Source organism: Lygodium microphyllum, chromosome 13, assembly GCF_053477565.2.
Source record: "Lygodium microphyllum isolate KBCC chromosome 13, Lygodium_microphyllum_v1.1.10, whole genome shotgun sequence".
Classification (NCBI taxonomy): domain Eukaryota; kingdom Viridiplantae; phylum Streptophyta; class Polypodiopsida; order Schizaeales; family Lygodiaceae; genus Lygodium; species Lygodium microphyllum.
In genome coordinates, this window is record NC_141147.1 from 129,346,196 (window position 1) to 129,490,374 (window position 144,179).

The 144,179-nt window shown below is 42.0% G+C and overlaps 1 protein-coding gene across 4 annotated transcripts; it reads right to left on the reverse strand.

The window, feature by feature from the left end:
• Positions 1-22,623: 22,623 nt before the first annotated feature.
• Positions 22,624-116,701, reverse strand: LOC148027201 (Plastid-lipid associated protein PAP / fibrillin family protein). 4 transcript variants are annotated; one of them, XM_087690591.1, is made up of 8 exons: positions 116,388-116,699; positions 116,201-116,299; positions 115,887-116,018; positions 23,625-23,720; positions 23,459-23,539; positions 23,260-23,346; positions 23,023-23,096; positions 22,624-22,943 (listed from the first exon to the last, which is right to left on the reverse strand). In XM_087690591.1, exons 1-8 carry the CDS (start codon positions 116,583-116,585, stop codon positions 22,823-22,825), a joined length of 888 nt encoding a protein of 295 aa, XP_087546717.1. In that variant the 5' UTR covers positions 116,586-116,699; the 3' UTR covers positions 22,624-22,822. The 4 variants fall into 4 exon arrangements, 2 of the variants coding, with proteins under 2 accessions (XP_087546717.1, XP_087546718.1); XM_087690592.1 differs by lacking the exon at positions 23,023-23,096 and having other exon boundaries at positions 116,388-116,701; XR_015692795.1 differs by lacking the exon at positions 23,023-23,096 and having other exon boundaries at positions 22,806-22,943; positions 23,433-23,539; positions 116,388-116,700.
• Positions 116,702-144,179: the final 27,478 nt, after the last annotated feature.

Consider the following 144,179-nt stretch of genomic DNA (forward strand, 5'->3'; position numbering starts at 1 on the left):
TAGATCCAGCACTTCCTAGTCCGCCACCCCTCGAACCATTACTGTCTAGCTCAATTCCACCCCAACCAACAATAGGTCTTAGGCCTTCTTACGAACGACATTCTTTTCTATCGATCGCCACGGACCTTGCTAAGGATACAGGAGATGACGATGACTTGCATCAAGCTCTTGGATAACACCTTTACCACGTTCGCTAGGAGCTATGAAAGACTTGACCTTGGCTTGCTTGATGAACCCCTTGCCTCTAATGTTCGTTCCTTATCTTGCACTTGGGAAGAATACGAGTTTATAACCGTAATATCCCCAAAAGTTTCAAAGGAATTGATTGATAATGGTAAAATCTCAAAAGAGCACACATTCATCAAACGATTAATAACATCCCACCGCAGGCCCCAAAGGCCTTCATCAACTGTTGAGATTGAGGAACTCACTCGCCTCAGTGACTCTAACCCCTCATTCCTACAAAAATGGGGTAACCTACATATCCAATGGGAGAAACATGGTTGCCAAATAATGACTAATGCTGAGCAGCAATGCGCCATCAAGACAATTGAGTATGACCCGACTTACGTAGCACCAACCTCATTTAGGGTATTGGCCACCACTCGCTCCAAGCACCTAAACGACCATGTCTTGGCCCATCCTTACATTGATTGTATCCTTATGAAAGAAGAGCTACATGTGGCTAGCTACATCAACTCAAGTGACTTTCTAACCGATGTCCTGACTTACATTACCCAAGTATGCATTAGCCCTCGTAATCTCGATCGTCATGCCCAATTGGAGTATAACCCTGATTTCTATAATTGGTTGATGCCCAAGTAAATAGCACCCTACGGTGCTCAAATGTCTTGCCTCTCCCATGTCCAATCCTAGGAGGATTCTTCTCATTCCCAAGGGGGAAGGGGATAAAACACGAAGAAAGGTGAAATCAAGGAAAAGTGTCATAAGATCTTGGAAATGAATAGAACTGCTCAAGGGAAATTTCTTTTTGTTGCTTAAAGTATGCTCTTCTTGCCATAAAAGCATGATCAAGTCTTGTTTATTTTTCAACAAGAAAATGTCTTAGGAATACTAATGGTGAACCATGATATATGATAGGAACTTGAAATGGCAAGGCAAGATAAAGGCAGCAAGCTTCCATTCATGGAGGAAGAGCAAGCTAAGTATGGCTTGATGGTAGAAACAAGGAGCTACAGCCAGCAGTTCACATTCAAGCATGATGTGAACCTAGAGGACGTCATCATGGAAGAGCCACCCATAAAATGACTCATGGACCAGTGCAACATGCAGAAGTACGTAGAAAAGGTAAGGCATGCGGTCAACTATGAAAAATGCGTAGAGTTTCTGAGGAGCTTCAATGCTGAAAAGAAAATGTGGCATGGTGACAATTAGGAAAGGGGAATAAGCCCACCAAGTAGAGGTGGAATTGAGACCTGAGGTGGTGGAGAAAGCCCTAGGCTTAGCTAGCAGGACCGAGCGATGCCCAAAAAGGGACGTGTACAGCATGCTACGGATGAACAAGGCTGCCGTATGCACAGTGGATGGGGTAAGTTTAGCAGATATTCCAAATCCTGAGATCAAGCTGCAGGTAAAGATGGTCCATACTCTCTTCTCCAGTCAAAGGTACAATGCCCTTACGAACAGAATCGGGGTGCTGTTGTTGGAGAGTATCGCAACAGGATCCCCAGACGAAATAGACTAGAATGCCTTCGTGCACAAAAGTATTGAAAGCTCAGCAAAAGCTTTAACCACTGTTAGAACGGTAGCAGGAGGAGAATCCCCGACCTCCATAGCAAGATCAATTCAAAAGAAGTCCTCCTCCAAAGCATCCACCATCAGGTTTGGTGGGATCCTAACGGCCGTCATCTAGGAGACCTTGAAGGACATAGAGGAAGGTGGAGAGGGAGTAGGGGAAACCCTTGACCGACTGCCTCACCATGAACAAGTGCAGTTAAGCGAAAGGACTATAAGTGATAAGGAAGAGCAGGAGACACAGTTGGGCCAAGGAGAGTCAAAAGCACAGACAAAGGGAACCCCATCAAAGCTGAAGAAGGAGACAAAAGAAACAATGACAAGGGAGGAATGGGCTGAGTTGAGGAAGGTCAAAAAAGAGTCCAAAAGGGCCGAAGATGAGAGAAAGAGAAGAGCCGAGAGAGAGGCAGAAGAGCTAAAAAGAAAGGAAGATGAAGACATGGCCGAGGCCATGCATAGGTCTGTAGAGGAGGCCTACAGTTCCAGAGGAATGGCCACCTTGAGCCCACGGCACGAAGGCAAACCAAGCAACAGCTCTAAAGTAGCCCTAGTCGTCACAGGAAAGGCAAGGCTATGTTGCACCCCCTTCCTTTGATTCTCATGCCTCAAACCACCACCACCACCTCCATCACACATGAGTCAGTGTTTGTCATGGACATCACTCAGCTCATGTCCATGATGCAATTCCTGGTCACAAAAGTACGAGAGATGGTGCCAGGGACAGGAGCCAAAAGGTTGTCTGCGGCGGCGGACGTCGAGTCCATGCAAGACCCAAAGCGGTAAAAGCTAGAAGCATCTACCACAGCACTGATAACGATGCCCCCGGCCGCGAACTATGATGCCTATGTGGCTGAACTCCTAGCCCAACTAGAGAGGTCCAAGGAAGAGAATAAGGCAGCTGTTGTGGAGCTGGAGGCCGCAAGAGAACTTGCGGAAACCCTATGACTAGAGATGACATGGCAAGCCTCTAAGCATCGGAAAGAAATTCGGAGCTTGAAAGAGCAACTCAGTGCCCAAGAAAAGAAGGCTAAAGAAAGTGAAGATCGCCTAAGGCAAAAACTAGAGGATGAAGCCCAATACTTGGTGGAGGAGCAACGGGGCCACAAATGGCTCATCCAACAATATGCTGAGCTCCAGCCAGCGAATGGCATGGGTGGAAGCTATGCATGTTGAACTACAGGAAAGCCCGCAAGAAGGAGACCAAGCACCAAAAGAACAATGCCAAGAGCAGGAGGACGCCCTGGTATTCCAGCTATGGACGATAAGGGAAAAACAAGGCAGGTTGGAGAGAGAAATAGAAGTTGTGTCAGAAATGAGGGACAAGGCCATCGACAAAGCCACATGAAGCCTACAAGACGACCTGAAGAACGTCCGAGAGGAGGTGGAGGCACTAATGGCTATGGCCATGACCGAAAGGAAGCTGCATCGGACAGAGTTGGAGAGAGAAATAGAAGCCGTGTCAGAAATGAGGGACCAGACCATCAACAAAAGCCACAAGAAGCCTGCAAGACGACCTGAAGAACGCCTGAGAGGAAGTGGAGGCACTAATGGCCATGGCCATTGACAAACAATGATTGGGTCCTAACTTGTATGTCAGATGATGTCTATGTGATGAGATGGCAAAGAGGTGACCTTTGTGGGTATAATCTTTGGGTTAGATAGAGAGTAGTTAAGTTAGTAGCAACTAGAGGTGCACTGCATCAACTTGTAGGTGTGGGACTTATTAGGAACCCCTATTTTGGGGTCTAGGGATCACAAAAGCAACCCTTGGTTTTGGGGGTCTTGGGAATATCTAGTAGATTGGATAGGCCAACCTGACTATATTCTCAAGCTATAAAAGGGAGACCCCTCCAAAACCATCATCCACTTTTCTTACACCCAATCAAACTTCTTCTAGCTAGCCTTAAGCTATTCACTTATCATCTATCTAGAATGTCATCTAGGCTTCACAATGGAATCATATAAGTGGACAAATCCATCTTTATATCAACTTATTTGGAATTAAAGAAGCTTCTATTCTTCTCTTATTTGTTGTATACTCTGCTCAAATTTTCTACACTGCGTAATGTAAAAATTACAAGAATATTCCTTGGATCCCAAAGTAGGGGCCCTTGATAACTCCCACATCCCACAACTCAATGCAATTGCCTCAAGATCCTACCAACTTAGCTACTTTATCTATCCCAAAGGCTAGACCTACTCAGATCACCTTTTTGTCATCCGATCACATAGACCTCATTTGACATACAAGCCAAGTCCCATTGAATGTTTGGGCACACATGGCTTCTTCTCATAATGGGGACCTTACAACTCTGGGCACCATGAATCATTGGTAGTACCCTACAAGGGTAGCGTAGTGAGCATACTAACACCCCCCTCCCCCCCCCCCCAAGTGTCCACTCACATGTGAACTACTTTTTGGCACTCCTGTGAACTCTTTAAAAATATTAGAGAATATACTAGACACATTCTATAGATTTATATTCATATAACATATTGCATCAACACTGTGCTATGCGACCTCTTGTATCAACTTGATAGAATGCATTTATCCTTTTAGTCAACTACCTCAAGTTCTAGTTCAATTATCTCAAGCATTACCTTTACATCAATAAGTATACTAATTGGAATGGCATTTATTAAACTTGATGTCCCTTCATCCATTTTACTTGCAATGTTGCATGAACACTTCAAGTTGTTTCTATGAATCCCAAGTCCACTTTCATAGTGCTTTGCTCTCTTTCTAACTTTCTATTTGGTTGGATTTGTCCTTTCATATGACTTCACTCCCCCCACCAACATGAATTACTTGAGTAGCCTTTGGAATCTCCTTGATGCTGCATGAAGCATGAGTTCACTTCATGCTAATATGAATTGCATGTGCCTTACATAGAGGATTGTAGCTATGATCACATATCAACATATATATGCCAACCATGTCAAGACCTACAAGAACATCTCCACATGTAGTGCAAGTCCCTAGGATATTCATCATGCGCTCTGTGTGAGCTATATTAGCTTAAAGATGGATCCTTATTCAAGCCTCTCCATCAAGTCATCACAAAAGTTAGCTTGTTATGCATAGTATGAAAAATATACCTCCAAGGACTCCACCTCTTTCTATAAATCAAATAAGAAAAATATTTAAAGCAACCCATAAAAGAATATCCAAACCATCAACACACCTAGACCAACTCTACATCAATGTAAATATTCACCCAAAGAAGGAAAATCAGATTTTGATCCTTGATAACATGTTAGATCCAAGTGTAAAATTTGATATATTGTTGAAGTATATAAAAAGGGTTCCCAACATAATAGAAAAAGAAGATGTGGAAATTATTTATAGTAAGAACTTTAATATCTACAATGAAAAGGCGTGACAATAAGAAAAAGCTTGATGATAAAGTAGTTAAGGAAACCTATTCACATGCTATTCTACTTTGACTATTTGTCATTGTAGTTTGTTATTTCCTAGGTTAACTAAATTCAGCCTTCTTGTTGTAGCATTTTCTTATCTCAATAGTCTAATTTTGACCTTGAACGAACCTTAAACTACTTACATTGTAGCCTATGATTACTAGGTAGTGTAGATTCTACCTTAACAATATTTCATTGTAGTATGTGATTATCTAGGAAGTCTATATTGTATCTCAAACTACTTATCATTATTTTCTATGAAAATCTATAGATTCTAAATTTTCCTTTTCCTCAAACAATGTGCATCGTCCTTATCTTCTTAATTTATCATACAAATTTCCATCTCAAGCTACCCATCAAGGAAAAAGGCAGATGCCAGACAAGGTACCAAGACAAAATAGAGGTGACTGTCCCTTTTAATACTAACTCCAAAGGGGTGCATAACTCAACTTGAGGTGGAACTTTGCACACCCCTTAGTGATTTGGACCTTGTCTAAAGAGCCCTATTTGCCATTTCATCCCTCACACAAGTACTCGCATGTGGAAGATTGAAAACAAAAACATTGCATAAGAATTAGGGATAATTTCATGCTCCTATAGTGATTCATAGTCTATTATAGGTTTAGACAATGAATTCACAAGGATTGCATGGTATTATAGGGCCTTTATAGGTTATACACAAGTACCACATGGTATTTGTAGGTTTCCACAAGCAGTATTCAACTCCCACATTCTATCTACAAGTCTCATACGTATCGTACGAGACTCTACAAGGTCAAAACTGGATAATACAAACCATTTACATGTTAATACAAGGAGTGATTGGTTCTTATCAGTTTCTATCAATCAACTTTTAGTTGTTGCAATAGCTTTTTTTATATTGGATTAGTTACTAGGATAAGTTCTCTTTTCATAGAGGGTATAGTTGTCTTCAATTTGAATCAAAAGTTTGGGTAATGGGAGTTCTATTGCAAAAGTTATCTTGATTTTAGTAATAGGAGCTACTGCAGGATTGCATAATAATGACACGGCATTAAAAAATTCTCGAGATGATTTAACTAAACAAATAAGGCATTCTATCATGGATAACAACAACCAATGACCCCTTGAAGATACTCGAGTGCATGGAGAGCTTAGACAATTAAATAGTACATTGTGTAAACATGAGACATGTATCATGCTACAAGGCACAATGAATTGGTTGCAACTCTTGATCAAAATGAGTCAATCATTGAAAGGCTTAAAATTTGTAAGCCAATGTCAAAAAAGTACCATTTCAATCACTCAATTCAAATTCATAAGGTATCATGGGTAAAAGAGGAGTTCCTAAGAGTCAGTACTAAGTGGGAGAGCCATTAGGAATCAATATCATTTTGGCAATGCAAATGGATAAATTTTTCAAAGGAAAATCAATTCCTATAGGAAGATTTCAGCAATTATTTAAAAGAAATTTTGCAAGCAATAGTGGAAAAATGGACAATCAATATGATCAACCATATGGTGGACAACTAGGCTACAAGGATGGTGAGCTAAGGGATAATACAATCTTATCCAAATACAATGGCTAATCATCATCTCCTTTCAAAGAAGGTGACATGGTTTTCCTACAAGTTCCTCCAAAGAAAAGTTCCTTATCTTTGGGGGAATTCAAGAAGCTAAGTCCCGGGTATTGTGGGCCATATAAGGTGCTATAATGTCTAGGACCAAATGCCTACAAGCTGCAACTCCCTAATAACTTGAAAGTATATAATGTATTTCATGTCAGTCTATTAAAAGCATATGTTCCTAAGCCAAATCATGTACTTAACAACCAACAAATTGTAATGCCCACTCAAGGAGTCCTCAAACTTCAACCAGAAAAGATACTTTACATGCGGGAGAAGACTCTAAGAAGCAAAACCCTTAGAGAGTATCTCGTCGAGTGGAAAGACTACCTTGAAGAGGATGCCACTTAGGTTGACCAGAAATCACTATGTAACCAATATCCAGAGTTTCATTTGAGATGAGGACATCTCGATTCCTCTAAGGGGGAGAGGATGTGATATCCCAACTTTAATTTCAAATCTACCCGGCTTCTCGCAAAATAGACTTAATAATCTAAATCATTAAATAAAGAAGATCTCGAGCAAAATGGACCAAGGTTTGTAACCCGACATTTCCCACATTGATAAGGATTGTAGCCATCCGTCACGGAAGTTACCGTATGAACAAGAGTCATGGACCATAAGTCAAATCTGACCAAGCCCATTTAAACATGGAAAGTAAGATAAATCACAAAGCTTTAAGCTTTAAAAGCTTTAAAATCTTATGAAATAAAGGACGATAAGACGTTGCGAACAGGCCGCCGTCCCCCCTTTTTTTATTGAAAAAAATGGTGCCATGAACCCTCCCAAGTTTGGCATTTTTGATTCTAGATCAAAAAGCGTAAATTTCCCTTCAATAATTCAACAAGTTAACTCCAGCAATCTCCCCCTCTTCTCAGTTCGAGGAGAGGCTTGGATTGAAGCAAGATCATTCGAGAGCCAGGCGAATTAGTCATGGCATCTCTGGCAACCTCTCTAGGCCTCAAAGATCAAATCGCCAGCATCAAATTGCATATTGAAAGCTTCTAGATTACTAATTTGCTAAGATACCCTCCATAAAGAGCTATTCTTCTTGGCCACAACCCTTCTTCTTCAATTTAGCTATAAATACGAGGCATGGGGAGTCGTTGAGAGCAATCTAAGCAAGAGGGGAGAGACCCTTCTCAGGAGTTTAGAGCGAGAGGAAGTGAAGCAAGAGAAGCGCAAGGACAAGAACCCTCATCACAAAGATAAGAAGGATATTCTACGAACGCTTAGAATCAAATTCTCCATCCCTTCTATCCTATTTCTCTGTGGAATCAAGACTCTTCTTGATTTTTCTAAATTCTTGGTGATTGCCTTTCCCCATTAATCAAAATTTTGTCAATCTAATTACCCCCAAGCTCCTTCACCAAAGGTTCCCTTTTCAATCTTGTGATTAAAGACCATGGCCCCGAACAAGAAAGTTACGAAGGTCGCAGAGGCAAGAGCTGCCAATAACGTTGCAGACACAATCACTACGAACAAAATGATGAGTACTAGGGTTACAAACGAAGCTCCAAATACCATCAACCAAGCACCCGTCATGGATCCCTATGTACTATATTTTATAATTAAGGCAGCTAGCAGGCTACCATCCCATGAACGGGCAACAAAAGCTGCATTCATAAAATAAGATTTTATTCAATTCCTACATATAATCTTTTTACAATAATTCTTAACTACAAATTCCAAGGGGTAACTTGCGTTTGTACAATATGAACCTAAGCAAGTACAAGAAGGTACTGTGTCCCCTAAAATATTTTATATTTTTTATTTGTGTTGATCGAACGAAACCTCTGATGGGTAATCATGGATACTCGATATATAAGAGACCTTGAGATGAAATTGCCAAAGAATACTATTCGTAATTAAACTAACCAAGATTTTCTTTTATTGCAGACAAGGACCCATGAAACTCCAAAGGGGTTATTCTCAAGAATAAAATTCTTGTTTAGATTCAGCCCAACTAGATCTCGAGGAAGGGAAAATCTGGGAAGACTATTGGAAGGTATTGCCACTTATGCTAATTTTGCCACTTATGCTAAGTTTTGCCTTGATATTATTATTTTTTTGAAGGAAAAGATTTATCTTGGAAATAAATTTGTTAAAAGTAATGCATTCAAAATAAGATGTTTGTGATTATAATTTAGGTACTGATCTTCCTAAAATCATGAGGCTAACTGGTGAGCACAGAACGTCGCGACTGAGGCAGTGTTCTTAATGGCGCTAGACCTCCCCAAGGCGAGCATGAATAAAACCTACTCCAAGTGATTTTTCTTTTGTTTCGCGTTATTGATTATAGACCGATCATGACATAAAAGATCTTGTTATAGGGAACTCTAGTCGGCCGCAAGAGGAGGTGAGGATACAAGGGGGCTTTGGTCATAAACTCCTTAGGCTCTTACGAACTGCCAACTACCCTTCAATTTCTAGACTGTGTCCTGAAAGTTCTAATACTAGTTGGGGAACGGAACTTGGAGAGAATAATACCTCTGAATAGAAAACATTGTAACAAGTCATTTTTCTAAAATTAACTATTAAGAAGGAATTGCTTTACTCTGTTTTTGTGTCGTGAATTAAAGGCATGTAACGAATTTGTATCAGGAGATAATTCAAAGAAGCTGTTTTTATATATTGAACCTAAAGTGGTAGGTAATTAAGAAATTAAAAACACTCTCTCGAGGGAAGCGGGAGGATGCACCCCGTCGGATCTAGACCTATGGTTTGATGCTCTTGGTAAGCTGAGAGCTTTCCTAAGAAGGAATAAGAATTGCATTTTTTAATGGACCATTAGAGATCAAAGATCTTGACTCTCATCACATTAAAACCCTGGGCAAAAGAAATTAAAGTGTCATAATTCTCCCATTTTCTTTGAACCCAGCACAATGTAAGTCCATTTTAGCCAGCAATTCCTATAAGGGATGGAATCTTGAACCCCTAATACTAATCAACCGTTAGTAATAGATTTGACGAGAAAAACTCAGGTCGATCCTCATGAAAACTACTGGAACTTCCACTGCGGGGTAGACTCAAGCAAGGCTAGTTAGCAAACTCCGAGGGTTTTCATAAAAATCTTAGACGGCGCTTCTTTGGACATCTCTTAATGGTATACTAAGAACGTACCACCAAGGAAAGCTCGGACAGGCACATTACACATGAGTATACTCACCTTTCTTCTCTTCTTCATATATTTCTCTCTCTTCTTTTACCTTTCTCTCTCCTATTTCTCTCTTTTTTATAATATTATCTCTCCTATCTTTCTCTGCTAGTTTCCTTCTTGTCATAAGTACCAACATATGTCAGCATATGTACACATCTACCCTGGTAATTTCCCAATAACCTATACATAGTTTAGGTCCTCAAGTGTGTGACAACACTCCATGCTTGCTTGTAGTTTAACCCATCTCCCAGGACCCAAACCAACAACACATATTATACACATCAAAATCAAAGACTAGCACTTACTCTTAGGAAGCAAATACATATGAGATTTTCATTGCAATTATAGAAGTTGCAAAGATTCCTAAACCAATACCTATTCATTAACAGTAACTTTTCTATCTTCTACAACCTACAACTGAACTCTAGTGTCCATTCAAACTTATCCAACAATAGAACCATCAGTTAATTGTACCAACATCAACAACAGCACCCTCTGCAACATTCACCAATAACAACTTCAACTACCAACTATCAAGACCTAAAATGCATCCTCCAATCTCTTTATCAATCGACTACCATCACTCCTCCAAGGACAATGTCATGAGAATCCCAAGTATTCCATGTCTATCGGGCAAGCTAAAGTATACTACCTAGGAAGGTGAGTTCCAAGAAGGAATTGATACTCATTAGGAGGGGAGTAATGTAAACCTTTAGGAACGAGCAAAGGATGCAAACATCAATTAAGTCAAAGTGGAAGTATATACATCAAAGTGCCAAAATTATTTTGGATTTCATCATATCTAGGTGTTGTCATCCACAATGTTTCATTTTTCATTGTTTCTTATGGATGCATTATTATTGTGTAAAACATTATTTGAGAGCTAGGCTTCCTCATGTGCAAATTGTAACATCTCCTTGAATTAGATAAGAATATCCACAAGGATCTAATGTTGTGAGCGTAAAACTTTTACCCACTTTGGTTGGAATAGGTCCAACTAACTTAAGTTGTATGCACAAATTAAAAAGAACCAGTCAAAAGCTTGAAAAGTGGGTAGGATGTCTAACTTATTAGAGGTAATCCTAACCCTATTCCTAATGTATAAAAATCAAACAATGAATAGAAGAGCTCATTCTTGTGTGTGAAACTTTGAGAGTAACCCCTCTCCTTGCTTCCATCTCATCTTCTTATGTATCTTGTTGACATTGAAGGAAACTAAGAGAGTGAGAATGTGAGTCTAAGTGTGAGTGTGAATGAGCATTTGTGGTAACAATATATAAGCATACACACAATGCAGATGTAATGTCTCCATTACTTAGTTTATTTTAATAAAAAATGTGTGTATACATTCCAAAAGTTAATTTATGTTGAAAACAAAATTGCATATTTGTAAAACTAGCTCTAACTATGAAGATAATTATTATTATTAATGAGGTATTATATGCTAGTTCATGGAAGGAAGGCTTGGGAAACCCTCCCAAGACAAGCTTATTAAAACTATGTTTGTAGTATAGAACAACAAAAAGAACTAGCCTAGTGGATAATCACTTGACATTTAAGTGCACTTGGGTGAGGACACTGCTAGGATGGGTGACGGAGTCCCCCTCTCTCACGTCATCAATGATGTCATCGAAGACGCTAAAAGAAAGCATTCTCTCTTTATTATCGATGATGTCATCAAAAATGCTAAAAAGCAAGTGTCCTCTCTTTATCCTCCCCCATTACTATATAAATAGGGTAGGGAGTCACGTCAGAGACAACAACGACCCCTACAGAAGTATCTCTGTTGTTGATGTGACGAAGCTCTGTTGCAATCAACCGAGCCTCTCTCTCTCTCTCTCTCTCTCTCTCTCTCTCTCTCTCTCTCTCTCTCTCTCTCTCTCTCTCTCTCTCTCTCTCTCTCTCTTTATCTACGCGAAAGCGCTGCTCAAATCCATCAACCTTCTTCCATGGCTCCCAAGAGACATCAAGACACCGAGCAAGATCATGCTCGGAGAGCTCCCCAACACGAGGAAGTGACCGCTGCTGAGGGAACTCAACACAAAGCCGAAGCGCAAGTAGAAGTTACCCCCGAATCCATTCAACCCGAAGGACCAGTTATTCCACAACAAACCGAGGTTGCGGTCATACCCCGCAATCACGATGGATGGCCGAACGGAGATAATTAAGTTAGTATATAGGAAAAGGATTACGATTATTTAGAACTTGCTTATACTTACAAAAACGTATTAGTTTTATCAATTTCTTTTTAGAAAGGAACACCGGAATTGATGAGGGGGATAGATTCTATGCATCGCATACATTGACAAGTGTGTTGTTAAGAATGTTTTATGATTATGACTACTTTTGGATTTGTGAATGATGAATTATGGCTCTAATGATTCTGGGCTTACACAGTCGAATTAGTTGTGGATTTTGGTGGTTCAAGACGTTGGGATCCCCAACCTAATGCTCCCTAACACTCTACGAAGTGTGGAAGAACTCACATGCAAGTGGGGGTCCTATGCTCGCGAGGGAGGTAGGTGTTTTTGGCTTTTGATCACTCAAGCACTTGAGAGGGCAAAGGGCCAAGTGATAAGTGCCCCTATTATGTAGGACAGCTCTTGAGGCTCAGGGAAGCTTAGAGGGGCTCTGAGCCAATAAATTCATGTTAACCGCGACGGAGTGTGATCACATACAAGCCAATCCCAAGGGATTGGAAGGTCCTATCCTAGGCTGGACAGTGTCTTTCTGCAAAAAGACGGTTTTGTACCACTCTATAGAGTGATGGTTCTACTTGTTATTATGAAATGAAGTATCTAATTTTCAAATTATTTGTTATGTGCTAAAGATTGAGTTTAACAAACCCAGTTTAACGGAGTAATAAAAGAAAGTTATTTTTATATATCCAAACAGTGTGGTAGTATGCTTTGCTAATTAGAAAACTAAAACAAACCCAATCAAGAAAAGTGGGAGGCTTCCATCCTGACGATCGAACACCTATGGCTGGGTGGACTCGATAAGTCAGATAATTTTCCAACACTAGATAGAGCTGATTAAATAGTGACCCTCCCAATATTGGCAGGATTAGTTACCAAGTTTAAACACCATTTTAGGAGGCCAGAGCTAAGATTTTACATTATGGGTAGGGGGATCGAGTTACACTCTCCCCCGTCTCTCACTCTCTTTGAACCAAATGTGGTATTAACCTCACTCTTGCCTTTGATTAGTTACAAAGTGGTCTTTCTTAAGTGGGCATTAGATTACTGTTAGGAGTGACTTGTCCACGCTTCCCCTGTGAAGTAGCACTAAGATTTCCATGTTCAACTGAGTCCTAGGTTTCCCATGGGGAGACTGAATGGTGATGTGCATGGATATGAATTTCGGTTGACTAGTCTGTTGGAGGAGGCACCTCACAGAGCAAAACAACCAATATATCCTACCTACAAACCATGGGAGCATTGATGGAATAATGGAGCATAATTTCTATTAAATGAGATAGCAAATTCCATTTGATTATTAGAAAGAATAGTGCACGCTTACTTTGGGTGTCTACACCTAGTTTGCTAACAATTCCTTCTCAGTTCATAGCTTGATAGCACTCACTAAAATTAACCTAGGCACATTTCTACTCACATGTCCTAGCTTATGGACATTCTTGCAATCTACAAATGTACAATCACTTCTTTCATCCCTACCTATTACAACTATTGATTAATCTTCATATATTTCCATAAGAGTAGGGTCTACCATCAATATATAATTTATTGGCCCAATTATGGATAATGGATCTTGCAACCAAGAAGTTAGCAGGATAGTATAGCCATGCTCCTAATGTAATGGCATAGTTGATGCCATGAACCCCAATTGCAAATAAGTCCAGAAAAATGTGTTAGAGTAATCTTTGAGTGAGTTGGTATATGTAGGTATTGTGCAATGAAGAGGCTTTTCTCTCCATCCACAATTATCAAGGAAGCAATCAAGTAGCAAGCACTTCAAGAGCTAAACACCTCTCCATCTCTCATAATTGGTGAGATACCATGCTTTGCAACATCTAGGGTAGTGTGTTGTACAAGAGACCATATGTAGTGTTGTAAGACATGATCAACAACTATATCACTTTGTAGGAGGGGAAAAGTGACATCTAGGTATGTCTAGTTGTAATTAGTACGTGAATTGACCAGCTCAAGTATGAGACACATGCATAGATAGCAAGAGAATTCTCCTTGCCACCATCGACGAGGGATTGCAATGGCATAGGTGAGGTAGAGTGTAGGTATATACACATTTTTTGTTGTATATGGACATGATCAAATTGCCATAAATGAAGAGAACAATAAAACATCACCAAAGAGACTAATGCATTGGTGATGGCACATGAGTATAGAAATTGAATGAGATCTCATGGCTGTGACAATGTCGTCGTCCCCCTCAATGTGCAATTTGACATTTATCTCACCTATATGGGAGCTTTTTTTCAAAAATAGGTCTCAATCTCATGTTGCACCTAGAGTGCTTGAGAATAGAAGATAAATGTCCTCCATATCTAGCCAAGGGAGCAAACTTTACATAGACCTTGTCCTCGATAGGAAAGAGAAAAATGCATCAGCAACTAAACCTCCACCAAGTATACTAATCAAAAATCAAGAAAAGGAAAAGAGAGATGCTCTTGACAAGATTATTGCATTTATACGAAGGGGGAGGATTTTAGAGACTTCCTACTTTACTACATGTAAACAATTTTGTTCATGTACTAAGTGTCATCCTCATTACAAAATAGTGTGTGCAATACTGCTTCCTTGGTGAAAAGACCAAGCTTTTAAGGAGGTAACATGTATCCAACAAGCATAGCCACATTCTTAAGGTTTCCTTATTTTGGTTTAGAAACTGTATTTTAGATTCGTCCCCCAATCTTCAAGCCCAAAACATCAAATCTTAGTGATAAATTGGACCAATGTGAGATCATGTCTTCAAAGCAAGAAGCTGAAACCACAAGATATGTCAAGTTTCCAATAACTTAACCTGAGTGAGCATACATCCTAGATAACCAATGGGACTCGTAGATAACCCAAAAGAAGTCTCAAGGCAAGAGATAATAAGGGATTTTTTCAAACTTAAAGTATGTTTGAAAAATAAATAATACTTTTAAGGTTATAAGAAAAATTTCCAAGTTTAAATTATTATTTGGGGATGTCTATTTGAGAGCCATTTGAGACTATTCAAATGCACCATAATTGATGTCATTGAGTTGTGTATTTTGATCAAAATCTATCTCATTTTGTCTTATGGTTCTCATCCATAATAATCTTAATGAAGCTTTAACCTACTATCATATCCTTGTTCTTACTATTGTCTCCTCTAACATCACAAGCACTCTCAATTATGTGTAATGTTCAAAGTTAGCAAGTTTGATATTGTTCTTACTATTGTCTCCTCTAACATCACAAGCACTCTCAATTATATGTGTTATGTTCAAAGTTAGAAAGTTTGATATTGAGAGTTAGACAAGGCTATGTTTGATATCAATGTGTAAGAGAGACATGGAGGAAGGAGATGGACAAGATCATGGGGACCACTATGATACATAGTGCATGTATATCTAGCTACAAAGAGTCCTATAGTTTTTAGTACGATTATAGCTAGTATGAGAGGGGTTCTATCATTTGACTTTTACAGATCGCCCCCCCCCCCAAAAAAAAAGCAATGCCCATGCACTCCCACAGCTTAAAAGTTGGGCTAATCATGCATTGGATCATGCCTTTTGGAGGCATCCATGACTAGCTTTATCATTGTCATTCCACAAATGTCAAAGCTCATGGATCAAATATTCAAATCACTTGCAACAATCGTTGATAATGACATTTGGATAAGTATTTGATAAATGTGAGGAAGCCACTAGCTTTCTTTCCAAGCGCAAATGAACATCTACATTTGATTTAACAAACTAATGATTATGCCATGAAGAGGCCATCTCCTTGCTCTTCACAAGTCATCATGAGCTTTTCACTTGGATAGTCTGTTAAGCTTTCGAAGTGCCATGGGCTTTTATTGCCCAACTATGTTAAGATCTAGAGCATGTTACTCATTGACATAAGCCTTTGTGAGTCTCTATGGTTGCCATGACATTTTGGCTTGCATGCCATGTGGATATGTCAAAGTAGCAAGCTTATGTGTTGCAATTGCCTTTCTATTAAAAGCAAAGGTTATGTGGCACATATTTCTTATATTTTTCAAGGACTAGGTAAAAATAGAGTTGGATATTTATCACCTTAAATGAGTTGTGCTCTTTTTTTTGTCCCCCTTCACAAAGCAAGCACAAAATCCTTATGAGGCAATTCATAATTAAGGTTCTTGATTGTCATACTCTACATTCATGCGCTAGTGAACAAATGTGTCTAGTGATAGCCTAGCCAGGATCAAGACTGAGTGCTATGTAGACTGAGTGTAGAAAGAAGAGTAGAAAGAAGAGTAGAAAGAGTGAGCAGCAGGAGTGAGAGCATAACACAATCAGTATTTTGTACAATGACAAGCTGTAACACTTTAGGTTTACATACTATATAAAGTAAAAGAGTGTAAGGGTGCATTTACACCCAAACATCATAAAAGGCACAATGAGCCTTTATTCCCAACAACCTCCCACTTAAAGGCAATGTGCCAGAAGGTAGAGAAAAGAATCAGCTATGCCTATGTATGTACAAAGCTGAAATACACATATACTATCCAACCCCCCATCATCTGGTGGCAATAAGCAAACCGCTCTGCTAGAAGACCCTTCGTGAGAAGGTCTATAGGGTTATCATCTATATGTACCTTGACAAGCTCAATGCTCTTGTTTTCAAGTACATCCCTAATAAAATGATACTTCACATGTATGTGCTTTGTCTTTGCGTGAAAGACAAGATTCTATGCTAGCATGATAGCACTCTGACTATCACAATGGAGGATAGGAACCTCTGTAATATCAATCTCTCTCACCAAACATGAAAGCCATAAAACTTCTTTATATGCCTCAGTGGTAGCCACATACTCTGCCTCTGTAGTAGACAATGCAATACACTTTTGCAGCCTAGATATCCAAGAGACTGCTCCACCTATGAACGTGAACACATATTCTAAAATAGCCTTCTTGCAGTCAAGATGACCAGCATAGTTCGTATCCGTGAATCCAACAACAGATGACTTCTACTTACCAAAGCAGATACACAAATCCTTTGTTCCCTAAAGGTATCTCATGATACCCTTCACTGCTTCCCACCCCAAATGCAATGTCAAGACATGTAGCAACCATAGCATACATCAAGCTACCACCAATTGAAGCATAAGGTATCTTGCTCATTTTAGCCTTTCCATCATCAGATGTAAGGCTGTCATATGCACTAAGTCTCACATATGGAGGCAATGGTACACCAATGGCTTTTCCCCCCTCCATATTGAAATGTTGCAAAATCTTAGTGACATACTCCTAATATGACAAAAAAAGAAGACCCTTCGATCTATCTCTGAGTATACGCATGCCAAGAATGTGATTGGCCTCACCAAGATCCTTCATATCAAAGCTATTTTGTAAACTCTACTTCAAGAGTCCATGACATGAACATCCTTGCATGTAATCAGCATGTCCTCCACATACAAAACCAAGAGAATGAAGCTATCAATTTACTACCTTCTTGGCATATAAGCAATGGTCAACTTGAGAGCGATGAAATCCTTAAGATTGCATAAATGTATCAAATTTATAATGCCATTCTCGTGGTGCCTGCTTCAACCCATACAAACTCTTGTTGAGCTTACAGACCATGTGTTCTTTCCCCTATGTAGTAAAACCCTCAGGTTGATGCATATAGATCTCCTCGTGCAAATCACCATGTAAAAAAGCAGTTTTCACATCCATCTATATGAGCTCCATATTTTGATGAGAGATTCCATCTCTAACAGCATTGCCTTATGCCATTTCTTGCCGTCTTTTCTATGCATTGCTTCCTAGAAGCATGACAGCTCACCACAATTTGTCAACATGGCATAATCAGCAACATAATTGATACCAAAAACAAACCTATTTGGCTATCTTTACACTCTATTCGACCTATGGACCCAATGGTCAAGATTTGTTGGCTGTTCAACCTACAAATCTCCATTAACAGCTTGTTGTTCTACAGGTTCAGCATATTGTACAGCTGGTTCTTCATGTTCCAAAGACATCTATTCTTGCTGAATTTGTGGTACATTATGGGCAAGATCTTGCTAATCATTTTCAGTATTATTCCCTGCATTTTCAGTATTATTCCCAGAATATAACTCTTCTAACCTCCTCTATCTTTTCGGGCTATTTATGCATGCGATCTTCTCGAAAGATAACATCATTGTTATGTACTACTATTCTTTTCTCGGGATTCCATAATCGATACCCCATTTCACCTTCATCGCCATATTCTAGAAACATACATTTACAAGACTTTGGCTCAATTTTGATGTGTTCTTTCTTGTGAATGTGCGCAAATGCTTCCCAGCCAAATACTCTCAAGTGAGCATACGAAGGTGGCTTGCTCGACCATACTTCTTGAGGAACTATCCCCCCCAAAGGCGTGTTTCATGATCGATTAATCAAGTATATGGCTATCATAACAACCTCTACCCAAAATCCATGAGGTATGTGACAGCATTGCATGGACCTTGTCTTGAATGGTTATGTTTATACACTCTGCAATACCATTTTTGGGGTGGATTACAAGGGGCAATGAGCTCCCTTTAATCCCTTTGCTATCACAAAAGTCCTAGAAGACTTTGGACACATGTTCCCCACCATTGTCAGAGCAAATACACTTTAATGTCTTGTTGATCTAATTTTCAGTAAGTGCCAAGAATTTTTTAAATGTATCCAAGGCCTCGTCTTTGCAACAGATTGGAGAAACCCATGATTTATATGTGGCATCATTAACAAAGATAATGAAATATTTCTTCTCCCCTAGAGAATCCTAGCATTTAATATACATCTAAATGTACCAACTCCAAGGGTAAAAACTTTAGAGAAAAATATTACTTATGTGACGTTTAAGCACGTTTACCATAAATACAATGATCACACTGTTCAAAAGCAGCATACCTCAAAGATGAAAAATAACCCAAGCGAGAAAGCACTTTCATTCCAATTTGACTCATATGACCCAACTGGCTATGCCACAAAGAAACACTTGGCTGCTCAGTTATGGCGAGCGACTACATGGTCACACACACTAGATACATACAAAGAATACAAAGTATCACTTTTCGAGCCCTTGGCAACAATGCAAGAGCCCTTACAAATTTTCTATTTGCTATCCCCAAAGGTGGTATGATAGCCTTCATCATCTAGCTGCCCTATGCTTTTCAGGCTCTTCTTAAGCTGAACTACATGTCTCATATTATGCAAAGCAAACACGGAGCGATGCTGAAATTCCAATTTCACACTACCAATGCCTACAATTTAATATGCATAGTTATCCCCCAAATGGACAATACCACATGCACCACCATTTCAATCGAAAAACCACTCATGATGTGGTGTGATATGAAAGGATACACCTGAATCAATTATCCAAGTATGCATGTCATCCTCAAAATCTGCAATCAATGCATGTGCACTCAAAGAAGAAGCAAGAAGTACATCACCGTCATTGTCATTCTCACAAGTGACTATATTGACCTCTTTTATTTTTGCATTGCTCTTCTTTGCAAGCTGATTGTCCTTTTTCTCAACCTTATTGTCTTTAGTGTTTTTGTTTTTGTCTCTCTTTCTTCAATTAAAAACAGTCCCGTTTGTAGTGCCCTTTTTACCACAATAATGGCACTACACATTTTTACCACGAGACTTGCTACATGCTCCATTTTCAAAACTGCCCTTATGTTAAAATATGCCTCTAGTGTGCAATGCATTAGAAGACTTGTTTGCTGAATTGTTTTGCCTATTTAGTTCTTCCATTAACAAAGAACTCTCCATATCAAATATATAACAATTGAGCATTCAAGTTCCTCAAAGTCGTCCTGAAAGTATCCCAACTTTCAAAAAGTGCATAGCAAGCAAGTAGCCTTGAATTCATCGTCAATATGAAAGTCCAAAGCAATCAACTGACTAAAAATTGAGTTGAACTCGTTCAAGTGTACAGACATGGCTATACCTTCTTTCATGGGAAAGTCCATTAATTTTTTCAACCAATAAACCTTGCTGGTTGCACTTTTCTGAGCATACAATTCTTCAAGCCTTTGCCACATTACATATGTTAAATTCAACTTCTCAATGTTAAAAAGCAAGTTGTCTAACATTGAGAGCTCAATGGTAGAGCGAACAAGCTCATCCAAGTCATCCCACTTGTCTTATTCCATGTTTGCCGGTTTCTTTTCCTTTGTTTTGATGGGCTTCACATGTTTCTTTTACATGAAGATATTGTAGCATTGTTTTTGCCATATTGCAAAATTATGTGCACCCTCAAGCTTCTTCATATGCAAAAGATTGTTGTTGTCACTGATTTCAGTCATAATTTGCATTACTAAATTAACTAAAAAAGTCACCAAAGGCAAGCCCAAATTTCACACAAGTAACCACGGTACACTGCAAATACCAACCAACAATGAAAATCTCGAGGTTGCAAAAATTTCAAATCTACGAATAGATTTTTAGAATTAGTGTCTTATTGCAGTCCTCAAGCAATTATTGATACATTTAGAGACCAAGACACCAATTACATGTGAAATCCCCAAAATTTCATTGAAATTTTTACTCTAAAATCATTCTCGAGCATAAATTTGACCATTTTGATCAAAAACCTCAAATTTTCAAAAGAAAATGCATCAATACATGTATCCAAGTGCATATACCAAACATTTGTCGCACAAATTGAAAAGATTTTGCAAAAGCCTCGATTTTCTTGGGTCCGAAGTACACAAACTTCGATGAAATTGAGAAAAATCCACCAAAATGTGAAAAGCCCCAAAATCTCTGAAGTAAATGTGCACCAAATGTACAATTTCTGAGTCAATTTGTATTGTCCTAAGTTGAAGTCCCCAAATCTGGAAAAAGCCCCGATTTTCTTGGTCAAAAACGCACAATGTGCTTATGCCCGCTAAAGGGGAGAGAAAAAATGGCAAAAATTAAAGAAAATTGAGGGAAAAGAAAACTGGTCCGTCCTAGCATTGACCAAAATCCAAGATCCATCTCCCGCCTGTCAAGCCTGCTTTCGTGTCGCCCGCCTGGATAACCGACCAAGCCTGTTTGACCTGTGTCAAATTTGCAACCTGACGAACCTACGCTGCGTATCGCTCATGACATATCGCCTGTGCCCGAAGAGCCTGCGCTACGTGTCGGCCTGCAACCTGTGTCACATGTGGCGCCGACCAGTGACCTCTTGCCTGTGCCCAACCAGGTTTGTCTCCTGCCGGTCTTGCACGCCACGTGTCAACCTGTCAACGCTCGCCTATCTGCTTGCCCAACCTGTCACCTACTCACCTGCACCCGACTCTGATACCAGTTTGATAGCCTAGCTAGGATTGAGACTGAGTGCAAAAAGATGAGTAGATAGAGTGAGCAACAAGAAGGAGAGCACGACTCAATCAATATTTGGTACAATGACAAGCTCTACCACTTTAGGCTTAGATAATATATAAAGTACAAGAGTGTTAAGGGTGCATTCACACCTGAACACCGTAAAAGGCACGATGAGCCTTTATTCCCAACATGTAGAGTTAACGTTCTGCACACACTACTACCATTCTTCAAGCTTTGTTATCATTGATCATATAATAAGTAGACCATTGTCTACCCACGTCAAAATTGCCTCCCACATGCACCTCCAATTTGAGCACTTCACATATTGAATCTACCATAAATTTACAAATCTATGGAAGCAAGGGAAAATCAAGCTATGAAGCTACGTATACCCTGAGGGCTATTTACATTCTTAAAAGCATGCCTACTAATGGAGACCATGGCTTCAGCACAAGCTCTTTTGAGAGATAAAAGACATCTATGCAAGGGTCAAATTCGTCTTTACATAAGTTCAAATTTGGGATGTCTCACTTAAGCTCAGATTTGGGAGGTTAACTTTTCAAGACAAGGAATTAAAAGCCAAAAGAAGAATAAATTTCTAGTGTAAGCCAAAGGAACAACAAATTTTGAACATGATGCTTAGTAGCATGCATCATCCAGAAAGTGGAAGGATTCTCAAAGCAGTGGTGAAAAGCTCTGCACATGTTTTCCCTTTCTTATTGTCCACTCCAGCATCCTAACGGCAACACACACAAATGAAATGTGGAAACGAATGGCAAAGAGTTCCAAGTGCCAACATGTCAAATATCACTCTTTCAAGGAAGAGAGCTGGCTGAAAACACGTAAATGTGCATGCACTTCCTCTTCTTTACTAGTATTCAGCAAAATTTACAAAGTAATCTTTTCAAGTGTGCAAGCATTCTTGCTTACATGGTTTTGGTTTTTTCTTTGTTTATGAGTACTTCCCTATGCTTGAGTGAGAGGTTGGAACTGACGGACATAAAACAAGTAACATATACTGGAAGATTGAATCACAGCCTATGGAGCATTCACTCTTCCCCTAGTCTGGCCTGATTATTTGGGGTTATAACATTATTACTTTGGCATATTAGCATATATGCATATTAATCTTGGCATATAAACTATTCTAGAAATATTTCTTCAATTTCTTTTCAGTGACTCCAGCCTGTAATTGAACAGGAACCTTTCCTGAGGTGATGATAAGCTGGTACACATAAAGAACTCAAGGCTCCAGATGTTATTCAAAAGGTTGGTAATGTTTGATGCTCTTTATTGCACAAATGACAATGATATGCATCTACAGATGCCTAGCTAGAAAGAGGAGTTCTGGCCTTGAAATTTGAGTGTCCAGACATAGCAGGACTCATCTTAGAGTGTCTGCAAGGGCTGCGTCTTCGTAAAAATAAAGGCTCCTCCACTTCCTAGCGCTCTCCCTAGAAACATTTCATTGTCCAGAAACGAAATGTAGTACATGAGTCCAAGGGGAGTCCTGCAGAAGGAACATGGTCCTGTTAGCTCCACCAGACGTGTAAACAACTAGCAAGTATTATCAATGTAACAGTGACAACCTCCGAATATTATTTGATGAATCCCCAGATTGTAGAGGCACACGCGCAGAGAAGCTGCGGATGAATTGCAAAATCTGGTACACAAATGCAGTTGTCCAAAATACCTTTACCTTAGTTGTTTAATGCGACTTCAAATGTCACAATGAATCACCCTTTGTGCGTGTGCGTGCGCGCGCGCGCGCGCGTGTGTGTGTGTGTGTGTGTGTGTGTGTGTGAGAGAGAGAGAGAGGTCCACACCTCTAAGCTAATGAATGTACGAGGAAAGAATGCCGGAGCTATTAAAGCTTGCAATTCCTCACTCACCATCAGACTACCAACTTCTGCCTACACACCGAGCTAAGGAAAATAAGTGAAAGTTAAGAATCTACCAACTTTGAGGGGATTACGCTGCATAAATTCCAACCAAAAACCTTTTGCAAAGGAACAGATAACCAACATCTTCAAACTGCAGGGCAATGTTCCTGGCACTTGCCACTTGAAACTTTGCAGTGACTGTCAGGGTTGCTCCATCAACATCCTAATACAGGGAGAACAATGTATGAGTTTACAAAGCTTCACTTAAGCAACATTAGCAATAGCAGCTATCCATACACAAGTCTTACTTGGAAAACACCAGGGATGCTCCATCGAACAACATTCTTTACAATCCCACCATCTGGCGAATCAAGACATTCAAACTTCTGAAATATCTGTCCAACCTGTTCAAAAGTAGTTCACACGAGACCAAAGTTACCAACGGGATACCTGACTAGAGTTCTCACAAAATCAGAGCCTCCAAAAACACCTAATGACTGATATTTGACCTCTTCAAATTTAGGACTTTCCAAACTTTCATACAGTAGCTAATAAAAGTTTACTACTAAGAGCAGGCAAGGTGCAGATCTTTCTTACAGTTGGGTATCCCCTAATGACAAAACTGCACATTTAAGAACATCACAAATTGAAAACCTTATTAGGATGAAGTACCTTTTGGCATACAGAATGGGAGTGCCTTCTCAAAGGCTTCCAGGTTAGGTTATTCACATGGAATTCTCCATACAAGGGAAAATAAGGCAACTTGCCATACTCTTTCCGTTTTACAGCAAATACAAGGACTCATTGGCATGTGGAATCCTTTTCTCACGTGCTTGAACTTTTGACCTAGTCTATTGGTACTTTTTGGGAGTAAAAGCACTCAACAGATCCCAAACCATCAGACACAAAAAAGGACCTTGTCCACCACAGTGAATCAATCGAGGACAACCTTACCATTTTTTAATATATAGTGTCATTAACTTTAACAAGATGGGTTTCACTTTGAGCTATCACTCCTATGCCTTTTGATCTAGTATAAACATTTGAGACATACTTTTTGAGCTGTAGATTTTGAAGAGGGCTTCCTAATGAAAATCTTAGTAGATGTGTGCCATGTACAGTCATCTCCTACCTAAGAGCCTCAATTTGAGTTAGACAAGGACATTAGGACCTCTAATATTGTGTGTCTACCATTTTTTCAAACACTTAAGATGAAGGCTACATAAGCGCATTTTGTTTTGGGCATTGTGACCATTTTGGTTCCTTTCTTTGGTGCCCATAATGTGGGCTTGGTCATTTGTGTACCAATTGTGGCCTCATTTTGCGTATTTATAGGCAGCCTGCCCCCCTCATTCATTGATCCATCATTCAGCCAGCCCTCATTCTTCTTTCATCCCCATGCTACCGTCTGGCAGCCATGCTAACGCTTAGTGTTGCATGTTGGGGTTGGCCATCCCAGCCTTGTATCTTTCAATTGTCAATCAATTTGTTCCTTCTCTCTTCTACATTTCATTCAATCTCCTCTATTTTCATGGCATTCACTTTCCTTTCCTCTGTGCACTCTCACATGGTATCATTTGCCTTGGTGGGAACCAGAGACAACCAAGTATCATCTACATGTGCTGCAGCCCTTCCATTTTCCTTCCAGCTTGAGCATCACAAGCTGTTCCTGCATTTGGAGCAAGATGGTCATCTACCAGCTGTGTTTTGTGCAGCCCACCCCTCCCATGCCTCGTTTCAGATCTGCTGGCTGCTGTTGCAGCCAGGCAGCAACCAAATCCAACTAGACGACAAGTGTTAATCTAGTCACATCCTGAGCTGGCAGCTGCGTTTTTGCAAGGCAGACTTTTTCCAAGCAACCTCCTATAGGCTGTGTTTTTTGCAGGCAGTTTTTGAGATAAAATATGCATTACATGCTGAATTAGCCTCTTGAACAACCCCAAAAATGCTTAATTATGTAAAAAGCCTAAAATGGGAAGTGCTTTGAAAGAGCTTACAATGGGGAGCAGTTCAAGGTCCAAAGCTATCTATAAATAGGTCCATTCAGCCCTAATCTCATTCTTGCAGGTTTCAGGCCCTCTAGCTTCACAAAGGACATCTCAATCGAGGCTGCCTGACATTGCCTACATCCATCCAGAACTGCGCAGTTCACACCTCCTATAGCTGCAGTCCAGCCCCAACTGCAGCTGCTGATCACGCACCTGCTACAGCCAGCTACCACGTGGCATCTACAGCTGCACTTACACCTGATGGCTGCCACACTGCCCCAATCGGCCTGCGTTTACTTCTGCTGGCTGCCGTACAGGCTGCCACATCATCACCTACAGCTGCGTTTTCACTACAGGCTGTTGCACAAGCTGCCATGTCATCTGTTGTCCAACATCTTGGAGACTACCTTGCTGCATTTCGGGATTCATCAGGAGTATGACACACTCTCCAACTCATTCCCTCTGCCTTGGTCCTCCAGACATGAGAACTCGGGGTACATTTCATTCCCTGCACAATTTGTTTGCTGCAGGAGCATTGTATATTCAATATTCATTCATTCATTCAAATCTTCACTATGTTCGTTGTCTCTATGAGTACCCTAACCCTAACTGTGTTATGTTGAGTTTATGCTTTGTCGTAGGCTTTCATTTATGTTTTTGTGTTAGGGTATTTCTTCACATGGTATCAGAGCAAGGTTCTCTTTGACAAAACCTCAACCTTTGATCTGAAAGCCCTTCGCAAGAAACAAGAACAACAGGAAGGCAAGATAACTTTGAACACATCTTCACCACCTCATCATGATGCTCCCGAGCCTAGCACATCGAGAAATGAGACAGAGTGAGCCTCAGAGCTTGCTCCTCCAACTTCCAACATGGCCGAAAAGTCTTCAAACTACCATGGAGTCCACAAACCATATGAGTTCTCACAAGCCGAATACAATCTTATCCTCATGTATAGAGCTCAACAATAGATTAAAGGTAAATTTGAGTTTTCACTTTTAGATTCAGTGCATCAGTCTGATGATTTTGCAAGAAGGACAAAAACTCCATAGAGGACAGGTCATCCTGACATGAAAAGTGGAATGGAGTACAAACCATTTTCTTCTCTAACACCATCAATTCTTCATACCAAGTATTGATTCATAAGCCCTAAAGAGGATAGATTTTTCCATTTGAGCTCAAGAAAAGGTAAGCAAAAGTTCCAAGATTCATTGGTGAGTGCTCTATCTTTTCCTTTAGCTTTTGCATCTCATGGTTAATTTGATTTTGGTGAATCATCTTTTTCATCATTTGCATTTAACGAACAAAAGGAACCTAACACATTTCGCACTACTGCATAAATTTTAAATCCATTTAATCTCCCACCCATCCCACCCAAAAGTTCTGTTGCACCTTTCTTTTAGTCTCCATTAACTATACCTTTCATGTCTCCACACATCACACCAGTGGGTCCTTCACCCTTGGGCACAACCTTAAGGATCTCGTCTTTTTCTTAGCCGAGTGATGTCTCCATGATGGAGGTCCATCCTTCTATAAACACACTTTCGGGATTTTCACGGCTTGGAAATGCCACCCAAACATCATGGATTATGGATCAGTTGGTACCATTGTTTGCTTCCATGGCATTACCTAGTGGGCCTTTTGGTTATTTTTCTTGTGCCCCAACCAACCGTTGGACAAGGCTTACATGTCCCGATGTCTCCACCTCCACCGGCACTGTATGGAAACATTCATGTTCCAGTACCTCCGTATCAATCGACACCCATTTGACATTTTCAACCTATTTCTATCTACCCACCTCCTCCACTTTCTACTTATCCCCCTCCACCACCTCCTTATCCATCTTATTCTCCTTATCTCACCTCATTATTATTCCTATCAAAAGATGACATACCAGTGAGACAGTAGGGTTTGCGGGGAGGAACACAAAGTGAACTTAGCAAACATGGAGAAGAGAAGAGAGGAGACAAGAAAATTTGATGAATGGAATGATAAAGTTCTGAATCATGGAGTGAATGTGATACAAGGGAACAAGGGTGCCGTAGCACAAGGAAGATGATGAAGATAACCATGAACCACGAACTGCAATGTCCTCCTTAAGGGATGTGAGAGTAGTGGAGAGGCTGGAGAGAACAGGTGACGGACTGAATGAATCAGCCATAAGAAATGAATGAGAGAGTGTCCTATAAATAGGCAAGAGACTGTCTAGGGTGGCGCCCGAAGGGAGGGCGTCAGCTGTCTAGGGTGGCACCCCACTGTGGACACCCATCCCCTTTTTGGGGTTGTCCATTGTAAAACCCTAAACGCAAAACGCGAAACTCAAAAACGCAAACTGCGGGTAAAGGGTAAAGGGTTTCTCAACACCCCCTTTCAAGCCCAAAAAGGGGAACAAGAGAAGAGTGAGATGGAGATGCCATGCTACTCTGTCTACTGTTCTTTACTGCAAGTTATCTTTTAGGTGGAAATCTTGGATCTTAGGGATCCTCTACATCTTCTTTCTCCTCTTCTTCTTGCCTTAGTCACTTGGTCAACATAGAGCCAACTCCGAAGATAAATCCTTGTGGTTCTCGGCACCACACAAAGTCCAACATTCCTCCTATGCATTGTATGTTTTCATCATCTTTCTACTAGGGCTCTTGGGCAAGTGAACAATTTTCCCATGAGTGGAGAACCCGAAACTCAACCTTGGGAGAGAAACCACTAGCTCCGTGCATCCATGCAAGAAGAAATACGAAGGCCTCGTCACCAAGTCGCAGTTGAACCTCCAAGGCCCCGATCTAGGTAGATCCTTGAGATCCTGGGTATCAATAGGTGAGATGACCGCTGGAAAGAAGACACCCTATCCAAGGGTAAAAGAAGAAGGTAAAAGACCTCCGCCAAGGTGTGCGAAGGATTGAGTGGTGGATGGGGACCCCCTTTGAAACTGAAGGAATAGAAGTCCCCCTTTGAAGTCGCAATAGATGTAGATGCCCCCTCGAAGGGCAAAAAAAGATCATCCCCCTTTGAATCCCCCCCCCCCCCCAAGGTAGATAGGGAATCCAAAAACTCATGGATCAAGAACTCCGAAATGTCTGAGGATAAAGGAAGTGCCGCTGGTCATGCCGAAGAAGGTGTCTGGGGTGGTGAAGAACTCTCAAAGGTGACCTCTCGAACTTGAGTAGGCACGGGTGAACAGTAGAGCTCAAACTGAGCAATGAGTAGATAACAGTCGCTGCTTCTCAATGGAGCAGACCGGGAAGCCGAAGAAGAGAAAGGAGTCGAGCAACCACTGTCTCTTGACGGAGCCGGCTAATGAGGAGACGGTATCAAACAATCATTGTCTCTCGATGGAGCAGAATGCAAAACCGCGGGCCATGGTAGCCATTGTACCCGAAAATAGGTGGGAGAAGACTGTCATTGGCATTGCAACGCATTGCGACGATCTCCAAGAGGTCGTAGTGCCAATCGATCCTCCATGTGCTTGAAATGACTTAGTGCACATCAGATGCGTCTTATTGCCTTGGGCATAGAACTCTAATAGCCGATGCAGTGTTGAGAATAAAGGGTCATCGTGTCTTTTTTATGTGCACGGGTGTGAACACACCCTTGGCATGAAGATTGTGATATTCATCTTCTAGATCACTAGCTTTTTTCAAGAGATCACTGCTTATGATCTAAATATTTTTCACAACAGTTAAAAATATGTTCTCATTGGCTCAAATCATGAGTCATTTCACATGCCTTGCAAGTGCAACAATGTAGCTCGAGGCACAAGATTTGCATGAAGTACAAGTACACTCCAATGTAAGCGTTGGAAAACTCAAGTGTTAAAACGTTAGATGTAATCAATCTTTTTCAATTGTTCAACTTTATCAAGTATGATATATTATTTTTTAATCAAACTTTATATCATTTACTACATTTTGTCCTTGTTTGTACTTTCATATATATCTATCTAAAACCTAAAGAGCTACACTAGTCATTGTACTGAATATCGAGTGTCGTGCTCACTCTCCTTTCTACTTCTCTCTACTCTCTGTGTGTGTTATCCGTCACGTTCACTCTCAGCTCAGTTTGGCTCCATCAAACTAGTATCATAGCACGAGTGCATACTCCTCAAAGCTGGACAGGCACAGGCTAGTCAGGCGACCTCAAGTGAGAGGTATCGGCATCAATATAGTTAGTAGGTGCAAGTCAGCGCAAGGTCAGCAAGGTCAACGGGAGGCTAGGCGAAGATTGCACGACAGTTCAAGAGACAGTTGCTGTTGGAGAGTAGGCGACAGGTGACAGGTCAACAGGGGATCACATGGGAACTGCACACGACCAAGACTAGGCTGCAAACAGGACAGGCTGCGACGGGCAATCCGACAGGACAGGTTGCGACGTGCTCAACAGGTCATCCATGACTAAACGGGCCATAGGTCATGAACCGGTCGTCAAATCTCTGTCATTTTTTCTATATTTCAAATTTGTTCCCCCTCCACAACTAGGTTTTCGTGCCCACATGCACAATGTGCAAGCTTGACCTGAAAATTTGAGGCTTTTCCCGGATTTGGAGACAATCTGACTCAGAAATTGCAAAATCGGTGCACATTTGCCTGGGAATTTCAAGGCTTTTCACATTTTAGTGAAATTTTTTCAATTTCATTGGAATTTGTGCACACCAAACCCGAGAAATTTGGGAATTTGTCCAAATTTGATGTGAGCAAGACACAACAGTGATATTTGTCTCAGAAATTGCAATAATTTGTGACATTTTGCCTCCGACATTTGGGGCTTTTCATGTATATGCAAGAATTGGGCTGAAATTTACCCAAATTCTCGACATTGATGCACATTGGACCCCGTGCAATTTGGGGCTTTTGCTGTTTGGGCGAAATTTGTGCACCATTTGGTCATTTTATCTACATGCGGGTTTAATTCCATGCAATTTGGACATCTAGCACTTGGAAAAATTGGAGGTTTTGCTGAAATTACTCTATTTTGGTGAAATTGGGCTATTCTATGCATGTCAAAGATAGTGTAGATGTATGGTTGATGCTTTGAGCACAAAAATTTTGGGGCTTTTGACCGTGTGTGTCAAATTTTGTGCCCGTGGGTGCATGTACAACAAAAATTGCAGCTAAAATTTGGGACTTCTCATGTAATGTGATGTATTTGTCCTTGGAACAGCTGTAATCAGTTGTGGAGTGCTGTAGCACAAGGTTTAGTGCTTCTGAAAATTTATTTGCAGATCTGAAATTTCTGCATTGTGGTTATTTATTGCTGGTTGGTACTTGTTTATACCTCGATCACTTGTGTGACAGTTTGGGTCTACATTTGCTGATTTCTTTTGTCACATTTGGGCTGAAAATCATGGCTGGCAGCAGTGACAGCAATCACCTCATGCACATTAAGAAGCTTGAAGGAGCACATAACTTTAAACAGTGTTATAATATCCTGTTGCAGAAGAAGCAAGCAATGCCGATTAAGACCAAAGGGGCAAAGCCCACAGATATGGAACAGGAAGGCTGGGATGAGTTAAATGAGCTTGCACACTCCCATTGAGCTATCGATTTCTGATGCCTTGTTGTTTGACATTGAAAGTTTGGATTCTGCCTATCCTATTTGTACTCCAGTAGAAGAATTGTATGCCCAGAAGAGTGCCACAAGTAAAGTTTACTAGCTAAAAAAGCTTACGGATTTGCGTATGAAATAGGGTACAGCAATGTCTACTCACTTGACTAAGTTTAACTCCATTTTCAGCCAGCTGGTTGCCTTGAAGTTCATGATTGATGAAGAATTTAAGGCTACGTTCTTACTTTGCACTCTACCAAAGAGTTGGGATACATTTAGGACTGCTATGAGCAATTCTAATGCAATCCTTTTGTATACTGATGTAGAGAGTGCTCTACTCATAGAAGAAATGAATCGATACAACAATGCATCTAGTAAGTCTTCCAATGCTTTGCATACTAGAGGCAGATCACAGCAGAAAGGTAAATCTGATAGCAAGGGACGCAGTAAATTGCCTGGTAAGGATGTTGAATGCCATCATTGTGGCAAGAAGAGTCACTTTAAATGGGACTGCTACAAATGGAAGAAAGAGAAAGGAAAGGGCAAGAAGATAGATGATAGTAAGGAAGAGAAGAAAGAGAGTCAGCCTAAGAAGAGCAGTGTTAAAATTGAAGAGGTGAATGTAGTCACTCATGACAGTGACAGTGGGAATGACGTACTCTGTCTCTTCACACTTTGGTACACATGCTTTACTTGCAGATACAGATGATGACATGTATACTTGGATTGTAGATTCAGGTGCTTCCTTTCATGTCACCCGTCATCGTGAGTGGTTTTCTAACTATACAAGGGGTCGACATGGTGTTGTCCATCTTGGGGACAACTACGCATGTGACATTGCAGGTATTGGCAGTGTGCAGTTGCAGTTTCAGCATGGTTCTGTCTTCACACTTCAGCATGTACTGCATGTACCTCAGCTCAAAAAGAGTTTGATTAGCACAGGGCAGCTAGATAACGATGGATTTCATACCACCTTTGGTAATGGGAAATGGAAGATCTGTAAGGGATCTAGGGTTATTGCCAGAGGTTGTAAAAGTGATACCTTGTATCCTCTCCATGTATCTAGTGTGCGTGACCATGTTGTTGCAGTGACCGAGCAGCCAAGTGTTTCTTTGTGGCATGGCCGGTTGGGACACATGAGTCAAACTGGAATGAAAGTGCTTTCTCGTCTGGGTTACTTGCCTTATCTTCGTTATGTTGATTTTGAGCATTGCGATCATTGTGTTTATGGTAAACATGCACAGACATCTCATAATAAGTCTCTTTCGCTGAAATCTTCTCCTCTAGAGTTAGTACATTCCGATCTATATTAAATGCCAGGGTTATCTTTAGGGGAAAAGAAATACTTTGTCACCTTTGTCGATGATGCTACATGGAAGGTATGGGTTTACCCTATTCGTAGCAAGGATGAAGTGCTTGACCAGTTTCAAAAATTCTTGGCATTGGTTGAGAATCCGACTGATAAGACACTTAAATGTATTCGCTCTGTCAATGGTGGGGAATATGCATCCAAGGCCTTTCAGGCATTTTGTGATAGCAAAGGAATAAAGAGGGAGCTCACTGCCCCTCATAATCCACCCCAAAATGGTGTTGCAGAGCGTATGAATCAGACCATTCAAGACAAGGTTCGGACAATGTTGTCACATGTTGCTTTACCTCATGGTTTTTGGGCAGAGGCTGTTATGACAGCCGTACACTTGATTAATCGGTCATCAAACAAGTCTTTTGGGGGGAGGGGAGTTCCCCAAGAAGGGTGGTCGGGCAAGCCACCTTCGTATGCACACTTGAAAGTGTTTGGCTACGAAGCATTTGTGCACATACATAAGAAAGAATACAGCAAACTTGAGCCAAAGTCCTGTAAATGTATTTTCCTAGGATATGGTAATGAAGGTGAAATGGGATATAGATTATGGGATCCCGAGAAAAGAAAAGTAGTATGCAACAATGATGTTATCTTCTAGAAAGATCGCATGCACAAACAGCCCGAAAGAACAGAGGAAGTCCATAGGGTTGTATTCCAAGAAGAAATACCTTTTGGACAGCAAAATGTATCCGCTATACAATAGCAAATACCTACTGTAAATGAACCTGCAAATGCAGAAAATAATATTGGAAATAATCAGCCAGCCATTGCCCATAATGATGAGCCACTGGATGCATAGGAACAGCCAGGACAGCAAGCTGTTAATGCTGATTTGCAAGCTGAAATGCCAGGACAGCAAGCTGAAAATGAAAATTTGCAAGCTCAAAAGCCAGCAAACAATGATCATTGGGTTAGGAGATCATGTTGACAAATTATGGTGAAACGTCTTGCTTCCAGGAAGCAATGGACAGACAGGACAGCAAGAAATGGTATAAAGCCATGTTGTCAAAGATGGACTCTCTTGAGAAAAATGACACTTGGGACTTCGTGCAGTTGCCTAAAGGACAGAAAACCCTTCCATGCAAATGGGTTTACAAGATGAAGGTCACTTCTGGTTCCTCGCCAAAGTAGAAAGCACAATTGGTTATGAAGGAATACAAGCAGAAACATGGAGTTGACTTTGATGAGATCTTCTCTCCTGTAGTCAAGATGACTACATTGAGAACCATTTTGGGCTTGGTTGCAGCTGAAGATATGGAGCTCATACAGATGGATGTAAAGACCGCATTCTTACATGGTGATCTGTACAAAGGCATGTATATGCAGCAGCCTGAAGGGTTTGTGGCAAAAGGGAAAGAGAAGATGGTATGTAAACTCAAAAGGAGTTTGTATGGGCTGAAACAAGCACCAAGAAAATGGTATCATAAATTTGATACATTTATGCAGTCTCAAGGTTTTCATAGAAGTCAAGTGGATCACTGCTTGTACACCAAGAAGGCAGTAGATGGCAGCCTGATTATCTTGGTTCTGTATGTTGATGACATGCTGATTGCTGATAGGGATACTCATACCTTGGACTCACTGAAGCAAAGTCTTTATAGCAACTTTGACATGAAGGATCTTGGTGATGCAAATCACATTCTTGGCATGCCAATAGTCAAAGATAGGTCAAAAGAATTACTCTATCTATCTCAACAGGAGTATATCTCCAAGGTTTTGTAGCGTTTCAATATGGAGGGGGGGAAAAACAATTGGGGTCCATTGCCTCCACATGTGAAACTTAATGCAACAGACAGCCCTACATCTCATGATGAGAAGACTAAAATGGCCAAGATACCATAGCTTCAGCTGTTGGCAATTTGATGTATGCTATGATTGCTACACATCCTGACATTGCCTTTACAGTGGGAGTGGTTACTAGATACATGGCATACCCTGGCAAAAAGCATTGGGAAGCAGTGAAAGGTACACAAAGGATTTGTGCATCTGCTTTGGAAAGCAGAAGCCATCTGTTGTCGGCTTTACGGATGCAAACTATGCTGGTCGTGCAAACTGCACAAAGTCGATTTCTGGGTATGTGTTTATCTTCACAGGAAGAGCAATCTCTCGAATCTCTAGGCTACAAAAGTGTGTTGCATTGTCTACTGGAGAGGCAAAGTATGTGGCTGCCACTAAGGCATGCAAGGAGGCTTTATGGCTTTCACGTCAGGTGGGAGAGCTTGGCATTACAGAGTTACATGTTCTCCATTGTGATAGTCAGACTGCTATTATGCTAGCACGGAATCCCGTCTTTCATGCAAAGACGAGGCACGTACATGTGAAGTATCACTTCATTAGAGATGTACTTGATAGCAAGAGTATTGAGCTTGTCAAAGTACATACAGATGATAATCCTGCAGATCTTCTCACAAAGGGTCTTCCAACAGAGCGGTTTGCTCATTGCCGACAGATGATGGGAGTTGGATAGGTATATGTATTTCAGCTTTGTACATAACTAGACTTAGTTGATTCTTTTCTCCTCTTAAGGCACATTGCCTTTAGGCGGAAGATTGTTGGGAATAAAGGGCCATCGTGCCTTTTATATGTGCACAAGTGTGAACACGCCCTTAGCACATTTGTACTTTCATATATATCTATCTAAAACCTAAAGAGGTACACTAGTCATTGTACCAAACATCAAGTGTCGTGCTCACTCTCCTTTCTACTGCTCTCTACTCTTTGTATGTGTTATCCGTCACGTTCACTCTCAGCTCAGTCTGGCTCCATCATGCAGAGCCATCTTTGTGTCCCTGAAAGAAGAGGTGGCACAAGGAGTGCCTAGTGGAAGACGCATATACTTCCGGGGGGGGGATTGGGAGCAAAGGTCGAAGTCGGCAATCTTTGGTGAGATGACCGTTCGAGCCGCAGTAGGAGCACCCAGTAGTCTCGTCATCTGTTGGTAAAGAAGCCATGGATACCATTGTGTCTTGCTGAAGAAGGAAGAGGTCAGCCATAAACCGTGAGCTACAATGTCCGCCTTGAGGGTTGGGAGGGCAATGGAAGGGCTAGAAGTGAGTTGCCGGTGGGAGGAGGATACGACCAAGAGTAAGAGGTTGCAACCAGTAGAAAAAACGCAAGTAAGAAGAGAGAAAAACTAAAAACGCAAGCTGCAGGAGAGAAAACAGCAAACGCAGTTGAGGACCGAGAAATACTAAAAACGCAGGAAAAACTAGCAGTAGCAGTCAGCATGCTAAAATCAACTCCAAACAGTGTGTGATAGTCTGGAAACAAGGGCCAGATTGTTGTAGACAGCAATGGCCAGCTTGGACCGCAATGTCCTCCGCGTCCGAGGTATGGGCAGCAAGCTGAAATACCTAAAATCTACAAAAACGAGATTGTTTTCTGAATGGAGAGTGATCAGCAACAGTCGCTCTGTTGTAAACAGCTGAAAACTGTGGATGGAAGGTTGGAAACAGGCACCAGACTGTAGATGATAGCAAGGGACAGCTGAGACTACGATGTCCTCCGCGAAAGGGGTGTGGGCAGAAGGCTGAAAACACATGAAACCTGTAAAAAATAGATTTTGATGCAGCGAAAGAAGAAGAAAAGTGGATGCCAAACCCGCCATCGGTCTTTGCCTTCACTGGAGTGGAGGATCTTTGCCATTGTTTGAGCAAATCCAGCTCTGATACCATGTCAAAAGATGACGTACCAGTGAGACAGTAGGGTTTGCGAGGAGGAACACGGAGTGAACTCAACAAACATGGAGAAGAGAAGAGAGGAGAGAAGAAATTTTGATGAATGGAACGATGTAAGTTTTGAATCATGGAGTGAATGTGATACAAGGAAACAAGGGTGCCATAGCACAAGGAAGATGATGAAGACAGCCACGAACCATGAACCGCAATGTCCTCCTATAGGAGTGAGGGTAGTGGAGAGGCTAGAGAGAAGAGGTGACGGACTGAATGAATCAGCTGTAAGAAATGAATGAGAGAGTGGCCTATAAATAGGCAAGAGACTATCTAGGGTGGCACCCGGAGGGAGAGCGTCAGCTGTCTAGGGTGGCGCCCCACTGTGAGCGCCCAACCCTTTTTTGAGACTGTCCATTGTGAAACCCTAAACGCAAAACGCGAAACCCTAAACACAAAATGCGAAACACAAAAACGCAAACTGCAGGTGGAGGGTGAAGGGTTTCTCAACACTTCCTCCTCATCAACCAAACATGCCTTTAATGACAAGACTCGTTTTAACGTGTCAAACTTCACTACTTGGTCAAACCTAGTGAGACATGTCCTTGACTCACAGAACCTATAGGATCTTGTGCAAGGCTTGGAATCCCAACCTAATCCCATACTTCTTCCATATGAGGTTGTTTGCTCATGGAAGGTTAGGAATGCCTCCACTACTGTCAAGTTGATGCAAGGTCTATTACCTACATTTCATTTACAGCTTCAACATTTTGACTTAGCATTTGAGTGTTAGGCACACTTGATTGACCATTATGGAGCTTGGAATAGGACCCATCACATCAATTTAGATCATAAGCTCCAAAACTTTAAAATCACTAATCAGGATGACTTGAAAGTCAAGTTGGTTGAGTATTGATGCCTTCTTGCTGAGTTCTCTACCATAGGGGCTCCTAAGTCCTCGAACGATCAGGTCACATTATTTCTTAGCAAGCTATCGAGAAAATACTTTCATTTTATGCAGCAAGTGATCTCACAGCCCACTATATCCACCTTCTATGTATTTGAGTGTCAACTATTGTGTTGCACTCCATTGTTTGATCAATTTCATAGTTTGATCCCTACAAGGGAACTCTTGTTGTTGCTTCTCAAAAGGGGCAACAAGGGAAGGCTAAATAAATAAAATCAAAACTCCAATCAAAACCAAAAACAAAATCAAATTTAAGTTAGTGAGACCCGAGGAAACTCCTAATCATCTCTAAAACCTAAGCGGCAAAATGTATCAAAGAAAAATCAATATTGTCAACATTGTCCAAAAACTAGCCACTTTAACGACGAGTGTCGATTAAAGGTAAGAGGCACAACACCAAAAGCTAAGACTCACACCCCCCCACCCCTCAATCAAGCAACCACCCTTGCAGGGGAGGTAGGGTAGCCGCAACCGTCAACAGGGGCAATGGCAAGGCCAGACCCACATTGCCACCAGTCAACCATCACAATCGACAATATTCTCAACACCAAAGGACTTCTCTAACTGGTCTTCAAAGGCTCATATCGTCTCCAAGAAGACATTTGAGGATACGAGTCTCCTCCATATTTGCGAGTTGACTCCTAACAAAGTGACTGCAAAGGCCCAATCGTCACAATCAAATACTTCAACTACTCCTTGGATTGTGGATTATCGAACTACTCATCATATGACCCCCATCAATGACATTTTCATTTCCCAAGCCCTTGCAACCGAGCTCATGGTCACGTCAATTTTGCCACTGACCAAGGCCCAAATCACACTATGCTAGATAATCCATATATCCCCTACCTTGGGGTGAGGGTGAAGTTATTATCCATTCAATAGCTTTACCAATTGAATGAGTAGTATTCTTCACAGCAACCATAGTCGAGGTCCTTGACTCTCACACTAGTTTAGAGATTGCTCGCAGTGAGGCACAGCCTAGTGGCTTCTACCACATGACACAATTTCTTTCCAAGCTGACAGCCAAGGGCTCTGAGTTCCACCCTTCCAGCCTTAAGCCACTATATGTGAGTCTACGAACACTAAGCATCTTTGGCATTTTTGCTTAGGACATCTCGGATATGACTCTCTTTATTAGCTATCGCGGCAACAGATGGTTGATGGCCTTCCACACCTAAAACTATTGTGGGATATGTATAAAGCTTATCAGCTTGAGATGCAGCATCATATGCCCATTCCCTCAACAGTCTCCACATAGAGCTAAGGCACCTCTAAGATTGATTCATGTTGGATCTTTGCGGGCCAACATCCACAGTACCGCCTTGAACAACACATTGTACCTAGTTTTTATTGTGGATGATCATTCTAGATACGTATAGGTGCACTTTCTCAAGCATAAGTCCAATGCCTTCACATGTTTTTCTGCTTGGGTGTGCTACCGATGCATAACCAAACTAGTCTTCGTATAGGATGCACGAGTGATAGAGGAGCAAGTTCATCACCCACAAGTTTTCCAAGTTTCTATAGGAGCATGGCATTTTTACGCTAACTTACCTCTACCAATCTCCTTCACAGAATGGAGTCATAGAACATAGAAACCGAACTATCATGAACATGGCACACTCTATGTTGTTCATAGCAGAGCTCCCTGAGCGCCTTTGGGTTGAGGTTGTTAACACTTTAGTGCACATCCTCAACCACTGTCGAGATCCTCAAAGAACTTTGTACGATGCAGTTTTTTGGCTCTCCGTCTATATTTTCTAACTTTAGTCTTTAGAAGTTGTGCATACATGCACACCCCTAATGATGAGATACACAAGCTTACTTCCCAAGCTGGTATTCTAAATTTTGTAGCATACTCCTCCAAAGCAAAAGCCTATCTTCTGTTCGATCCTCGAACAAACAAGGTGATTATTGGGAGAGATGTAGTGTTTGATAAGAGAGACATTATAAACTTTCTAGACTAGATTCTGAGCCCTTTCCTTACATTATTCCTTCAAAGATAGTGCCTTCTAAGCTGAGTCTACAGCCCGCTCCTAACCCACCCGCAAATTCGTCAACTCTCAAGCCCCCTTTGCAAGACCCGTCACATTGTTGGTATCAGTAGACCATGTGGGATTTGAAGATCCTTCCACCTGATTCCACTTCAAAGGGCCCTAGAAGATCTACCAAGCTTGCATCTCAAGCATCATTTGCATCACTTTAACAGTTGATTGCATAGCACATTCTAAGCCGGATAGTTGGCAGGAGGCGCTTTAGCACCCAAGGGTAAGAGGCCATGGAAAAGGAGCTAGAGAGTATTGACCAAAATGAGACTTAGAACTTGGTGAATTGTCCGAGCCACAAGAAAGTCATCCGAACGAAGTGGATTTTTAGGACTAAGCAAAAGGCTGATTGGACTTTAAACAAGTGCAAGGCTTGCCTTGTGGTGCAAGGGTTCCGATAGAAGCAAGGCATTACTATGAAGAGACCTTTCCTCCTATTGTGCGCTTGACATCATTTTGTCTGTTGGTTGTGCTTGCTGCTCACTATTGTTGGCCGATCTATCAGATAGACATCAAGAGTGCCTTTCTAAATGATTATCTAGAGAAGGAAGCATAGAGATAGGAAACGCCCATTCCGGCACCTAGGAACAAATTAACACGTTCCACGAGGTCTAAGCCCAAGAAACGCTGGTAGAATGTTCCAACTCGTTCCCTGTTTGGAACAGCCATTCCAGCAAAAGGGCTTTTCTTTTCTAATGTCATTCTTGTCCGTCTCAACTCCCACCGCGACTGCCTATCCTGACTCATCTCGACTGTCGCCTCACAGGTCACTCCCCAACCGCCGCTTGTCTCCCGCCTGCCCGACTCCCACCTACCTAGCCCGACTCCCACTTGTAGTCCACGGTTGCACCTGTAGTCCATGCCGCACGGTCCGCCCCCGATCAGATGAGGATCACAACTCTCTCTCTCTCTCTCTCTCTCTCTCTCTCTCTCTCTCTCTCTCTCTCTCTCTCTCTCTCTCTCTCTCTCTCTCTCTCTCTCTCTCTCTCTCTCTCTCTCCGTAAAAGGTAATTGTATTAATTCCGAAAAAAAGGTACATGATTACAAGAGACACGAGGGCCCTAGGCCAACGTGTGGGAAATCCCCGTACTAATGCACGAAAAAGGTTACACCAATCATGGCAACGACCCAGAGGCAATTGCCATATGCCAGGGAAGCAAATCCTCCCGAGGGAGCAAGTCGGAGTGCCGGATGAGATCTAGTTGCCAATGCAAGAGCCCTTTAAGCCTAGCAATATGTCTCGGTACATTAGAGGCCGAATCAAAGAGAAAAGCATTGCACGTGGTCCAAATGTGCCAGCATCCCCAGTATCTGAAAAAGTGAAATAAGATCTTCATATGTAACTGTGGCGGTGTGGGGTACTTTGGGCGCACAAAAACCCAATCGAAAGGAGTTAGTGAGGAACCCACCACTGCGCGCCAGATTTGCGACAAGAGTGACCAGATATTCTTGGCGAGCGGGCAAGAAAGAAAACGATGTCGGGCCGATTCCACAGTAGTGGTACAGAAGAAACAATTGCCATTCGAGATTCTACACTTGGAAAGGGCCGAGGCAAGAGGAAGACCACCAATCATTACCCGCCAAAGAAAGACCTTGCATTTGAAAGGTGCCTTATTCAGCCAGCCCTCCATCACCGTTGCCTGCCACCATGACTGCAATTTCCGCAGTCCCCAAACAGTATTAGCTTTCACACCCAGCGTCCTGCCAAGGACGATCCACAGCCAGGGCAAGAAAGGGTTGCCTACCTTGAAGCTCCGACAAAAGCTGTTCCCATAAACCACGGTATCCGCGCGTGATCCTGAAAAGTCTCCTAGCAGTCCGAAACGATGCGAGGACATTGCGAGTGGCAAGGGTAGCATCCGCAATCGAAGTCACACCTAAATGGGCCATGCGATTAAATCTCGGTCTGAGCTAATGTTTGTCTTCCCATGAAAGTAATCTCGATACTGCCAACAATTCCAGCTGAAAGGAGTTAGTCTGCAAGCGGTCCCCCACTGGATGCCAACGGGCCTTTTGGAGCACCACTTTCCAAGAGCCGACCAAGTGCAGTAACAGAGAGGAAGAGGGACTGGAAAATCAAGAGTCAGCATTAAGGACATGCCACCAGGAGGCCCGAAGTCGTGTATTACCATGGCGTAGCCCGCTGTCCTCAAGAAAATAACGGGCTATAATGGTCCACGGGTGATGATCCACACACATGGCACAAAAAAGAGACCAACGAAGAGCCAGCATATGAGTTTCTGCATCCAAAATAGCTCCACCACCCATGCGTTTAGGGGTACATGTATGTGACCATGAAATCCACGAAATACCTGCCTGCAATGAATCCTTCTTCCATAGCATGAAACGAATGGGATGAGTGAGAGCCTTCAAAGTAGTAGGCATCCACGGCAACAATGGTAGGAAATACGTTAGCATTGGTAGCATAATTGTCTGAGCCACTTTGAGGCAGACATGGAATGGCCACGCTTGTGACTTCCAATACATAAACTTCGCCGCCAGTTTTTGTGAAATCCACTCCAGTAGGTCCTTTGGCCGTACATCCACCCCCAATGGGTATCCAAGATGCCTGACAATGGAGCCACGGGAAACCACCTGGCCCTGCTAGCCTACTGACTGTAAATCAGGCTCCGTGCAACTGAGTATGGCTGATTTAAAGGCATTGATGCGAAGACCAGAGGCCTGACCAAAGAGCATCCAAACATCTAATGCCTTTCGAATGTTGTCCCTGTCCGCCCGCAAAATCATAAAGGTGTCATCAGCCAAAGATTGGCTAATGAAGTGCTGCCCCAAAGGAAGAGACAATCCTGCCAGCTGAGCAGAAGCCGCCATTAAGGATAACATTGAAAGGACCGGGTGAGTCGCCAGGGCAAAGAAGAGAGGGCTCAAAGGGCAACCCTGTCTGACCGAGCGTGCAAGGACAAATGGCTCTGTAACCCCACCATTGAGCATAACTCTTGAAGAAGCCGCAACACTAATGGTGTAGATCAATCGGGACATCCGAGTACCAAAACCCATAGCAGACATAAGATCTGCAATGAAAGACCAGTCCACATAGTCAAAAGCCTTTTCAAAGTCCAATTGAATCAATACCACTTCCTGACTGGAGTGCCGCGCATAGTCAATAGCCATTTGCACATTTAAGATATTATGCAGAATGTTGCGGCCCTTAATGAAACCATATTGGAGAGGATGCACAATAGCTGGAAGGTGCTTGTGAAGCCGATTCACCAGCACTTTGGAGAAGATTTTATACATCAAGCCCATCAAAGAAATTGGTCTCCAGTGTTGCAGCATTGATGGCGAAGGGACCTTTGGAATCAGTTTGATAAGGCCTTCTTTCCATGAGGAAGGCATGACCCCTGTTTCCCAAACCTGCTGAAACATAACCGCCAATGGCTTCACCAGCTGCGTGGCCGAGTTCTCAAAGAATTCATTAGTGAGACCATCCCAACCAGGACTTTTATCCTTAGGCAGGTGTAACAAAACATCCATAATCTCCTCCTCGCAAATATCCGCCTCCAAAGTGGCTTGCATATCAAGTGGAACCTGCTGGCAGAGCAGATGATAGAAGACCGAGCGGGCATGCGTAACCTGACTAGAAGGCGAGGGAGAAGAACCAAGAAGTTCCATAAAATAATTTCTGTACATGTTGACAATGGTCTGCGGATCAGTGACCATGCGACCTTCCGAATCCTGGAGTCTAGTCATATTTTCGCGAGCAAGAGAAGCATGCAAGGCGCGAAAGAACTTATGAGACTGGCAGGCACTATCTTGCAATGTGTCAGTCAAGTTATGCAGCTTGGCCTGCTGATAAGATTTCAACTGAAACACTTGAATAAGATGGGCCAAACGCATCTCCAGTGACAGCAGCAAATCATCATCTAGGATATCCACGAGCAACGAACGGACCAAAGCCAGTAAGTCCTCTGCTACATGTTGACGTCGCCGACAAAGAGAGGCATGATGGATCCCATCTTGCCGAGCAACCCGCTGCACATTAGAGAGCAGCCGTGCAAATGAAGCCAAGCCCTCAGAGGCAAAGTCCAATAAGAACCTCTCAATCAATTGCTGCATATAGCCCTGAAAAATTGGATGCTTCAAATAAGAGGAGTTGAAACGTAAAGGGAGCCTATCCAGCAACTGCATAAAAGGTGCAATAGGTTGTACCCGCATCTCAAGCTGGAGGGGAAAATGGTCCGACAATGCATATTGCTACAAGACCTTCATTTCCAGCATCTCGGGAAGAAAATCATCCCCCTGCATGATATACATTCGGTCCAACCGCGACCAAGTAGTTGCATATTGTGCGGAATGAAAAGTAAACCCTGAAAAAGAAGGGCGAAGCCATCACCAAAGATCTTGCTTAAGTACGCGCAAAGCAAAGGAATTCCACACCCAGCTTTCCGGCGCATCCATTACCGAATGCCCTGAAGTGGACTGAGAAGAGTCAACACACATATTGAAATCTCCCATCAAAAACCCCCTTTGGCCAAGTGACATCGAGCCCTGCAAAGTCGACCAAAGATCCCGTCGGGATATGGGATCATTCGGAGCATAGAGGCCCAGCAACCATAAAATCTCTCCTTCAAATAAGACTTCGATTACCAGAAAGCCGCCCTGCACATCATTTTTAACAAGAACAGGCTGGTATTTCTCATGGACAATCATCAGCACGCCCGAATAGTGCGTAGCATGTGTCCCTGCATAAAACAGACGGAATCCATGACGATCCACAACTTTTCCTACTTCACCGTGACTTTTGTGCTCAACTGCACACAATACATCCCACTGGTTCTCATGCACGACAGTCCACATGGCATGTTGCTTATGGCGAGAGCAAATGCCTCGCACATTCCACGTGGCTATCTTCATATATCTTCAAAAAAAGGAAGTCCGGAACGAGGCGCATGTTGCCTCAATTTCACCTTTTCCGCAAGAGCATCCAAGACACCCTCATCCAAAAAATCAGCCAATACTGCAAACGAATTCTGGCGACCTGCTTTAGAGGTAGAAGGAAAATCCACTGCCTTGGGAGTGGGGCGGGGATAACGCCGATCCCAGGGTGTAATCACATTACCTTTTGTATCAAACGCCAGCTTAGCAGGTGGGCCCTTGGGACCGTCTGTATAGACTTTCCTTGTAGACTGATTACGGGGGGCAGACGGGGCCATAGTACGCGCAGCATGTGGTGAAGTGAACATTTCTTTCCTACGCATATACGTGCGCACGGAATCCTGTGAAGCATTAGGCCCAGGATTTGCCAGGCCTGCATCCAACTTTTTACCTTTTTTTTTACGTGCCTCAATCCAATCAGTGCTACGGGAATCCAAACCCAGGACCTGTTGTTTGCCTTTATGCACGACATTAGGTGGCTGAAGTGTCTCTTGTGCCGGGGCATCAAGCACCATGTCATCCTTAGGCAGCACAACATGTGCATCCTCGGAAGACGGTTGCCTTTCGGGGCATTCGGCCATAAAATGCCCCAATTTACCACATGAAAAGTAGTGTCCTGCAAAGTTGCCCCATTTCAAGCGAAAATGCAAAGGATGCATGCCAGAACAATTGAGGCGAAGCCACGCAGGCCTTTTCCTGGCCGTGTACCATAACATGCATAAATGGTTTCGATTCATAGCCCTGAGGCTTGGGGGAACCAGCACTGTTCCCACAACTGCCATCGCATCCTTCAACAATGGCCAATAGACCGCCGGACAATTTTCCACTTCCACCCACACCGGGCATTCTCGTTGAAGCAGACGCTGGAAGTCTCCCATAGGGCACCATGGTACAACATGGACCAAGTGGCGATCAAAGAATAATGGCAACTTGGACAGGAGCTCAGCTCGATGTGTTTCCGATTTCAACAGCATCTCATAAAAGCCGCGAGGTCCAAGGAAGATCTCCTCAACACACTCCCCTTGCAATAAATGGTGCATCCACTGGCAAATATGTGAAAGCACTGGGATCCTGCCAATGAAGAAAAGTATAACGGCACGGTCATAAAACACCGAAAAAGACCACAAGACTGATTTCGGGTCCACCGTGGCTTCCAGCACGTCATCAATTCCCGCGTCAGAAAAAGTTTCATTATTATGCTGGACATAATCGCCAAGCAGAGTATTGGCAAAGTCCAACAAATGCTCCCAGTCAATTCTCCTGCGAATCCACAGGATCAGAGGCAACCTGCACATAGGAACGTTCCTGAGGACTCATTGGCTCGTCAGAAGTATGCTTGGAGCGTTGAATCAGGGCCAAGGGCTGCCACCGTCCAGTCTAGAAAATCCATATCCAGGACAGCCATACTGCTGTCTTCTCTCTCTGTATTATGCTTACGGGAGTTTGGTGCGGGTCGCGTCTCTCTCTCTCTCTCTCTCTCTCTCTCTCTCTCTCTCTCTCTCTCTCTCTCTCACACACACACACACTCAGCCGAGCCCCACAGGAGGAAGGAGGAGCACACGACATATCAATCTGTGTGTGCAACATGGCCAAACGTTCTGGGGCAGGGGATCAACATTGGAAGTTCCAACTCAATCCAATGGCATGTGTAGGTCCATCCAACGGTAGGGAAGACAAGACACAAGCCAAACAGTGCCAAGGCCCTGATACACAAGTGATGAGGGGCAGAAGGTTGGCGCTGCTAGTCCCCGCTCGATCTGACAATCAACGCAGGTCCTCTTACTTGGACGTAGAGCAGGGCACCACAGGAACGTCAAGTCACAGGACTGTTTGTAGTGCGAGTTGACGACTGATTGTAGATGTGCTGAGCCAGGGCTCGAACAGTGCAGAAACGGACCCTACGCAAGATACACGGGGGAGCTCAGGCAATGTGCGAAGCAAATTCGCATGCCTGCTGGTCAAGGAAAGCACAAGCGCCGACAAGGGATCGCGTCCACAGTTCCGCCATCCTCTCTCCTCTCTCTCTCTTACACACACACACATCTCTCTCTCTCTCTCTCTCTCTCTCTCTCTCTCTCTCTCTCTCTCTCTCTCTCTCTCTCTCTCTCTCTCTCTCTTCCCCCTGAGGCTTGCCCCAAATTTAGGGGTGATTCAAGATTTTGCAAGGATTTGCAATTATGCCCCAATTTAAAGTATCTATGATTCAGGCTGCAATCTCCCCCAAATTTGGGGCATTTTGGATTAGTTGTTGGCAATTGCCCCAACATTTGGGTCTTTCTCAACAAGGATTGGGGCCCAAATTCGACCGCAATGTCCCCAAATTTGAGGCATTGGGATCCCGAGATCTGAAAAAGCCCCCAAATTTGGGGCATTTTGAATCAATCACTGTCCCAAATTTGGGAGCTGAAAATGCGCTAAATTTTGGGGCATTTTCAGCGAGGAAATTTAAGCTGAAGTAGCACCAAAGTTCAAGCACTTTTAGCAAACATTTAACACATGAATGTTGAAATTTTGGCTGCGAATTTCTGCAATTTCATTGAACTTCATTGATTATTTGTCACTTTTATATAGATGGCAGCATTGACATCTATGGGATCTTCATCATCCTCAGCAGGTACTTCATCAACAATTGGACAAAGTCGAAGCACTACTTGGTCATGGTGGGATGAGGTAGATGCAGGGGTGCCATTTTGAGGTGGAGGGGCTCACCCTTGGAAATGCAAACTTTGCTCTTATGCTCGCACTAGTGGGTCTGATAAAGTGAGAGCCCATCTTACATGAGGAGGGGAAAGAGGTGTGTTTTTGCACCAATGTATCAGTTGAGAAAAGGCAAGAGTTACTTGACCGCATAGCCACTTCTATGGGGAATTCACATGCCAGGAGGACGCCAAATATAGCAATGGATCCAACAACATGGACTCCAAGCCAGTAGGGCACAGTGCTTCATGTAGAAGACCACCAGGATTAGTGGCTACGCAGCCTTCTTGTGGGCCATCAATGGCAGCAGGTGGTGGTGTTAGACAGAGTTCATTGCATACTTCATGGGAACCAAAGAAAAAAGAGGAAACAGATGCATTAGTGGCACACTTTTTTTACCATGACCGTATTGCATTCAAATCAGCCAAGTCACCGTATTTTTTAAATATGGTGACAAAGATTGCAGAGTATGGATCCACATATAAGCCCCCTTCATCAAAAACTATCACGACTACATTGCTTCAAAAGGAGAAAGCAGCCATAGAGATTGAAACAGCAAATATTCGTAATCAATGGGCAAGAAATGGAGTGACATTGATAGCAGTTGGATGGAGTGACACACGCCATAAGTCAATACATGGTGTTGTCGCATATTCTCATGGGGATGTATACTTCATTGGTAGTCATGATGCGTCAAAGACTGGAAAGAGTGCAGATGTATTAGCATCTCAGTGGTGCGGGGCGGTGCAGGCTGTTGGGGCAGAAAATGTAGTGCAGTTTGTGGTAGATGGTGAACCTACAAATAGGGGAGCAAGAAACATTTTAATGGCAATGTATCCACATATCACCTTTAGTCCATGCATGGCGCATTGCTTGAATAACTTGTTGAAGGATATTGGGAACTTGCCATGGATTGCATCTCTTGTTACGAAAGGCAACAAGACTCACATTTATATGTAATCATCAATATTTGCATGCTGAGTTTCGCAAGAGAAGTGACAAAAAACTTCTCAAATACTCGAATACACGATTTGCATAAAACTTTCTTATGCTTGGTCGATTGCACTATTGCAAAGGGAGCTATTTGCTAGTGATTAGTATGAAAATTGGACTGGGGCTGCCACTGCTACTGCTGTGTTATGTAATGCACATGTCTCTAATAGAGATTTTTGGGATGAGGTGAACCGCACCAACCAAATGGTTGATCCCATCATGCACATGTTGAGACTTACAGATGGCATGGATACATGCATTGGGAAGATCTGTGAAGATATGGATCATATGATTGAGAAGTTGGAGAGTTTGGAACCAAATGCAGACAAGTATGAGCACATCAAGGAGTTATGCATTAGCATATGGAATGAGTATGACTCTCCTATGCATGCTGCAGCATATGTGCTTGATCCTAAGTTTCAAGGAAAGATGCAAGAAAGAGACCTTAAGGTGTCCAAGGCTTGGAACATATTGCTTGCAAGGCTTTATCCTAGCTGTGAAATGCAACGCAAAATTAAAAATCAACTCTCTGTGTATCGGCAAACATTAGGGATGTCTAGCACAAAGGATACACTAAGACAGGACAAATATTGGGGCTGCTTTATAGTGCGAGGACTATGGGGCAAAAGCTCTAGAGTTGTAGAGTTTGGCTATTCATATTCTTAGCCAAACAATTAGCTCTTCTTGTTTAGAGTAACTATGGAGCTCATTCAATCATATTCACTCAAAGAAGAGAAATCGTCTTGGTACAATGAAGACGAATGACCTAGTTTATGTAAGCTCCAATCTTCGCTTGCTAGCTTGTACATCAGTTGCAAAGGTTGATTCTTTTATACATTGGGAAAAAGATGACGATGATGATGGTGATGGTGATGGTGACGATGATGGCCAAGATGCTATTCAGCAGGATGAGCATTCAAACACAGTGGAGCCATCTTCCATGAATGAGAGCACTTAGCGGCTAGCCTCTTGAAACTTTAGAGTATTAACTTGGAAATTGAAGCTCTTGTAACTTGGATCTTTAGACTTTAAAGTTTAGTGCATATTTTATGTCTTTGCAATGCACACTTGTTGGACTTATGCAACATTGTTGATTACAATGTTGAATGCGACAATCCATTGCTGATTACAATGTTTTGAATCTTTATTATTGTTGAAACTTGATTGTTATGTCTCTAATTTCACGAATTATGGTTGATATCTCTAGATTCTAAGACTTAAAAGTGTTCTCTCTCTCTCTCTCTCTCTCTCTCTCTCTCTCTCTCTCTCTCTCTCTCTCTCTCTCTCTCTCTATATATATATATATATATATATATGTGTGTGTGTGTGTGTGTGTGTGTGTGTGTGTGTGTGTGTGTGTGTGTGTGTGTGTCGCTCCCGTTCCCTAACTTTGGGTGTTTCCCCCATTCCAAGGGGTCTCGTTCCCCGTTCTTGGTAACTATGGAAGGAAGTCTATGTCAAGCAACTATTAGGATTTTCTTCTACTAACCGGAAAGATAAGGTTTTTCACTTACGGAAAGCTCTTTACATGCTGAAGGAAGCACCACGTTCCAGAGGAGGATGGATGAGTTCCTTAGAACTCACAGATACCATTCTACCCCTTATGACCTGAACTTATATATACATATCACTTCAAAGAGGGTTAGCTTGTTAGAGATCAGCATTCTCTAGACAGGCAATTCTGAGCAGCTCTCTGTAGTCATACCAAGCACGCCACGTGGCAAACAATCCGTACAATAGGCAGCAGTAGGTGCCATGTGGTAGGTCGGACAGCTTTCAGCAGGTCGAGCAGCAGCTGTATAGTCAAATGCAGCCGACCTACATTATTTCTTGGGTTTTTTGCTGTCTATTTATTGGCCTCAGTCTCCACACACACTTTCTTAGTTTTAATCTCAAGTTTTCAAGTTGCTAATCATGGAGATTACCCTCAAGGTTCACGGAATATGAGATCTTTGAGGTGGAGACATACGCAGACATACTCTCTGCACCCATGTACATATCTGCACCCTTATTGTAATGAATGAAACTGAGAGGAGAGAGGAGAATGAGTTGAAGAGAGAGAAAGCAAGGAGAGAAAGGAAGACTAGAAGAGGAGAGAGAAAGAGAGAAAAAAGGGGAGAAAGAAGAAGGAAGCCATGGAAGCTGAAGATGAAAGTGAAGAGTAAGTTCTTGATAATCACCGGTTGCCCTAAACTAGGACTCTTACACCTTATATACCCTGGTCAATGTGACTGGATGTCTAACCCCCAGTTCCTATATATCCCGCTCATTACAATTTATCCCCACCCTAAAGGTTTTTGCCCTCAAAAACGAAGACAACCAGAGGGAAGTGATAGGTGGGCTTAGGGAGTGGGGTGCACAGTACTACTCTGAGCCACATTACAATGAAAATAGATGGGAGAAGACTAGGGACGGCATGCTGTCCATGACAGGCCTACTAAGGTAAAATTGTCATAACTTTTGATAGGCTGCTCCAAACGGGGCGTGCCACATGTCGAAACGGAGCGTATGACGAGTACTTTTAGCCCATGTAGAAGGCACATTCCTGAGATTTGGGCGAGTACAAAACTGTTCTAAAACAATGTGTAGTCTGCAGGCAGGGGGTGGTTAAATGGGGGCATAACTGGCTAGTCTTCAACCCGTTGGGCATCTTGGAGATGCAGAAAGTCATTGACAATAGTGGCTGGGTGCCAGGAGGCTTCTTCCAAGGGTAGGCCTTGCCATTTGATGAGGTACTCCTTGATGGATCGAGATCTTAAGTGCTTATCTCATTGCCCAATGATTGCCTCAGGGATATACTGAATGATACCTTCTTCATCTATGGGGGGAAGTTCTTCCACATAGTCCACTAAGGTGCCAATGAAGGGTTTCAGCTGACTGATATGAAACACATTGTGGATCTTGGTGGTAGGGGAAAGCTCTGATTGGTAGGTCAAGTCACCAAGTCTCTTCAGTATCTGGTAGGGGCCATAGAAACGGTGGGCCAAGTTGTTAGTGCTGCCCTCTTTGAGAGTGAAGTAATGGGACTTACGCACTTTCAAGAGGACCAGTTCCCTTTCTGGAATTCCAAATGCCTTCTTTTCTTATCAGCATAGAGTTTCATGTGAGTTTGTGCCTTTTCAAGATTCATACTACATTGCTGAAGTAGGGCCTACATGCAACCCAACTCGGCTTGACTTTGAGGGTTGATCTTATCATTGAATGAGACTGTAGGGAAGGGGATCTTATACCTGTTTAATACCTCAAAAGGGGATACCCCAATGCTAGAGTGGATGGAGCTATTATAGGTAAACTCAATCACTCTTTCCGTCTCGCCATTTGTATGGGGGTGGTATGCAGTGGATGGAGTAAGCTTGGTACCCATAAATGTGAAAATTGTCTGGCAAAAGTTGCTTATAAACTTAGCATCCCGATCATGTACTATGACTAGTGGTAAGCCATGCAACTTGAAGAAGTATTCCATAAACTGAGTAGCCACCTAAGAGGCAGTGTATTGTGTCATAGTGGGGATAAAGTGGGCAGCTTTGGTGAGGCAATCAACTACCACATATATACTATTCCAATCTTTCTTGGTCGCAAGGAAGCCTATGATAAAGTCCATTGTGATATGAGCCCATTTCCCTTCAGGAATAGGAAGGGGCTGCAAGAGGCCAGCGAGCTTGAGTGTATTGTCCTTGTTCTGTTGGCATGGGACACATTTGGTCACAAAATCCTTGACATCCCTCCATAAGCCTTTCCAATGAAAGTTCTTGGCAATCCTCTCATATGTTTTGAAAACACCCAAGTGACCAACAGTGGGACAAGAATGCATCTCTTCCATGATCTTCTGTATGAAGGGAAAGGTGTCTGGGATGACGATCTTGCCATGGGACCAAATAAGGCTATGCTTGAGCTGATATTGGGAGTTTTCAGCCATGACCCCATGCTGTAATTTCTGGAAGATGTAACTGAAGTTATCATTAAATAAATAAGCTTCTTAAAGATCTTCAATCCAATCACTATGCATCTCTAAAATAGAGAATACTCTACATACCCACATCCAAGAGAGTGAATCAGCCACTATATTATATTTTCCCCATGTGTGAGAAATGTCAAAGTCATAGTTTTGCAATGTTGCCACCACCTCCTTTGTTTAGGGGTCAAGATAGACTGAGTCAGGAAGTATCTGAGGACTCGATGGTCACTTTTTACTTGAAAGCAGCTGCCATACCAATAGTGGTGCCATTTCTTGATACCATGAAGGATGGCCAACATCTCCTAGTCAAACACATTCATTTGCATCTCCTTATCATCAACCTTACGGCTCTCAATTGCAATCACACCATGCTCTTGCAGCAATACTGTACCAATACCCCTGCCACTGGCATTACAGTGAATTGTAAACATCTTGGAGAAATCCGGGCAGACGAGGATGGGGACGGAAGTAAGCCCTTTTAATTGTTTGAAGCTATGATCAGTAGAGCAGCATCCCAAAAAGTTTAATTCCTTTTTTAATCAATCACTCAAAGGTGCTGCAAAGGTGGCATAGTGCTTAATGAAGCATCTATAAAATGAAGAGAGACCAAGGAAACCACGTAATGAAGTGGTGGTGGACGGGGTGGGCAGACGGAGTGGGCAAGTCCTTAACATTGCACCTTCTTAGGGTCAACCTGTATGCCATTTTGGCTCACAATGTGTCCCAAGTACTCTTGAACAAGATGGGTTAAAGAATTTTATTCATGAGGCTCTGAAATGTGACGGGGACATTACTCAACCCAAAAGGCATCACTAGAAAATGATAAAGCCCACGATCAGTCCTGAAGGCCGTTTTGATCTCATCTCCCTCCCTCATACGGATCTAATGGTAGCTGGAGCCCAAATCAATCTTAGTGAAAAACACGCCTCTTTCAACTCATCCAGCAAGTCATCAATCCGTGGGATGGGGTAGTAGTTCTTCACTATGATTTTGTTCAAGTCTCTGTAGTCGCTACACATACGGAAAGAGCCATCTTTCTTTTTGACTAACAGAACAAGGGATGCATAAGGAGAATAACTCGGTTCAATGAAACCCATCTCCAGCAACTCCTTGACTGGCTTTGCAACCTCTTTCACACTTGGAGAGTCTATAAGGTAACTTGTTTACTGGCTTGGAACGAGGCTCTAAATCAAATGGGTGGTCAAGTTGCCTCTTAGGGGGAGGGGTCATAGGCATCTAAAATAAATCATTGTACTCCTCAAGTAGGGCTTGCAAGGCTGAATCCTTAGATACGCCAAAGGGCTAACCTGGATCTCCCTTATTTAATTGCAAGACAAAGTTCTGTGAGCATTTCTTAAACGCCCGTTTGAGTTGCTCTGCTATAATTAGCTGAAAATCAGCATTATCTTGATATCTCTCTAAGCGGATGAGCTATCCATGCATCATAAACTCCATGTAGAGCTGAGAGAAGTCCATAGCCATTTTCCCCAATTATTTCAGCCAATCACATCCCAAGACAACATCAATGGGGCCCATATCTAAGGCAATTAAGTCAACCAATGCCACATAACTTTCAGCCAAGCATAGGGGAACTGCAGGACATACATGTGTGCTAATTTCTTCCTCTCCATTTGCCACTTGGACTTGCAGGGGCTGTTGTAATTCCATAGGGGTGCATTTCAACCGGTCAATGGCTAATTTATTGACAAAACTCTAAGTGCTACCACTGTCCACAAGGATGAAGACATGGTTCCCATGAATACTGCCTTGAATGCGAAGGGTGTTGGGGCTCCGAGAACCCATCCAAGCATCCAAGGAGATGGAGCAAAGGGAGGTGGTAGTCAGGCGGGATGTCAGATCAAGTATCTGGGATGGACAACTGCTCGTCGAGTCAAAAGGGAACCCATCCTTCAAGTCATAGAACTACTCGTGATCCACATCCTCCACATGCTTAACATGGTCAATAGGTAAGTCATCCTCATCATTGTGCCAATCTTCCATGACATACATGCTATGAACCTTGATCTTGGCTATCTTGTAAGGGCACTTGGAGGCATGGTCGGCAATGTACTTATCCCCACATTTAAAACATAGGCCTTTTTTCTTCCATTCCTTCACAACATTCGGTGAAATGAACCGTTGGCCACTAGAGCCATGGGAAGGTGATGCTGTGGATTGTTTATTTTCAATATACTTACTCTCAGTATTAGAGCCAAATGCTGTCCCAAAAGTGCCATGTTTTCTTTCAGCATGGAAGGTGGGGTAAGTGGGTATTTTGGCCCTTGGGGCTATTATTAGGCTTAGAATTGCCTCGAAAACCACCTCCAAATGCGGCTAATCTTGAAAGGGTACGGGGCTATCCATAACCTTGCTAAAAACTTTCATTCTTATGGTACTTCCTTGCATATCTTTCAACCAATTCAATTTCTTCAAATAGTATGGTAGGCTTTTTGGCCATGACATCTGCCTATAGGCTCCATTCCAACCCATAGATATACTTATGCAATTTGGCATCATCGCTAATGCTCTCCACATACATGGTCAAGTTCATTAACTAATTTGTGTACTCACGCACAGTGAGATTACGTTGGTCAAGAGTGTACCATCGTCCTGCCAACCGCTCTTTTTCCACGAGGGATACAAATACTTGAACCATATGCATTTTAAAGTTTTCCCAATCAATGAATTGATGATTCTCTTGAACCATATACATTTTAAAGTCTTCCCAATCAATGAATTGATGATTCTCTCGATTGATATAGCACCACCACGTATGGGCGAATCCTTCCAAGTGGAGAGAGGCAAATATAATTTTCCAATCATCAGTGCAGGCGTAGATATTGAAGTAGGACTTTAACTTGGTCATCCATTCCTCCAAGTTTGATGGTGAGGGAGATCGCCCATTGTACTTAGTAAGGAGAATCTTGTCACGTAGATCATGAGGGCCTTGCTGCCCATGAAACCCTCACTGTCCATACATCCCATGATGTCCATGCATACCTTTTTTCCCATACATACCATGTGGTGCATTTATCCCATGCTACCCATTATAACCATGCTGGTCATTAATACCATACTGTCCATGATGGGGCTGATTCATATAAGTTCCATTGGGGCTCCAAGAGAGAGCCTCGGTGGGGGGTTGGCTACATAGTTGATGGAGGAGCTCAACAGGGGCTCGTCATGAACATCAGAGGGTTCACCAACCTCATAGGTAGAAGGGGGAATACCTTTAGATCCAAGGATGCCACGTGGGCCATGCAGTGGCTCCAGTGGTGGCAGGCATCTAGATTTGCACTTAGATTCATTTGCCTTCTCTTGGGATGAAGTTATAGCTAGCTTAACAACAAGAGTGGTGAGCTACTCCAAGGTTTGTTGAGTCTTAGAGTTTGAGAGGGCCATTTGATCAATTGCTTTATCAAACTTGGACATCATTTGGAGGTGGTTGGTGACCATGTCATTATGCCTTTCCATGTGACAAAGCTCATGCTGAGATAAGGTCCGGTTGACCAAGCTACATGGATTTGTATCGGGCATTTCTTCATGCATATCACCATGGTAATCTTGTGCCGAGCTAGGTTCATCATTCAAGGAGGTCCTGGAGTCTCTACTCTCCCTCTAGAGTTTTTCATGGTTTCAAAAGATGATGTACCAATGAGACAGTAGGGTTTGCGGGAAGAAACACGGACTGAACTCGGCAAACATGGAGAAGAGAAGAGAAGAGAACAAACTCTGATGAATGAAATGATAAAGGTCTAAATCATGAAGTGAATGTGATACAAGGGAACAAGAATGCCATAGCACAAGGAAAATGATGAAGACAGCCATGAACCACGAACAGCAATGTCCTCCTGAAGGGGTCTGAGGGCAATGGAGAGGCTAGAGAGAAGAGATGACGGACTGAATGAATCAACTGTAAGGAATGAATGAGAGAGTGGCCTATAAATACGCACAGTCAGTCTAGGATAGTGCCCCTTTTTAGGGCTGCAAACCCTAAACACAAAATGCAAAAACGCAAAAACGCAAAAACGCAAACTGCGGGTGAAGGATGAAGGGTTTCTCAACACCCCCTCTCACGCACAGAAAGGGGAACAAGAGAAGAGTGAGGTGGAGATACAATGCTACATGCTAAAAAATGCTCATGCAGCATGTGCCACTTGGACAGTGTCCCTTCTAGGGAAATTGTTCACTTGCCCAAGCGTCGTAGTACAATGATGATGAAAACATGCAATGAATAGAAGGAATGTCGGACTTTGTGTGGTGCTGAGAACCATAAGGATATGCCCATACTCGATCTTGGGAGGTGGCTTCATGCTGACCAAGGGACAAAGAAGATCCAACCTGTAATCTAAGAATACCACCTGAAAGGAAACCTTTGAAGATAATCAAGAGATGGGATGAGCTGTAGAACCCGAAACTCAACCTCAGAAGAGAAGCCACTAGCTCCCTAACTCCATGTTGAAAGACATACGAAGGCCTAGCCACCAAGTCGCTGCTAAAGAGCCAAGGGCCTCAATCTAGGTAGATCCTCTAGATCCTGGGTATGAGTAGAGGAAATGATTGCTCAAAGGAGAGCCACTCCTCGAAAGTGAAAGGTGGTGGTGTGTGAAGAACTTCATGGCACATAGGGTCCCTCTCTGAATCGGAAGGAGTAGAAGTAGGAGCCCCCTTTGAAGCCGAAGAAAAACTAGAAGCCCCCTCTGAGGGCGAAGTAAGAAAATCCCCCTTTGAATCCCAGTCTGAGAGATAAAGGGAATCTAACCACTCATGGCTCACGAACTGCAAAGCATCTGATGACAAAGGAAGCGCCGCCAGTTGTGCCGAAGAAGGTATTTGGGGCTCAAAAGAAGAAGCCGGAAAGCATCCAGAAGTGGCCTCTTAAACCTAAGTAGAAGAGGGTGGGGAAAGGAGGCTCGTGATGAGCCAAGGGTGGGGAACAATTGCAGGCTCTCAAGAGAGTGGACTATGAAGAAGATGTGGGCCGTGGAAGCCACTATATCCGGAAGTGGGTGGGGAAAACCTCCACGCAGTGGGGTGGTCTCCAGGAGGGCTTATCACCTTGGAAGGTCTTAGAGCCTCCATGTGCTCAAAAGAACTTAGTGCGCGTCAGATGCGTCTTATTGCCTTGAGCATAATACTCTGATAGCCGATGCAGAACAATCTCTGTGGCCTAGAAAGAAGAGGTGGCACAAGGAGTGCCACGTGGCAAATGCATATACTCCGGGGGGTGGGGAGCAAAGGTCAAAGTCGGCAAGCATCGGTGGTATGTCTGGTGATACCACAGTAGAAGTACCCAGTAGTCCGGTCATCTGTTGGTAAAGAAGCCATGGGTACCAATGTGCCTTGTTGAAGAAGGAAGAGGTGAAAGAGGTCAGCCACAAACCACAAGCCTCAGTGTTTGCCTCTCAAGGGGTGGGAGGGCTTGGAAAGGGCTAGAAGTGGTATGAACCACTAGTGGTCAGGAAGAACCACCAACAGTTAAGGTGCAACCGTCAGTTGTGGGAAAAGCTACCAGCTGAGAAAAAAAACAGTGTTGGTTGTGCCGCCAGGTGACTAGTTGGATTCAAACCAGAGGGGACAAAGCCCTCTTTGAGATGAGCTATCGGGTTTACTCCCAGATGTAATACAAAGTTTTTCTATAATTGAATCTTTATGACTGTCTTGGTTGACTGTGACTAAAAACACTATCTGTTCCTTAATGCAAAAGCATTATATGAATGGCTCATATACTGAGGGGCCTAAGTAACATCATAAATAACATCTTGAGCATATTGATCACCATCCTAAGCACATTTGCATGTCCATCTGCTCTATCATCACTGCATAAGTGAAGCTTACTACCATATATCTCTTCTAACTACATACACTTCAAGGTCATACATAGATACCATCAGCACTGAAAGGTTGTCCAAGGGGGATCATTTCATCGGGAGACGTCGTGATCACAAGAGAGTACCTGCACCTGCATACAAGTGTCGAGCTCCGGATCACCACGAGGTGGGTAAAGTTCCCCCCCGGGCTGGATTGTGCATCCCTTCAGGGTCTTAAGTGGCAAGGGAGGGTCATCTCTCTTTTGTCTTACCACCTCACCTAGGATCGGCCTTTTTCCTCAACTGGAGTATACATAAGACATATTTATTAAGCAATCAGCATGAGATGCATTGGAAAGGAAACATTGGGTCATTTCATGACCTGCAAGGATCAACAAGAGCTTGGATAGAGATTACCTTGGCAATCCAATGACTCACTGGTTGCTACTTACCCGCTTACAAAGGTCTATTACTCACTCGAGATTAATCCAAGGCACACAAGATAAAGAGGGGGGTTAATGTCAGCAATTACAATTGATTTAGGATTAGTTATGATGCATTAGGAGGCAAACGGGATATTGATTTTCAGTGGGCACATGCATACAATGAGGGACTGAACTAGTAAAGCCTATGCAACCTTTAATCTCTCCAACAAAAGGATTAAGCTTAGGAAATGGAAAAAAGATGAGAGATTAAGATCAGATTGGCATACCCCTTCACTATTTGGGAAAGATAGTTGAAGCATAACCCATCATGATGCCAATTGCTCCTTCAAGCAAGCCCGGTTGGTTGGAGCACTCCAATGGATTAAGATTTCAAGCATTCGAATGCTTCCACTTCTCGTGTTTGTTCCCGAGCTCGAACTTCAAGGATAAAAAGCTTCAAATGAAGCTTTCATGGCTGCCCACAAGAATCCCATGCATGTTGAGCTACATGTCTTCAATCTGGGTAAGAGGAAGTAAAAGGGGGTGAAGGATCTCCTGAGGGCTGGGCTTCCAAAGGTTGTGCGCTGAATTAAGAGCTTAGGCAAAGCTTCAATGGCTATTCAAGGCAGGGTACAACTGGTAAATTGACCTCTGCTGGAGGTGGGAACTCAAATGTTGAAGCATGAAAGCCCAGATCTAATCAAGGAGGTGCAGGAGGGCTGCCAATGCAAAGGGGGAGCATAGGAGGACTAGGTAGAGCTGGGGGAAGGAGCAAACAGAGAAAGGAACAACAGCGCAAAAATGCGCTGCAAATTGCAGGTTGTTCCCTAGGTGAGCTCTCTAGCAATAACCCTTCACAAGGGTATTGCTCTTAGTCCAAGGAGGGTGGAGAAAACTCCTAAGGTCTCAACTAGGCACATTCATGGCTGCTTTGGGGGAAAAGAGGAGTTTTCTCTACTAGGTGGCTATGGTAGTTTGCTTGGGAGGAGAGAGAAAGGGCTGAAGCAAAAAGAAGTTGAGTTTTTTTGCCCTCTTCTAACTCCTGAGGCTCTAAACTTGGCCCGGAACCCCTAAAATTTGCATGAAAAGGAGTAACAACTTGCTAAGTTAGCCATTTTACCTCTAGATATGTTTGAGTCTCCAACCATAACTCTTACTTACTCCAAAAAGCTGAGACTAACTGTGGTCCTTCCTACTGTACCTATATCTATAACTTGAGTAACTAGGGTTTTTGGATTTGAAAAGGGAGAAAGAGAAAAGAAGAAAAGGACCAAAGCCTAATGCTCTGATACCACTTGTAATGAATGAAACTAGGAGAGAGGAGAATGAAACAAAGAGAGAGAGAGAGAGAGAGAGAGCAAGGAGAGAAAGAAATACTAGAAGAGGAGAGAGAAAGACAGAAAAGAGGAGAAAAAGGAGGAAGCCATAGAAGCTGAAGATGAAGGTGAAGAGTAAGTTCTTGATAATCACTGATTGCCCTGACTCTTACACCTTATATACCCCGATTAGTGTGACTAGATGTCTAACCCCTAGTTCCTATATATCCCACTCGTTACACTTATATAGCATTCTTCACTGCAGATTTTCTATGTTTCACACACACTCTCTCTCTCTCTTTGTCTTGGTCATACACTTCCACACTGCTTCACTCTGATATGATATTAGAGCATTGAAGGACTGAAGAGGAGATTTCAGCACGACCCAAGGCTGTGTTTTCACCGTTCAAGGGTGAGCAAGAAGGTTGCGCATCAGAATAAGATTGAGGCGAGCATGGGCATGTGAGAAAGAAGTAAATTTGTTGAAGTCTGCTGCTCATTTTTGTTGTTAGAGAAGGAAGAAGGCTGCATTTTGGGTCTTCAAGTGCAGATTTAATCTTTTCATCGCTCCGGTAGGTGAAGGAGCGGGACGAGAGGCAAAGAGCCCTAGCAAGCTGCTTTCAAACAATCAGAGGGGACTGCTTTTTGTGTTTTGTGCAAGCATTGTAGGTGAAGATATCTCCTGGGGCCGAGACAGAGTTTCAAGCAATCATGGACCAGAAGATGCCTATGTTACTAGCTCTTCCATCAAATCAAAAGCTCAATGGTAAGAACTACCGCATCTGGTGGGTTATGATGCTTGCCATTTTGCATTCCTATGATTTGGCGAAGCTTGTTACGGAGGCTATTCATCATCATTCTTCATGAGATGAGTCCAGACTCTCTTCAAGTGATAAGTTGGAGTTGACAAAGACTCAAGCACATTGGGACAAACTCAATGCTCGCATCCGCTCGTTTTTATTTCTCATGCACTACAGCTATTATCTCTCATATCGAGCATTTAACAGTGGCCCGAGAGATATGGTTGGAGCTAATCGTATGACCATCAGGAAGCGAGCTTCTTTGGAAGTGCAGATAAGGACCATGAGTGTCAACAAGTCACCTTCTATACAAGACCATATTAACAAGATGAGGCAGCTTCAGATGTAGGTACAAAACGCAAGAAAGGTAATCACTTTTGAAGACATGGTGATAACTCTTTTTTCACAGTTACCGCCCCGTTTCAATGGTTTTTATTCCGCCTTGGTTACTTCATGGCGGTCTGAGACTCTTCGGTGGGAGGAGTAGGTTTCTATGGTCTTGAACCAAGAGAAGCATTTGAAAGGGACCAATGCTTCTAAATCTGAGGGCTTGGTAAGTCAATCCTCTCAGAAGAAGGGAAAGGACCAAAAGAAGGAGGAGGAGAACAAATCAAAGAAGGACAAGGAAAAGGAGTCTCTACTTGTCACCTCTGTGGCAAGACAAGTCACTAGAAGAAGGATTGCCCCAATAAGGAGAAGAAGGAAAAGAAGGAGGAGGAGGAGAAATCTTCAAAGGATTCCAAAGCGGTGGCTACTCCCTCATCAATTGCTTTCTTCCACTTAGAGATGGTCGCACTATCAACCCTAAAGGCCTTTAATGTTGCGTTGACGGCCCCATACACTCAAGAGTGGATTATTGACATTGGTGTCTCATGGCATATGGCTTCTTCTTCAGCAAGAGGTGTTGATCATTTGCGGCCTTCGCACGGCCAAATTCTCATTGATGATAGTTATTCTATCTCTATTAAGGGATAGGGTCACATGCATCTTATTCCAAATGGGCAAGGTGGTGCCCATACATCTAAGGTGCTTTATGTGCTAGCCTTAGGATACCATCTACTTTCGGTGCAGAATATTTGTGCCCTCGGCCTCTTGATCGAGTTTGATGCAGATTCTTTTCAGATTCTTGATCATGGATCAAGACAGACTCTTGCTTCAGTTTATGAGGAGAATGAAGTCTATAAGTTGCAGTCTTCTTCTGCCTTGACTTCCTTTCTTCTTACCTCTCAAACTCAATCTCAGCTTTAGCATGCTCAATTTGGTCACCTCAACTATAATTACCTACGAAAGGCATCTAAGGAACAACTTGTTTCAGGTTTCTCGGATATTGTCATGAGTCAACAGCCTTGTGTATCCTACATCCATGGAAAGCAAACTCATGATGCTATTCCCAACAAGGCTTCGAGGTGGTCTTCAGCACCCTTGAAGCTTGTTTCCACCGATCTTTGTGGACCGATGTAAACGGAGTCTCTTCAAATGTTGAGGAGAGAGAAATTTCAAAATTTCTTCGAAAGAACTTAAGAAAATCTGTCATTTATTGTTGCTACCATGTCTCAACAGTTTGTAGATGCAAAGAACTGAAGAAAATCGGTCATTTACTATTGTTGCTCTATCTCAACAACCTGTAGATGCTATCACCTGCTATTGATTGGTTCAAAAGGTCCTCCAATGGCTACAAATGAGGCTAGTAGCATCTCCTCCCTCTTCTTGTAAACTGAATATACTAAAAATATCTCTCCAGCCTCTAAAGACGTTTTTCAGTCTTGCATGGCCATTTTTGACAAGTGACAACTTTCCCAAATGGTTTTTCCAGCATTCTCCATAATTAAATATTAATTTTCAATCTTTAAATACTAACAATTAATCTAATAATTATTTCAGTGCCTTGAAAAATAATCTGATTTGCCAATAATTAAATTGGCTACGCAACTTCCATTTTCGAGTATCTCTACGCCATCTTTGACCATAAAATTGGCGTTAGGTACCATTAAGCGCCGCTTCTCTAATATCACCAAACTTATGGCCAAATGAAGGGCCTAGGCCAACGACTGGTATCAGATACCACCAAGTACTTGTACGGCATAACTTATAGCAACTTTTGTCTTTGGCATCTCGTGATTTTCTGGAGTCCTATGCTCGTAAATTTACTCTAACCCCAGTTTCACCTCACATGCGCAACATTTACTTAACCATGTGGTTAAAAATTAATACACAAGTTAAGTGAGGTTTCAAAAATACATGTCCTCATAACAGCCCTCTCCCTTAAAGTCCTTGCAATCGTCCTCGATTACACTGCCAAATGCATCAAAAGCAAAATAGTGAATTGAAATTTCCACAAGGTATCATACTTAATACAGCATTGCACATTATTGCTCAACCATTCTATATGCCCAACACATGCTGAAAATTACCAGCCAATCATACCATAACATAAGACTCACAAAGTGAAACCGGTCTATGACTCACATAAAGTGGTAATCCCTTCAATTAATACCTAGTTTTTTCACATACACAAACAAATAGAGACCTCACTCCCTCGCTCAAAACCAGATTGGCTCCGAAGTTCAGCGCCCCTTTCGGTATTTCTTTATCAATTAAAAGATGAAAAGTTACAAAAAAATGAAATATTCCAAAGTACAAAACCTATGAACGACTCTGCTTTCATCTTTTCTAAGTAAATTTCAGCTGCATATAAGGACAGCACAACATATCCAAAACAACATCTCTTTCTGAGTAAATTTCAGCTGCATAAGGACAATACAACATATCCAGAACAACATCCCAAGTAGGAAAACACTTTCTGTGACCATGACTCAATAATTCAAGTGTAGAATTGCAATCTGCAAAACTCTATATTTATTGTTTTTCACCTATTTCTTAATTTGTTCTCGGCCTTATTCCATTCTAGGTCTATTCCATACCAGTTGGACTACAAACCCTTTGACCCTAGCATCATTCCAACAGTAAAACAATCCCACAAGCAACACTAAATTAGAGCTAAAACCTTGTTTCCGTGTGACATGGTCATCACTTTCTTTAGTTTTTGCATTGAAGAAGCAATCAGCTACTCCTAAACTTAGACAGTGAGGCTTTTGCCTCAGCAAAAGTGCAAAGAAAACACAGAGCTGTATATTCAATCGAATCAGCCCATCATGCAGAGCATTTCCTTTGAGAATAGAGAGAGAGTTAACCAAAGGGAGCTAGCTCTACCTCCGTACACGAGTCAGAGACGAAGAAGTACTCTCCATAGCTGATGTACTTGCAGCAATCTGCTCTCAGCCCCTGACAACTCTACTCTCAGATCTGCCCCTCTTGCCTATTACATTTTTTTTTAATGCTCTCTCTCTCTTTTGGGAATTTGTGTCCAAATTGTGACACATGGCATACATGTAACAATTTTTCCGTTTAAACTTTCCGGTCTAAAATTCTCCATGATCGATACAAAATTTGACCTCGCCACAAATCAGAGGATTAATCCCCGTGCAAAAATGAAGATAATGACGCGAACAGATTCTGGGATCCAAAAATAGTAACTCTCTAAATTTTAGGGATGGTGACCTCTGCATTCCTCAAGTTGTTCTGCGAAACTTTTATCATTGCAACCACATCAAAAAGTGTAATGTGGCTCAATTACGGTGACTTTTATTCCGTGAGCATTTTTACATGTACATCTTCTGTCTTAGCTAGGCTCATTGTCCTACACTATCTCCAGTGGCTAAGCATACAGTCCCAAACCACTGGCATTCTATTCTTCAGTGTCCATTCAATATGGAACCGGTCCCAAGGCTCAGACAAACAATTAGTCCAATTTGCCCCAATAGTTGTCTCTTCTGGCTATGCAAAGATCTCAGCTTAATCCGAGGAACTCTGGGGGTAAAGAGCAACAACTAAAGAAAAGAAAAATAAAATATTTATATAAGTAAGTTAGGAAAGCAACTGCAAAAAGTATCACCACCTAGTGACAGAAAGAATCTTAAAAACATTGCTAGATTATCATGTGACATGTCTATTTCTCATGAGCTCAACTCATCTAGAAAAACCAAACCATAGCATAGCATAACCAAGCATAAACCATTGACAACTGAGCATAATCCGATCATAAACTGATCACTTACTAATATGAGCACTGATCACAAACTGCTGCAAATGTGACCCCAACCTGATCACAAACTCATTGCAAAAACTAACCATCACTCAATGCAAAAACTGATGCAAAACTGATACTAAAAGTGACCATAAACAGTTCTCAAGCTAATCAAAAATTGAGCTGAAATTGATCAAAATTTTTAGCTCGAAATTGAGGCAAATTTCATGCCAAATCGATCATAACCTGATGCAAAAGTATAGTTCCAATGCCCAGGTAAAACTCATACTCATCTGCATACATCTCATACTGACTAATACACCAAGTAGTGACCTCATGGCAAACATATTGTCAACGCAGTACCTTGGATGCATGATGAATACATCCGAGATCCACTACATACGAGAGTTGTCTATAACTGGAGGAGACGAAGTGCTACCTCCCCCTTGAGCATCAAGCAATACTCCGAACCCCGGACCCTTACTCTACTAAACCTAACGGAGCCCGAACTAAAGTCGGCTCTAACTGAAAGGCATCTAGGTAAAGCTGCAACAACTGAGGATGGTCTATCAAGTCATCCTCTTCCATCCATTTGGCATCCATTGATGAATAATTCTAAAATTTACCCCAGTATCTCCTGGAAACTTTACCTTTGACCTTCTTTCCTTATGTACCAAAATCTGCTCACGTACCAAAGTCTCATCTAGCTCCTCATGCTCAAACTAAATTTCAGCAGACATATCCTCTAGCACATCACCATGAAAAGGCCTCAACAAATTAACATGAAAGGCATTGTGTATCCGCCAATATGGAGATAATTTCAGCCGATATGCCACATCGCTGATCTTCTCCAACACCTCGAAGAGCCCATAGTATCTCACACTCAACTTCAGATACAATCTTTCTCTTCCTTTCATCTTTTTTAGCCTTGCCTTTTCAAAACATAGCAATACATAATGACCCTCTGCAAACTGCAAAGCACGTCTATGGCGATCAGTTGTCCTCTTTTGCTTTTCTTGCGATCTCTAAAGTGCATATTTTATCTTTGCATAAGCTACATCAAAGTTTTCCACATAATGATCAACCTCAAAGATCTTATCCTTAGTTTGCAGAATAGATGGTATCTTCTTGCCACCCTCAACCACCTCACATGGAGCTTTGCCCGTAGAACTATACACTATGTTGTTGTAAGCAAACTCAACCAAGGGCAAATACTGTTCCCACTGTATCTTGTGGTGAAACCAGCCTTCCTTCTCGGATAGGGTGGTTTAACCTGATTAAGCACTTAATTACAGCAATTAGCAAATGAACATAAACTAAAATGCTCACTTTACCTTCATAAACTTAGACAGTGGATACCTTGTTGGCCCCAAAACTGGCACCCCTTTCGGTATTTCTTTAATTTCAATTGTTGATGGATAAATTACAAGCCGAGATTTCACGATCTCCTTGGCTGATTCAAAAGCCCCTTGCTGTTCCAATAATCACCAAAGCATTCGGGTAAATTGCCCCTTGATTTTCACCTAGGACTTGCTCTAATGGAGCCCCAACTGGTCAAATGCTGCCCCAAATTCACAATAGATGGGCTGGCATCTGAAATCCTCACAATTCCGTGAATTTCCGGTGCTAATTTCAGTGTACAATGCCTTTGACTGATGGCACGGGTCCCAAGGTGACTGCTAAACCCTAATTACTGCTGTAATTTAGGGTTTACAGCAGTAAACTCTCTATTGTCCACCAAATTTGGCTGTACTCTGCTACCAATGGCTGAGAATTACTGAGAATGCTTGAGCATAGACTAGAGGAGATGAGAGAATGCTGTAGAGAGAGAAAAAATCAGCTGAAATGTATCTTTTGATTTGTAGCTCTGATGACAAATCTAATGGCACCAACAGCTTCAAAAGGGGGGTAAAACACCAGCTTCCATTGGCGAGCCCTCCTCTCCTACCGCCGCCTCTCTTGAGGCAGAAGAGAAAACCTGTTGTTCCCTATCCTGTCACGGCACGCGATCAATCGTCGTCGCCTCTCAAAGCCAAATCTGATCACCTCCTCTCCCTCCACCAAGCTCAAAATTGCTGCAATTCAACTTCCACCACCCTCCAACAGCCTTCTCCCTAGTTGCATGGAAAAGTTTTGCCAAGTGGCAGCCTTCCTAATACATTTTCAGCCATTAAATTAAATTTTTAGAATTAATTAATTCTAAAAATTAATTTCAGCCCTTTTGACCCTGCTCAAAATTAAACATGCCCATCTGTAATGAAATTGGCTAGGCCATTTGCAACTTGGAGTGGTTCCCAACCTCTATTAACCCTTAGCATTAATTAATTAATTAATTAATGCTAGTCCCTAGTGTCACCACTAACACTTAATGGCCAAACAATTGTCCTAGGGTCCAACTTGGCACCAACTGACCACCAAAACCCAGTTGGCATAACTTAACACAACTTTTGCCTTTAACACCCACTGCATCCTCGGGGTCCTTGGCCCGTTCCTATGAAATAACTGCCATGTGCATCACATGTGCTAAACAACCTTGCACATTTGATTAATAACTTAATCAAATGTTACTAGCAAGATTAAAGCATCTCAAAATTTCACGTCCCCATGACAGACCTCCCCCTTGAAAACCTTGCAATCGTCCTCGATTGCACTGCATTGGGCAAAAGCAAAAGTATATTGCACTGGAATTTCAATTTGGCATGATAGTCACCACAACATTGACCATTGTTGTCGAACTGTTGCATATGCGCAAAACTTATTGAAAATTTCCAATCAGCAAAACATAATAGAAAACTGGAAAACAATCCAAAACTCTTGCTAGAAACCATTGGATACATCCATAACTCATGTTTCTCAACCGTTCTGACTTCAAAACCACAGTAAAGCATATTCTCAGCATAAACCATGGCTGAAACTGTCAATGACATTCGCTTACATGCGGCTGTCCATGAAATCAGCTGTAAACCATTAAAAACTGAGCATGACCTGATCATAAACTGATCATGGACTGATATGAGAACTGATCACAAATGGCTGCAAATGTGACTCCAAACTGATCACAAGCTGATGGTAAAAAAACTGATCAGAAACTGAAGCAAAAGCTGATGCAAAACTGATCCCAAAGTGATCATAAACGGTTCTCAAACTGATTAAAAACTAAGCTGAAATTAATCAAAAATTAATCTCAAAACTGAGACAAAAACTCATGCCAAACTGGTCCAAAAACTCATGCATAAGTATAGTCTCAAAGCCCCGGTGACAACCATACTCATATACATGTATCTCACAATGACTAGTACACTAAGTAGTGACCTCATGGCAGACATACTGTCAGCACAGTACCTTGGATGCATGTTGAATACATCCGAGATCCACTACATACGAGAGCTGTCCAAAACCGGTGGAGTGGAAGTGCTACCTCCCCCTTGAGCATCAAGCAACGCTCCAGACCCCCACTTTGCCGAACCTAAGTAAGCCCGATCCAAAGTCGGCTCTAACTGAAAGACATCGAGATAAAGTTGCAACAACTGAGGATGGTCTGCCAAGTCATCCTCTTCCGTCCATTTTGCATCCATTGGTGAATAGTTTTGAAACTTCACCAAATATCTTCTGGAAACTTTACCTCTGACTTTCCTTTCCTTATGTGCCAAAATCTGCTCGGGTACCAAGATCTCATCTAGTTCCTCAACCTCTGGCTGAATTTCAGCAGATACATCTTCTGGCATATCACCACGAAAAGGTCTCAACAAACTGACATGAAAGACATTGTGTATCCGCCAATGTGGAGGTAATTTCAGCCGATATGCAACATCATTGATCTTTTCCAACACTTGAAAGGGCCCATAGTATCTCATACTTAACTTCAGATACAACCTCTCTCTTCCCTTCATCTTTTTCAGCCTTGCCTTTTCGAAACGCAGCAATACATAATCGCCCTCTGCAAACTACAAAGCAACTCTATGGCGATCAATTGCCCTCTTTTGCTTGTCCTGTGATCTCTAAAGTGCATACTTTATCTTTGCATAGGTTGCATCCAAGCTTTCCACAAAGCCATCAACCTCAAAGATCTTATCCTTAGTGTGCAAAATATGTGGAACCTTCTTGCCACCCTCAACCACCTCAAATGGAGCCTTGCCAGTGGAACTATGCACCGTATTATTGTATGCAAACTCAACTAATGGCAAATATTGCTCCCACTGTGTCTTGTGGTCTGAAACATAGCACCTCAAAAGATCCAACACTGTGGAATTTGCTTCCTCAGACTGACCGTCTGTCTACAAATGGAAGGATTATGAGAATTTCAGCGTGGTACCCATATTCTCAAACAACCCCTTCCAGAATAGACTGGTCATCCGAAGGTCTCGACCACTGTTGATCGACTTAGGCATACCATGATACTTGAAAATGTGTTGCATAAATAATCGTACCATATGATCAGCCTTTATCTTCTTTCTCACCAGAATGAAATGGGCTTGTTTGCTAAACCTGCAAATAATAGTCCATATCCCATCATTCCCTGTAGGTGTCCTAGGAAGCTCAAATATAAAGTCTATAGCAATGCTTTGCCAAGGCCTATCTGAAATAGGCAAGGGCTGCAACAAGCCCGGCATCTTTTGCCTATCATGCTTTACCTTCTGACATATGATACATGCCCTAACATACCGCTCTACATCATGCCTCAAAGCTGGCCAATAAAAGAAATGCTCCACTGCCTTGACTTTGGCATCAATACCTTTGTGTCTTGCGTACGGAGGAGCATGACTTTCAATGATCACTCTAGGCCTCAACTGCTTTGTGACACACAGTCGTCCATGTATCAACAGAAATCCATCTCTTAGCATAAAATGCTCATGCCCTTGGCCATTGCAAAGCTGATCATAAACATTAGCAAAGTCTGAATCAACAGCATATTGCTCTTTCATGGCATCCAACTCAGTGTGATAAACCATAGTGATGGCTGAAATTTGTGGCTTACATAACACTGCATTAGTCACAACATTCTTTTTACCATCAATGTGTACAATCTGAAAATGAAACATAGAGAGAAAATTTGACCATCTCATATGCTTCTCTGACAACTTTGTTTGCCTCAGAAAGTACCTGAAAGTCTGATAGTCTGTCTGCTCTGTAAAATCAGCTCCCAACAAATAATGTTTCCACGTAGACAATGCATGAATTACAGCCAAGAGCTCTTTCTCATAAACCTGTAAATTCCTCTCTGCACCGTGGAGAATTCGGCTCTCATAAGCCACAACTCAGCCATCTTGCATAAGGACAGCCCCAATGCTGCTACCACATGCATCACACTAAACCACAAATGACTTTCTTAGATCAGGCAGCACAAGCACAAGATCTAAAAAGTCATCTTTTCCTTAAACTTTTCAAATGCTGAAATTTCCACTGTTGTCCATCTAAATGGCACATTTTTCTTTTGCAAAGCATACAATGGAGATGCAATTTCAGCAAACCCGCGTACATACTTCCTATAGTAAGAACATAAACCCAAGAAGCTACGGATCTCATAAACATTCTTCAAAGCTGGCCATGAACATATTGCTTCAACCTTAGCAGGGTCCATACGAATACCATCAGCCGATACAATATGTCCCAAGAAGTGGATTTCATGCAAAAAGAATTTACTCTTCTTGTCATTGATAACCAGCCTATGCTTATGTAGCTCATTGAAAACAATGTCCAAGTGCTTTCTATACTCCGTCTCATTCTTTGAATAGACAATCATGTCATCAAAGAAAGTACCCACAAATGCTCTATGTGGCCGAAAGATGCGATTCATCATCCGATTAAAAGTGGCCGGAGCATTCGTAAGTCCAAAAGGCATGACAAGAAATTCATATAACCCAAAAGATGTCCTGAAAGTTGTCTTAGGCACATCCCCCGGTCTAATGCGTATCTGATAATACCCACTTTTCAAATCTATACGGCTGAATATTGCTGCCCCGTGCAATCTATCCATAACATCATTGATCCGAGGGATTGAAAAGCGATTCTTTATCGTGATCTTGTTCAGAGTACGATAGTCAATGCACATACGCCATGAACCATCCTTTTTCTGCACCAAAAGCACTGGAGAACAGAAAGGAGATGAGCTAGGCTGAATCAGCCCTTTTTCTAACAGCTCATTTACCTGACTCATAATCTCCTCCTGTTGGACTGCATTGACTCTATAGGGTGGTTTATTAGGAGGGCTACTTCCAAGGATAAGGTCTATGCCATGATCTTCGAGTCTTTCAGGTGGTAGCTGCCCTGGAAGTGACTGAGACAAGCAATCAGCATACATTTTTAGAAATGACATGCGATCCTTCTCTAATTTAGACATATTCCCAACATTCTCACTACCATCCTTATCCTTAGCAAAGACTAAATACGCTGAAAGATGATTTTTCATTACTTTAGAAATAGCAGTTGTAAATACAACAGGGACAGATTCCCCTTTCAACTTTACATCAAGTGTGAGTGTCTTTCCCTTATGTTGAATAGTGATCTCTTTTGCATATGAATCAATCACTACATGCATACGGTGGCACCATAGCATACCAAGCAACACATCACAACACTCAAGTGGAGCAATGTAAAACCCTTCGCTGTCCACATATCCCTGTATGTGCAACCGAAGCTTTGCAATGAGTGGTGTGACAGGTTCTGCATGACCCTTACATGCCATTCCAACTTCCCCCATGGCTCCCATCTCATCCTCTTTGATGCCTAGACGGGCTGCCATGTCAGTAGAGATGAAGTTGGCTCATGCACCATTATCAAAGAAGATCAATGCATGCTGATCCCTAATTTTGCCCCATGTTCTGCACAACTCAGTAGCATCATCAGTGGGCTGATCACTAACAACATCGGGCACCAATCCCATTGATGTTTTGGGTCTTTTACCCTTACGATCTCCCTAATTTTCTGATTTTGCAGCTTGCTGCCTATTGGAACAGTTCTTTGCAATATGACCCTCCTATTCACAAATAAAGCATTTATTTATAGCCATCAATTCCAAACTTCACTGCTTTTTCACCCTCATCATAGTCTTTTGCTTTCCCTTTGGGAGTCAAGTTGTCATACACTGGCTGCTGCAAAAAGGGTGCATTTGCTGTATTTACATCATGACCAAGCCCAAATGAAGCATTTGGATGACCAGTAGTCATTCCTTGAGCCCCATAAGCATTCGGGGGTGCAGATGCATTGCCAAACATTCCACTTTGTGCCCCAGGCATCAAACCAATGCTACCATACATAGGGTTTTGCACATTTCCAGCCATACCCGAAAACAATGGGCCTTGCACACCATGCATTAGCTGCTGCATATCATAGGGATTTGTGCCATGCATTCCCGTATGCGACCCTTGGCCAACCATTGCATGAAAAATCCGGCTACCACCAAAGTATCCTGGCTGCCCCATCATAGCATGCATTCCCCACTGTCTAAAATCCATTGGATTGGCACTTCCATAATGGCCTTGCATTTGCATTCCTTGCCCCATAGGTAACCAACTGTTTAGCTTCATTGGCCTCTTTAGGAGCTTCAAGTGAAGTATTTGGCACTACCTTCCGTGCATCTTGCTGTCCCGAAGGTGTAGAAGCTGACTTCTTCTTCTTACCCTTGCTGTCCTTCTTCGGAGCATTCAAAAATCAGGTGAACTGAGGATCCTTTGCCAATTCAGCAAAGAGATTTGCTGTTGTCCTCATCCGATTCTTGAACTAGTCATCAAATTCCTCTTCACTTTGCTGGTCATCTACCTCATGACGGCTCGAAGGCCCTACATCTTGCCCAATAGCAACATTTTCAGCTTGTTGTCCATCATGAGAGCCTTGTCCAAGATTAGGCATTGCATTTCCTTCATTCCCATGAGAATGTCCATACTAAGAGGCATCATCACTGCTTGATTCCATCTCACTGTATGAAGATATGTTGCTGTAATTTCTCAGTTGGGCACAAAAATCAACATTGGCACAAAGCTTTGGCTTGCAATCAAGTGCCTTGGGCTCACCAAATCAAGAGATTGAGTGATTATCCCGGAAATGGAACCATGAAACCAGCCTTCCTTCTCAGATAGGGTGGTTTAATCTGACTAAGCACTTAATTACAGCAATTAGCAAATGAACGTAAACTGAAATGCTCACTTTACCTTCTTAAACTTGGACAGTGGACACCTGTTAGCCCCAAAACTGGCGCCCCTTTCGGTATTTATTTACTTTCAATTGCTGATGGATAAATTACAAGCTGAGATTTCACAATCTCCTTGGTTGATTCAAAAGCCCCTTGCTGTTCCAATAATCAGCAAAGCATTCGGGCGAATTGCCCCTTGATTTTCACCCAGGACTTGCTCTAATGGAACCCCAACTAGTCAAATGCTGCCCCAAATTCACAATAGATGGGCTGGCATCTGAAATCCTCACAATTCCATGAATTTCCGGTGCTGATTTCAGTGTACAACGCCTTTGACTGATGGCACGGGTCCCAAGGTGGCTGCTAAACCCTAATTACTGCTGTAATTTAGGGTTTACAGCAGTAAACTCTCTATTGTACACCAAATTTGGCTTGTACTCTGCTACCAATGGCTGAGAATTACTGAAAATGCTTGAGCATAGACTGAAAGAGATGAGAGAATGCTGTAGAGAGAGAGAAAATCAGTTGAAATGTATCTTTTGATTCGTAGCTCTGATGACACCAACAGCTTCAAAAGGGGGGTAAAATACCAACTTTGCTGGCGAGCCCTCCTCTCCTACCGCAGCCTCTCTTGAGGCGGAAGAGAAAACCTGCTGCCCCCTGTCCTGTTGCGGCGCGCGATCAGTCATCGTCGCCTCTCAAAGCCAAATCTAATCACCTCCTCTACCTCCACCAAGCTCAGAATGGCTGCAATTCAACTTCCACCACCCTCCAACAGCCTTCTCCCTAGTTGCATGGGAAAGTTTTGCCAAGCAAAAGCCTTCCTAATACATTTTCAGCCATTAAATTAATTTTTCAGAATTAATTAATTCTAAAAATTAATTTCAGCCCTTTTGACCCTGCCCAAAATTAAACATGCCCATCTGTAATGAAATTGGCTAGGCCATTTGCAACTTGGAGTGGTTCCCAACCTCTGTTGACCCTTAGACTAGCATTAATTAAGTAATTAATGCTAGTCCCTAATGTCACCACTGACACTTAATGGCCAAACAATTGTCCTGGGGTCCAACTTGGCACCAACTGACCACCGAAACCCAGTTGGCATAACTTAACACAACTTTTGCCTTTAACACCCATTGCATCCTCGGGGTCCTTGGCCCGTTCCCATGAAATAACTGCCACGTGCATCACATGTGCTAAACAACCTTACGCATTTGATTAATAACTTAATCAAATGTTACTAGCAAGATTAAAGCATCTCAAAATTTCACGTCCCCGTGACATGTGGTCTGAAACATAGCACCTCAAAAGATCTAACACTATGAAATTTGCTTTCTCAGACTGACTATCTATCTACCAATGGAAGGATTATGAGAATTTCAGCATGGTACCCATATTCTCAAACAATCCCTTCAAAAATAAACTGGTCATCCGAGAGTCTCGATCACTAATGATCGAATCTGGCCTACCATGATACTTAAAGATATGCTGCAAAAACAATCATGCCATATGATCAGCCTTTATTTTCTTCCTCACCGAAATGAAATGGGCTTGTTTGCTAAACCTTCAAATGATAGTCAATATCCCATCATTCCCTGTAGGTGTCTTAGGAAGCTCAAAAATAAAGTCCATTGCAATACTCTGCCAAGGCCTATCTGGAATGGACAAGCGCTACAACAAACCCAGCATCTTTTGCCTACCATGCTTTACCTTTTGGCATATGATGCATGTTTTAACAAACTATTCTACGTCATGCCTCAAAGCTGGCCAATAAAAGAAATGCTCCACTGCCTTGACCATGGCATCAATACCTCTGTGTCCTACATACGGAGGAGCATGACTTTCAATAATAACTCTAGGCCTTAATTGCTTTGTGACACACAGTCGTCCATGCATCATCAGAAATCCATCTCTTAGCACAAAGTGTTCATGCCTTTGGCCATTGCAAAGCTTATCATAAACATTAGCAAAGTCCAAATCAGCAACATATTGCTCTCTTCTTTCATGGCATCCAACTTAGTGTGATATGTTGGGAATAAAGGGCCATCGTGCCTTTTATATGTGCACGGGTGTAAACACACCCTTAGCACATTGTACTTTCATATATATATCTATCTAAAACCTAAAGTGGTACACTCGTCATTGTACCAAAAAACGTGCTCACACTCTACACTGCTTGCTCTCGCTCTCTCTGTCTCTCACAACACGTACGATAATCTGCCTCGATCTCCGTGCCTAATCGATCCCTACAAACTAGTATCAGAGCTTCGGCTAAGGTATTCGCGCTCCTCAGAGTCCGTGCTGGACATCTCTAGTGTTTCACTTGCGCGAAATCTTCGAGTCGCCACTAATTTCAGGCACGTGTGTGTGCTGCACTATCAATCGACCGTCTGGAAATCCAAAGTCTGCACAGGCGATTAGGTCTGAGACCACGCTGCAGACCAGCGTCAACAAGGCAACTAGGCGGTAGTTGTTCGTGACCGGCCTACTGCAGGTCGACGTTTTCATCAGATGACGGACGCGACAGCTGTGTGACTGGTGATGGGCGACAGTTGCGTGACAAGTGACGGGCACAACAACTGCATGACTGGTGACGAGCGACAAGTGCATGACAGGCGAACAGGCGGCGTCAGCATCACGGACGCACGACTGACAGGTCAACGGACCCGTCATCGAATTTATTTTTTTCTTCAAAATCCTTTGAAATTTTTCCCTCTAACCAAGGTATTCGCACGTCCATGCACAGTGTGCAAATCTGTGTAGATTTAGGCCAAGAAATTTGGGCCTTTTCCTAGATTTGAAAATTTTGATGTAGAACAAGCAAATCTGTTTCGGAAATTGCAGGAATTTGTGACATTCTGTCCCTGAGATTTGGGGCTTTTCATGTACATGCACAAATTGGGCTGAAATTAACCCAATTTCTTGACATTGAGGCACATTGGACCCTGTGCAATTTGGGGCTTTTGCAATTTGGGCAAAATTTGTGCAGCATTTAGTCATTTTATGTACATGCAGGTTGAATTCTGCGCAATTTGGACATCAAAACTTGGTAAAATTTGGGGGTTTTGCTGAAATTGCTTTATTTTGGCAAAATTGGACAGTCCTATGCATGATAGAGGAAATGCAAATGTGTGTTTGACGCTTTGAGCACAAAAGTTTGGGCCTTTTTTGACCGTTTGTATCAAATTTTATGCCCGTGGGTACATGTACAACAGAAATTGCAGCTGAAATTTTGTGATTTCTCATGTAATGTGATGCACATGCTCTTGGAACAGCTATAATCAGTCGGATAATGCTGTAGCACATGGTTTGGTGCTTCTGAAAATTTAATTACAGATCTGAAATCTGTACTTCTGCGTGGTCATTTATTGCTGATTGATACTTGTTTGTACCTTGGTCACATGGGTGACAGTTTGGGCCTGCATTTGCTGGTTTTTTTGTCACATTTGGGCTGAAAATCATGGCTGGCAGCAATGACAACAGTAATTTGACGCACATACAGAAGTTTGAAGGCGCACATAATTTTGCAATGTGGCAAAAACAGTGCTACAATATCATGTTACAAAAAAGAGCAGGCAAAGCCGATCAAAACCAAAGGGGCAAAGCCTGCGGACATGGATCAAGACGATTGGGATGAGTTGAATGAGCTTGCAAACTCAACCATAGAACTATCGATTTCTGATGCCTTGTTCTTCAACATTGAAGGTTTGGATTCTGCATCTGCTATATGGACTAGACTGGAAGAACTGTATGCACAGCAGAGTGCTGCAAGTAAAGTGTGCTGGCTGAAAAAGCTAATGGATTTGCATATGGAAGAGAGTACAGAAATGTCTACTCACTTGAGTGAGTTTAACTCCATTTTCAACCAGCTAGTTGCCTTAAAGTTCATGATTGATGAGGACTTTAAGGCTACTTTCTTGCTTTGCACTCTACCAAAGAGTTGGGATACATTCAAGACTACTATGAGCAATTCTAATGTAATCCTTTTGTATGCTGATGTAGAGAGTGCTCTACTTATGGAAGAGATGAATCGGCAGAACAATGCATCCAGTAAGTATTCCAGTGCTTTGCATACTAGGGGCAAATCACAACAAAAGGGTAAATATGACGGCAAGGGATGCAGTAAATCACCTGGCAAAGATGTTGAATGCCATCATTGTGGCAAGAAGAGTCACTTTAAACGTGACTGCTACAAATGGAAGAAAGAGAAAGGAAAAGGCAAGAAGATAGATGATATCAAGGAAGAGAAGAAAGAGAGTCAGCCTAAGAAGAGCAGTGTAAAAATTGAAGAGGTGAATGTAGTCACTCATGACAGTGACAGTAGAAGTGACGTACTCTTTGTCCTTCACACTTTGGTGCACGTGCTTTACTTGCAGATACAGATAATGGCATGCATACATGGATTCTCGATTCAGGTGCTTCCTTTTATGTCGCCCCTCATCGTGAGTGATTCTCCACCTATACAGGGGGTCGACATGGTGTTGTCCATCTTGGGGACAACTATGCATGTAAGATTGCAGGTATTGGTAGTGTACAGTTACAGTTTCAGCATGGCTCTGTCTTTACACTTCAGCATGTACGGCATGTACCTCAGCTCAAGAAGAGCTTGATTAGCACAGGGCAGCTAGATGATAATGGTTTTCATACCACCTTTGGTGATGGAAAATGGAAGATCTGTAAGGGATCTAGGGTTATTGCCAGAGGTTGCAAGAGTGATACCTTGTATCCACTTCATGTATCTCGTGTGCGTGACCATGTTGTTGCCGTGACCGAGCAGCCAAGCGATTCTTTGTAGCATGGCCGGTTGGACACATGAGTCAAACAGGAATGAAAGTGCTTTCTCGTTTGGGTTACTTGCCTTGTCTTCGTTATGCTGATTTTGAGCATTGTGATCATTGCATTTATAGCAAACATACACAGACGTCACATAAAAAGTCTCTTTCTTTGAAATCTTCTCCTCTAGAGTTAGTACATTCGGATGTATGTCAAATGCCAGGATTATCTTTAGGGGAAAATAAATATTTTGTCACCTTTGTCGATGATGCTACAAGGAAAGTATGGGTTTACCCTATTCGTAGCAAGGATAAAATGCTTGATAAGTTTAAAAATTTCTTGGCATTGGCTGAAAATCAGTCAAATAAGACACTCAAGTGTCTTCGCTCTGGCAATGATGGAGAATATGTGTCCAAGGCCTTTCAAGCATTTTGTGACACCAAAGTGATAAAGAGGGAGCTCACTGCCCCTCATAATCCGCCTCAAAATGGAATTGCAAAGCGTATGAATCGGACCATACAGGATAAGGTCCGTACAATGCTGTCTCATGCTGCATTACCCCATGGTTTTTGGGCAGAGGCTGTTATGACGGCCGTTCACTTAATTAATCGGTCACCAAACAGGTCTTTTGGGGGGGAGTTCCCTAAGAAGCGTGGTTGGGCAAGCCACCTTCATATGCTCATCTGAAAGTGTTTGGCTGCGAGGCTTTTGTGCACATTCGTAAAGAAAAATGCGGCAAACTTGAGCCAAAGTCCTGTAAATGCATTTTCCTAGGATATGGTGACGAGGGTGAAATGGGGTATAAATTGTGGGATCCCGAGAAAAGAAAAGTAGTACGCAGCAATGACATTATCTTCCGAGAAGATCGCAAGCACAAACAGCCTGAAAAGACTGAGGAGGTTCGTGAGTTGTATTCCGGGAAGAAATACCTTTTGGATAGCAAAATGTGCCCGATGTACAGCAGCAAAATACCTACTGTAAATGAACCTGTAATTGCAAGAAATGATGCTGGAAATGATCAGCCAGATATTGCCCATGAAAATGCGCCATTACATGTGCAAGAACAGCCAGGACAGCAAGCTGTTAATGCTGACTTGCAGGCCGAAATGCCAGGACAGCATGCTGAAAATGGAAATTTGCAAGAACAACCAGCAAACAATGACCATTGGGTTAGGAGATCATCGTCTAGGGCTACTAGACAACCTGACAGGTTTGTTCCTGGTGCAATTAATGTGGTTGATTATGTCATGTTGACAGACTATGGTGAACCGTCTTGCTTCACGAAAGCAATGGACAGACAGGACAGCAAGAAATGGTATAAAGCCATGCTGTCAGAGATGGAATCTCTTAAAAAAAATGGCACTTGGGACTTGGTGCAGTTGCCTAAAGGGTAGAAAACCCTTCCATGCAAATGGGTTTACAAGATGAAGGTCACTTCTGGTTCCTCACCAAAGTACAAAGCAAGATTGGTTGCAAAAGGGTATAAGCAGGAGCATGGAATTGACTTTCATGAGATTTTCTCTCCTATAGTCAAGATGACTACATTGAGAACCATTTTGGGCCTGGTTGCAGTTGAGGATATGGAGCTCATATAAATGGATTTAAAGACTGCGTTTTTACATGGTGATCTGCATGAAGACATATATATGCAGCAGCCTGAAGGGTTTGTTAAACAAGGGAAGGAAAAAATGGTATGTAAACTCAAAAGGAGTTTGTATGGGCTAAAACAAGCACCAAGAGAATGGTATCATAAGTTTGATACATTCATGCAGTCCCAAGGCTTTCATAGAAGTCAAGTGGATCACTGCTTGTACACCAAGAAGGCAGCAGATGGCAGCCTGATTATCTTGGTTTTGTATGTTGATGGCATGCTGATTGATGGCAGGGATACTCATGCCTTGGACTCACTAAAGCAAAGTCTTCATGGCAGCTTTGACATGAAGGATCTTGGTGATGGAAATCACATTCTTGTTATGCGAATACTCAGAGAAAGATCGAAAGGCTTACTCTATCTATCTCAGCAGGAGTATATCTCCAAAGTTTTGCAGGGTTTCAATATGGAGGGGGGAAAAAATTTTGGGTTCCATTGCCTCCATATGTGAAACTTAGTGCAGAGGACAACCCTACATCTGATGATGAGAAGGCTGAAATGGCCAAGATACCATATGCTTCCAGTTTGATGTATGCTATGGTTGCTACACGTCCTGACATTGCCTTTGCAGTGGGAGTGGTTAGCAGATACATAGCAACCCCTGGTAAGAAGCATTGGGATGCAGTGAAAGGTATTATGAGATACCTCAAAGGCACAAAGGAGTTGTGCATCTGCTTTGGAAAGCAGAAGGCATCTGTTGTTGGCTTTACGGATACAGACTATGCTAACATGCGGACTGTAAGAAGTCCACTTCTGGATATGTGTTTACTTTCACAGGAGAAGCAATCTCTTGGATCTCCAGGCTACAAAAGTGTGTTGCATTGTCTACTGCAAAGGCAGAGTATGTGGCTGCCACTAAGGCATGCAAGGAGGCTTTATGGCTTTCACGTCTGGTGGGAGAGCTTGGCATCACAGAGTTACATGTTCTTCATTGTGATAGTCAGAGTGCTATCATGCTAGCACAGAATCCTGTCTTTCATGCAAAGACAAAGCACATACAAGTGAAATACCACTTCATTAGAGATGTACTTGACAGCAAGAGCATTGAGCTTGTCAAAGTGCATACAGATGATAATCCTGCAGACCTTCTCACGAAGGGTCTTCCAGCAGAGCGGTTTGCTCATTGCCGACAGATAATGGGAGTTGGATAGATATATTTGTTTCAGCTTTGTACATACCTAGACTTAGTTGATTCTTTTCTCCTCTTAAGGCACATTTCCTTTAGGTGGGAGGTTGTTGGGAATAAAAGGCCATCGTGCCTTTTATATGTGCACGGGTGTGAACACACCCTTAGCACATTGTACTTTCATATATATATCTATCTAAAACCTAAAGTGGTACACTCCTCATTGTACCAAAAAACGTGCTCACACTATACATTGTTTGCTCTCGCTCTCTCTCTCTCTGTCTCTCACTGCACGTACGACAGTTTGCCTCAATCTCCGTGCCTAATCGATCCCTACATGATAAACCATTCTAACGGCTGAAATTTGTGGCTTACGTAACAATGCATCAACCACAACATTCTTTTTACCATCAATATATATAATCTGAAAATGAAACATAGAGAGAAAATTTGCCCATCTCATATGCTTCTCTAATAACTTTTTCTGCATTAGAAAGTACCTCAAAGTTTAATGATTTGTCTGCACTATAAAATCAGCCCCAAACAAATAATGTTTCCACGAAGACAGTGCATAAATTACAGCCAAGAGCTCTTTCTTATAGACCTGCAAATTCTTTTTTACACTGTGGAAAATTCGGCTCTCCTAAGCCACAACTCGGTCGTCATGCATAAGAACAGCCCCAATGTTGTTACCACGTGCATCACATTGAACTATGAATGACTTCTTTAGATCAAGCAAGCAACACAAGCACAAGAGCTAAATTCATCTTTTCCTTCAACTTTTCAAATGCTGAAATTTCCATTGTCGTCCATCTAAACGGCACATCCTTCTTCTGCAAGGCATGCAATGGAGATACAATTTCAGCAAACCCATGTATGGGCACCCTCTTTGATGACATGATTGTCTATTCAAAGAATGAGGCAGAGCTCTCCCTAAGGGGTAGTGCTAGTCTTCTTATCGTGCACAAGACATATTTTGATTAGTTTGGAAGACAGGGTGGCCTGGAGTATTGTCCTGCACTTGAGGACCCAATCCGTGTACATACTTTGGTGCATATATTATGTGAGTGCTCGTGCATATTTAGGTATTACTTAGTTAGAAGACTGTCGGCCTGTCATATCAACACAGATGAAGTTGACTCATGCACCATTATCAAAGAAAATCAATGCATGTTGATCCCTAATTTTGCCCCATGCTCTGCACAACTCAGTAGCATCATCATTGGGCTGATCACTAACAACATCGGCACCAATTCCACTAATGCTTTGGACTTCTTTCTTTTAGAATCTCCCTAATTTTCTGATTTTCCAACTTGCTGCCTATTGGGACAGTCCCTTGCAATGTGACCCTCCTGTTCACAAGTAAAATATTTATTTGCAGCCATCAATTCCCTATGTTGTGTCAAATTTTTTTAGCCCTTTCTTTGCTATTTTGGCCACTTTTTAGGCTGTTTTTCAAATCTTCCCCTTTTCTCAACCTTAAACTTTTTATTCGGCTTCTCCCCACTCTCTAGGAAGCCCGAATCCTCCCCACGCAGCAAGGCATCGGCTATAGCAACAATCTCTATGAGCTTAGGCATGCTAGACACGATGGATTTATCGCCAAAATCCCTAATTCCTTTGGGCAGCCCACAAACATATTTTTTCACTTACTCATGAAGGGGTATAGGGCGATAAGAAGTAATAGGCAGCAATGCATCCCAAGACTTCTTATTATATTGCTCCAAATTCTTACATTCCTTAAGCATCCAGCTTATTCCAAGCTATCATGATGTCCACCTCAAAGGTACTTGTCAACCAATTCGATGCAAACATTTGCTTGAATTGTACCCACGTTGACGATGCTCAACCTTGCATCAAAAGAGTGGACCACCACTATAATGCATTCCCTTTTAAGAAAGTGGTTGTCTTTCGAATCTTTGAGGACTCCGTGAAATCCCCCCCTAAATAGGCTGCATCAAACTACTGAATGAAAGTCAAAGCTTTCAGCCTATCTTGTACATCACTGAAGGACTCAAACTTCACTGCTTTTCTACCCTCATCATAGTCTTTTGCTACCCCTTTGGGTGTCAAGTTGGCATACACTAGCTACTGCAAAAAGGGTGCATTTGCTGAATTTACATCAAAACCAATGCCAAACAGAGCATTTGCATGACCAGCATTCATTCCCTGAGCACCATAAGCAGTCGAGGGTGCAAATGCAGTACCAAATATACTACTTTGTGCCCCAAGCATGAAGCCAATGCTGCCATACATAGGGTTTTGTATATTTTCAGCCATACTCGAATACATTGGGCCTTGCACACCACGCACTAGTTGTTGCATACCATAGGGATTTGCACCATATATTCCCGTATGCGGTCCTTGTCCAACCATAGAATGAAAAATCGTGCTTCCACCAAAATATCCTAGCTGCCCCATCACAACCACCTATTGGTAGTGGACATGGTATGCGTGGTAGAGGAGAAAGAGACCGATGAAGTTTTTGGCCTTTCTCTAAATATCGTTTTTTCTGCATGTAAGAACATTGGATATCAGAGTGTCCGGAGGCTCAAGTATATGATACTCAGAAAAGACAAGGAGGACAAGGCCTGTCAACTCACATGCTTGGAGCTAACACGATGCCTAGCCTTAAAGGCTGCTAACTGCCACTGCCTTTAAAAGACAGTAGGCATAGCCCCATACCTAATCTCAATTTTATTTTTCCTTCTTAACAATCATATTCACATACAAAATTTCAAAAACAATTCAATTTTTTGACCCTCTAAATCTTGCTGCTCAACAATATTCAATATGTATACCAGTTTTCAAAGTCTCACAGTAAAGCAGTAACTACAAGACCTTTGTTGGGTCTTTCAACCTAATCCATAAATGTTCTACATGTGACCTATGCAATGTCTTCAAGAAAAAACTCTTCTCTCATAGCTCTTATAAATTCAATCCAATCTAAATCTTTCTTATACAAACCTACAAGTCAATCTTTTAGCACTTGTGTAGCAAGATCAGCAAATTACCAGCTCCATGCATTCTATAAAATCCCAAAAAAATCCATTTTTGCTACATATACCTACAAATAGCATGCATGCCCGGCTGTCCAAAAACCATTGGATTGGCACTTCTGTGATGGCCTTGCGTTTGCATTCCTTGCCATGTAGGTACCAACTTTAGCGTCTTTAGGAGTTGCAAATGAAGGGTTTGGCATTACCTTCGGTGCATCTTGCTGTCTCGAAGGTATAGAAGATATCTTCTTCTTGCCTTTGTTGTCCTTCTTCGGAGCATTCAAAAATCGGGTAAATCGAGGATCCTTTGCCAATTCAGCAAAGCAATTTGCTGCTATCCTCATCTAATTCTCAAACTAGTCATCAAATTCCTCTTCACTTTGCTGGTCATCAGCCTCCTTATGCCCTGAAGGCCGTGCATCTTGCCCAGTAGCAACATTTTCAGCCTATTGTCCATAGTCTGAGCCTTATCCAAAGTCAAGCATCGCATTTCCTTCACTCCCATGTGAATGTTCATACTAAGAGGCATCATCACTGCTTGAGTCTATCTCATTGTATGAAGACATATTGCTGTAATTTCTCAGCTGAGAGTATAAATCGGCACTAGCACAAAGCTTTGGCTTGCAATTAGGTTTCTCGATCCCACCAAATAAAGGGATTGAGTGGTAATCCCAACGATGGAACCATGTAACCAGCCTTCCTCCTCAGATAGGGTGGTAAATAACCTGATTAAGCACTATTTACAATAATTAACAAATTCACAAAACCGAAATGCACACTTTACCATATAATCTTGGACATTGGACACCCTGTTGACCCAAGACTGGTGTAATATTACCGTTTGAAAAAAATATTACTAAACCGACCTCCTGCTCTCACCGTAAACTTGTGCAAAGATTATCACCAGTGTTGGCAGTTAATCTATAACCGTACATGAGAAATGGAGTACTTCGCATTGGTAAACCAGGACTGGGGTTCAAAACCGCACAGGAACTCCCTCTTGGGAGGAGGTTAAGAGGATAATGTTGAAATAAATTTCAAATATCTTTTTTTACTATTCCTTCTCCCCCAGCCGATGCACGGCTGTGGGGGGGATGGGCTAGTAGGGCTGCATGAGGAAGGGGGGAAAGAGAGCCATGCAAGGGGGCCACGTGGGGGAGGTCCCCTCTAGGAGGTGTTGAAGAAGGGAGAGGCTGCGACAGGCTGCATAAGGTTGTGAGCTAAGGACAGTCGTGAGAATAGGGGAAGGGAGGCTGCCCCAAACTTGATGTCGTCGCCATAGAAGAGGGAAGGAGGCTGCGTAAGGGGTGGAGGGAGCCGCCTGAGGCTTGATACGCCGCAACCTGTGGCTCGTTAGCCGCCACCAGCTTCGCCATAGGCTACCACACCGCCACCATCCCAAGTCAAAATCCGCCCTTTTCCCGTCCGGCCGATCGTCGTCATTTCACACCACGTGGTATCGGGCTGCTATCTGTGATCAGAAGCTCCTAGAAGCTTCTTATTTGGAAGCTTCTAAGGGGCTTCCATAACACCCCTTCCTACCAATCACTCAATAGGCCCATCCCGGGCTTTGAAGAAAAGGAAGCTACATAGGCCCTTCCCACTAGATTTGCCACCAATCATCTTTTCCCCCCCGGGCTTCGAAGAGGAAGCATATAAGGCCTTCCTACCAAATCTCCCACAAGCCCTCTAGGCCCCGGGTCTTGTAGAGAAGAAGAGGGTTTCCTTAAACCCCCTTTCCACAAGATCTTTACCCCCTGAATTTTTATGAGAGGAAGGAGAAGTTCATAAGTCCCCTTTCCCACAAGGCCCCCATAAAACCATTCCTAGCCCGGAATTTCAAGGAGAAGAATAACTCTCAAGCCTCCGTTTCCGCAAGGCTTTCACAAGAACCCCCTCTTTTCCCGAAAGAAAGAAGGCCCAAGCTCGGAACCCTAAGGCCTTACAAAGCCAAATTCCGCAAGTCGGTACTTCTGTCAAGGAGCCGTAATTCAAAGGGAATCTCCGCGTACAAGGGAGACGGCCAAAGATCATAAGGCTGCGAACCAAGGCAAGTAATTTGAATCTGCGAAGGCAAACCAGAGGTCGAAATCACAATGGCCCCTAAAAAGCCACAAGGCACACCTGCAGGAGGATCATCTCCTAATATTCATGTGGATATTTCACCGAGCCCACAAGTCCAGGTTTTCTTACTATTTTTGATTTACGTAGAAGTAATGCAGTTATGCATGGTTATTTCATGGAATTAGAATATACTTATGCTTGCCAAATCCACCTAGCTAAATGCGATTGAAATAAATTGACTAGTTGAAATTTACTTAAAGTAATTCACGATACGAAGTTGGTCGTTTGTATTTTCAATGGAATGAACGAAAAAGAACATAAGGTGTCGATGCATTTAGTACCTTATTAGCAAGTTGCCTTTTGTGCATTGCAAAGTGACGAATCTAGAATAACTAATGACTAGCATTACTAAGTCGAAATTATTATAGTACACCTTCGATTATGCATGGAAAGATCAAATTGCATGTCGCATTTTTAGATAAATCTTCTTCGTAGTCATTCATTAAGGAAGTCGTTATCAACCGTAGGAAATTGCAAAGCATGGAAAAGATTCTAAGGGCTGCATGAAATAGGTTAACTCTAACTTCAATTGGCATGAATCTCATTTAACTACATAGTAGTTAGGAAAAGGTTACATGTTGCACATTCGACGTACGCAAGAAATTCATTCATCAAGGGTACACTTAGGGAAAGGCTGCATGGTTCATTTAAGCATAAAATCTTAGAAGCTTAGTGGCATGATTCGTGAATGCAAGTCCTAGTAGGATCAATGGAAATTATGCCGTAATTTAATATGTGCTTTGGTCTTAACATGAAAAGTTAGGGTTGTGAATCTAATCGTACGTAGAGGCAATGAATCGTGTGCTTACGAGAATTGTATCGTAATACAACTAGTTTTTTTCCCTTTTTGATCAAGACAACATCTTCAGGAATGGCCCGTCCTTGTCGTAAGACAAGTAAACTGGATTACCCAAAACATCTAAACCGCAAAGGATTTGCATAGGATGATTAAATCGATACAATATACTCCAAGTGCTAACCAAGGTTTAGCACGTTAAGGACTTGACCTAGTCGTACTTGTTGCGAAGTCGAAACCCTCATACCCAAAGGTTCTGCTCACATTCACGAAATGTAGGGACAATTGGACGTACTTGCAAGAAACGATCTAGGGTTTCTACCCAAAGGATCACTCGTTCAAAAGATGAAACTCGGATTGAGTTGAAACCCCTAGGACCAAACGATGTCAGCCTAGTGCAATCGGGAATGGATTGGATATGAAGACACCCTAAACCCTGCTTCTTATCTAATCATGATTCCGTGACCAGAAGACACCGTTCGATGGGTGAAATGATCCCATGGAATAGATGCGACACTTGTTCAACAAGTTGCAACGTCGCATGATCTTGTGGTTTGATCACAAGAGAAGGCCAATTCCTCGGAATGAGATTGGCAGATTCTTACGCGAGTTTATCTTGCAAGAGGATGAGTAGTCATCCTGTTATATCACCTTTCTTTGGAAAAGTTGCCAAGATAAGGGAATTAGGTATTTGCTTGGAAGCAAAGGACCAATCAATAATTTAGAACGATATGGTCGCTTTGATTTACTGTTAATAAAACCTAAGGTATTGATTAAGATGGGTTAATAGGATACGGACTTAACCCAAGGACAAAAGGGAGAACAGACAAACCCTTGGGGATCTTGCCAAGTCGCAATTGATCCCGGATCGAATGTTGGATGCATTCGAAGAGAAGGATTCACTCCTTAGCAGTTGGCAAAATAACGACCACTGGATATGATTGTGCTTGTAATAGTTTAAAGAGCACTGTTTGGTTTGTTTGCTCAAGGAACTAAAAGATGAAAAGATATCTAATGCTTTAGATTGAAGGCCTGAAGGGAGAGGCAGTCTCAATTACCCCCGACTGTCTGTCTGACCCTAACCAAGGGGGTTGTTAGCCGCACCGGGAACGTGGACCAAACCCGCCGCGTGAGGTCTCTTCGTTGAGTGCTACTTGGAGCAGAAGGACACTTGGGTGCCAGAGGGGGCTCTGGCCGTAAATCCCTCACCTTCCGGGCCCTACACAAGAGGCCAACGTGACTCAAGATTGGATCTTGAGGCCCGTATACTAGTCTACGGGCGGAATCTTGGATTAGTAATCCCTGTGGATAGCTGGATAGCCTTCGGGCGGATTATGGATAAGTCTGCGGGCTGGAATTTATGAATGTATTCCAAAGATAAATATGATAACCTGTTGAAAAGAAACTTGTTTGACACTGTTTTTCTATGTCAAGTGCTAAGATTATGTGAAGGAACCAGTGTCTAATGGGCTAATTAAGGAAGCTGCTTGATGCCTGTCCAACTAAATGTGGTAGGTAATTAGACAACTAAAGCAACCTTGAGGAAAGTGCGGTGGATGTGGCCATGGGTCCGTCCTACGGATGGGTGGTCCCGGTTGGCCGGAAACTTTTCTCAATCATAATGGACAGCAAGGAGATCTTCTCAAAGGAAATGAATAGCAAGGGCGCTGACCTAGAGTCTAGGTTATAATGATCCCGGTTTATGCTGTTTTAGGGGAACGGAATGGGACTATGCCTTATGGCAGAGAGGTCGAGCCTTGCATCCCTCTCGTTTCCCATTCTCCTTGAACCAAGTGCAGCATGAATCCGCTTCGGCCCTGGCATTTCTACGTAAAGTAGTTCGCTCGGGGCTCGACGCTAGTTGCCGTTTAGAATATGACCATTAGGGAAAACCCTAATTCAGGTCGTCCTAAGTGGGAACGGCCAGAATACTTCCGCTATGTGGCAGACGCGGAAAGTCCTAGATCGCAAAACCCGTAACATTCCATGGGAGTGCCGGGTGGAGCTTTCTAGACCTCCTTTCCGATGGACTGCTAAGACGTGTCTTGAAGGGAACAAGTGGACAGATTACAACTGGCACCCTTTTCGGTATTTATTTAACTTAATCAAAGAAGAAGTTGATGTATGATGGGATTTTCCCAATCCATTTCGGTATTCCAACTTTCCTTGCTGTCCAAAATGACTAGCAAGTCTTCAATCTAATTTGCCCCTTGATTCAAGCAATCAATTGGCCTTCACCCGCTTTGATGGAGAAGAAAAATGCCCCAAATTCATTGATTTGCTAGTCCCGCCACTTGAATTTAACTAAAAACAGCTTCAACCCTGTTGACTCCAAGTCTTAGAGCTTCCAATTTCTGGCACACTTCCTGAGGTTGCAGTTAAACCCTAATTCTTATTACAAATTAGGGTTTACAATAGAGAAATCTGAAATTTCTCAACCTCTAGTGATCTCAATGTTATAATCTTTGGAGCAAGTCTATAGAAAGGATGGGAGATGAGAGAGAATGCTGAGGAGAGAGAAATTTCAGACTTTCTTCGCGAAGAACTGAAAAAAATATGTCATTTATTGCTGCTACCCTGTCTCATTAGCTTGTAGATGCAAAGAACTGAAGAAAATCAGTCATTTACTTGATGCCCTATCTCAACAACCTGTAAATGCTATCACCTACTGTTGATTGGTCTTCTCCTACCCTAGCTGCCTCAGAAGGTTCTCCCATGGCTGCAAATCATACCAATAGCACCTCCTCCCTCTCTCTTGTAGGCTGAATACACTAAAACTACCTCTATCTAGCCTCTAAAGACGTTTTTCAGTCTTGCATGGGCATTTTTGACAAGTGGCAACCTTCCCAAATGATTTTTCCAACATTCTCCAAAATTAAATATTAATTTTTAATATTTCAATACTGACAATTAATTTAAAATTTATTTTCAGTGCCTTGAAAAATAATTTGACTGGCCAATAATTAAATTGGCTAGGCAACTTCAATTTCCAAGTGTCTCTGCGCCATCTTTAACCATCAGATTGGTGTTAGGTGCCATTAAACGCCACTTCTCTAGTGTCACCAACTGACACTCATGGCCAAATGAATGATCTAAGCAACTGGCATCAGATACCACCAAGTACCTATACGGCATAACTTACAACAACTTTTACCTTTGACATCTCGTGATTTTCTCGAGTCCTGGGATCATAAATTTACTCTAACCCTAGTTACACCTCACATGCACAACATTTACTTAACCATGTGTTTAAAAATTAATCCACATGTTAAGTGAGGTTTTAAAAATACATGTCCTCATAACATGTACTTTGGGTCTAAGCCAAATGTTTTTTATTTCAAGGTTTTTGGATATGACACCTATGTTCACATTCCGAAAACACAGCGTGACAAATTTGAAGCAGCTTCCAAAAGACAAGTGTTTGTGGCCTATAGCTCACAATCTCGAGGTTACCAATTATATGATCCTGTTAAGCGAGATGTCTACACAAGCCATGATATTTGGTTCAAGGAAGTTTCAGCCTCAAAAGGAGGTGAGGAACACCCTGTTCTTGAAGATCCCAGTGATAGCTGGGTACCAATGACTATTTCTCCAAAGCCTATCCCTCGTAAGGACTCTTCTTCGGATGAGAAGCTTAGTTCTCAGCCACCGGACTCACCGATTGTGCCCCCGCCATTGGTGATTCTTCCAAAAACTTAAGCAGATGGAGAGCGAGAAGGCAAGATCTAGCTCCTCATTGGGCTCATGATATTCTTCATGATGCATAAATTGAAGGGTTCCCTGAGGAGTGGCAGCCGCAAGATGGCCCGCAACGTTCTCAGAGTACACTAGTTACTGTTTAATGACTCGTGCCATGCAAGATCAAGAGCCCACCTCTGTAAAGGAGGCTTTATAACATGATCATGGGCGGCAAGCAATGGAGCAAGAGCTGGAGTCAATTGAGAGGAATGGCACTTATGACCTTGTGTCGAAGCCTCCTCATAAGATCATTGGAGTCAAATGGTTATTCAAGATCAAGTACCGTAGTAATGGCACGTTGGACAAGCACAAGGCCTACCTTGTTACTAAAGGTTTTGCACTGCACCCAAACATTGATTTCCGTGATACTTTTGCCCTACAACTCAGATGGCTACTACTCGCGCCGTTCATGCCTTGGCTAGCCATAGGAGATGGCTGGTCTATCAACTGGATGTGAGGTCTGTCTTCTTGAATGGGGCGTTGATGAAGAAGATCTATGTTGAGCAACCTCCAAGCTTCGATTCTTCTAATAGTAAGGTATACAGATTAAGGAAGGCTCTCTATGGCCTTAAGCAGGCTCCCCGTGCTTGAAATGAGAAGATCGACTCATTTCTCCAAGAGCAATTGGGGTATTGGCATTCCAAAGCCAACCCCTAGATTTATGGTCACGCCTCAGGTGGAGGTCATGTATTGTTTGTCCTTTATGTGGACAACTTGATTGTGACATGTAACCATACCAAGATGGTTGAGAAGACGAAAGCAACACTTCATGAGAAGTTTGAGATGACGGATATGGGACTTCTTTATTTCTTTCTCGGTCATAAGATCTATCAGACTCCGAGAGGGATCTTTATTTCCCAGCAACAGTATGTACAAAAGCTCTTGACTACGTGTGAGATGGAGGGATGCAAGTCTCTTACTACTCCTATGGACCCAAATTGGAAGGCTACACCTCATTCCGATTCTTCTTTGGCAGATACTACCCATTATAGGCAGTTGGTTGGCTCCTTGATATGGCTTCTCAATACTCGTGTTGACTTACGTTATGTTGCAAGTGTGCTAGCCGCGTTCATGAGTGAACCCAAGATGGTGCATTGGCAAGCTGCTTAGAGGATTTTGCAGTTCCTACGCGGGATCCCTCATCTTAGGATCTATTATCTAGCAGGTACAGATGATGCAAACTTGATACTTACAGGCTCGAGTGATTCAGATTGGGCTAGCAATGTGGATCATCGGAGGTCCACGACCGATTATTGCTTTACCTTGGGTGCCAATGCTATTTCCTAGAGCAGCAAGAAGCAACCCACGATTGCCCTATCTTCGATTGAGGTGAAGTATTGAGCGGCATCTTCTACCACATATGAGACAATGTGGCTTCCCAAGCTCTTAGAGAAACTTGGCTGCCTGCAGACAAGTCCTACTGCATTGCCTTGGCTAGGAACCCTGTGTTTCATGCTCAGACGAGCACATTGAGATCCAATACCATTTTATTCGAGAGAACATTTTGGATGAGACTATTGCCCTGGTCTACTACAAGATAAAGGAAAATCTTGCAGACTTGTTGATTGAAGGCACTTCCTCAAGCTTTACTTCGACAACACTCCAGATCCCTTAGCCTTCTTCCCTGTCCAGATCTGAGAGGGGAGAGGGGGTGTTAGAGATAGGCATTCCCTCGATAGGCCGTTCTGAGCAGTTTTCTGCAGTCATACCAAGCAAGCCACATGACAAACAGTCCATACAACAGGCGGCACGCAAAGCAAATGCCACGTGGCAGGTCGGACAGCAGCTACACAATCGGCTGCATTTAATGAAGCCGACCTACATTATTTCTTATGTTTTTAGCTGGCTATTTATTGGCCCTAGTCTCCACACACACTTTCTCAGTTCTGATCTCAAGTTTCCAGGCTGTTAATCGTAGAGACTGCCCTTGGCGTTCATGGTGTATGAGATCTTCAAGGTGGAGACACACGCAAACATACTTTCTACACCCGTGTATATATCTGCATCCTTATACAGCATTCTTCACTGCAGATTCTCTGTGTTCCACCCTCTCTCTCTCTCTCTCTCTCTCTCTCTCTCTCTCTCTCTCGATCATACACTTCCACACTGCTTAGGTCTGACACAGCTATATGCTGCTATACATACATGATTTACTTATCACTCGCTCAAACTCTAGTGCCATAGCTGAAATTAAGGCTCAGCTTTATGTTACTTTTGAGATGACAATTGGTTTATTGTCCTATTTTTGGGGGATAAAGGTAGTTTGAGCTGGGGGAAGTATTTTTGTGTCATAGCGAAAGTATACTCTTCAGTTAGTGGAATAGCCTTACATAGATTAGACATGGCCTGTGGCCACGCCACTCGATCCCATTGTCCATCTTTCTAAGGATACCCTAGATCAGCCCTTTGACAAACAATCACACCTATAGATCTGTGATAGGGAAACTCCTTTGGTTGATTCACACTAGGCCAGATTTAGCTTGGTTTGCTTAGTCAATATCTCACTGCACCTAGGATGTCACAGTGGATTGCATATTTTGAGATATTTGCAATGTACCTATTTTTATAGCTTGACTTGTGGTTTTCATTCGTGTTTGCACGGGTACACTAACTCTGACTGATCAAGAGATCCTAGCACCCAACATTCCCATCGAGGCTACCTCTTTACCTTGGATATGGCACCCATCTCTTGGGCTTGCCATAAGCAAGAGATGGTGGCGGCTTCCATGGCGGAGATTGAGTATAGGGCTCTCTTTGATGGTATCATGGAGGCTATCTACTAGAGGAGCTTACTGGAGGCACTTTAGTTTCCATACGACTCTCCTACCATTGTCTACTACGACAATCAAAGTGTCATTGTCCTTACAAGTAATTCGATCATTACACCACAAGCACAGCATGTGGGAGTCCACTTTTACTTTGCCAAAGCACAAGTTGAGTTAGGCACGCACCATCCGCCTAGAGTTCATGCCTTCATTAGATAACTTTGCAAACAAATTAACCAAGGCGCTCAATCAGCTGGTGCTTCAATATTTGCTACCTAGGATCAGCTTGGGTACACCCTCCCCCACTTCTAATTGACAAGGAGGGTAATTCCCTCCATCTTTTCCTTCCAAATTGAGAGGGGGCGGTTTCTTCTCTTGGTGGTGACAAGATATTATTTACAATTTCTTTTTCAAACATTATGCATATTATAGTTTGTATCTCCATCTGCCTCATCGAGATGACATGATTGTAAAAAGACGCTTGGACAAGTTAACAATTTCCCTGCAAGGACAGTGTCCAAGTGGCACTGCTCATAGCATTTTGCATAAGCATGATCACACTTACATTGCCTCTTACATAACTCCAATGCATTGGTATTTTGTTCTTGTAAACATGCATCTATGCGCATTTTTTCATTTTCGATCTTTTGGAATGGTTAACTCTGGATCCATCATATTCATAAAATTACACATGGCAGTCTCCAAGGCAATCTCCCTTGCTTACATAGCTTTGCTTGCTTGCTTTATGCACATCTTTTTTACCTCTCTAGATACCCATCGTATTTGCTTCACACACCCTTAGCCTATTCCTTCATCATCGACGCCCAATAATAGTAGGGATAGTTTGCTTATTTTGTGAGGGTCTTGGGTCTGACCATTAGTCTCCTATCAATTACTTAATCGACCACAACTTATCTTTTACACAAACCCTCAACATAACACCCAAAAAAAAGTTCATTGTGGTTCCATCCACCTTTGCAGGACTTGAAAGGCCACTGGGCTATCAAAGATGACGTGACAGCAAGACAGTAGGGTTTGCGAGGAGGAACACAAAGTGAACTTGGCAAACATGGAGAAGAGAAGAGAAGAGAGAAGAAACTCTGATGAATGGAATGATGAAGACCTGAATCATGGAGTGAATGTGATACAAGGGAACAAGGGTGCCGTAGCACAAGGAAGATGATGAAGATAGCCACGAACCACGAACCGCAATGTCCTCCTAAAGGGGTGTGAGGGTAGTGGAGAGGCTGGAGAGAAGAGGCGACGGACTGAATGAATCAGTCGTGAGGAATGAATGAGAGAGTGGCCTATAAATAGGCACAGTCAGTCTAGGATGGCAAACCCTTTTTGGGGCTGCAAACCCTAAACGCAAAATGCAGAAACGCAAAAAACGCAAACTGCAAAATTATTCACTTGCCCAAGTGCCCTAGTACAAAGATGATGAAAACATGCAATGCATAGGAGAAATGTCAAACTTTATGTGGTGCTACCGAGAACCATAAGGATATGCCCGTACTCAATCTCGAGAGGTAGCTCTATGCTGACCAAGTGACCAAGGCAAAAAGATGTAGAGGACCCCTAAGATCCAAGATTTCCACCGCAAAGGGAACCTATAGTAAAGAACAATAGACAGAGTGAATTGGAGAACCCAAAACTCAACCTCGGGAGAGAAGCCACTAGCTCCGTGTATCCATGCTGGAAGGAATACGAAGGCCTCATCACCAAGTCACGGCTGAACTTCCAAGGTCCCGATCTAGGTGGTACCGGAAGATCCTAGGTATCAGTAGAAGATATGACTGGTCAAAGACAGCCATCCCAAGAAAGTAGAGAATGAGTGAAAAACTTCATGTGGAGTAGGCTCCCCCTCTAAGGTGGGACGTGGAGGCTCCCCCACTAAAGTCGAAGAAGAAGTAGATACCCCCTCTGAGGGCAAAGAAATAACATCCCCCTTAGAATCCCCCTCTGAAGCAGATAGGGAATCCAAAAACTCATGGATCACAGACTCCGAAATGTTTGATGATGAAGGAAGTGCCGCCAGTCAGGCCGAAGAAGGTATTTGGGGTGCCGAAGAGCTTCCAGAGGTAGCCTCTCGAACCTGAGTAGTCGAGGGTGGGGAAGGGTAGGGCTCAAAATGAGCAAGAGGTGGGCAATAGTCGTTGTCTCTTAGTGGAGGAGACTGGGTAGCCGAAGAAGAGAAAGAAGTCAAGCAGCCACTGTCTCTCAAAGGAGTAGACTAACAAGGAGACGGTATCAAACAATCATTGTCTCTCGATGGAGCGGGCTGCAGATCTGTAGGTCGTGGAAGCCACTGTACCTGAAAATAAGTAGGAGAAGATTGCTGCTAGCATTGCGACGATCTGCAAGAGGTCATAGCGCCAATCGATTCTCCATGTGCTCGAAAGGACTTAGTGCGCATCGGATGCGTCTTATTGCCTTGAGCATAGTACTCTAATAGCCAATGTATCTCTGTGGCCCAGAAAGGAGAGGTAGCACAAGGAGTGCCTAGTGGAAGATGCATATACTCCGGGGAGTGGGGAGCAAAGGTCGAAGTCGGCAAGCATCGATGGTGTGTCTGGGGATGCCACAGAAGGAGTACCCAGTAGTCTGGACATCTGTTGGTAAAGAAGCCATGGATACCAGTGTGCCTTGCTGAAGAAGAAAGAGGTCAACCACCATGAACCACGAACCGCAATGTCCGCCTCAAGGGATGTGAGAGCAGTGTGAAGCACGAACCGCAATGTCCACCTCAAGGGGTTGGAGGGTAGTGGAAGGGCTGGAAGTGAGCTGCCAGTGGGAGGAGAGTGTGACCAGCAGAAGAGGTTCCAACCAATAGAAAAACACAGGTGAGGAGAGAGAAAGACTAAAAACGCAAGCATGACAGCTTGCAGGAGAGAGAAAGACTAAAAACGTAGACAACAGGTGAGAGAAAGACTAAAAACGCAGAAAAAACAGCCCACATAAGAGAGAAAGACTAAAAACATAGGCAGTAGGTGAGAGAAAGACTAAAAACGCAGGCAGGACAGCTTACAAGAGAAAGAAAGACCAAAAAATGCAGGCAGCAAGACTGTGATAACATGGCAAGCTGTATGGCAGCAGGTCTACGCAGGAACATCAGTTGCCTGGCTGAAATCAGCTCCAAACTACGTGAAGAGGGCTGGAAATCAGGCACAACTGATGGAGACAGCAATGGACAGCTTCGGCTAAGATGTCCTCCACGAACAGGGTGTGGACAGCAAGCTGAAACACCTAAAATCTGCAAAAACGAGATTTTGATGCAGCGGAAAAACAAGAGAAGTGGATGCTGAACCCGCCACCGGTTTTTGTCTTCACTGGAGTGGAGGATCTTCGCTACTAGGTGAGCAAATCCAGCTCTAATACCATGTCAAAAGATGACATAGTAGCGAGACAGTAGGATTTGCGGGGAGAAACACGGAGTGAACTCGGCAAACATGGAGAAAAAAAGAGAAGAGAAAAGAAACTCTGATGAATGGAATGATGAAGACCTAAATCATGGAGTGAATGTGATACAAGGGAACAAGGGTGTCGTAGCACAAAGAAGATGATGAAGACAGCCACGAACCACGAACCGCAATTTCCTCTTGAATGGGTGTGAGGGTAGTGGAGAGTCTAGAGAGAAGAGGTGAGGGACTAAATGAATCAGCCGTGAGGAATGAATGAGAGAGTGGCCTATAAATAGACACAATCAGTCTAGGATGGCGCCTCTTTTTGGGGCTGCAAACCCTAAACGCAAAATGCAGAAACACAAAAAACGCAAACTGCGGGTGAAGGGTGAAGGGTTTCTCAACATGGGCAGCCGATGTGTACCCATTGTCCAATGCCCTGGTGTCTCTAGGGTGACCACTTAAACTCCCTTAGTAAAATAACCATCACCTCTGTAGTCTTGGTAGGCCACTTGGCAACTGACATACACCCTTTGTCCAATGCCTTGGCTGCTTTGGGGTGGGACACCTTGGAATAAACATAACAACATAGAATTTTGGATTGGCTTTCCTTTCTAGCTCAATTTTTGGGTCTAAGAGGGGGAGTTGAGCTAAAATATGCATTACATACTAAATTAGTCTCTTGTACATCCCCAAATATATAGTTAATGAAAAACCCTAAAGTGGGAAGCGGTTCGATAGAGTTTAAAACAAGGAGAGATTTGAGGTCTCAAAACTTTCTATAAATAGGTAGGCTACCCTCCATTCATCACTAATGCCAGGAGGACGTGAAAATTTGATGCTTTGCTTATGCTTAATTGACATTTGATTAAAGGATTAATCAAATGTGCAATTAAAAGATGCACATGTGTTGCACATGTGAGGTGCAAGCTACTTTTTCACAGTTGAAGGCCGAAGGACCTTGTGAAAAAGATGGGTGTCAAAGGCAAAAGTTGTAACAAGTTACACTTGTTAGATACTAGGTGAATTTTAGTGTCAGTTGCCCCTAGGACCATTAATTGGCCATTAAGTGTCAATGGTAACACTAAGGACTAGGCATTAATTAATGGATTAATGCTTGTCCAAGGGTCAACTAATGCATGGGACCACTTTGGGTTGCAAATGGCCTAACCAATTAATTTTTGGATGGGCAAGGTCAATTTTTTGGGCATGGATTAAGGGCTGAATTAATTTTCAGAATTAATAAATTCAAAAACTTTATTAAATGGCTGGAAATAGCTAAAAATGGATTAAGAAAGCTGCCACTTGGCAAAACTTTCCCATGCAAGTGGGAGAAAGGCTAAATAGGGCTGAAGGGAGAGGAAAATCTCGTTTTTTCATTTTGGAGCTGTTGGAAAGAGGTATTGGACTGTGACTGCCAACTTTCGGGGCCATTTCCCAGCCATTGGAGACCATTTTGGTGATGGAGATTGCATATTCTTGACCTTGGGAAGCTGGCAATTGCTGCTGATACACTTTCTCCTGAAGATCACAATCTCTGATAATTCTATTGTTATTGGTGCATCCGTTTGGGGCTAGTACAGCAGGGGAGCAGCTGATTTTGATCAGTTCTTCGCGACAAATCTCAGAATTTTCTCTCTTCACAGCATTCTCTCATCTCCTTCAACCTATACTCAGCCATTCTCAGCAATTCTCAGCCATTTGGAGGAGATTTCAGCCATTTTTAGTGGGCTAATCTGTAATTTCTGCAGTAAACCCTAATTCACAGCAGAAATTAGGGTTTAGCAGTCACCTTGGGATCCGTGCCAGAGATTGAAGGCTCAAGGGACTGAAATCAGCAGCTGATAATTGAAGATTATCAAGGGATTTCAAGAGCCAACCCATCCCGAATTGATTTGGGGCAGCATTTGGCCAGCCAAGGGTCAAATTGGAGAAGAAGTCCTAGGTGAATCAAGGGGCGAATGACCCAAAAGGCTTGCTGGTCATTTATGACAGCAAGAGCAATTGGTTAGCAGGAGGAGATTGAAGAATCTCGAGTTGTACTCCTTCCAATTGAATGAAAGCTAAAGAAATACCGCAAGGGGCTCCAGTTTTGGGGCCAACAGGGAGTCTACTGTCCAAGAATGTTATAATAAAGTGTGTATTTCATTTTATGTGCATTTATTTATTGTTGTAATTAACTCCTAAATCAGGTTATCACCACCCATTCCAAGAAGGAAGGCTGGTTTCATCTAACCTCATTTCTGCACGTTTCAGGCCCTCTAGCTTCACTGTCCACATCCCAATCGCAGAGGACATCTCAACAAAGGTTGCGCATAGCTTCGCTGCCCACATCCCACTCGCAAAGGACATCTCAACCAAGGTTGCCCAACATTGTCTACGTACTTTTGGGACCTATTTTCAGCCTTCATTACACAGCCCACACCTCCTACAGCTGCTGTCCAGCCCCAACTGCTACTACTGATCACTAGCCTATTACTGCTTACTGCCACGTCGCATCTACAGCTACATTATACTTGATAGCTGCCACCCTGCCCCAATCGACTGTAATTTTTTTGTGTTTACTTCTATTGTCTGTCATACAAGCTGCCACATCATCATCTACAGCTGTGTTTTCATTGAGAGCTGCCGTACAAGCTGCCACATTATCAGCTGCTACCACATTGACTGCTTTTCTCTCTCCTCTACACGTCCAACACTAATCTAGCACATCATCTGCTCCTTTTGCTACTATCTGACATCTTGGAGGATGCCTTGTTGCATTTCGAGATCTGTCATGAGTATGACACGCTCTCTTGCTCATTACCTCTGCTTCGGTCCTCCAAACACAATAGTTCGGGATACAATTTTCATTCCCTGCACTATTTGTTTGTTGCATGAGTATTATATATTCAGCATTCATTCATTCATTCATTCATTCAAATCTTCACTATGTTCATTCCCTCTAAGTTACTCTAACCCCAACTACGTTCTATTAGTTTATTTTTGTTGTACGCTTTCATTTATGCTTCTACGTTAGTGTATTTCTTCACAACCACCCCTATACAACTTGGGTTTTCAATGCAACACCCTTATTTGGCATTGTCACTCCTCTTGCCACAGATACTCCCCATCTACACTACTTCACATCAGTCCCAGCAAACTGACAAACCCCAAACAACCAGAGAACATCCAGAGCAATTGTCTTTTCTTGTGGTTTTTTGCAAGTTTTCTTGAAGGACATCTATGGCTGACGAGTATGGCTAGGGGGATCATGTAGATCAAGACCATGAGGACCATCAAACGCAATGATCAAGACTGAGAAGACCAACATTCACAAAGCCTGTGAGATTGGCAAGTATGGCACCTATTCTATCCTCTCAATCCGCATTCGAGAAGCTGCATGGAATGAACTAGCCTCTCTAGTAATGGAAAGTCAACTGCATCCTCAACACTTTCGATCTTTGCGATTTTGTGACAATCCCTATACCCCAACCTACTACGGATCCCAGAGTTCGAGCAACCTCAAACTTGGCAGCTTTATGGGATTGCCTGAATGCCAAAGCCCGCTCTTTTCTTTTCCTGAGTTGAACAAATTCTATGCTCGTGCATTGTAAGATGCATCCACACTACCACAAAGGTTAGGAAGAAATTCACATCTCTCTATCAGGTCCAAATATTCGGACACCACATTTCTCAAGTTGAAGCTATGACAACCATCTATCATCACAAATTCCCTTACGATAAGAATCACATCAACAAGATGGAGGAGATTCAAGATAAGCTTGTATCACTTAGTAAGATCATTCCCACAAAGGACCTACCAGTGAGACCTCTCTCATATCTTCTATCACCGAATTATGATGTGTTCTAAACCAATCTTCTCACCTCTCATACGAGGAACACAATGCTTGGGAGGAGCTAGTCCCACCAATGCTTGAGTAGGATGTACATATAAATCGCTTCCAGCAAAGCCAATGTACACAGCCGTGCCTTTGTGGCATACAAGTAAAGGATAAACCAAGTAGAAGAACAGGAAGAAGACGAAATCCAGGAAATTGGAGTCATCTTCAGACTTTGATAGAGATTGAGGGAAGTATAAAGGATATCCCAAGTGTCCTTATTGTGGGAAAACCTCGCACCCCAAGGAGAAGTGCTAGAAGAAATACTCTCATTGAAACCAGTCTTCCTTCTAGGAAAGGATGGTAGAAAACCTGATTTAACATAAATTACAGCAAGCAATAATATTCACAAATCTGAAATTTAAACTTTACCAATCAATCTTGGATAGTAAACATCTAATTGGCCCCAACAACTAGCACCCCTTGCAATATTGATTTATCTTGTATCACTCAAAGATGGTGTACACTGAGATTTTGGGCTGATCTCCTTCAATCTGCAATTCATGGGGCTGTCTTGAATAAACAAAAATAACAAGGAACAACTTGCCCCTTCCTCTGGCTTCTAATTTGGCCCATTTCAATCCTTGGACTCTTTGCATGTGGACCAAACAAATGGGAATGGGCTCACCCCTCAGGTCAATTGTAAATTCTCTATCCATTGCTACTACTCCTTCCCATTCACTTATGGTTATACATAAACTTTTTTTTGTTTTGCATTTACGAGTACAAGGTCTTGAATTATTAGGCATGGATCCCAACAGCTCTTTGCAAACTCTAATGCACGTCTATGGTGATCAATTTTGTCATGAGGACATGTATTTTTGAAACCTCACTTAACATGCGGATTAATTTTTAATCACATGGTTAAGTAAATGTTGCACATGTGAGCTATAATTGGGAATAGAGTAAATTTTACGAGCTCGGGATCTGAGGAAATCACGGAATGTCAAAGGCAAAAGTTGCTATAAGTTATGCCGCACAAGTACTTGGTGGTATCTAGTGCCAATTGTTAGCCCAGGTCATTCATTTGGTCATAAGTGTCAATTGGTAACACTAGAGAAATGGCGTTTAATGGTACCTAACGCCAATCTGATGGTCAAAGATGGCGCAGAGACACTCGAAAATGGCAATTGCCTAGCCAATTTAATTATTGGCCAGTCAAATTATTTTTCAAGGCATGGAAATAATTATTAGATTAATTTTCAGTATTTAAAGACTGAAAATTAATATTTAATTATGGATAATGCTGAAAAAACCATTTGGAAAGGCTGCCACTTGTAAAAAATGCCCATGCAAGACTGAAAAACGTCTTTAGAGGTTGGAGAGAGGCATTTTTAGGATATTCAACCTGCAAGAGAGAGGGAGGAGATGCTGCTGGTTTTGCAGCCATTGGAGGACCTTCTGAAGCAGCCAGGGATAGGAGAAGACCAATCAACAGCAAGTGACAACATCTACAGGCTGTTGCGACAGGGCAGCAACAGTAAATGACTAATTTTCTTGAATTCTTTGCATCTACAAGCTATTATGGCAGGGCAGCAACTACATTAGACTGATTTTCAATCATTCTTCAAGACAGAACTCTGAATTTTCTTTCTCTACAGCTTTCTCTCTCATCTCCCAGCCATTTCATAGCCTTGCTCCGAAGATCTCAACATTTGGACCCTTAGAGACTGAGAAATTGCAAATTTCTCTGCTGTAAACCCTAATTTCTACAGTAGAAATTAGGATTTGGCAGCAGCCTCGGGAAGCAAGCCAAAAATTGGAAGCTCCAAGACTTGGATTCAACAAGGCTGAAGGTGAATTTCAGCTAAATTCAAGTGAAGGACTAGCCAACCATTGAATTTGGGGCATTTCCATCGTCTATGAAGTGGGTGAAGGCCAATTAAGTGCCCAAATCAAGGGGCAAAATAGATTGAAGACTTGCTGGTCACTTTGGACAGTAAGGGGAGTTTGAATTGCGAAGGGGATCGGGAGAATCCCGTTGTAAATCAACTTCTTCTTCAATAAAGCTAAAGAAAAACCAAAAGGGGCGCCAATTTTGGAGCCAATCGGGTATGTATTGTCCAAGATCAGTAGGTAAATTTGTATTTTCAGATTTGCGTTAATTATTTGCTGCTATAATTAAGTTGTAATCAGGGATTTACCACCCATCCACAGAAGGAAGGCTGGTTGCATGGTTCCATTGTCGTCTAGTCCGGTTAGGATACTTGGCTTTCACCTAGGCGACCTGGGTTTTGTTCAAGGCTGAGAAAAGAGGCAGATCTGAAAATCAGCCTGAAAAGAGGCCAAAACAACAAAGAAAGGGCTCGAAAACATTGGCACAATGTAGGGAATTGATAGCTGCAAATAAATATTTTATTTATGAATAGAAGAGTCACATTGCAAGGGACTGTCCCAATAGGCAACAAGCTGGAAAATCAGAAAATCAAGGAGATTCTAAAGGAAACAAGCCCAAAACATCACTGGGATTGATGCCCAATGTTGTTAGTGATCAGCCCAATGATGATGCTACTGAGTTGTGCATAGCATAGGGCAATATTAGGGATCAGCATGCATTGATTTTCTTTGATAATGGTGCACGAGCCAACTTCATCTCTGTTGACATGGCCGCCCGACTAGGCAACAAAGAGGAAGAGATGGGACCCATGGGAGAAGTTGAAATGGCATGTAAAGGCCGTGCAAAGCCATCACATCGCTCATTGGAAAGCTTCGATTGCATATACCAGGATATGTGGACAGCGAAGAGTTCTTCATTGCTCCACTTGAGGGTTGTGCTGGATTGCTTGGTATGCCATGGCGTCACCGTATGCATGCAATGATTGATTCTCATGCAAAAAAGATCACTATTCAGCATAAGGGAAAGATACTCACACTTGATGTAAAGTTGAAAGGTGAATCTGTCCCTACTGTATCTACAGCTACCATTTCTAAAGTAATGAAAAATCATCTTTCAGTGTACTTGGTTTTTACTAAGGATAAAGATGATAGTGAGAATGTTGAAAACATGTCTAAGTTAGAGAAGGATCGCATGTCATTTCTGAAAATGTATGTTGATTGCTTCTCTCAGTCACTTCCAAGGCAGCTACCGCCTGAAAGGCCAAAAGATCGTGTCATAGATCTTATCCCTGGAAGTAACGCACCTAATAAGCCACCCTACAGAGTCAATGCAACCCAACAGGAGGAGGTTATGAGTCAGGTAAATAAGCTGTTAGAAAAAGGGTTGATTCAGCCCAACTCATCTCCTTTTTGTTCTCCAAAACTTTTGGTGCAGAAAAGGGATGGTTCATGGAGTATGTACATTGATTATTGTGCTCTGAACAAGATCATAATAAAGAATCACTTTTCGATTCCTCAGATCGATGATGTTATGGATAGATTGCAAGGGGCAACCATATTTAGCCAGATAGATTTGAAAATTGGGTATCAGATACGCATTAGACTAGAAGATGTGCCTAAGATAGCTTTTAGGACATCTTTTGGATTGTATGAGTATCATGGTATGCCAAAGCTGATCATTAGTGATTGAGACCCCCAGATGACCAGTTTATTTTGGAAGGGCTTGTTTGAGAATATGGATACCACGCTGAAATTCTCGTCATCCTTCCATCCGCATACAAATGGTCAAGTCTGAGGAAGCAAATTCCACAATGTTACATCTTTTGAGGTTCTATGTTTCAGACCACAAGACATAGTGAGAGTGTATTTGTCCTTAGTTGAGTTTGCTTATAACAACATAGTGCATAGTTCTACGGGCAAAGCTCTATTTGAGGTGGTTGAGGGTGGCAAGAAGGTACCCCCTATTCTACAAACTAAGGATAAGATCTTTGAGGCTAATCATTATATGGAAAACTTGGATGTAGCCTATGCAAAGATAAAATATGCACTTCAGAGATCGCAAGAAAAGCAAAAGAGAGCAGTTGATCGCCACAGACATGCTTTGCAATTTGCAGAGGGTGATTATGTATTACTACGTTTTGAAAAGGCAAGGCTAAAGAAAATGAAAGGAAGAGAAAGATTGTATCCGAAGTTGAGTATGAGATACTATGGGCCCTTCCAAGTGTTGGAGAAGATCAGCGATGTGGCACATCAGCTGAAATTACTTGCACATTGGCAGATACACAATGCCTTTCATGTCAGTTTGTTGAGGCCTTTTCATGGTGATGTGCCAGAGGATATGTCTGCTGAAATTCAGTCTGAAAGAGGAGCTAGATGAGACCTAGGTACCTGAGTAAATTTTGGCACATAAGGAAAGAAAGGTCAAAGGTAAAGTTTCCAGGAGATACTTAGTGAAATTTCAAAATTATTCACCAATGGATGCCAAATGGATAGAATAGGATGACTTGGCAGACCATCTTTAATTGTTGCAACTTTACCTAGATGCCTTTCAGTTAGAGCCGACTTTAGTTCGGGCCGCGTCAGGTTTAGTAGAGCAAGGGTCCGAAGTATTGCTTGATGCTCAAGGGGGAGGTAGCACTTTCCCTCCTCCAGTTATAAACAGCTCTCGTATGTAGTGGGTCTCGAATGTATTCAGCATGCATCCAAGGTATTGCGCTGACAGTATGTTTGCCATGAGGTCACTACTTAGTGTACTAGTCACTATGAGATGTATGCACATGAGTATGAGTTTCACCCGAGCACTGGAACTATACTTTTGCATTAGCTTATGATCAATTTGGCATGAATTTTGTGTTAATTTTGAGACAAAAATTTTGATCAGTTTCAGCTCAGATTTTGATCAGCTTGAGAATTGTTTATGGTCACTTTTTGGATCAGTTTTTGCATTGATTGCTCGTTAGTTTTTGCAATGAGTTTGTGATCAGTTTGGAGTTACATTTGTGGCAATTTGTGATCAGTTCTCAAATCAGCAAGTGATGAGTTTATGATCAAATTATGCTCAGTTTTCAATGGTTTATATCTAGTTCCATGGACAACAGCATATGTTATGATGCCATTGATGTTTTAGCCATGGTTTATGCTTGGTTATGCTATGCTATGGTTTGGTTTTACCATATGAGTTGAGCTCATGAAAAATAGACATGTCACATGATAATCTGGCAATGTTTTTGAGATTCTTTGTGAGTCTTATGTTATGCTATGCTGGCTAGTAATTTTCAGCATATCTTGGGCATATGGAATGGTTGAACAGTAATATGCAATGTTGTGTTGACGATGATGCCCTATGAAAATTCCAATGTAGTACTTTGCTTTTGATGCATTTGACAGTGCAATCGAGGACGATTGCAAGGATTTCAAGGGGAAGGGCTATCATGAGGACATATATTTTTGAAACCTCACTTAGCATGTGGATTAATTTGTAATCACATGGTTAAGTAAATGTTACACATGTGAGCTATAATTGGGGTCAGAGTAAATTTTACAAGCTCAGGACCCAAGGAAATCACGGGATGTCAAAGGCAAAAGTTGCTATAAGTTATGCCACACATGTACTTGGTGGTATCTGGTGCCAATTGTTGGCCTAGGTCATTCATTTGGCCATAAGTGTCAATTGATGACACTAGAGAAGTGGCATTTAATGGTACCTAACGCCAATCTGATTTTCAAAGATGGCGCAAAGACACTCGAGAATGGCAGTCAAATTATTTTTCAAGGCACGAAAATAATTAATATTAGATTAATTTTCAGTATTTAAAGACTGAAAATTAATATTTAATTTGGATAATGCTAAAAAGACCATTTGGGAAGGCTGCCATTTGTCAAAAATGCCCATGCAACACTGAAAAACGTCTTTAGAGGCTGGAGAGGCATTTTTAGGGTATTCAACTTGCAAGAGAGAGAGAGGAGATACTGTTGGTCTGATTTGCAGCCATTGGAGGACCTTCTAAGGCAGCCAGGGGCAAGAGAAGACCAATCAACAACAGGTGACAGCATCTACAAGCTGTTGAGATAGGGCAACAACAATAAATGACTGATTTTCTTCAGTTCTTTGCATCTACAAGCTATTGTGGCAAGGCAGCAGCTGCATTTGACTAATTTTCAATCATTCTTTGCAACAAAACTCTGAATTTTCTTTCTCTACAGCTTTCTCTCTCATCTCCTAGCCATTTCACAGCCTTGCTCCGAAGATCTCAGCATTTAGACCCTTGGAGGCTGAGAAATTGCAAATTTCTCTGCTGTAAACCCTAATTTTGTTATAAATCCTAATTTACAATATAAATTAGGGTTTGGCAGCAGCCTTGGGAAGCATGCCAAAATGGGAAGCTCCAAGACTTGGATTCAACAGGGTTGAAGGTGAATTTCAGCTAAATTAAGGTGGAGGACAAGCTTACCATTGAATTTGGGGCATTTTCATCGTCTATGAAGCGGGTGAAGGCTAATTAAGTGCCTGAATCAAGGGGCAAAATAGATTGAAGACTTGCTGGTCACTTTGGACAACAAGGGGAGTTTGGATTGTGAAGGGGATCAAGAGAATCCCATTGTAAATCAACTTCTTCTTCAATAAAGCTAAAGAAATACCAAAAGCGGCGCCAATTTTGAAGCCAATCGAGTGTGCATTGTCCGAGATCAGTAGGTAAATTTGTATTTTCAGATTTGCATTAATTATTTACTACTGCACTTAAGTTGTAATTAGGGATTTACCACCCATCCATGGAAGGAAGGCTAGTTACAAATTTCCTATTTCCGCTTCTCTTATGATCTCTAAAGTGACTATTTATCCTTCTGATAGGCTACATCCATGTTTTCCCCAAGATCGATGGAACTTTCATTTCATCCTCAACTATCTCAAAAGGAATCTTACTAGTGAAACTATGCACCATATTGTTGTAAGCAAGTTCAACCAAGGGCAAATATTGTTCCCATTGTGCCTTATGATCTAAAACATAGCACCTCCAAAGACCCAAGGCTATGAAATAAGCATCTTCGGATTGATCATCAATCTACGAATGGAAGAAAGAAAATTTTAGTGTGGTACTCATGTTTTTGTTAGCAGATATGTCAATTCATAGTTGAGTCTGTGCATGCCAGAGAGGGCTAGGCACATTCTAGATATTTTACACATATTTTATTTGTCATTTTGATGGTGTTTATGGCATTTATTACTGGCTGACCTGACATCATTTATGGCACTATTTTTGCCTATTAGTTTCATTTACTCCACCAAAGTATCTATCATGCATCATCTGTCATTCACCATCTGACAAATTCTGGTGGAGGGAGAGGAGCAAGTGCCAGAGCCTTCACAACCGATGACTCACATTGGTTCAATTTTGTTCCATAGCTTGGTATATGGATTCCGTTTCCCAAGTATCTCTTTGGTTCTGAGTTCTTTGTGCAGTGTTCTTTTCTCTTGTAGTGTTTCTCTTTCTCTATCCTTTGTCTCTTGTGTTCAGAAGTCTATTACAGCAATTTTCCACACTTCCATCACTGCATCCACTTCTGACATGGTATCAAATTGCAGGATCATTGTTCCTACTGCTGTTTAACACTGTTTAAGGTCTGAATTATGACTTTTCATGTGCTGTTTGGACCTGTTCTTGCTGCTGCAACTGATTTACAGCCTAGGCACCCATCCTTTAAAATTTTTTAGCCTGTTTCTCTGCTCTTTTCTCAGCATTTTGCAATCTGCCATCATTTTTGGGGCTGTTTCAGGGATCGGGACCTGTTATTGATCCTTCCAAATCTGTGTTTTGGGGACAACAAGCTGAGGCAACCTGTTTTACTGCAGGTTGACTACATTTAATGCAACTAGTGTCTGCATTTTCCTCATCAGCATGTGTTTTGCTTTTTTGCTTCTGTGCAGGGTTGGGCCACGCGTTTCAGGCTGTTTTTTGGCTATGTCTCGTCCATCTTTTCACTTTGTGATACATTGCTCAGCTTTAAAGAGGGTTCATGTGCATCCGGTTGTCGTGTTCTCATCACTACACTCTGGGTTACTATTGATCTTTTCTCTATGAGCTTTCTTTACTACTTTGAACTCGTGCAATCCCTGTGGATATGTATTTTTGGCATGCTTCTCTCCCTAAAGATCCCTTGTCTTCCTCTTCTCTATATCACCCTCATGGCTCCTCCGGCATCTCCTCCTAATGGTCAGCATGCCAACATTATTTCCTCGTCTACGAGTGTTCTGTTGGAGACTTGCTATGTTCAACTTCAGGTTACTATGAGGATCTCTAGGTGCTTCAAATGTTCTAGTTTTAGAGAGGAGTGCCATATGGCGGAAGAAGAAGTCTCAGTGCTATTATTGTGGCAAGAAGTGTTAGACATTCATTTCTTGGACAGACAGTGGACAGCAGATCAACGCAGGGTGCCACGTCAGCAGGGTGCCACATCAGCAGGCACCACGTAAGCCTGCAGTCGGACAGTTCTTTGGGCATTATTTTATTACAGTCAGCTGCATTTAATGCAGCCGACCTTGTCATTTTTATGCCTTTTCTTTTAGGCTATTTATAGCCAGTTTGTGGCACACTCCAAAAGTCATTCAGATTCTAATCTTGAGATCTATTGGCCGAGACAGACTGTGCTCGGGCTGACAAAGATCGAGGTCATCAAGTCGAAGACATACGCAAATATTTCCTCTGCCCCCTTGTATATTTATGCACTCTTATACAGCATACTACACTGCAGATTTTCTGCATTTACATTGTCTCCTCTGTGCGCGCGCGCGCGTGTGTGTGTGTGTGTGTGTTCACTCTCTCTCAGTCTTTGTCCTACGCCTCCGCATCGCTACACTCTGACATGGTATCAGAGCGGTGAAGATGGACTAACTGAGGGCTGAACCTATCTGAAGAGGAGATTTCAGCACGACACAAGGCTGTGTTTCCAAGATTCGAGGGCGAGCGAGAGGGCTGCACATCGGATCAAGGCTGAAGCGAGCGTGGGCGTGCGGGAAAGGAGTCTAATCGGTGAATTTGCTGCAGGTTATTGCTGTTCGATGGGGAAGAAGGCTGCGTTTGAGGCCTTCCATTGCAGATTTTACCTTTTCATCGCCTCCAACGGGTGAAGAAGGTTTGGGCGATGGAGGAACCAACCCTAAAAGGCTGCATTTTCACAATCAGAGGGGGCTGATTTTGCGTTTGTGCAGGTATTGCAGATTAACATGTCTACAGAGACTGATTTGGCGTTCCACGCGATCATGGACAAGAAGGTGCCTGTCCTGCCGGCTCTTCCATCGGATCAAAAGCTTGATGGTGACAATTACCACACCTGGCGGGTGATGATGTTACCCATTTTGGAGTCTTATGATTTGGCGGAACTGGTGATGGAGGAGATTAACAGGCCCTCGTGAGGGATGAGTCCAAACTCTCTTCCAATGCTCGTGCAAAGTTGACCAAGGCCCAGTCTCATTGGGACAAATTGAATGCTAGGATTCGATCTTTTTTGTTTCTGTCTTGCACTACAGCCGTGATAGCTCACACTAAGCACTTAGACGGTGGCTCAAGAGATATGGTTGGAGCTCAATCAGATGTACAACCGGATGACCCTGATGAAGAGGGTTTCTTTGTGTGAGAGTGCGCAACGGAAGAAGAACACGAACACAGAGGAGGAGAGAGAGACAGCAGAAAATGAAGGAAGAAAATCTGCACTGACTGTAATGAATGCTGAATACAAAACTGTGGACTGATCAGTCCCTGCACGCAGCCCGAAGCGTCAGTGAGGGCACCAGATCAGTCTGATGATGACGGCAGCACCGAAGACGGAGGAAGATGACGGAGTCGAAGTGTGCACCTGCCAAAGAAGGAGGGAAGATGATAATACAACTGACTGCCAAGTGAGAAATGGCTATAAATAGCCAAAAAAAACCAAAAACTGGCCGCCCTGAAATTTGAGGCCATAAATATGTCCGACCAGCATTTAATGCTGGTAAAAATGCCAGGAATGCTCAGAAAAATCCCAGAAAGGGTGGACAATGTCCGGCAGGTGAGGCAGGCTGAAGAATGCAGAAACTGCCCCAGGAAATGCACATAAAATCCCGACTGGAGGAGAAAATGCACTAAAATGCAATAAACTAAGTGCTCTAGAATGAGCTACCTCCTCCGTCAAAACAAGTGATAGACACGTCAAAGCTCCTAAAGTCCTCGTCTGACTCAGACTGAGGCTCACAGGCAGGAGATGACAAGGCATGACAAACATGACTGCTAACACTTTGGAAGTGCAAATACGGACTTTGTCCGTGAATAAGTCTTCTTCACTTTGGAAACACATCAACAAGCTTCGGCAGCTTCAGATGTAGGTTCAAAATGCAAGGAAGCGTATTTCCTCCGAAGACATGGCGATCACTTTACTATTACAGTTGCCGCCACGATTCGGTACTTTTTATTCCGCTCTTATTGCATCAGGGCAGAAGTGAACTCTTCTATGGGAAGAGTTGGTTCCTATGGTCTTGGACCAGGAGGAACAGTTGAAGGAACAGAACGCTTCCAAATCGGAGGCTTTGGTTGGTCAAGCCTCTCAAAAGAAGGGGAGGGACCAAAAGAAGAAGAAGGAGGACAACAAATCCAAGAAGGACAAGGAGAAGGAATCGACTTGCCATATTTGTGGTAAGACCGGTCATTGGAAGAAGGATTGCCCCGACAAAGACAATAAGAACACCAAGAAGAAGGACACGAAGGATTCTAGAGCGGTGCTGTACCCTCATCAGCTACTTTTCTACACTTAGCAATCATTGAGGACTCTACACCGAAGACTTGTGATGCTGCGATGGCAGCTCCCCAGGCTCGTGAGTGGATCCTGGACAGTGGTGCCTCCCAACATATGACTCCTCCTCCCGTTGGTGTTGCCCATTTGCGACCTTCGCCTGGGCAGATTCTCATTGGAGACAGCTCTTCTGTGTCTATTGCTACACGGGTTAAGATGCAGCTTATTCCAAATGGATATGGTGGTATCCACACTTCTAAGGTGTTGCATGTGCCAGGTTTGGGATATCATTTACTTTCGGTCCATAAGATTTGTGCTCTTGGCCTCTTGATGGAGTTTGGCAATGATACTATTCGAGTCCTTGATCGTGGATCGAGGAAGGTTCTCTCTACAGGGTATGAGGAGAATGGCATCTACAAATTGAAGTCTTCTTCAGCTCTTACTTCTCTTCTTCTTACTTCTCAGACACAATCCGAGTTATGGCATGCTTGGTTTGGCCACCTGAACTACGAGTACCTTCAGAAGGCGTCGCGAGGATTGTTTATCCGAGGATTGCCAGACATAGTGGTGAGCCATCAGCCATGTGTCTCCTGCATTCATGGGAAACTGCATCGGGATGCGATTTCCAACAAAGCTTCTAGGCGGTCTACTTCACCCATGGAGCTTGTATCTACAGATCTTTGTGGCCCGATGAGGACCAAGTCCCTAAAGGGGAGCTTGTACTTCATGTTAATCGTAGATGACTACAGTAGGATGACTTGGGCCTATTTCTTGACATTAAAGTCAGAGGCTTTCTCTCACTTCAAGGATTGGCTTCTCTTTGAAGAGAACCGTTTTGGCCAGTGACTGAAGAGCTTGCGTTCAAACAAGGGAGGTGAATTTATGTCTAATGAGTTTGCTCGTTTTTGTGCAGATAGGAGCATTCACCAAGAGTTTGCTAACACCAACACTCCCCAAGAGAATGGCATTTTGGAATGGAAAAACCGAAGTGTGATCGAGATGGGGCGCACCATGATGGAGCACCGACAGACACCTCAGTTTCTGTGGGCCGAGGCAGTGGCTACTGCAGTTCACACCCTCGATCGATCTCCCACTTCGGCCGTTGACAGGATGACACCTTATGAGGCTTACTTCGAGACTAAGCCTGATGTCTCTTATTTCAGGATCTTTGGGTGTGACACTTATATGCACATTCCGAAGACGCAACGTGATAAGTTCGAGGCGGCTTCCCGCCGACAGGTTTTTGTTGGCTATAGCTCCCTGTCCCAAGCTTATCGTTTGTTTGATCCCGTCAAGCAGGATGTCTACGCAAGCCGAAATATGCGGTTCGTGGAAGTTTCGGCCACAGAAGGGGGTGAGGAGCACCCCGTCCTTGGAGATCCAAGGGAGAGTTGGGCTCTCGAGATAGTTCCTTTGGAGCCAAAGTCTTTTGATGGAAATTCTTCTTCTAATTCTGAGTCTTCACATCCACCAGCCACCCCCCAGGGGATTCCGCCGGTGGATGTTCCTAGGTCTTCAACAGATGGAGAGCGCCAAGAAGAGGTTCGCGTCCTCCTCCTCGTTGGGCCCGTGACACACTCTTGAGATTCAGGGATCGAGGGGGTCCCTGAGGAGTGGGAACCGCAGGATGGACCGAGGAGGTCACGGAGGAACCAGGCATATTCTTCGAAGCTTGTTTGCTCCAACTATTGTTTGCTGACCCGTGTTATGCAAGATCGAGAGTCCACTTCAGTGAAGGAGGCTTTGCAATCTAATCATTGGCGGAAGGCCATGGAAGCCGAGTTGGAGGCTATTGAGAGGAATGGCACTTGGTCTCTTGTGCCTCGTCCCTCTCACAAGAAGGTGATTGGTGTCAAGTGGGTCTTCAAGACCAAGTACCTTAGCGATGGTTCTTTGGACAAGCACAAGGCTCGCCTTGTTGCTAAGGGTTTTGCTCAACGCCCAAGCATTGATTTCCATGATACTTTTGCTCCCACTGCTCGTATAGCGACTATTCGAGCTGTTCTTGCCTTGGCTGGCCATAGGAGATGGCCTGTCTATCAGTTGGATATAAAGTCGGCCTTTCTAAATGGTGACTCGCAGGAGGAGATCTATGTAGAGCAACCTCCTGGCTTTGGATCCTCGAATGGGAAAGTTTATAGGTCAGTCGCAGTTGGGATATCGGCGCTCTAAGGCCGATCCGCAGCTTTATGTGCACACTTCCGAGGTTGGTCGTGTGTTGTTTGTATTGTATGTAGATGATTTGATTTTGACAAGGGATCATGGACAAAAGATCCACGAGACCAAGACAGCTTTACATCAAGCATTCGAGATGACGGATTTGGGGCTACTTCATTTCTTCTTGGGTCATGAGATTTATGAGTCTCAGAGGGGGATTTTCATCTCTCAGCAAAGGTACATTCAGGAGCTCTTCGTGACTTTTGAGATGGAGACTTGTCAGCCCATTACTACTCCTATGGATCCGAATTGGAAGGCCACTTCACACTCAGATTCTCCCGTGATGGATGCTTCACGCTACCATCAGTTGATTGGCTCCTTGATTTGGCTTCTCAACACTTGTGTTGATCTTTGTTTTGCTGTGGGTCTTTTGGCAGGGTTCATGACTGAACCCAAACAGGTGCATTTGCAGGCTGCCCTGAGGATTCTTCGGTATTTGAGGGGGACCTTTGACTTAGGGATTTCTTATCCCGCAGGTTCAGATGCTTCAGATCTGGTTCTTGCATGTTGGAGTGACTTGGATTGGGCTGGCGATGTGGACCACCGACGGTCTACTATAGGCTACTGTTTTACCTTGGGTACAGGTGTTATCTCTTGGAGTACCAAGAAGCAGCCCACGATAGCCCTTTCTTATACTGAGACAGAGTATCGGACTGTGTCTTCCACCACATGTGAGGTTGTGTGGCTTCGGAGATTGTTGGAGGAGCTTGGCTGCCCCCAGACTCGTCCTACTCTTCTGCGGTGCAACAATGAGAGTTGCATTGCCTTGGTGCGGACTCCTATATTCCATGCTCGAACAAAGCACATTGAGGTCCAGTATCACTTCATTCGGGAGAAGCTTCTGGATGGGACCATTGATGTGGAGTATTGCAAGATGGAGGATAATCTTGCAGATTTGTTTACGAAGGCACTTCCCCAAGCTCTTCCTCCGCAACATTCCAGATCCCTCAGTCTTTTGCCCCGTCCAGGATCTTAGAGAAAGTGTTAGACAGTCATTTCCTAAGACGATGGACAGCAGATTAGCGCAGGGTGCCACGTCAGCAGGGTGCCACATCAGCCTGCAGTAGGACAATTATTTGGGCATTATTTTATTACACTCGGCTGCATTTAATGTAGCCAAGTTTTTATGCCTTTTCTTTTTGGCTATTTATAGCCAGTTTGTGGCACACTTCAAAAGTCATTCATTTTCAGATTCTGATCTTGAGATCTGTTGGCTAAGACAGACTGTGCTCGGGCTGACGGAGATCGAGGTCATCAAGACATATGCAGATATTTCCTCTACCCCCTTGTATATTTCTGCACTCTTATACAGCATACTACACTGCAGATTTCCTGCGTTTACACTCTCTCTCTCTCTCTCTCTCTCTCTCTCTCTCTCTCTCTCTCTCTCTCTCTCTCTCTCTCTCTCTCTCTCTCTCTCTCTCTCTCTCTCTCTCTCTCTCTCTCTCTCTCTCTGTGTTCACTCTCTCAATCTTTGTCCTACACTTCCGCATCGCTGCACTCTGACAAGAAGGGCCACCTCTGGAAGCACTATAGGACATTAGCAACTTTATGGCAAGAGCAAGGGCGGACGGTGACGTAGGGTGATGACTCTCTCAGCAAGTCTTCCTCATCTCCAGGTCAAGGTTTAGGCTCCACCTATGCAGCCCCGATGATGGCTACAAGGGCCTCCCTTCCAAGGTGATAGTACAAACAATGCAGTTATCCCTCACAACTCTCCAATGCCAAAGAGAAAGTGTGAGAGGGTGGTGAGATGGGGAAGCCGAGAGTCATCTATACAAGTATATAGATGCACAAGTTCCTAAGAGGGGTTTCCCCGATGCATTCACCAAAGTCTAGTAGGTTCAAATTCTGGAGCTAGGATTGACATCCACGTTCATGATGAGCTAGTTCTTTAACAGAGAGCGAGATTGGCTCCTAGAATCCATGGTCACATATGTTACAGAGACATTTTTGACAAGTTGGACTTGTATACTACTGCGAGACATTATTAACAGATAATGAGAGCTGCTATGATTCTTCTCTATTTTTAGGAGTTGGTACGATCAACATCGACATCAGGCTCTCTCCGAGGCACCTTGGTGGTGGCTTGTGCACCCACTGCTTGGATATCCATGGTTCTTCTCTGGTGGTCCTTGTTGTATGTACTATGATGGTCCTTATCATTATATATTGAATTGTATCAGATCACCCATGATTTGAGAGGGAGTGTTAGCAAATATGTCAGTTCATGGTTGAGTCTGTGCATCCCAAAGAGAGCTGGACACATTCTAGATATTTTATGCATTTTTTATTTGTCATTTTGATGGTGTTTATGGCATTTATTGCTGACTGACCTAACATCATTTAGGGCATTATTTTGGCCTATTTATTTCAGGCACTCCTCCACCACAATATGTATCATGCATCATCTCTCGTTCATCATCTGACAAGTTTTGGTGGAGATAGAGAAGCAGGTACCAATGCCTTCACAACTGGTGACTCACATTGACTCTGTACTATTTCATATCTTGGTATATGGATTCCATTTTCCGAGTATTTCTTTGCTTCTGAGTTCTTAGTGCGGCATTCTTTTCTTTTGCAATATTTCTCTCTCTCTTTCATTTGTCTCTTGTGTTCAGCAATCTATTACAGTAGTGTTCCACACTTCCATCACTGCATCCACTTTTGACAGTTTTCAAGCAACTCCTTCCAAAAAACTAGCCATCTAAGGGTCTTGATCACTCCACAATTAATTCACGTATGCGATGTTACTTGAAGGTATGCTGCATAAATATGTGTACCATATGATCAACTTTAATCTTCTTTCATACAGGAATGAAATGGGACTGCTTATTGAATCTACATATAACAGTCCAAACCCCATCATTCCCTATAGGAGTCCTCACAAGACCAAATAAGAAATGCATGGCAATGCTCTACCAAGGCCTATCAAATATAGGCAAAGGATGTAACAAGACCGGGACATTTTACCTATCATACTTGACTTTCTAGCATACAATGCATGTGTTCACAATGTCACAACAGAATAGAAAATGACTAATGAATTTGTATCCTTTTGAGCTAGCGACTGTAGCATACATCAATAAAGCTACTGATCAAGTTTAAGCCTCAAAGGTCCACCAAAGAAGGTGCAATCAACCCTTCATCAAAGATATGTTTGAAACAAGAAGGAACCTCATGAGCCATCTTTTGAAAAGTTGGCATTTGTTCCTTTTGAGCTAGGTTTCTTCAAATTGTGACCTACACATCATCACTTGGAGCAAGGCAAAGTTTAAATCTTGTGTCCATAGCAGCATTAATCATGCCTAAGTATGGGCAGTAGTACCCAATGCAGTGGGTGCTTGATATGGAGCTGGACACCCAAATTCAACAAACTCATATATACTCATTCTCCTGACATACTATATTTTTAAAATCAAATTCCATTAGGATCAAATGCCATTTGATGATCTACCTAACAGCACAAGATTTATTTATTAATCGAATACAAGGGAGGTCAGTGGCTGATTATGCTTGCTAGAGTGCTTGGTGATCACATGCATGAATGGATGGGCTCTCTACTAAAATCCAACAAAAGAATCAGGCCAATTCGAGAATTGTGGTCATGTGTGAGGAAACAATGGTGCCAAGGACATCAGATTTATGGATATTGAATAATATTCCCTAATTTTCAAGCATTCTTGGGCCAGCCAGCTGCATGAGCAGGCCAAAATATTTTGGAAAAAGTACAAGCACGATGAGAAAAAGTTGTGCATTACTTTTCGCAATTACTGTCACTCACAAAAGAAAAAACTGATCCTACTACAATCAACTCAGTGAAATGTGTAACTTGCCTTGAGAAATGGTGTTTGAGCAGCCTGTAGAATGGACAAAACATCTGTGGCAGTAGTATACTGAAGCAACCACGTTCCATTGAGTGTTGGCAAGTCCAAAGGACAACCGGCATTGTAGGCTTCAACAGCAACCTGCCACCCTCACATCATCAACGCTTGTCAACAAAGGCACGAATTATTGTTTCTCAAAAAGCTCAAAATCGAAAGCTGGCTCATAGTCTTACTCCGAACCCACTAATTCTCTCCTCTCAATCCTGGGAAAAGAAAGGAGCTAAAAGAATTTACTTTGCTAGAGTGCACATAAGAAAACTGACCATTGATTCTTCGACCAGAGCTCTCTGATCAGGCGAAGCGATAAAGCCCCTCTCTGTGTCCTGCACGGCTTTCAGAAGCCTGAACTTGGCGCTTTGCAGCTGAAGGCCAATCAATCAGAGAGAAGGTAAGTCGCATTAGGAGCTTCAAAAGCTGGAGCAGAAGCAACATGTTGTGTGTGCGGCATACCTCTTCTTGCTTCTCCGTGGTGAGTGCAGCGCAGCACTGAAACCTGCAGATGATGCTGCTCCATGCTTGATGATGCCGATTCCTTTGACGGAAGGGAGGCGATGAGAGAGAACGAGAACGCCTGTTTCTTGTTATTCTCGTCGAAGGACCAAGGCAAGGTTGGCTGTACAAAACCTGGAGCTGCAATGTGGCAGCCATAATCCCAAGGTACCTTTACACTCGCGCACTAAACAAGGCAAACGAACTTCTGTCTACATTGTATCTGTGTCGTACCTTTGAATCTATACGAGAGGAACCTGCACTAGCACTACATGATATCGGAGATTCGGAATATCTTATTGGAATAGTTTATTTTCTTAAAAATGCAAGAAGGCATAGTTACATTGGAGTTAGTGATAATAGAAGAGAAAGAAGAGGGCCTCGGTGTGGAATAGTTTATTTTCTTAAAAATGCAAGAAGGTATAGTTACATTGGACTTAGTGACAATAGAGGAGAAAGAAGAGGGCCTAGTTGTGGAATATCTTATTGGAATAGTTTATTTTCTTAAAAATGCAAGAAGGTATAGTTACATTGGACTTAGTGACATTAGAAGAGAAAGAAGAGGGCCTATGTGTGGAAGTAGTAGATAGGTTGTTGTTCTCTCCCATCAAGAGGACTTAATGATGTTAAAAGAGAAAGAAGAGGGCCTAGGTGTGGAGGCTACAAATAGGTGGTTGTTCTCTCTCATCAAGAAGATTGACCAAAAGCAACCATGGTTTGAGACACTTAGGTTTTGGATGGCAAATTTTTGTTTGTCACTAGGCCTTTGGCTTGGCCTTCATTGGTTTGAAACCTTGCTAAGTAATGCAACTGGAATTAAGATCCCTAAATCAACACCTACCCAAGGAATAGTGAATATGTGAAAGAGTAAGATCAAGGAAGTTACTTGGATAGGTACTACGTAGAAGGAAAAGGCAATGCCTCACTATAGCACTTTCATCGAGCTTTCAAATGAGGGTTTGTCCTAGTTATTAACCACCAACCTAAACTTTCTAAAAAAGCTTTATGAAATAGGTATCAAAAGGGTGGATAGATTTATGGCACCAACTTAGTTGAAGTGGCTCGTTATGGATAAAGTAGCATAGAAATGGGAGTTGTCTGATAAAGAAAAGCTTTGGCTATAGGAAACCTTTTAAAGAAAAAAAGAGTGGCTAGCTTCTTATATTCTAAGGCTTGACCACCCACTTAAAATCTTCAAGTCTTAGAAGGGAAAATTTCTCTTGCATTATCCTAAAGAAGTGACTTTCAAACCATTCGAGGGGTGGCATGCCCTTAAAGTGGTTGAGGACTAGAAGAAACCATACCCTTGTACTAACATGAGGACATAGAAGAGAAGAGTTAGAAAGATTCAAAAGAGTATCCATCTAGAAGACTAAAGTTTGTCCTATGGAAAGCCCTTATGAATAAGTTTCCCAAAAGAGAAAGAGCAAGTTACTTCAAAAAGGTATCTCCACTATGCGTTGTGTAGGAGATGAAATAAGACAACTTAGCATCTTATTCGAGAATATCAAGAGGTAAAAGGCATGTGGCCTTCTCTAAAGGTGTGGATGGAGCTATTTGGTTTTTTTTTTGGCAAAGTGAATGTAAAGACCGTCATTTTTGAGACCTTGGTGATTCGAATGATGGCTCGATAAAAGTATGGAATTTTCTCTAAGCAATAGCAATAAGCTTTATTTGGGGGTTTAGAAATTGAAAAGCTTTTGGTAGAATCTTTGCTAGGTCTTCCCTAGACACCATAAATTTAAGGGATAAATTTTGATATTCCTTTAAGGTCATGGTAAGGAGAGCTCTATTTACATGATTGCATAGAAGGTTCTCAAGAGGCATATGCAAGTCTTGTTTAGCTAGTGTAATAGTTCAAGTGTTTTTGGTTAAATTACTTCCATTAACCACTATTTGGTGTGTTTTGTTCTCTTTTACTGTGGTGGTTTGAAAAGTCTTAGTATGTTTTTTGGTGGTTTGAAGACTTCAAGATAAATGTGCAATATGGTAATACTCCCATGGACACACATGTATCACAATAGTGCCAAAGCAACAAATAAATGTACAATATGGTAATACTCCCATACACACACATGTATCACAAAGTGCCAAAGCAACAAAGCTTATCCATGTGAAAAATATGTAGAGCTCCTTGTAGAGGCCATTAACCGCTGAGACTCACAGACCACTTATTGTTTCAAGTGTTCTAAGTCGAGCACTAATGGCTACCTCTCACATAGCCAATGCACTATCTATCCCTACGAGTGTAGTGAGCTTACCTCCATGTCCATCAAGTTGTCTCCTCTCTCGAGCACTCTGATAGCTCCATGATCCAAGTGCAAGCTTCAATCAAGCTCCATCCTCAAGCTCCACGCTCCAAGCTCCATTACCGCGAGCAAGACGAGAGAAGAGAAGAGAGAGGAGAAGATGGAGAGCTTCTCCACCACGGTCCCTCACCCTCACACTCTCACACTCCCTCTCTCAAGCACAAGCTCAAGCATGCAAGAAGAAGAAGAAGAAAAAGAAGAAGAGCTACTTTTGGCCACACACAAGAATGAGCTTTGATTCCTCTTTTGAACTTTATATACAAAGCCCTAAATCCCATTTGGGCAATCATTCCCTTTTTACACGGCCGGCCATAGCCTAGGCCATTTTTTCCATTGTCCTCCTATCTTTCTAGCTTCCTTCCTACCATCCATCTTCCTTTACAATTTGCACGAGTGAGAGCCCAGCACTCTTAAAATAAATCGTGGTGCACCTTGCATTCTTTTACAAAAGCATTGACTTGCGCTTTTTCTTGTGCGCCTTTCTCCTTGATTCAGGACTTTTCTGCACTTCTTGTGTTTCCACATTTCTCATGGTGCACCTTGGTCTCCCATATCACTTTTACCTTGACCTTATCTTCTGCTTTACATTTTCCCAATTTTCCACCTTCTTTGTACCCCCCTCCTAGATGAGTGCCAATCCCATGGCACTTGCTGGTGGTGAGGGGGATGGTGGTGTTGGGATGCTAGGGGTTTCTTGAGGTTGTGGACATACCATGGTGGGGGTGTGTTGGAGGGATTTCTGGACCTGTTAGAGGGATTTCTGGAACTGAAAGGCCCTTGGGCTGGGTAGGGACTCTAGTATTGGAGGAATTTTTGGAACTGAGATGCCATGGCATTGGATATAATCCTTGGTGTTGGAGGGATTTATGGAACTGAGAGGCCTTGGCATTGGATATGATCCTTGGTGTTGGAGGGATGTTGGGGGGTGGGTCCATCTTTGAAATTCAAAATGGTATTAGATGGATCCGTCATTTAACTCTCCGTGGCTGAGTTCGCCTGCGCTGTTCCAAATGAGCTTCTTCATTCACTTTCTGATCATGGCTATTGTGTTCACCCCTTGGTTGGTTGTGCTATATTTGATGGCACAAGGTGTAGGATGGGGAGGGAAGTTCATGGATGATGGGGTCTCTGAAGCTGGTAGTGGGGCCTTCAGTTGTACGTCGAAAGAAAATAAAGGTGCATTACGTGTGGGTGTGTCCCATTGTCATGTGGTGCATTGTGCGGGTGCTAGTGAGATGAAGCTTAGGGTGACACGTCTAACCATAGGTGAGTGTTACCTCCCTAGGTGCGGCATGCCCTTGATGTGCCCTAAGCAGGAAGTGGGGGATCAAAATGAGGCTAGGGGGTTAAGGACGGAGCCAATCGATCAAGGCCACCGGAGGTGCCTAACTTGAGGACCCCTAGGTGCAATGGTTGTGGTGGATGTGCAACTTGCGGTGGCGATGTGTGATAGCTCCTTTTTTTTTGCCACAGGAGTGCTCTCAGGCTATACCCTAATCTTACTTGGACGAGTCACAAGGTGGCCTTAGGGATTTAGTCAAGAATGTGCGGCTCTGCAAGTATTTCTTGATGTTAACCCTCACATTGAGAGGTGTTGTTGACAAAAAAGGGTGGTTGCACCTCGTAAAGCAGCTATCATTCATGTCTTCAAGGATCCTCGTGCAAAACGAGGGAAGCAGGGTTGCCCTCATCATGAGCCTAGTCATAGCACAGCTAACTATTTCTAGGTTAATGTCAAAAAAGAGTTGGGAGGGAGGTGGGCTTCCTTAGGTACTGGCTTTTGTTTAAGCAGAAACCTAATGATCCTCAGGTAATTACAAGTGGTTATGAAGGTTGGGTTTGGGCAGGAAGAGAAATCCTCGAGAAAATGGTTAATAGAAGGGCGCAAGTCCCCTACTCTGAAGATTATGCAATCCTCGGGAGTTGCTACATTGACATTGTAGATCTTCAAAAAATCATACCTGCCATGCATCCCCCTATCGTAATCCACTCCATGTCTGCGAGGGTAGGGCATGTAGGCAAGATCATTCCATTCTTTATATAGTGTGCCACAGAAGGCCATCCATGCATCAAAATTTGTGTCCTAAATCCTCCTCCACCACTTTGGCTATGCCTCATAGCATTTGACATTTTTGGGAACCTGATAGACCCTGTCTTGCCAGTAGTATGTGGGATCCTGCCTCCATTGGGTGATAATGATACTTTGCTTCTCAACCCATCGGTTTGCTAGGGTATTGCCCAAACAAATGATTCCTTCCACTACTTCCAAGGGTAAGACTCGATTTAAGGCCCGTGGGTAGAGGAAGGAGAACTCGAAGGGTCGATATTGGAGCTCTTGTTGTTTCCAGATAGTCAGCTCATGTGGTCAGTTAACAGGGTAGTGGTCCTTGCATGGCGACATGGGCTCGTTAGGAAGTTGTTGAGGCCATGCCTGTGCCCTCTGTTGGGCTCTCTCCACAAGTTCCTATCTTCTTCTTCTTGCAGCAACAACAAGCTCGGGAGCTTAGGTACCCTCCGGCTCTTTTGGGGGTAGATTAGGTAAGGGCGGACTGGCCTCCTTGATTTGCAATTCTTCCTCGAATGCTTGCTCGAGGTCAGGCCCTTCGTCGATGTCTTGTTCCATAGGGAGTTGGATTGGGGGTGGGTAGGGCTGCTCTTGTTCCTCGAATCCAAGTTCCCTGAGCTCATCTGTGGAGAGGCCGGCTTGTCGCAAGTAGCTACATTTCTGCTCCTTGGTTATGCTTGTGCCGATTAGAAGTGTGTGCTCTTGCAAGCCATGTCTTAAAGCTTTGGTTGTCAGTTTCAGCTTCCTCCTCATTCTCTCCACCGAGTCCTCACCTTCAGCTTGTGTGACATGAAGAACGTTGCTCAAAAAGGCTTGCCTTTATGTGTTGGAGCATGCTTTAGCGGCCTTAGCTCTGGACTCTATGAGCACCCTCTCACATTCTGATATTGCCAGGCGCTCTGTCAGTCCCCGCACTCTTTCAAGGTTGTGTTCCTCCCACTGTTGTGCCTTTTTTTCCATGTTTTCCTTACCCCTCTCCATCTCCTGAGACAACATCATTACCACCTATTGTTGCTCGCTCCAGATTTCCATCATCTGGGCCTTCTCCTTATCCCAGAGGTTCAACTGCTCCTTGGCCATCCTCCTACCTTGCTCGGCCACAGAGTACTATTGGTAGGCTTCTGCGATCTATTCTGATAGTTCTTCAGCAGTTTGTGCACAACTTTCAAGCTCTGTCCAGTGCAGCTTCCTTTCAGTCATGGCCATGGCCATTAGTGCCTCCACCTCCTCTCGGGCATTCTTCAGGTCGTCTTTGTAGGCTTCATGTGGGGCTAACACATAGAATTTCCTTATAATGGGGCTCTTACAAATTTGAGCACCATGGATCATTGATGTCACCTTACAAGAGTAGGATATTGAGCATATCTAGTATCACCCCTCCATGTCTACCCATAGGTAAACTACATTTTCAACACAACACTAAGTCTTTGAAGATGAACTTGAAGTATTGATGGCACGTCACAAGAGTAGGGTATTGAGCATATCTAGTATCACTCAATGTCCACCCACAGGTAAACTACATCCTCAACCCAATACTAAGTCTTTGAAGATGGACTTGAGGTAGATCATTTGTAAGATTTTTGGTGAATATATTTGATCCATTATACTTTGTTGGACAATAGAATAATTCTACTATCCCATCCAAAATCACACACATAGTGATATTGGATCATCTCAATATGTTTAGTGTGTGCGTTAAACACTAGATCTTTGGGAATGGAGATGAAATTGGGTTATCATATCTTAATATTATTAGATCTTCATCATGTACTCTATATGCCATAGAATCTTCCTTATCCACACTACAAATGTAACACAACAAGCTGCCATATACTCTACTTTGGTAGAAGACAATGCCATTATTGGCTGGTTCTTAGTAATCTAAGATAATTTTTCTGAACTTAAGGAAAAATAATATTTAGAAACTAGCTTCCTGAAATCACTATTACTAGTCAGTCTAAGTCATAGTTCCCCACAAGAAAACTTTTGAAACTGTATACAATATCATAGTCAAGAGTTCTCTTTGAGTGTTTGAGCACCTACATCTCAACTTTCTAATAACTTTGACATGGTTTTTTTGAGAATCTACTTACAACACTATCATGAATTTTGACATCTGGCTTGGTGGTGCACAAATAGATGAGAGCGTCGACCTACCTCATGTACCATCCAATGTCTACTAGTGTGTTTTTATCCTCAATGGGTAACTTTACATTGATCTCCATAGCTATAGCTATCTCCTTGCACTCAATCATGGCAAATGCTTATCACTTTAGCAAATAAAAAATGAAACCCCCATGACATCATGAATGATGTAAGGTTCAAGGTAAAAATGAAACCCCCTCTTAAACCCCTTAACTAGTGTGTAAAAGGGAGGAGGGTATCATGTAGGCTACCATGAGTTAGAGTTGACACCCTAATTCCAACTATGAGAGAGAAAGGAGCTACAATTGGCAACTCTTCTACAATAATATTCTAGTCCACCAACTCTCTCCACGTCACCCTCTTACTCTAACTTTTGTTGGAGGTAAATGCACATGTGCCTATGTTGCACTGTCTTTACTTCACACATCATGGCTGCACACTTATACACTATAGGTTTGTAGGTTCCTATTACTATCACTTTATTCTTTATTCTTTTTAGTGCCTATTGAATAATGAAAGGCTGGTCACACATTGTGAATGCTGGAGTTCCCACATCTTGACTCTCTCTCTCTCTCTCTCTCTCTCTCTCTCCATAACTTGAATCTCTCAAGATTTTGCTTTCTTGTGCTTCCACCCAGGCTTCTCCCTTTAGCTAGTATTAGAGCCAACCATTCGAGGAGTTTCTTCATCATTCACTTCAACTTGTGACGAAGCTTTGGCTTGAGGTTTCATGGAAATTTAGCCCTCTTCTTCCTGAGGTATGCATTGTGCTTGCACTTCATCTTATCTTGTTTCTACCTATTGAGGCTTGTTCCATGGGTGCAAAAGAACTTGCTCATGAGTGTTTGAGCCTTAGATTTGAGCATTAGGACTAGCAATTATGGCAACCATCTAGCATGATTTGTGTCTAGTTTTTTAGCTCTCTTCCTTGACTTGTTGTAGTCACTTTGGGATCTTGGATACTCTTGGGCAGTTGGGCAAACATATTGGCACTTCCCCCTTGTCATTGGCTTCCACCTATTAGCCATTCAAAGTAGTACAACCTCCATCATTGCTATTATATACAACAAACCTATTGTATATAGGTTTGAGATAATTTTGGTCATTCAAAGTGGTACAACCTCTTTCATTGCTGTTATATACAACAAACCTAATGTACATAGGTTTGAGATAATTTTTCTTCAAAGTTTGAAGCTCATGGATGCTCCTATTGATGCCTATTTGGCACCTGGATCATCGGTGGATGCCATGAGGATGTATTGAGATGTTTATTGCCTTCATTTGAGCTCAAATAGCTTGCTTATGCATGGTTTTAATTATTTTATATTGTTTGAGTAGCAAGTATTTCCTTCTTGAGTATATCATATGCTTATTTGAATGCTTAGCACTAACGTATGGGCTTGGACATGTCTATAGTGACATTTGAGGCTCCACTTTGAGCTTCATTTGATGTCTTGGAGCTTTGGCTATATGCTTTGGTTTCTTCAGTGATTGACATTATGGGATTGAAGAGTTGAGGAGTTTTATGCTCCCAAATGTATCAGTTAATGACACCCGATGTTATATACTTGATGTATTGAGCCTTGCATTACTCTTTCACACTTTGTATGAACTTTAGTGGATGAAAATTTGAGATGTTTGCATTTACTTGGATATATTGCATTAAAGCTTTGGATTTTCTACACAATTGAGCTTGGTATACTGAGACAATGGGACTCTTATCATACGTACATGCTCTCTTGGACATTCTTGAATGTAGTTACACGTACTAGTGGGCTGATTCGATCTACATGATTTGGACACTGGCACTTACCTCTATCAAGAGGATTTAGTGATGTATACATGCTTCTTGGTTACGTAATGAGCTTCATTACTTTCTACTCAGTCAGTTGTGTATTTGACGGATCTCTACACTTGATCTTAAGATCTCTTATAACACAATGTCTATGCTTATAGGATATATTGGTCATTGACTCCCTTGAGTTTATGATAGATTTAAGTACAAATTGTATACTTATTCATTGCTATTTACTCTTATATATCTTGGTTGTTACCTGGATATTCTTGGTAGTGGAAGCTTGGTATTTTTTGATTACTTGCCAATAGTGGTTTTGGTCATACTATTGCATTAATTACAACAATGCTTATTGTACTTTGGACGTCTACTGCTTGTAGTTTGTGGATAGCTCTCTACTTTGATATTCCCTCATGTTTTTCCCTTGTTTTAGCTGAGTTTTTGGGGCTGATTTGCAATCATTTACAATATTCCATTCTCTTGGATTTTGCATTAGTATATTGTCATTACGACTAATTATTTGAATGATAATGCTATTTTCAATATTGAAAAGTTTGATGGCATAAATTATATCTATTGAAAGATGTAGGTATGATTGGTATTGGTCCAAAAGAAGTAGGTTAGGCTATTGAAAATTGCGTATACCCAAAGGCATGGATCAAATGATTGGGATACAAATCCACTCTTATACTTTCATTGTCTAAACATGTTTATTTCAATGTTGTGGCACCTAAGGATAATGCATGGAAATTATGGGAAAAGATATGCAATGTTTATGACAAGCAAAGTCTTTCATCATAGATATATTGGTTGAAACATCTCATGGACCTTCTATGAAGGGAGGGACTAGTGTGCCCGTGCATTTGAATGTACTTCATTCAATTTTGAGCCAATTGACTTTTGCATGCATTGAGTTCAAGGATAATCTACTTCCCTTATTCTTGCTTCTGACACTTTTTTGAGTCATGGGACACTTTTTGTATTGCTATGTGTGCTGTATGCCCAAGGATAGCTTGAAACTCTAGGATTTTGAGGGTGCTTTACTTCACAAAAAAGATAAATAGAAAGAACGTAGATGTAGCCCATACTTCTCATGCATTGAATTTTAGGAGCAGACGTGATGGTAAGAGGGGTAATGATCGATGTGATAGAGACTTAAAGTTAGTCTTGTGGGCAGTCTCATAGTAAGTCCCTAGTCATAAGGCCTCTTTGACATATCATTACTCTGGAAAGTAGGGTCATATTTGGCCATAATGCCACAAGATGCATGATGATAATCACAAAGAGAAAGGCAAGGATAAAGAGTAAGAAAAGTATGATGATTATAGCATTGTCCCTAGTAATTCCAATGTAACGATTGAAGAGATAAATGTAGTGTAGCCTAAGTTACATAATGAGTACATCTTAACAACTTCCTCTCTTGATGCTTCTCAGTTGACATATACTTTGTTTACATATTCTTATTGTTGATTACTTGATTCAAGGACTTCTTTTCATGTCACCCTGCATAGGGATTGGTTTTAGTCCTATTGTAGCATGACAAGTTTTGTGACTTGGAATTCGATATTATTGACATTAGGGATGTACAACTACAGTTTCCTTCATGCAACTCTTTTACTCTACATAATGTACATCATGTACTAGCTTTGACCAAAAGCTTTCTATTTGCTGGATAGTTGGATGACGTAGGCTATTATGTATCTTTTGGTGCTTTTGCATGGAAGGTTACCAATGAAAATCTTTTTTAAACTCAAGGCACCAAGGCATTTAGCCTCTATCCTTTATTTATATCTAGATCCCTTGACCATGTTTTAGATGTTGAGTGATTGACATACCACATGTATCTTTATGGCATTGTCACCTTGGGTACATGTCCTTAAAGAGAATAAGAATACCTACTTGTTTATAGTACCTTCCACCTATTGATTACAAATGTTTTGATTCTTGTGACCATTATCTTTATGGTAGGTAGACATGTAGTTCTCATAATAAATTTGGCATTATGTGCATGGTTGGATTTTGTGCATTTTGATGTATGTGGTCCCATGTTCTATCAGTCATTAGGTGGTGCAAAGTACTTTGTTATGTTCATTGATGATTATTTGCATAAGGTAGTACAGTTTGTGGCAGATGGTGAACCTACAAACAGGGCAACAAGAAACATTTTAATGGCAATGTATCCACATATCACCTTTAGTCCATGCATGGCACATTACTTGAATACCTTGTTAAAGGATATTGGGGACTTGCCATGGATTGCATCTCTTGTTGGCGAAAGGCAACAAGATTGTCATATTTATATGTAATCATCAGTATTTGCATGCTAAGTTTCGTAAGAGAAGTGACAAAGAACTGCTCAAATACTTGGATATATGATTTGCATAAAACTTTCTTATGCTTGGTCGATTGCACTATTGCAAAGGTGCAATTAAGGAGCTATTTGCCAGTGATGAGTATGAAAATTGGACCGGGGCTGCCATTGCTACTGCTATGTTATATAATGCATATGTCTTTGATAGAGGGGAGATAAACAACGATAGGGGTGTACTACCAAAATATATACGGAATGTAGCTTCCAAATAGATTTTGTAAAACCCTGGCTATAATGGATCCTATGTAAAATGTTATGAATATGAATACAAATTTTTTGGCACATCCTATTTTTGTTTATTCGTTTGTTATTTGTTTTATTTATGTCTTTCAGTTATCATTACATGCTTTTGAACGAATACATGTTGCGCATGAACTCGATAAAGCACTACGTATTAAATTTAGGGTACGAATCGTGTTGCGTATAAATTCGATAAATAAATGTAACATTAAAGTTTAAAAAAAAAACGATGCATATGACAAACTACATTGCACGCAAATCCAACAAATATCAATTTTCATTACTTCAAGAGAAGTTTACAAATTACATTATATTGGTGATGAGATATAATTTGGCACTAAATACATCTAGTCTCTCTTAGGCTTCTTCGAGCTACACTCCCCATGGTCAGAGCTATTCTTGATCATAGGCAGCAACACATTTTGCCCTAGTAGTTCCTACCTAATGACATTGGGGTCTTGATCACCAGCGACCATGCCACAGGCTACCATGGAAAAAAGTGGCCCAGACCTAGTACTAGAGAATAAGTAGAGGAGCTTCGAATGTCGAAGCAACACTACATTCTTCAAGCTAGAGTTAGTTGGGATGGTCTTGAAGGGCCCAACCTTGGTTAGTGCCCTCAACTTCAAGAAGTTCTTAGCAAAAGCTGGAGATCATGTCTTATGGAATACAATAATGTTGCTCACAAGCTGGTCGATATACTCCTTTAATGCCGAGTCCTACACTCTTCCTTGGCTACTAGATCACCCACCTTGTCTAGATGAAAATTCATCTATATAGACAATGTCCTACATCACAAAAGTTCAGTGTCAGATTCACTATGCATGGAGTGTGCTAAAGATATATACATCGGATTTGTGCAAAAATTTAACACTAGGGCCTCTAGGTCATCGGGAGCATGGAGATAAAATTTTGCTTGGATCGGGCCCCCAAAATAGCCCTGGCCAGAGGCTCGCGTCTAGGGGCCTGAATCTCGACAAAAATTTATCTCCATGCTCCCTTTGTTGATGATTTTATAGATTTTTATATACAAGATGCCCCAACACATGTTGATGAGGTGGCTCGATATGATGGCACAAGTGTCGATGACATCTCTGCCATTGTGAGCATCCAAGAGCAGATTGAGAATGTGGCACCACAGTATGAGATCTTAGATGAGGAGTTCGAGTGGTTGTAAGAAAGTGTTTTTGGACCTCAACCATACTACGTAGTACCTTCTCAAGAGTGAGACGAGGGTGGCCCAATTGTAGGAGCAGACTTGGATGCTCCATTTGGGATGAGGTGAATCGCACCAACCAAATGGTTGATTCTATCATGCACATATTGAGGCGTGTAGATGGCATGGATCCAAGCATTGTGAAGATCTATGAAGGTATGGATCACATGATTGAGAAGTTGGAGAGTTTGGAACCAAATGAAGATAGGTATGAGCACATCAAGGAGTTATGCATTAGCAGATGGAACGAGTATGACTCTCCTATGCATGCTGCAGCATATGTGCTTGATCCCGAGTTTCAAGGAAAGATGCAAGAAAGAGACCTTAAGGTGGCCAAGGCTTGGAACACATTACTTGCAAGGCTTTATTCTAGCCATGAAATGCAACACAAAATTAAAAATCAGCTCTCTGTGTATCTGCAAACATTAGGGATGTTTGGCGTAGAGGATGCACTAGAGGACATGACAAATATTGGGGCTGCTTTATACTGCAATGACTACGAGCCAAAAGCTCTCGAGTTGTAGAGTTTGGCTATTCTCATTCTTAGCCAAAAAAGTAGCTCTTCTTGTTTAGAATGACTATGGAGCTCATTCAATCATATTCACTCAAAGAAGACAAATTATCTTGGTACAATGAAGATGAATGACCTAATTTATGTGAGCTCCAATCTTCACTTACTAGCTCATACATTAGTTGCAAAGGTTGATTATTTTATATGTTGGAAAAAAGATGACGATGACAATGATGATGATGGTGATGGTGATGGCCATGATGCTATTCAACATAATGAGCATTCATGCATGGTGGAGCCATCTTCCATGAATGAGAGCACTTAATGGCTAGCCTCTTGAAACTTTAGAGTATTAACTTAGAAATTGGAGCTCTTGTATATGCAAGACAATCCATTGCTGATTATAATGTTTTGAATCTTTATTATTGTTGAAACTTGATTATTCTGTCTCTAATTTCACGAATTATGGTTGATATCTCTAGATTCTAAGACTTAAGTGTTGATTTTATATATATATATATATATATATATATATATATATATATATATATATATATATATATATATGCCATTCCCTAACTTTGGGCGCTCCCCTCGTTTCAAGGGGCCCCATTTCCGTTCTCGTTCCCCGCCTGGTAACTATGGAAGGAAATCTATGTCGAGAAACTATTAGGATTTTCTTCTATTGACCGGAAAGATAAGGTTTTTTGCTTATGGATGCGCTGAAGCAAGAACCACATTCTGGAGGATGGATGAGTTCCTTAGAACTCATAGATACCATTCTACCCCTTATGACCTGCACTTATATGTATGAGGGGGTGAGCTTGGTTAGAGATTGGAATTCCCTAGATAGGAAATTCTGAGTAGTTTTCTGCAGTCATCGAAGCAGGCCACGTAGCATATAGTCTGTATAGCAAGCGCGGCATCATGTAAAGTAGGTGCCACGTGTGTCAAGATGTGCAGGATCTAGAGCATGGCAAAGGCGAAAGCTATGGAGGATGGAAGATGAAGACACAACTCATGTTGACATGACAATGTAGACAACTGTTACACAAGTGAATTAGGTTTCAAGATTGAGACTTGAACTCATAAACACAATCTTGTGTATGGACAACAATGACACAGACACTTGACAGAAAGAGACAAGTACTATTGCATTATCATCTATGAAAGTGATAGTTCAAGTACATCATTATATAGAGTTCTTTGGTAGCACTTAACATCCACTGTGCATATGGGATCTGTCTCTCTTCCTAGAATGGACTGGATCTTCCTAGCCTAGCTGTTCCATACAAAGGGACTAAAGTAGGTGTGATTGCAAATATCTCAACACCCCTCCTCAATCACAACCAAAAGTACAAAGTGTGTAGAGGCTTTAGTGAAAGCAACACCTGGAAAGTGTGGGCACACCATAAACATGGAAAAATACCAGATGCTGTCGTAGAAAAGGCTAAGTGTGGGTACCACAAACATGATGGACATCTAGAGGCTGTAGCAGGGGCCTTACAAAGTGTATAGAGGCTGTAATACAAGGATAACCGAGGAGTTTTACAAGTTTATGTTTGAGACATTAGGGCTAGGAAATACAAAACTAAAAAAGTCTATCTGTCTATCTGAATAGAAGGATTGATGAGGTTTGTCCTTCTCCTAGTGGTCTTCTTCTTCTTCTTCTTCTTCCTTTGCTCCATTTTCTTCTTCTTCTTTGACTGCAACTAGATAGGCTTTTTGAGACCTCTTTCTTGCATGGTAGAACTTCTCGGTGTGTTCGGTCCTTTTACAGAAGTCACAGAAGAGTTGATCCTTCTTGCCTTTGTACCTATTGCAAACATATAATGCATGCTCATCTCTAGAGGTACTTGGTTCTTCCTTAGTTTTTAGCTTCTTTTCCTCTTCTAACAGTGATGCCTAGATATCAACAAGTTCATGATTTGGCATGTTGATTAAAGTTGTTGATACATTATTATATTCAGGAGGCAAACTCTTAAGTAGAACACCGATGCAAACATCTTCTTCCATTTTAATGTTGATTCCTGCAAGTTGGATTAGAAGTCCTTCCATGTAATTTAGATGTGTGGCAAGTGATGTACTGGACTTCATTTCAAACCTGAAAAACTCAATCAGGAGGCGATACTTTGATGATTTAGACTGTGCACCGAACAAGATGTCAAGTCTCTTCCATGTATCATGTGAGGTCTCACAGTTATCCACATGGTGGATATAGCTGTCGTCTAGCTCCAGTTTGATAATGGCCTGGGCCTTATCATCGTTCTTTTGCCAAGTTACAACAAGATCCGCATCACGAGGCTTCTTTTCTTTTCCAATGGTAATGGCCCAGAGGCCCTTCTTCATCAGGATGAGTTTGATGCGGGTTTGCCAAATGTGAAACCCGACTTCTTTGAAATGAGTAGTTGGAGATATTTGCCCATGTTAGACTTGCGGGAACAGTAGCAAATCAACTTCAGAATTTTGAGATTTATCAGTGGAAGAGTAGATTACAATGTGTCAAGAGACACAAGTAATGACAGTGTGAAAACACACTATGTAGAGACTATGTTTGTGTTGATGTCAAGCTTGAATCTTCTTTGTTCGTGGTCGTCGATCCTTGTTCAATCTTTCCAGGTCATTCCCCTCCTTGATTTGATGCTAGGACAATAGATCAAAGTGGCAGTGTGTTGCTCCAGGTGGCAGAAGAGAGGAAATGATGAGATTTTTGAGCTTGAGTGAAAAATTGGCTATGGTGGATTTTAGGGTTTCATGACAAGGGCCTGGTTTTTCTGACATTGTAGGAGCTACGGTGGATCATTTTCAAAACTTTTTTTATGGAAATGTAGCTTATATGATGCTCTACCAAAACCCTATCCTCCTCATCCAGATCGCGACCCGTACTGTGCGTGTAGAGAAGAATACCGTGAACATGCACATTTCAGCCAGATTTTCACGATTTCTTTAATGCTAGAGCAGAGGGTGATCAATGTCATGGTTGTTGGTGCTGGGATGAAGCGCCCTGATATAAGGAATGATTCCTTAGAAGGAAGCAAGAGGAGATATGCTTTGTGTTGGGAGATCCAGGGACTCTAATCAAGGTATGTCCTGCAGGTCACAGATTTAGGCTATGGCACTGACAATTTGAGCAATGTTGAGCTATGGAGTGGCCAAAGTCAAGATCTTATGTGATACGGAGAAGCCTTGGGAGTCAAGGAACAAATGTCCAGAAGAGAGCAGGTTCAGATATGACCTGTGGAGAGAGATCCAGGAGTTTCAAGTTGACAGGGTGCTGCTGGCTATGGCTGCCAAGAAAGGTCAAGTAGAGATGGAGGTGAGAAATGGAACCATGAGCTGGACTTGAGTTGACCTGAGGTTAAGAAGGAATGAGAGAGCAGAGAAGGGAGTTATGCCATGCCCGACTAGGCTCTGATACCATGTCAAGATGTGCAGGATCTAGAGTTGGCTAGCTATTTATTTGGCCCTTAGTGTCCACACACGCTTTCTCAGTTTTGATCTCAGGTTTCTAAGTTGCTGATATTGTGGAGACTACCCTCAAGGTTCACAAAATATGAGATCTTCGAGGTGGAGGCATACACATACATACTCTCTGTACCCATGTACATATCTAAACCCTTATTTTAATGAATGAAATTGAGAGAAGAGAGGAGAATGAGTTGAAGAGAGAGAAAGAGAGCAAGAAGGAGAGAAAGGAAGACTAGAAGAGGAGAGAGAAAGACAGAAAAGAGGGGAGAAAGAAGGAGGAAGCCATGGAAGCTGAAGATGATGAAGGTGAAGAGCAAGTTCTTGATAATCACTAGATGCCCTAAACTAGGACTCTTACACATTATATACCCCAGTCAGTGTGATCGGGTGTCTAACCCCTAGTTCCTATGTATCCCACTCATTAAAATCAGTCCCCACCCCTGAAGGTTTTTGCCCTAAAAAATGAAGAAAACTAGAGGAAAGTGATACCGGATTAGGGAGTGGTGCAGAGTACTACTCTAAGCCACATTACAATGAAAATGGATGGGTGAAGACTAGGGATAGCATGCTGTCCATGACATGCCTACTGAGGTAAATTTGTTATTTTTGATAGGTTGCTCCAAATGAGGCATGCTGCATGTCAAAATTGAGCTTATGACGAGTACTTCTAGCCCATGTAGGAGGCACATTCTTGAGATTTAGGCAAGTACAAAACTATTCTAAAATAATGTGTAGAATGCAGGTAGGGGCTAGTCAAACGGGGGCATAACTAGCTCCTGTTGGGCATTTTGGAGGTATGGAAAGTCATTGACAATAGTGGCTGGGCACCAGGAGGCTTCTTCCAAGGGTAGACCTTGCCATTTGATGAGGTACTCATTGATGGATCAAGATCTTATGTACTTATCTCGTTGGCTAATGATTGCCTTAGGGATATAGTGAATGATACCTTCTTCATTGTCCATTGAGGTGCCAATAAAGGGTTTTAGATGATTGACATGAAACACATTGTGGATTGTGGTGGTAGGGGGAATCTCTAATCGGTAGGCCACGTCACCAACTCTCTTCAGTATTCGGTAGATGCCATAGAAATGGCGGGCTAGCTTATTACTAGTGCCTACTTTGAGAGTGAAGTAACGGGACTTAGGCACTTTCAAGAGGACTAGTTCCCCTTTTTGGAATTCCAAATGCCTTCTTTTCTCATCAACATAGAGTTTCATGTGAGTTTTTTCCTTTTGAAGATTCATTTTGCATTGTTGAAGTAGGGCATGCATGCAATCCAACTCGGCTTGACTCTGAGGGTTGATCTTATCATTGAATAAGACTGTAGGGAGGGGGACCTTATACTTGTATAATGCCTCAAAAGGGGATAACCCAATGATAGAGTGGGTGGAGTTATTATGGACAAACTTAGCCAAGTGGAGCCACGTATCCCAACTGTGTTGTACATAATGGCAAAAGTGCCGCAAGTATGTCTCAAGCCATTTGTTCACTATTTGAGTCTGACCATCCATTTGGGGCTGGTATGCAGTGGGGATGGAGCAAGCTTGGTATCCATAAATGTGAAAATTGTTTGCCAAAACTTGCTCATAAACTTAGCATCCTGATCATATACTTTGACTTGTGGTAAGCCATGCAACTTGAAGACATATTCCATAAAAACTGAGTGGCCACTTGAGATGTAGTGTATTGTATCTTAGTGGGGATAAAGTGGGAAGCTTTGGTAAGGCAATCAACTACCATATATATACTATTCCAACATTTCTTGGTCACGGGGTGGCTTGTGATGAAGTCCATTGTGATATGAGTCCATTTCCCTTTAGGAATAGGAAGGGGCTACAAGACGCCAGCAAGCTTGAGTGTGCTGTCCTCATTCTGTTGGCATGGGACACATTTGGTCACAAAATCCTTGACATCCCTCTATAAGCTTTTCCAATGAAAGCTCGTGGCAATCCTCTCATATGTTTTGAAAGCACCCAAGTGACCAATAGTGGATAAGAATGGATAAGAATGCATATCTTCCATGATCTTTTGTGTGAAGGGAGAGGTGTATGGGATGATGATCTTGCCACGGAACCAAATAAAGCCATGCTTGAGCATTGGGAGTTTTTAGCCATGACCCCATGTTGTAGTTTGTGGAAGATGTACTTGAAGTTATCATTAAACAAATAAGCTTCTTGAAGATCTTCACTCCAATCATTATGCAATTTTGAAATAGAGGATACTCTGCATGCTCACATCTGAGAGAGTGAATCAGCCACTATATTATCTTTGCCCCAAGTGTGAGAAATGCCAAAGTCATAGTTTTGCAATGTTACCACCCATCTCGTTTGCTTAGGAGTCAAGGTAGAGTGAGTCAGGAAGTACTGGAGACTCGATGGTCACTTTTTACTTGAAAGCGACTGCCATACAAATATTGGTGACTTTTCTTGATAGCATGGAGGATGGGCAACATATCCTGGTCATACACATTAATTTGCTTCTCCTTATCATCAAGCTTGCAGCTCTCATATGCAATCCAATCATGCTCTTGCAGCAATATTGCACCAATACCCTTACCATTGGCATTATAGTGAATGGTAAACATCTTGGAGAAATGTTAGTGACAAACCACTTCTTACCTTCCCACCTAGTCATGCTAAGTAATTTAAGTTATAATGACTAAGATGAAGAAAATCAAGGTTGGAAAAGGGGAGACATTTGTGGCGAAAGCTATCCTATTTTTGGAAGCTTTATGCAACAGATCACCATGTTTTCCATGGAAACAATGCCCTTTAAGTAGTCCTTCCATGCTCTCTTACATTGTCAAATTTACGTTTAATTAGAAATGACTTTGTTCAAGCTAAGTTAGATTTAGAGGGGATATGGCCCATTACCTATCTTGTTTAGAAATCTTCTCTTATAAGAATGTTCTTTTGTCAAAAGGCCTTGTGCAAGTTTCCTTGAAGCTCAAATTAGAAACATTGCATCCTTCTTAGGAAAGGTCTTATATGTCTTGTCACGATAGTGTAAAACTAGGACAATAGGGTCAAGTCACTAGGTCTTATATGTCTTGTCAAGATAGTCTAAACTAGGACAATAGGGTCAAGTCACTAGACATTAGAAATACAAGTGGATTTGATTTTTTATATCATGTTCGATTGTGCCCATTCTTGAGAGCCTTTCTATGTCTACTAAGAGAATGACCACTTTTGTGAGAGAATATTCAAGGTTGCAAAGGACTAGAATGATGATGTGGCATTAAGAAATCTATATCACGACTAGCACTACAACAAATGTTGGACCAGGTATAGATGTCACTATAGACATGCTTTTACATGCACATCTATTCACACATTGATATCTCCATTCAATATGAAACATTGATGCACCTATAGATGTGCTTATAAATGTGCAAGCAAGCATAAGACATTCACCTCCACCAACAATTCATTTTCATTTTAATCAAGTAATGTAGGTTGAATATTAAGGTGTCTTTATTTGTAAGTCTATGTTTATTTTCAAAAGTGCACCTATAGGTGCGTTTAACTACACATTAAACTATCATATATGATGTCAAATGCATCCACAAACATGATTCCATGGAATATTTTGAGCAAAGTAATATAGTAACCAAAACAACAAAAGAAAAACACCAAATTAATGATAGAGCAACAAAGTAAGTAAAAAGTAGCAAAAGAATACACAATTGTAGTTTAAAGAAATAATATTTTTGAAAAGAAAAAGAGAAGAAACAAAGATATCTTTTTCTTTTTCTTCTTCTTCTTCTTCTTTAGAGCTTGCTTGCCCAACACATGCAATGGTCCTTCATTTCCCTTTCTTACATCCTTCTCTTAGACTAATAAAAAGAATGAGGAAAAAAAGCTTGATTCTTAAATCCTTATCTTCAACTAAGAAAGAGAACAAGGAAAAAGAAAAGGAAACCTTATTCTCCTTTGATTGATTATGTACCACATCTAGGGCACATGCAATGGTTCTTTGATACCCCCTCTCTTTAAGCCATCTCTTGAACTACAAAGAAGAAGAAGAAAAAAACTTAGCTTGATGGTTCTTCAAAGGAGGAGGAGGAGGAGGAGGAGGAGGAGGAGGAGGAGGAGGAGGAGGAGGAGGAGGAGGAGGAGGAGGAGGAGGAGGAGGAGGAGGAGGAGGAGGAGGAGGAGGAGGAGGAGGAGAAGGAGAAGAAGAAGAAGAAGAAGAAGCAGAAGAAGAAGAAGAAGAAGAAGAAGAAGATCTACCTTGTTCTTTAAAAGAACAAGAAGTGAAAAATATTGCTTTCCTCAAGAAGAAGAAGAAGAACAAGATGTGGATGCACTTGAGAGGAAGAATAATAAATATAGCTTCTCTCCACATAATAGCTATTGTGTCTCATCCATTAGTCTTTTCTTCTTCCTTCTTTCTCTCAGATAGTTTATTATAATTTTAGGTTTAATTTGTGTATAGCTTTAAATTAATGCTAGTTTAGTTCCAAAGCTAAATAACATTAGTTTTTATGTAAAGCTAGCTTGACTAATGCAAGTAAAGCATTACTCAAGATTAAATTTGATTCAATACCATTAGTTTGACATTAGTATTAGTAAATGTTATTTAGCTTTCATGGTAGTTTAATCATATTAGCAAACACTAATGTTAGTTCAATATTAGTTTAAAGGGGTTGTTTAAAAGGGTGGGTTTTATCATGATCGTCCACAAAATGATCAATGAATCATAATAGTGATAGATAATCCTTATTAATTAAGGTCTGTAGCCCTATCGCCTAAAACACATCAAATTGACAATGCTCCAAAAATGATCAGCTCAATAAACAAGCATATAAGGCTTATAATCTAAGCCTTAGATGACAATTTAAATGCCTAATCATAAAAACCTCAAAGTAGCTATGCTAACCTCCCTAACAACCACAACAATGGGGGAAAATATGCTTTTGATGCAACAAGCTAGGCCATTTCCAAGCCTAATGCACACACAAAGGTGGTAATGCTAGCATGGCGAAGAAGCCCTTAGTGAGAGGGAACTTCAACCAATTAGGTTGTGGTCACCATAAAGGCCACACAACCACAGCTAAATAACACATTTGCAATGCGAAGATGAGAATGATCCCTCCCTTGAAGTTGGGATTGAAAAGGGTACCATGCATGCCACACAAGACAATTAGGATGCTAGGTCATGAGTTCCCATATGATCTACCCCTATTGCTCAAAATGTGCATCCCCTAAGGATGCAACTTACCATAGAATCTTAAAGGATTCTTCCTTCATGCTACGTATCTAGTACTACTTATGAATTAAGAGAATGATTTATGATTTGAAAAAATAACCCCCCAATGTATACAAGTCTTTTTGAGGTATTGTGAGGTGTTCACCAGGCTCATTCCAAGGTGCAACTTTTTTTAGTCAATCAGTAGGTTTTCCAAATGATGCTGCATGGTGCTCCCTTGGAACATCACAGGGTTTGTCACTTAGACCCCACCGAGTCTACATTGCAATGGAAGTGTTCTAGCCAAACCCACTGGGATCGACTTGAATTTTTGGGTCCCTAAAATTAGACGGGTCTCCTAACAGCTAGCTAGCATCAGTAATTTCGAGTTCCCACTTCTTATAGGATTACTCAAACTAAAGCAGACTTGCCATTGCACTTGGTTCAAAGAGAATGGTAAATGCAGGGGAGTGCGGTACGCTAACTCTCCTGCCCATAAGAGGTAAAATCCCATTTTGCCCCCCCTAAAACAATGTAAGTCGGTTCTACATAGCGATTAGTTGGTCAATTTATTGTCTTTCTATTTCTATCGCTGATTTAGAAAAGCTCCCGGTTAACCTGCACCACCCTACTATTGGATGGACCCACCTGTCGGGGGTTACGCCCACCCGCTTTCCTTTGATGACGGAATCATCTTTAGTTTCTTAATTACCTACATCACATTTATTGGAACATATATAACCAGCTTCCTTAATTAGTTCGTTAAATCACAGGTTCCTTGATGTAATTTATCTCACGGACATGGATACAGTTCAAACAACCCTTGAGTAAAAATTTTTGAAATTATATTGGAAGTTTATTACAATTTCCATCTTTTCGACCCTTCAAAAGATATATAGAATTCTAGGAGGGTATTCTGCCCACCAAGATTCCACTCTTGTAACTACTAGTATTTAGGATTCTAGGATCCCATCTTGGGTCACGAAGGGGTTTGTTAGATTCTAGGAGTAATGCAAAATTTACAGCCAGAGCCCCCCTTCGCACCCACATTTTCTACTGCCCGAGGCTATCCCCATGGATAGACCTTTTGCTATGGAGCTAGTCTAAGCCTCTCGAAGGGATAACCATGATCCCCTTGGACTAGGGTATCGCAGCTAGCTTGAGGGTAGCCTAGCACGATCTTTCCTTTTATCCTGTTTGTCAATGTTTTTAATCAAAGATCTAGATTCTAGCAAAAACAAACAATCCTTTCAAACAATGACAATCACACCATGCACGTTCACAACTTCTACAGCCACAGTAGATCTTATCCTAAGGCAACCTTGCACTCTAAGGAGGATTCTCCTCCCCATAAAAAAGTGTTGAGTACATCTCTTACAACATGTTAAGCAAGACATGAATTTTCCTTTTGGGGCTAACTTATCCAACATAAGCAAATTTCATTTAGAAAAAAGATTGCGATAATAATTTAATGAGATGATTTACAAGACCCTTAAATAGACATTCACTTTTCATAACAAGTATTAATCAACCTTAACCTTGTCGCGTTGACAATATACCGAGTTGTTTTATTAATCTCAAGTGCGTATATAGTCTTTTACTCATTTTGTGCAATATCCTCATGCAACTATTTCCATCATGATCTTACGAATTATAATCTTGATTAATCTAACTACAAATCATAGGTAATAGTTAACCATTTATGCGTGTATTAATATATTCTCTAGATAAAATTGTCAATTCGTGTAAGTGAGAAATATAGAAGCTAATATTTTATGTAAAATTTTGGTAAAAGCCTTATTATTTTATGTGGCGATATAAAAATAATAGCCTATTTTTGAAACATGAATAACCTAGTTTGACATGACGGCATTCAAAATTTTGTATTTGCTTGCACTTGCATTCACCACACCCAATGTTTTGTTAGTAGTGGCAACTTTGGCAACCTTGGGCACTCCCGTATCTCCGACAATACCTGTTCTTTGACTGGTTGTAGTGGTTTTCATGGTCTTTCTACCTCATCACTTTGGAGCCATTGTTCGCAAGTGGAATTGAGGGATAAAGGGCGAATGCATTTGGGATGGGAGAGCATAAGAGAAGATGGCTTAGTCAAAGACTGAGACAAGGGAGGTTGAGCTAACTCTCTCCCTTGCAGCCTCTCGAGGTAACTCCTCTCTCTCTCTCTCTCTAGCTCCGTCTCATAGCCTCTTGGAGGGGTATCCTTCTATCTCCCTCTCGCAGCCTCTTTGGGTCTCCTTGTGCCTCTCTAAAGTGCTCCCCATTCCTCTTATTTATAGCTAAATTAGAGAAGAAGGGTTGTGGCTAAGAAGGAGAGCTCTTTATGGAGGGGATCTTGGCAAAATCAACAATCTGAAATTTCTAAGATGCAATCTGATGCTCAAATCACAAATCTGATGGTTTCATTGGTTCTGAAAGGGGGGTAAAACCATAGGACACCTGCCCAGAAATCTTCGAGATCACTGCTCGTTCTCCGTGTTCGAAGTGCTGTTTTTTGCCTGTAAGTGCGATTGCAACGTGCACGATTTTGCCAATCCTTCTTTTTTGCATTGAATCTCCAAAATTGGCTGAAAAAGCCACTTATTATTTTTACATGATAACCTGTTTTAAAAGTTTTCATAGCTTTTTAGGATATTTACAATAAATAATATCTAAAATATCAAATATATGCAAGTTTTGTCCAAAAATCTAGTATTTTTGGGCCATCCATACGATACACACTAACACTAATGACTAATACGGCTCATAACTCTCGTTCACATGGTAACTTCCATGATGGGTGGCTACAGTCCTTGTCGATTTGAAAAAAATATTAGGATATGATTCTCGATTTTTTATTTTTTATTTTTAATTATTAGTTAGTTAGTTATTAACGTAGTTAGTTTTTAGTTAGTAACCTTACTAACTTACTAATTGACTAACTAACTTTCGAACTAATAAACTAACTTTTAATTACGTGGAAGTATTACATCCTCCTCCCCTTAGAGAAATTGAGATGTCCTCATCTCAAGTGAAACCGTGCGTACTATTGATAAAGAATATTCTCATCTATCCATATCGCATCTTCTTCAAGATAATCCTTCCACTGGACAATGTATTCTCTAAGGGTTCTACTCCTGAATTTTCTCTCCCTTACATCAATTACTCTATCAGGTTGTAGATCAAGGACTCCTTGGCTAGGTATTACAACTTGTTGATCATCAAGGATAGGGTTCGGGTTACCTATGTATGCTTTCAATAAGCTAACATGAAATACATTGTGGATTTTTATATTCTCAGGAAGTTGTATCTTATAAGCGCTTGGTTCTAAGAACCTGAGAACCTTATAGGGTCCACAATATCTTGGACTTAGCTTCTTAAATTTTCCTAAAGACAAAGAACTCTTCTTTGGATGGACACGGATGAATGTCTCCCTCTTTGAAGATTCGTTCTTGCATTTTTAGACCACCATACACCTTTTGTCGATCCTTGGCACTTGAATATCCTATCTGATAATCTTGATTTGATCATCCATTTCTTCTAACATTTTTCCCGAAGCTTCTACCCTTAGAGTAGGATTGAGAAAATTAAGTGGCAAATGGCAATCTTGACCATATAGTGCTTGAAATGGAGTCATCTGAATACTTCAATGATAGGAGGCAATATAAGTATATTCCACTAAGGGTAGATACTGAATCCACCTGTTAGGTTCCTTGCTGCAATATGCGCACAGAATATCCTCAATTACTTGATTAACTTGTTCTGTTTGCCCATCAATTTGTGGATGATAAGTAGTGATGAAAGAAAGTTGGGTCCTAATGGCTTCAAATAAACTCTTATAGAAATGTGATGTGAAAAGAGAATCACGATTCACTGATGATTCTTTTAGGTAGCCCATGTAACATAAAAATCAATTTTACAAAGCTTGCAACATATGAAGCTTTGTAATTGGTTTTTGTTGGAATAAGATGAGCGACCTTTGTTAGCATGTCTACTATTATCATTATTGAGTTATATCCTTCTTGTACATAAGGTAACCCAACTACAAATTCCATGCTAATAAACTCCCATTTCATATGGGGAATGTCAAGTGGCTAAAGTTTTCTTGGTAACTTGACCCTTCAGATTTTACCTTTTGGCAATTTAGACATTCAGTGATATGCTTAAGTACATCACCCTTGAGTCTTTGCCAGTAATAGCTTTTCCTGACAATAGTAAGAGTTTTTTCATACCTCGGGTGTCCTAAAAAAGGAGAGTCATGTGCTTCCCAAAGTATCATTTTCTTGAGAGTCTGACTTGAAGGAATGCATAGTCTCATTCTGAAATAAACAAGTCCTTCATCTTCATCTGTAGAGAATTCTTGATACTTAGTCTTGAGTTTGGGATCCTGTTCCTTATTCTAAACTTCCCAGAACAATTGTTGATAGTCTAGGTCCTTATTTGCTTCATTCTTAGTCAACTCGATGATAGGATTAGTTGGCATTGATACAATTGTAGCCAGAGTTTCTGTCCTATATGGTTCTTCAACGATAATAACATTAAGGAAGGCTTTACAACTAAGGGCATCTGCTACTACATTTTCTTTACCAGGTTTAAACTTAATTTCAAAGTCATACTCCTGCAGAATTTTGATCCACCATCGTTGCCTCATATTAAGATTAGACCGGGACTTAAGACTTTTATGATCTGCGACTAAGGAAAAATTATTTCCAAGCAAGTAATATATCCATAATTTGAGAGTGCGAATCACAACTAACAACTCTAGGTCATGGTAGCATATCACTTTTCATGGGCTTTCAAATTTCTCGAAGAGTAAGCTATAGGATGTCCTTCCTAGATTAGCATGCATCCCAATGCAAGAGAGCTGGCATTTGTGATGAGAACTTCAAATTTCTTGCTTAAGTTAGGTAGCCTTAAAATATGAGTAGTTAGCAAACTATGCTTTAGTTGCTCAAAGCTAGATTGTTCAATTGGTATCCAGATAATGGCAACTTACTTTTTGAGTAGGTCTATAAGAGGTGCTGCAATTTGGGCATAGTTTTTGATGAATATCTTATACCATCCTGTTAGACCTAGAAAACTTCTCACTACCTTGATAGTGGTTGGGGGTGGCCAATCTTGAACATCTTTGACCTTGGCATGATCTACTGATATACCTTCAACAAACACTATGAATCCCAAGTACTCAATCCTCCTTTTGAAGAAGCCACACTTCTTCTTCTTGGCATACAACTTGTATATTCTCATTATCTCCAGGACAATGCAAAGATATGGTTCATGATCTTCTTCCTCCTTAGAATAAGTTAGGATGTAATCAAAGAATATAAGAACAAAGTCATCAAGATGAGGTTTGAAAATGTCTTGCATTAACTTGTTGAAGGTAGCTGGGGCATTTTCAACCCAAATGACATCACGACAAATTCAAAATGACTGTATCTTGTGTTGAAGTCAGTTTTAGGAATATCTTCATCCTTAATTCTGATTTTGATAATATCTTGACCGAAGATTGATCTTAGAAAAGATCCTTGTTCCTTGTAGACGATCAAGAAGCTCGTCTATTCTCGGGATCCGGTACTTATTCTTTACTGTTACATAGTTTAGCCCTTAGTAGTCGATACAAAAATGGAGAGTTCCCTCTTTCTTCCTTTTGGAATAATACCGGGGCTCCCCATGGTGAACTACTTGGCCGAATATACCCTTGTTCTAGCAAGTTGCTTGAGTTGCTCTTTTAGTTTGATGGCTTCAAGAATATACATTTTGTAAGGTCATTTTTTCATTGGAGCGGCTCTTGGTACAAGTTCAATGATCGACTTCTCTTTTTGGAGAGGTAACTCAGTTAGCTCTTCAGGAAATATGTCAACGTACTAACCAGGATGGTTCTTCTTCTGTCTGTCCATCTTGATTTACCTTGTTCAGCTTGATCAAGTAAATATGTAATCCTTTCTTCAAGCCTTTCACATTTCGAGAAGCTTTTGCTAATTGAACTTTAGGTTTCCTTGTTTCACCTTGTGTAGTTGCTATTTCACCGTTCAAATCCTAAAATGTGACTTGACCTTTTCCACAATGGATATGAGCATCATTGGGAATCAACCAATCCATTCCCAGTAAACGTTCATAAGCTCCTAACTTCATTACTCTGAACCTCATACTTGAAAGGTTTTCTTCTTGGTTAAACTTTACCTTGGCAGTTTGCTGTGTAGAAAGTACTTCCTTTCCATTTGCTAATTCCATAAGAAATTTTGATGCATTTACTGTATCTATTCCTAACTTCTTAGCACACTTGGGTGAAATAAATGAGTGTGTACTTTCACATTCAATCGAAACTTTAAATGATTTACCTTGGTGACTAGATGGTGTCTATATTATCAAATATTGACGATTTGGGCCGTCTTGTGGAATGCAGCATGAACAATTGCTTTTTCAATATCTTCTTCCATATTAGGGTC

Coding starts and splice junctions, on each gene's coding strand:
- LOC148027201 (XM_087690591.1), bottom strand. CDS start 116,585: ATGGCTGCCACATTGCAGCTCCAGGTTTTGTACAGCCAACCTTGCCTT. Junction 116,300..116,387: donor CCACGGAGAAGCAAGAAGAG/GTATGCCGCACA, acceptor ATTGGCCTTCAG/CTGCAAAGCGCCAAGTTCAG. Junction 23,347..23,458: donor TTGCCCTGCAGTTTGAAGAT/GTTGGTTATCTG, acceptor CTCGGTGTGTAG/GCAGAAGTTGGTAGTCTGAT.